Source organism: Delphinus delphis, chromosome 3 (genome assembly GCF_949987515.2).
Source record: "Delphinus delphis chromosome 3, mDelDel1.2, whole genome shotgun sequence".
Classification (NCBI taxonomy): Eukaryota; Metazoa; Chordata; class Mammalia; order Artiodactyla; family Delphinidae; genus Delphinus; species Delphinus delphis.
Window position 1 is genome coordinate 168,189,857 of NC_082685.1, and position 144,179 is coordinate 168,334,035.

Sequence of the window (144,179 nt, forward strand, 5' to 3'; positions counted from 1 at the left end):
GAATAAAAAGGATTCAAGGGCATCTGAGCAATTTGCTTTCTATTTCAGTGAATTTTGTAAAGTGAGACTTTTCCTAAGCGACCTAATTATTTATTTATACCAGTAACAACTCTTAGTTAAACCTTCTTTCTTATTGCTTCATCAGTTTATTATTTTCTTGTGTTTAGTCATCATACTTCAGATTCTTACAAATAACAGTGCACATTTCTACCCTCTTACTTGCTTTCAGTCATGTGCAAACCTGTTTCTGAGCTTAGATAAGCATGGGGGCGCCACATGCTTCCTTTCCCAACCTGGCTCCAACCACTTCCTGATGAAAAACAAGTTACAGAAAGTGCTGGAATAATGAGGATCCCAAAATCATGCTATTTTGCCATTTTTCCAAGGAGAATATTTTAAAATTGCTTTTGTCTAAATTGAATGCATTAAGTGTTTTGGGGGACATGGTTGAAATTGATTCTTACTTATTAAATTTACTTTGCATACATTTAAATTTTACATGAAGGAAGCCAATAGATTAATCTAAAATGTTAATTTTCCCTGCACTCTGTTGACACAGAACAATTTTATTTCAAATGTTCATATTAAAACATTGTTTCCAGTATCACAGGAAATGCTTCCTGTATCGCTGGAGACAGATTTCCAGAACACAATGTACTCAGCTCGACTTAAACACTCAGTGATACTGCCTTGCAGAATTCATTTATGGATGCTGGCATCCCTTCATTCTACAGATAAGGTAACTTAACTTCCGTAGAGTGGGGTAGCTTGCCCAGGGTGAAGCTCCAACATGATGGACTTGCTTCCTGGTCACATTTTAAGCCATCCTGTTACTGTTTCTCTACTTCTTTCTGTCAAAGCACTCTTTAGTTTTATCTTCTTGATGAATTTGAAACCTTTTCCTAATGTTCCGTGAAAAATTATACCCAAACTTAAGTGGAATCCATTAATTAATCTGATAAAAACTGACATATCATAATTAACCTTCCCACCTAGAAAGTGGGATATTGATCGCTGTATTCAAGTCTTTTATATTTCCAAAAAAAACTTTAGTTATTTTCTGTATAAAGGCCATGTGTCTCTTCTTAAATTTGTTTCTAAATATTTTATGTTTTTGTTTCTATAGTAAATAGAAATTCCTTATAAATGATTTATTCCAGGTTACTCCTGGTATGGAAGACTATAATTGATTTTAGGTATATTTACTTTATGTCTTGCCAATCCATACAATTTTTATTGGGTCTAAAGTTTCCTAACAGAAACATTTAAAGTTTTCAAGGATGCAATTATATTTATCACAAAACTTTTTTTTTTCACTTCAATTTTTAATCTTATTTTGTTTCAAGTGTCCATGTCATGTCAAGAGATTCAAGGATGTCATAGGAATCTCACAATCGGTACTGGAGTTCAGGCCTCCTGGGAATCAGAATCAGAGTCCCAATGTGATAGGGGTAAAGTACCCACTAAATATTTCCTGGTTCATATCCCTGGAACCTGTGAAGGTTACCTTCAAGGAAGAATCTTCTTTGTAAATGTGATTAAGGATTTGGGGATGGGGAGATTATCCTGCATTATCTGGGTGGGTGGTAAATGTAATCAGTGGTGCATATAAGAGTGTAAAAGAAAGATTTGACTACAGAAAGAAGAGAAGAAGACCGCATGATGGAAGCAGAGAGGAGGCAAACAAGAGAGAGAGAAGATGTTATGGTGCCCTTGAAGATGGAGGAGGGTCATGAACCAAGGCATGCAAGGAAAGCAGCTCTAGACTCCAGAAAAGGCAGGAAAGGAAATGGATTTTCCCAAAGAGCCCCCAGACAGCACACATAGTCAATGGAAGGCTGCTGTTGTGTCTATAGCCCCTCACCATGGAATATGAGGGCACATCTAACCAGCAAGACCTGAGTGATAGAGGAGGAGTTTGTTTAACAACACCTATTTCTGGCTGTATGCCAACAAATTGGACAACCTAGAAGAAATGGACAAGTTTCTAGAAACATACAGCCTACCCGAACTGAGTCAAGAAGAAACAGATAATTTGAACTGGCTGATCACTAGAAGTGAAATAGAATCTGTAAAAAAAAAAAATTTGCTGCAAACCAAACTTCACTGGGGAATTCTACCAAACATACAAAGGAGAATTTATATCTATCCTTCTCAAAACCTTCCAAATAATTGAAGAGGAGGGAACACTCCCAAATTCATTCTAAGAGGCCACCATCACCCTGATACCAAAATCACACAAAGACACTACAAAAAAGAGATAATTACAGGCCAATATCTTTGATGAATATTGATGTAAAAATCCTCAACAAAATATTACCAACTGAATCCAACAATACATAAAAAGAATCACACGCCATGATCAAGTTGGATTCATCCCAGGGTCACAAGGATTGTTCAACATATGCAAATCAATCAATGTGCTGCACCACAGCAGCAAAAGAAAAAACAAAATACACATGATCTTTTCAATAGAGGCAGAAAGAGCATTTGACAAAATTCAACATCCATTCATGATAAAGACTCTTACCAAAGTGCATGTAGAGAGAACATATCTCAACACAATAAAGACCATTTAAAACAAACCCACAGCCAACATAATCCTCAATGGTGAAAAGCTGAAAGCCTTCCCACTAAAATCAGGAACAAGACAAGGATGCCTACTCTCACCACTTCTATTCAACATAGTATTGGAAGTCCTAGCCACAGCAGCTAGACAAGAAAAAGAAAGAAAAGGCATCCAAATTGGAAGGAAAGAGGTACATCCAGCACTATTTGCAGATGACATGATACTCTATATAGAGAACCCGAAAGTCTCCACATGAAAACTATTAGAACTAATAAATGAATTCAGCAAGGTAGCAGGATACGAGATTAATGTACAGAAATCTGTTGCATTCCTTTACACTCATAGTGAAATATCAGAAAGAAAAGTTTTAAAGATCCCATTTAAAATAGTATCAAAAACATAAAATACCTAGAATAAACTTTACTAAGGAGGTGAAAGACCTATATGCTGAAAACTATAAACATTGATAAAGAAAATTGAAGATGATTCAAAGAAATTAAGAGATAACCCATGCTCTTGACTGGAAGAATTAATATTGTTAAAAGGGCCATACTACCCAAAGCGATCTACGATTTAATGGAATTCCTATCAAAATACCCATGAAATTTTTCACAGAACTAGAACAAATAATCTTGAAATTTATATGAAACCACAAGAGACCCAGAATTGCCAAAACAATCCTGAGAGAAAAGAAAAACACTGGAGGTACTGTAAGTCCCCTATGTATGAACAAATTCTGTTCCAAGAGTGCATCGTAAGTCCAATTTGTTCATAAGTCTAACATAGTTAGCCTAGGTATCCAGCAAACACAATCAGCTATATAGTACTGTACTGTAAAGGTTTATAATACTTTTGCTGCAAATAATACAGAGAAAGCAAATAAACACAAAAAATAAAGAAAACATTTTTAATCTTACAGTATAGTACCTTGAAAAGTACAGTAGTGCAGTACAACAGCTAGCATACAGGGGCTGACATGGTGAGAACAGGTGAGAAGAGTTACTGACTGGAGGAGGGACAGGAGCTGGGACATGGGAGAGTGAAGGATCCTCAGCAATAGGAGATGGAGGACAAGTTGCAACTTCACTCATGCCTGACATTGATGGCACAGGTTCTAGTTTCTTGCTGGATTCAATTCTATCTACCCTTTTGAAAAAATGATCCAGTTATGTCTGGGTAGTAGCTCTTTTTTTTTCCCATTATAGGTGACACGGTAGCACTGAATTGCATTCTGAATGGGTGCTTCAACCTTCATGTACCATTCTATGTTCAGGTTCTGTGCCTCAAAAACTAACAGTGCTTCCTCAAATAGAACTAACTTACATGATTAGACATGCGAACACACGTTCACATCTTTGAAAGTTTGCAACTTGAAGGTTCATATTTTGGGAACTTACTGTATAACTCTTCTAGACTTCAGACTATATTACAAAACTACAGTAATCAAAACAGTATGCTATTGGCACAAAAACAGATGTATGGGTCAATGGAACAGAAGAGAGAGCCCAGAAATAAACCCATCCACCTACAGTCCATTAATCTATGACAAATGATACGATGATATAAAATGGAGAAAAGAGTCTCTTCAACAGTGGTGTTGGGAAAGCTTGACAGCTACACATAAAAGAATGAAATGAGAACATTCCTTCACACCACTTACAAAGATAAACTTAAAATGGTTTAAAGACTTAAATGTAAGACATGACACCATACTACTCCTAGAAGAGAAGATAGGCAAAATATTTTTTGACAAAAATCATAGCAATATTTTCTTAGATCAGGCTCCCAAGGCAAAAAAATAAAAAGAAAAAAAGAAAAACTAAACAAATGGAACCTAATGAAACTTGAAAGCTTTTGCACAGCAAAGGAGACCATCAACAAAATGAAAAGACAAATTACAGAATGGGAGAAAATATTTGCAAATGCTGTGACCAATAAGGGGTTAATATCAAAGTATTGTATATGAACAACACATACAACTCAATATTGAAAAAGCAAACAACCCTGTCAAAAAATGGGCAGAAGACCTAAATAGATGGTTTTCCAAAGAAGACATAGAGACGGCCAACAGGCTTATGAAAAGATGTACAATATTGCTAAATAGTAGAGAAATGCACATCAAAACCACAATGAGGTATCACTTTTCACCTGTCAGAATGGCTATCACCAAAAAGCCTACAAATAATAAATGCTGGAGAGGATGTGGAGAAAAGGGAACCCTCCTAAACTGTTGGTGGGAATGAAAATTGGTGTTGCCACTATGGAGAACAGTATGGAGGTTCCTTAAAATACTAAAAATGGAGTTACTATATGAAGTAGCAATCCCACTCCTGGGCATATATCTGGAAAAGACAAAAACTCTAATCCAAAAAAGTATAGGTACCCCAATGTTCATAGCAGCACTATTTACAATAGCCAAGACATCCAAGACATATGTATATATATATGAAATGGAATATTACTCAGCCATAAAAAAGAATGATATGATGCCATTTGCAGCAACATGGATGGACCTAGAGAATATTATGCTTAGTGAAATAAGTCAGACAGAGAAAGACAAATACTATATGCCATTTGCATGTGGAATTTTAAAAGTAATACAATAAATCTATATACAAAACAGAAATAGACTCACAGACATAGAAAACAAACTTATGGTCACCAAAGGGGAAAGAGAGGGGAGAAAGGACAAATAAGGAGTATAGAATTAACAGATAAAAACTACTATACATAGAGTAGATAAGCAATGAGGATTTACTGTTTAGAACCAGGAATTATATTTAATATCTAGTAATAACCTGTAATGGAATATAATCTGAAAAAAACCCTGAATAACTATGCTCTATACCTGAAACTAACACAATGCTATAAATCAATAATGGTTCAGTTGAAAAAAGAAAAAAAAAAGAAAAATAATTATACTCATTCCTAGAGGAACCACGTGAGGAAAAGGAAGCTGCAACCTCTAGAACCTACACCTTCGCAGTGTCTTCGTCATAAAAACTGGGACACAGAGATTGTGGGAAGCAGATATGAGGGCGGTGAAGGACTGCCCTTCCTGATCTCTGCATTCAGTTCAGATCTCTTCTTTCCCAGATTCTTCAGAACTGGAAATATGATGATGAGCAAATGAACATGTGTGAGCTCTCCCAGCCCAGGAGTTAACTGAAGTAGCCTAGCACCCAGAGTAGAGAGAGGGCTTTCTCTCTCATCTCAGTAAAGAAAGAACCAAGGATGGGGCATCCAAACTGTCTCTCTGCTCAGAAATACTGCATTTTACAAGTTGTCTGCAGAAGAAGGGAATACTCAGCACCAGGACAACTGGTCCTGATATTTCCAGAGGGATCATCTGGAGACAGGTGCTCTACCAGAGTGCTGTAGACTGAATGTTTGTATCTCCACAAAATTCATGCTAAATCCTAGCCCCAATGTGATGGTGTTTGGAGGTGGGGGTCTTTGGGAGGTGATTCAATCTTGAGGGTGGTGACTTTATGATAGGATCAGTGTCCTTACATTGTAAAACAGCGGTCCCTAACCTTTTTGGTACCAGGGATCAGTTACGTGGAAGACAATTTTTCCATGAACAGAGGTAGGGGGGATGGTTCAGGAGGTAATGCAAGTGATGAGGAGTGGTGGGGAGCGGCAGATGAAGCTTTGCTTGCTCACCCGCCGCTCACCTCCTGCTGTGCGGCCCAGTTCCTAACTGGCCGGTCTGCAGCCTGGGGGTTGAGGACCCCTGTTGTAAAAGACCCCAGAAAGCTTCCTCATCCCTTCCACCAGGGGAGATTGTTGGGTTGTGAGAAATAGAGAAATTGTGAGAAATAATTTTTTTGTGTATAAGCCACCCAGTTTATGGTGTTTTATTACAGTCATGCAGACTGAGACAGACAGAGACCCCAATGGCATTAGCCTTCCCTCATTCTTTGCAAAGTCACATCAGCCTCTGTGAAGTCCCCCTTCTTTCCCATTTCTTTCCTCTCACCCCCCTGCCAGATTCAACTGTGTTAACATCTTTTGTATTTTCTCTCCTACCTACCCAGACACTGGGTGTTCAGAGTCTTCAGACTCTCGACTAATGCTCAAAACTTCTCTGTCTCCCCACCCTCATGAAGAACAGTTTTATCTGGCATCAAGACAGCAGCAGCCCTCAGACAAGCCCTTTGCATCCAGTTACTGGATTTGGGATTTGCGTTGTCCAATCACATATTTCTTGCCTGGAATGTTCTCATATTGGGGCAGGTAAAGAGAAGAGTATGAAATTTTAAAAAAGCTGGACATTTTTAGCTGTTGCCTTTTCACTGCAGTGCTTACATATCTAGGTCACACGTTCCTCTTAGAGATGAGAACTAAACTGTGACACTATGTTACATGTTTAGGACCCTTATATTTAATTTTGATACATAGGAAACTCCAATAATCCAAGCAGAAGTTTAGAAGCTATGAGGAAGTTATATATTTTACATTTCCCTCATTGAAGAAGCGTATTTCTGGCATCATCAAAATGCATCCTAAATTTTTTGTCCTTGCTCCAGGACGTTCAAAAGAAGGTGGTGAATCTGATTGATCACCTGACTTCCATAGCTTTTGGCTCTGCACTCTTTCACTGTCGTTCTTGGTATCGTGGTTGTGTCACACCTAACGACAATCTTGAATGATGATTCACTGACAAGTATTCTGTCATAAATGCGAACAGACAATAAAACATTAGCCCATTCTGCTGCTTAATGCTGCAAGCAGCTTTAAATGCTTAGTGGCTGATAAATTACAGTAAGCGTAGAATTTGGGAAAAGACTACGGATGCTGGTATGATCATTCCTGGGGCTAGAGGTAAAGGGGCCCAAAAGTGAAGAAGGGAAGGGAGGGAGGGAGAGGGTAAGAAGGGCCGGGAGAGGCAGAGAGGCGTAGTATGGACGAAGGTGCCTCCCGTCAGCATGAGATGCTGTCTTTCCAGAAAAGCCTAGGTCACATTTCAGGACATTCTATCCATGGCCAACTTGTTATCAAGGTGGAGAAGAATTGAACCTCTGGTCCTGGCCCCATGTGTCCCTTATGTACAGGAAGGAAGCTGGTGGGACCAGAGTGCCCAGTCTGTGAGCCCTCCCCCAGCACAGTTTGGAATCCTTGTGAAAGAGTCATACCTACATTGCTTACACTCAATTGGTTTATTGCCTCTTTGCTCTCTTTTAAGCGCTTTATATTGCAAGGTGATTCTGTTTATTCCATTTAGGAGATGGCATACACATTTTTGGAAAGCCCAGGAGCTCATTAAAAAGTTGCATATTTAAGGAGGGCTGTTGAGATAAAAGGCATGCATTTAAGAAGCACCCGGTCTGTTCTGATGCAGGACTCAGGTGTGGGGTGAAATCTCTCTAGCGTGAATGACTGAGCAGAGTGCTGCTGTCTCATCCCCACACGCACCCGTTTACTGCTGCATCCTTTAATGGCTCAGCTGCATATCTGGGCAGCTTCGTTAACCTGTCAGCTCAGCCATCCGCTCTTGAAGTGATGTATGGGGAAGTTCTATCCGTGCTAAATAAGACCCCTTTTTGCCATTATTAATAATACCACAGTGGTTCAGAGTGTGAAGCCATTAGAACAGTAATAAAAAGAGACTGTCATTATTTCAACCACAGAGCAGAAAACGAGAGGATCTTCCATAATTATGGACATTTGCAGCTGCCAGGCTCCAGTTGGGAGGGAAAATGCAGAGCAGAGCAGAGCCAGCCCAGCAGGCTGCCACTGCGGGAAAGGGCAGGCCAGGGGAACTCAAACTGTTGGCTTTCCCCCAGTCCTATTTGCCCTGAGAAGCACAAACAGGCTTGGCCTTCCTCTGATTGGTCTGCCCTGACCTCTCTCAGTTGTTTGGAGAGGAGGGCATTTAATATCCATCTTTCTATTGCATTACTGTTCATCGAAACACCCATGCTATGACTATACCACTATATACCATATACCTCCATATACCACTACAAACTATGGGTGCTTCAGAATATTCCTTTACAATTACAATTTTAGTAAGTAGCAGCTGTTATCACATTTGCTTATTAAGGCTGTATTTATGTTTCTATTACCAAAGTGCAACTTGATTCAAGAGAACTGTTCTTTTTTTTCAGCAAATCCATATTTGGCCTTTGGTAGTTTTTTTTTGACTTAAGCATATCATCTAAAATCCAGCTTTGCATTGCAATATTCATCTAATATCAGACTTTGTTTTAACATCTAAGAGAAATTAACACCAATTCTTCACAAAGTCTTCCAGAAAAATAGAAGATGGGATACTTTTAAACTCATTCTATGAGGTTTGCATTACCCTGATACCAAAATCAGACAAAGACATTAAAATTAAAGAGAAAGCTCTCATTAAAATAAGAGAAACTATAGACCATTATCCCTTATGAGTGCAGATGCAAAAATCCTCAGCAGAACACTGGCAAATTAAATCCAGCAATATACTAAATAGATTACACACCAGTGAGATTGAACCTAGAAAATGAGGTTGGTTTAACATCTAAAAATCAATTAATGTTGTCAATCATCTCAATAGATGCAGAAAAATTATTGATATAATTCAACAGATTTTCATGGTAAAATAAAACACTCAGAAACCTAAAAATTGAAGGAAACGTTCTCAACTTGATAAAGGGCATCTATGAAAACTTACATATAACATTAAGCTTAACAATGAAACACTGAAAGCTTTCCCTCTAACATCAAGAACAAGACATGGATATCTGTTCTCATCACTTTTATTCAATGTTGTACTGGAGGTTCTATCCTGGGCTGTTATATCAGAAAATTACATATAATGCATGTTGCTGAAAAAGGAAGAAGTAAAAAAGTATCTCTAGCTGAAGATGATGTAATCTTGTACACAAAATATCTGAAAGAATCCACTACAAATTATTGGAATAAGTGAGTTCAGGGAGGCTTCAGGATACAAAGTCAATATATAAGAACCAATTTTATGTATATACATTTACAATGAACAACCTGAAAATAAAATTAAGGAAACAATTCCATTTATTCTAACATTGGAAAGAATAAAATACTTAGGGAAAATTAAGCAAAAGAAGTCCAAAACTTACACTCTGAAAACTACAATGCATTGTTGAAAGGAATTAAAGAAGACCTAAATAAATGGAAAGATATTCCATGTTCATAGATCAGAAGACTTAATATTGTTAAGATGGTGATACTTCCCAAACTTATCCATAGATTTGACACAATCCCTATTATGATCTCAGTTGAGATTTTTGCAGAAATTGACAAGTTGATCCTATAATTCATAGGCAAATTCAAGGGATGAAGAATATCCAAAACAATCTTGAAACAGAACAGTTTCCAATTTCTAAACTTACTACAAAGCTAAAGTAATCAAGATAGAGTGGTACTGGCATAATGATAGACTTGTAGATTAATGAAACAGAATTAAGATCCAGAACTAAAGCCTAACATTTTTGTCAATTGACTTTTGAATAAGGATACCAAGACAACTCAATGGGGAAAAAATAGTCTCCAGCAAATAGCCCTGAGACAACTGGATATCTACATGAAAAAGAATGAATTTGGATCATTACCTCTCAAATATATAAAAATTAACTCAAACTGAATCAAAGTTCTAATGTAAGAGCCAAAAGCACAACTAATAAGCAATGCCAAAAGCAGAAGCAACAACAACAAAAAAAGATAAATTGGAATTCATCATAATTTAATACTTCTGTGCTTTGAAAAGTGCCATCAGTAAAGTAAAAAAAAATACCCCACAAAATGGAAGAAAATTTTTGCAAATCATATTCTGATAAGGAATTTGTATGTATAATATATAAAAACACTTATAAATCAAAAAGAAAAAGTAACCCAAATAGAAATAGGCAAAGTATCCAAGTAAAAATTTCTCCAAAGGAGATGTACAAATGACCAATAAGCACATGTAAAGATACTCAACATCATTAGCCGTCAGAGAAATGTAAACACAAAGCACAATGAGATACACTTCATACACACTAGAACAGCTGTAATCAAAAGGGGTGATAAGAATGTTCTAAAATTGTGGTAATGGTCACACCATGCTACATATACAAAAAATATTGAATTGTACACTTTAATGGGTCACTTGTATATGAATTATAGCTCAATAAAGCAGTTATTAAAAAACAGAGTAAATATTGGTGAATTACACCTGCCTTTCATTTCCTCTTACTTTTGTCTCCTCTGCCTCCTCCAAACTTCTTGCAAATTGTAACCCATTTATTTTAGGATTTAAATCCCATTATACAACTCTCATAAATGACTGATTAACCAAGGTTTATGAGGTTATACCTTTCCAGAACAGTTACATTTTAAGAGCGGTTTTTAAAGAAATAAAAAGCTTAACAAAACAGTTTCTGCATATTTAATTTTTGGAAGATCAGCTACTAACAGAATAATTGGAAAGACATTGGAAGAAAAAACTAGTTCCTCAATTCATGACGTTGATCTGTAAGGTCACCTCCACTCTATTCCGGAACAAAAATAAATCCAAATGTGCTTCGCTACAACCATGGGTCATTTTGAATGGTGCCCATTAAGTCCAGGGGGGTTTATGGATGCTGGCTGGCTTCTGTGTCACCTACAGAACCTGAGAAGTCATCACCTCTAACTCGGTTGTCGCCTGGGAGGACACTTGGTTTGTTCTGTTCTTTCTTCCTGGTCCTAGTGTTTCAGAAGGATGAGATCCACATCTGTGTGTCTGGGATCAGAATGGACTTGGAGCCTGGGGCCAAATCCAGAGGTAATCCTGGCACCTGGGAAAGCAACATTTTCACTGTAGGCTTCTCTGTCTTTGAAAATACTTGTGGATCATCCTGAGGTCCTACATGAAGATGAAAAGACACTAAAAACTTACACCTTTGTTGCTTTTTTGTCTTTTGAGTACTTAAATTAAAACAAATACTTGAACAATTTCTAAACAAAATTCTTTCAGTGTCATCAACCTGTATTCACTGCCCGGGCTTGCTGTGCTACCCATCCTGGACTCCGGGAGAACTGTTGCCCCCCTGGTGGACATACATTTGCAGGCCTGGAACCCTGAAGAACCAGGGGCTGTGTCACCCTGTATGGTCATTTCCAGGGCCCTGGTTTAGACTGCCTGTGAGCCCAGAGAGCAGATGAAGGAAATGGTCAGGCCACCTTTCCTTTCTCATTCCCACGTGCAAAGCAACAGCAACAACAACAAAAACAAGCAGCAAAGATCTAAATTCCCTTGATGCCCCACAAATAGTCAGTGAAGAAGAGTTTGTGGATTTTTTAAAAAAAAAGCATCAGAGAACTGAAGGTTAGTATTTGGCTACTACATGGGGTTAGGGAAGGCCTGGTCTCTTCCCAAAGTTCTGAGATTGTGGGTTAGTGGCCTTTCCCCCATCTTTGGACAAGCTGGTCTTCACTGGCCATTCTTCCTCAATGTAGACTGCCTGGGACACTTCAAAGAGAAAAATAACATAAAACAAAATATGGCACTAAACTATTCAGATGTTTATGGGGCTTATCATCTAGAAGTTTCCCCAAATGGTAAAATATGAACCTGATTACAAATCAAACTTAGAAATACATCCTAGCAACACTGGGAAGAAACCAGTTATGCTGAGTGCTAACCATTGTTAAAGAATCTCATTTTCCACCTGCATAATGATGGAGGATGTGGCAGAGGAGCCCATTGCTTGGCAGGACAAGATTTTATTTTTATATACTATGTGTAGTGTAGGAACATATAAATACAGCTTTATGGAGGAGAGTCTTGAGAGCATTAGTACTCCTAAAGCTGTCACTGTCTTTTCATTTTTGGGGTGAAGAAAATAGATATTAGATACATCCTTGTGTCTTCAATCACAGCTGCTTTGCTGAATTTCACTCAGCTCTTTACCCTAGTGGCTTCCCCTTAAACATTCCCTGTGTTGGTCCACTTTGGCTGCTATAACAAAAATACCATAGACTGGGTGGCTTTTACACAACAGAAATTTGTTTCTCACAATTTTGGAGGCTGGAAGTCCAAGATAAGGCACTGGAAGATTCAATATCTGGTGAGATCCCCCTTTCTTGTTCATTGTTGGCCCTCTTCTTGCTGTGTTTTCACAAGGCAAGAAGGGGCAAGGGATCTCTCTGGGTCTCTTTTATAAGGGCACTAATTCCACTTCTGGGGGCTCCATCCTTATTATCTTATCACCTCCCAAAGTTCCCACCTCCTAAAACCAACACTTTGGGATCAACATATGAAGTTTAAGGGGACACAAACATTCAGTCTATAGCACCCCTTCACCTCTACTTCATGTAGGTGGGAGTTCCATTCATCTAATGGAATAAACTCAGGCTGATGGGGTGTGTGCTGTGTGGTCATGACCCCTGTAAATAGCCCTGGGAACTTTAAGGAATAAACATGGGCTGGATTAAATTGTAATGCCAAGTTCATCTCCATCTTTTGCCCCCTCTATAGTTGTATTTCTGAAAGCTCTCATAATATTGTTGTTATTGCCAGATGGAAAATTGGATTTTCTATAATGCTCCTCAATTTTCACATTGATTTTTCATCTCCACTAATACCAGATTAACAAATATCAATAGCACAAAGAAAAAAATAAATGTTCAGTGTTGCATATAATATTCAAAGTAATATATGCAAGATATTTATCTCACAATAATTTTAACTCACCCCTAAAGCAAAGTATTCCTGATTTTCTCACTAGAATCAGTCCCCAGTGACATCATGATTCCTTGACAAAAGCTCCTTTCATGGGAGGTACACTTGAAACAGAACTGGGTCATGCATTTAGTAGAACAGAGGAATGAGTTTTGAGTCAAATTCAGAGCTCAATGGCCCCAAGCATGCATCTCAGTGGATATCTGAGGAAATCTCTCTGGTTGGAACATTTCTAGTCATCGCTTTTCTTTATAGTGTAAGTATGCTAAGCATTTGAAGAATTAGTAGTTCCACAACTGGTATATTTTCATGGGGTAGATTTTCATGGTTTCTATGCCTTCTGCACATAGAAACTTCTTCCTCTCCCAACACACATCTGTCGATCAGGCTTCCACATCCCATGTCCTGCCTCTGGTTGAAAAGACAGCACTTACATTTGCACTTCGTAAAACTCTGTAATTATATCAGCCTCATTTTTATATTATTACAATTTTCCACAACAATCTTTCCAATGTATGAATCAGTAAAAAATGTGATTATGTCTTGCAACACAGCTGTCACTGCACCTTTAAAAGGTGTTCTTTGCAATTATTTTTTTGCCCAGAAAGCACAGGCATAAAAGAGTGGAGACTGGGTTATATTATAATACATTTCTGTTGTTGATGTTCAGACGATGCCTCCAAGTCAGAGACCTCGTGGCCAGCCTGGTGTTTGCTGCTGAAGCTGCACAGCCCAACACCTGGAATTGACAGGGTACAGTGACTCTTTAAAACATCACAGTTTTACAGCTCAGGAGGAAAGTGGGCTAGAGCAACTGGCATGATACAGGACATATGACGGGTGGTTTAATCCAAACAAAAAGCGGGTCCAGATCTTCTGAGTCCATATTCACGGTCCTCACCATTGCCATGGTGGGAAATACCAGAGTATCTTAAAAACTCATGTTGAAGCTGCCAGTTGGGAAACTTGAATGCCCCTATTTTACTCAAGCCCTGCTAGTCTGTGGAGAGATTTCTTCCCTCTCCAGGCACACTCCCAGGGAGATCCAACTAGAAGAATTAAACAGAAGGGTCAAAATCAAAGCCAAACACCCAGGATATGTATTCTCTAAACATTCCACCATTAGGGATTCATTTACTTGGCAATGATGCATTGAATGATCATACTAAAGTATAATTTCTTCAATCCTTGATCTTATATAATAAGACAATTGGCAGGAACATAGGTTTTGTGGAGAGAGCTATATTGTTAATTGTGGCTGGAGAGAAGGAAGAGCCCAAACACAGAAGATTCCTATTTTTCTCACTAGAATCATACATTAGGCACAGAGTATAATTCTTCAACAGAATATTTACTCTCTTACAGATCTACAGTGATGTTTATTTTTTTTTCAAATTCCATATTAAAGTGTTTTATTTCTGTGTTCTATAAATTAACTATCACATAGAGAAAATGGTGCAACATTAGATTTAAGTTACTTTAATTTATATTTTATAATAACTATAAAAGGACTAAAATTTTGGACCTTTACAAATTGTGAATTATATTGTACACCTAAAACTTATGTAATATTATATATCAACTATAACTCAATAATGAAAAATAAATGTTTCTTTAATTGACATCTTTGAATCCTGAGCTCGGAGGAAAAATGTGATCCACCATTTCCTCTCCTAGTCTCCCAGTGAGGGAACAGAAAAAAAATCTCTCTGGAGGGTTTGAGATGCATCAAGGCTGTTCATCCTGGATAAATTCTTCATGAGTGAATGTGCCGGTTGATTGTATCTGCTCCCATGATGTCACATGCTCTCAGGTTTAAACCTTTCTAGGCTGTGTCCTTTGGTTGCCTTTTGGAACCATGTAAGACTGATGTGGAAAGAACTGGGTTAAAACAGAAGCTTGAGACATTACACCTGAATTTCATAAGTTACATACAAAGAAACTGCCTCCCCAAGTTCTGAACAGCCCATTTTCAGCTGAGTTGAACCAGAATTCAGTCTTCTCTGACACTTTGGGGTCTTTTAGATGTACTCTGATGCTTCAGACAGGAAGGGAACAACCAAGGGTGCCAAGAAAGGAGGCACTCAGCTCCAACCCAAGAGAGAAAAATGTGAATTCTACAACACCAAAGGAAATTTTGGAAGGAGTGGTAGATACTTTGTCATATCTTTAATTAGTGTGTGTACAGCCATATGTTCTTAGAGACTAAAGATAGCAGGAGTTCTCATGCTCACCTGTCACGTTAGGGCACAATTAATCATCATTGTTTAACATGATATACGATTGTGTGAAAATTGTATTCGTGAGTCTATCAAAGTAGAATCTTCGATTTGGAATTGAACCAGAGGTCTCATTTCAAATGTGCCCCTCTATCCATGAACAAAGCTTCCTGACATTTGGTGACCTGCTTCTTCTTGAAACTCTCCTTTTAAAGGCCAATCAGCCTCTGATAATGTTAACATTAACCACCTATTCGGGGAGCTTCACCACTACTTGGTTTGACAAGGTCCTTCCTATAAAGTGGAGCCGAGGATGCCCCAGGGCTCTGGGTGAGGTGTCTGCTCCCTCAGTGCCTGCTACCTGCCATTGCTCCAACTAGTCATGGGTCTGACCTGATGTCCACAGGTCCCCCACTGTGCAGAGCTGCTCCATTCTGTTGCTTTTCCTTCCATTGGGCCTTCATGTTTTCTGCACACACACACACACCCTCCCCTGCCCCCAACAGAGTGCTTTGCCTTCGTTCTTGACTTAGTAATTGATATGCAGCTCGGTTGCCATGGATCTCTCCTTGGTTTCTTTCATTAGGTCAGATTCCCTTGTTTTAGTCCATTCAGGCTCTTATAACAAAAATACTATAGTCAGGGTGGTTTATAAGCAACAGAAATTTATTTCTCACAGTTCTGGAAGCTGGAAGTCCATGATCAAGTCACCAGAAGATTTGGCGTCTGGTGAGAACCCACTTCCTGGTTCATAGAGGGCTGTCTTCTCACTGTGTCCTCATATGGCAGAAGGCACAAGGGAGCTCTCTGGGTCCTTTTTCATAAGGACACTAATCCCATTCATGGTGACCCCATCCTCATAACCTCATATAAACCTAATTACCTCCCAAAGGCCCCACCTCCAAGCACTATCACATTGGGAGTTTCTGATTCAGCAGATGAATTTTAGGGACACACATCATCTGGTCCATAACAGATAGGCAGGTCAGTCCTCACTCTGAATGTTCATGAAACTCAGTTGTGCAGGAGCTGTATAACGAATCTTGTTAAACTCTGTCCTTAAAATCATCTGTTTGTGCCTAAGTCAGACACTGGTCAGACCAGCAGTATCCTTCCCTAGTAACCCATCACCACACACCACCCCCTGCCCCACCTCCAGATGGTGTTTCTGCTTCCAGGAAAGTTCTGTGAACACAGGAAAATCTACACAGAGAACTGAACACCAGGTATTGGACACCCACCCACAGTCCTGTACACACATTTTCCCAAGGTAGTGTTTTATTTCTGCTAATTCTAATAAATTACTCTCTTTTCTAAGGATAAGAATGACTTTTGATTTTGGCAACCACAGAACAAAGAATAAGCCCATATTGTGCAGGAAGCAGGGGTGATGCCTTTTAATGGAAAGGCCCTTCTCCTTCTTCTGTCATGTTAGAAAGGTTATTCCTTGAATTCACAGTCCAAAGTAAAACACACCCATTTTCCTCAGGATGTAACTCACATTTCCTCCTTCTAGCCAGGCGTGTTATATTCATTCAACCCACAGAAATCAATGGAAGTCCCACTATGTCCAGTCCATGTGCCAGATGCAGGGATGGACAGCTGATCTGATCCCTGTTATGGTGCTTACCGTCCAGGGAGGAGGACACACACTCTCCAGAAATGACACTTATCACCACTGAATGTGATGGTGTAGTTAGTTCATGGGATAACTCATGTATCCTCTTGCATGTCTAATTCCATCTTGGCATTTGCTTCTCAGTAGATACAGATTAAGAGAAATTGTAGTCATTCAGATGGTACTTGAAGCCATAAAAAAAGACAATATTAATGTTCCTCAGTATGAAGGTAGAGAATAAGCCTCAAGCCTTAGCCTAGAAGAAGAGGAGCAGGAGAGAAATCAGAAATTCTACTTAGGGTGGGCAGTACACCAAGAAGCAAGCTGGTTTATGCTGTGGAATTCCAGATTTCAGGAATTGGAGGCAGGAACTGGTCCTTCTGCAGATGGGGATGGGGAATATCTGGAAACAGAATGAGTGGTGGAAAATCTGCATTAGAAGCAGTTTGACACATAGAGCCTCTACTCTCCTCCAGCTCAGCAGAAGACTGGAGACTTCCCATCTGCATTGAAGGGCACCAGGCATAATTCAGCAGGAAGCCATACCGAAAACACAGAATCAAGTGAATGTACACTCACTGAGTGGGGAAGACAAACTCCCCTGCTCTCAACTGTCAGCATGCTGGTGGCCAATTTCATGTGCCCAGGCAGCAGACTGGAAGGTCTTTCCAGGGAAGTCAGCTAGTGCAACTAAGAGTCAAGGGCTCCTTGACTTAGTTGTCCTACAGTGAAGTCCACCACTCTACAAGCCATACCCATACAGGGTTCCAGGCCCAGTTTTAATGTCTCACTCTTAAAAATACACAGACATCCACTGCTCAGGATTCTTGGGGAAAATGGGCTATCATGAAACACAGAGAGCAGAATAAGCAAACAGGAAAAAAGGAACTTGGAGGGAACAGACAATGCCAAAAGGAGTAAAAAAGGATCTTATAGTAAAACCCATGTAATCAGTGGCTTTAGAGAAATAAGTTTGCAAACATTCATCAAGCACAGTATTCTATACAAAGGGAATATTCAGAGAGCAAAAACAATCTCTAGGCTATTAAAAATATTATGGTAGAAATAAAAAAAAGAAATTCAATAGGCTTTTTGGAAAATAAAGCTGAGTAAATTGCCCAGAAAGTAGAATAACAAGGCAAAGAAGTGAATAACCAGAGAGCAATGGAAAGAAAATTCGAAGATTGTTTTAGATTATCTAACATCCAACTGATAGGCACTGCAGAAAGGAAGAAAGCAGAAACTGAAAAAGAAGAAATTATCAAAGAAATACAATTCCCAGGATAGAAGGACTTAAGCCACCATATCGTAAGCTACCATGACATACCCAATGTGAAAATGAGGGCTCGCCATTATAAAATTTCAGAACAATGATAATAAAGACGTTAAGGCATGAAAACAGGGATAAATGAAAATAAAGAACGGGCAATTAGAATGTCATCACTTGCACCACTAGAGTCAGGACACAGTGAAAAGATGCCTTCAAATTTCTTCAAATTATTTCTAATTTATAATTTTATGTTCAGACAAATGATGGGTTTTCACACTTGGAAAAAATAAAAAATTACCCTGAAGGATTTTTCTTAGAATATACTCAAAAAGATGCTCCATCAAAACTAGAAACTGACCCTTTATTTAAAAGTATAAAATAATTGCATACAGGAAGCAGAATGTCTCTAAAGGATAAAAGCAAAGGCAATGTGAAGATAACTGATAGGATGACTACAATGCACTGATAGGATGACTACAACTGATAGGATGACTACAATAACTGATAGGATGACTACAATGCACCAGGGGGAGAAAGCAGCCTGTGTTGAAGTGACCAGAATGGAGATATGCAGAAAGAAAAAATATATATAAGAAGGAGAATGGACAGATTACTTGATGTGTTTGAATTAATGAGAAGATGTTCTACTTAAGGAGGAAAATTTAGGGATCAATTACAGACAGAAACTCAGAAAATCAAGTAATAGAAAAAATTCAAGGTAATTATTAACTCAAGATAACATAAAAAGTGTTAAGAAACAGGAAGTAATTACAAAACCAAGTTTGAGATGTGAATTTTGACCTAGTCTTAATATTTTAAATACTAAATGTATTGTTAGGAGCAGAGTGAGAGGGCTTAAGAGAGAGGTAAAACTTCATCTTCGGTAGCAAATCAGTACATGACAGCTACAATGGAAAATAATTAAGAAATAACTATATCTGACTGTATTTAAAAATATAACTATGTTGTGGCCTTAAAGTACCGTTTCTTGTAAACAAACCAAGGCTCCATGAAGAAATAGCAATTTGAGGTCTTAGGCATGAAGCATGCAACATAACATTAAATAATCCTGTCACACCAGAGAGTAAGGTAGCTGCTGAAGATGACCAGGACCACATTTAAGTAACTTGGTGGCAAAATTTAACTCAGGGGCTCTCACTAGCCAAAGGCGGGAGAATTTGAGTATCAGTAGAATAATAATTGCAGTAGATTGAAACGCATCAAAAATGCCTACATCCTTGAGTTCATAAAGATTTTTAAAAGAAAATGCTAATTGATCACTGCTGGAAGATGCTAAGGAACTAACTCATTCTTTTGAAAACTGGTGAATGCAGGGAAAAATCAAACATCCATCCTGACTTTCCACGTAAGCTGTATCACTGGACTTCCAAATAGTAGAAGGGAACACTATCTATGCAAAAATACTCCAGCTAATAAATGAAGGCAGAATAATAGAATCAGAACATCTCCATTTTGTCAGCCCCAAGGGATGAAAGGACCAAGGACCAAGTTATTGATCACTAATCCCTGCCCACACCACAAGATGAAAGACAACCAGACAATTCAGATTGAAGAACATAGACACCCTTGAGGCGATCTTGTGGGGGGGCAAACTTGAACTTGATAAAACCTCTAGCTCCATCTTAGTATCAACTCTTAGTATCAAGCTCTTAGTATCAACTAAGAGCTTGGACTGCAGCCTGGTAACTCTTTTCAAGTACATGATGCTATTGGCAAACTTCTGTATCCTCACCACTTCTCTGTGTTCTCACCTCCTAACTGCCCCCCAGAAAGCAGGTGTGCAGAATTACTCACACGGAGCCCCCTTCTCTTCTCTTCTTCCTCACTCTGTTTTCTCTTTAATATATAGATAGTTTTTTCTCTCTCTGTCTCCGTGCCAGTTCTCTCTTCACTCACACATTGCTCTGCTTACATTTTCTAATAATCAGACCTCCAGAAACACTGACTCTACTTTCACTGTGAACAGACTCTCAGATAGGCAACCCGCCTGTCGTTATAGGTCTAGTGATTTGGAAATGACAGGAAATGAAAATGGGAGAATAATGACTCAGCTGATGTTGGAGTAGAGACATGTAGTGTCTCTGTCTGTTTCTCTTACACACACATACTCACATTAAAAAAACCTCCTCCATGTGCATAAATAACTGGTATTTATCATTCTGTGATAAACAGACCCCATCAAACCAAGTACTAATGAGATAATAGCAACAAAATCCTAAGTACAGGAGAAACTACTATTTAACATACCTTTACCTAATTGTTTACCCCCAAATAATACAGGGAACAAAAAGATTCCCTCAGGAATGCCAAGTTTCCTGAATCCTGTAGTTCAAACCAAGAATGAGTGAATAAAAAGCCTCCTTTTGAAAAGGAAGAAAAAGAAAGTATTTTTGATAAAAGTGACTCTGATTATATTTCATTTCTAACATTCAAATACTGGAGGAGAAAGGAAAATGAGATATTTATAGAACAGAATTCAAATCTTATATATTTCATATAGCATAAATTTAAATTGATTATTATGTTCTTTGGGAAATTTCCTTCTTCAGAATATTTAATTCAGTACAAAGTAAGTGTGTGTGTGAGCTACCAGTGCATATTAGCAAGGGTGCCAGCTGGAAAGGAAATTTATATGAGAAGGAGTCTCTAATGAAGGGAATGTATGAAGCATGGGAAGGGTTAAGGGAACAAATGCTGAGGTGCTGGACACAAGTGATACCAGAGAGCTATCACTACTTTAGAGGAAAGGGTGCTCCTGGAGTCCAGAATGACCCCAGGTCCTAGAGGAAAGACCACGGGGAAGGACCACCCAGGAGAGCCGTTGTCACAGATGGACGAACAGCTGGTCACCTGAGATGTACAACTGAATGATGAGGAAGCAGGGAAGAAACACTGGCTCTCTCTCTTCGTACCTGTGCTCCTCCTCCTGCTGGCTGAATCCAACCTGGACCCTGGTCTGGGACCCAAGTGATGGTTGGCACAGGGGAAAGCCGCCTGGGATGAAAGCAGGGCAGACAAGGGCAGGAATGCCAGGTGGAGAGTGGACATGGCAGGGCTGGAGAGTAAACAGCACCCAGGGTTACTCATCTCCTCCTGAGTTATGTATCTGTGTTTCTTACTAGACACAGTTACGTCGAGGCATCTGGCACCAGATAGCGATACATCTTTCTTCCTTCACTGACTGTTACGGTTGCTGTTATTTGAGCTTAATGACCTAGCTGGAAAACTCCGAGTTTTGCCAATGTTTTAGATTCAGTGTCCAAACTCAGCAGTGTTTGGGTTAAATTTCTGGTTGTCATTTGCTATTTCCACCCCACAGGAAATTAAATCCAGATTACTTTGGTGGAACATGAGCAGGTCTCTGTGGCAAAAATATATCAGCTGTCCTGGTTGATCATCATTTAACTAAGTGATTTTTAGGTACAACCCTCAGGAACTCAGTCCCTTGACCATCAACTACATCTGTCAAGTTTATGTCCATTGCACCCGCACAGAGTGTATATGGGTCATGTACAAACCCAAATTCAAAGAGTGGCAGATGCTGAGCTACCCAAGGAATCAGAGATGGGTGGATGAGGAACTGCTCCTCTCCCCAGAGAGACCCAGTTTGCTACGAGATCTGGGTAATAGGAAGGTTTCATCATGAGGGTTCAAGTTTACAAATTCTTCAACTTCCAAATGTGAAACCTACTGTGCTTTATTATAGAAGGAAATGGGAAAGAACGACCCACAAGAAATGCATATCTGGACTAGGTTCCAATCATAACCTTGTCCCTGCTTCCTGTTTTATAGTTGAACATATAGTCAGTTTGGCTCGGGGCCAAACTGAAATAATCACATTGCAATGCCTCCTCTCCCTCTCAGCCCTTTGCTGGTTAACCCAAGAGGCTGACTCACCACAACTAGTTATTTCCCTGTCCATGCTCTGGTTTCCTCATTACATCCTCTTCAGTTATCCCGTTGTCTGAGCCAACTTTTATTGGTTGAAATTAGACTGATAAAGCTATTGAAACATCTTTGCTTCTGTTCTAAATGTGATAGGAAGATATTGGAGGGTTTTGAAGGAAAAAATGACACAAGCTAACATATGGTTTTAACCTATCACTCTGGCTACTGTATGATTAACAGCCTAAGACTCTTATTAGCCTAAGACAGTGCATTCGTGCAAACATAAGGTGTTGGTGGACTAGCCTTGCTTGGGTGCAGTGCAAGTGGTAAGTAAGGGTCATATTTGGTATTTGCCTTTAAGATAAAGCCAGCCAAACATGCTGATGGCTTGGATGTGGGGCTTCAGGCGTCAAAGCTGTCCCTCAGATATTCGCCTGAACAACTTGATAAATGAGCGTATCATTGACTACAGTGGGAAACTGAGGGAACACTGGCAGGAAAAATCAGGAATTTTGTTCTGGACATTGTAACTGGAATATTTCCTTTAGATGTCCAAGTGGTGATGTCAGAATACATGAGTCTGGAGCTCAGGACAGAATATAAGCATTTGAGAGTCTGCAGTTTCTGCAGTAATTAAGGATTGGGATAACACAAGGTCACCTGAAGAGAAAATACATGGAGAAGAATTCTAAGGAAAGAGCCCTACAGGACCCCAAAATTTAGAGGCTGAAATAAAAGGGAACAAGAGAGGGAAATGGTCCCAAGAGGAGCCTCCGTTTAGACAGGAGGGAACCCATGTGAGTTTCATTTTTCTTTTCCTCTAAAAATGCGGTACTGTCTGTAGAAAAGTGGATGCTGGAAGACAATCGTGACTCATATAAATTATATAACACAAGACCAAGGGAGCAATCCAGGGCATTCTCCCTAATCCAGTGCATGCGTGCGCCCACATACACACTCAGGCCCGTCTTCACAGACATGATGTTAAGCTTCTGTCTGCACATTTCTCCACCTACAGCCATATAGCAATGAAGACACGTGATCCCTGGCAACCTATTCTAAATATAACCAGTCTGTTTTACTTTTCTGGAGGATCAATTTGACATTTTAATTATGTGTAAAAGTTCAACGAAATATATTACTATTGAATATTTTGACAAGGTCTTTCCTTTTATGCTCTCATTGAGATTCCAGGAACCCACTGCTTGGCTATAATTACATAAAATGAGAAAACAATAAAAGAATGAGTGGGCAACTTGCCCATTGAATACTTGGAAATAAGCCTTAGATTTCTGAGCTCCTGCCTCTTTGTTATCTATTGCTGCATAACGAATTGCCCAGTAATCCAAACAGCATTTATTATCCCATTACCCCACAGTATTCATGAGCCAAGGATCTGGATGTACCTTAGTTGGGTGCCTCTGTCTCAAGGTCTCTCAAAAGACAGTAGTCGAGGTTCAGCTGGGAGAGGATCTACATCCAAACACTCTCACATGGCTGTTGGTGGCCTCAGTCCTGGCTGTTGGCCAGGGGCACTGATTCCTCGCACCTGGACCTCTCCATAGGGCAGTTCGCAGCCTGGCAGCTGGCTTCCCTCCAAGAAAGTGAGAGATGGCGCCCAAGGTGGAAGCCAGTATTCTCACAGCTTAATCTCAGAAGTGACACCCCATCACTTCTGTCTACCATATTTGTTAGAAGCCCGCCATTCAATCCAGCCCACCTTCAGAAGTGGGGACACCACAGAGGGGGTACAGTGGGTCCCTAGGTGATGCTGCTTCCAACCCATAGCCCAGGGAGCTGCATTTCTTGACGCAGTGCTAAAAGACTGTTCATATATGACACGGATGCTCTGCAGTTTCAGATATTCCATAACCATTTTTAGGCTCCACTCTGCACACGTCTGGAAATTGGCAGACAACGGGGAAACAGTGGTGCTATATTCCGTACTGCGGTGATTTTCCTGCATCTCATCTCAGCTCAACGCATTTCAACTGAGCAGCAGCCATGTAGCAGGAACAGGAACTTGGCAGTGTAGGTTACCTTAATGAACACTTTAAACAAAGTCTCACCATCTGTTCTGCTTCCTAATTACAAACCTACACTCATTTGCAGTTGTATCATTAAAAGTGAAATTCTGGTGAAGTGCTCTAAATGCCTGTCAAGCTTGTCCTCTTGATTCTATACTAATTTTCTCAGTTGTGAAATCCTGAAGTCCAAGGCATCTCATTTGAGGCAAACACATAGAAAACATATTTCTGTACATACAGTATTCAAAAGTATGAATTCCTGTCTGTATTTTCCTCTCTCTCTGTCTGTGAAACTCAGGAATTCTTTTTAAGAAGGATTTTACATTTCAAATTCCCCAAATGTCTTTGGTAATTTTAGCTTGCTTTAGGGATAAGGAGAGGATTTAAATGGAAGCCCTTTAAACAGGAATTAAACTCATTTGCACAATTTAAACCTACAGATTTCTCCCATGAGCATGATGAGGCATTTTACAGAGTTTAACTCTGCAAATATTGTTTTACTTCTTTGCTTCCCCCTCTAAGGAATTATTCATCAAGATGAACTCTAAGGCAAATCAAGAGATACCAAAAGATATGATATGCAGCTTTTAAAATAATCTGCTCGTATTCAAAAGATAGTAAGCAGTTTTGCATCTCAAAGGATGCTAGAGTTTAAGAAAGCATGGATGCCAATCACTAAGACCACTGTTGTAGCTGCATAGGTAAGCAGGCAGGCACTGTGGGCCTTCTGAATATGCATGACCTGCAAAAGAGCAATTCCCAGTAGCCCTCCCCCACACACAAACTGTGAAACATTCTCTGGCAGCCCTCTGCCTTCACTGAACGCAGGGAAGCATGGCTAACACCTCCCCCATCCACTAGGTACTGGTGATGGGCATATCCTGCCAGTTCAAACAGTTTTGTTGAAGAAGTGGCACATGTGTGCTTGTGCCTAGAAACACCAATCACCTGGTCCAATGCCTTTTGTCAAATCAGCAGATGTTTCTGATTGGTAGACAGGCCAGCGGTGGACACAGGTCAGCACTGAGTCTGTTGAGTCTGTGCGCAAGGCCGTTTGGGCTGTTTCCTTGGATTCGTCAGCCTCAGAGACCATAGGTGCAGTAAGATTCCTGAGGCAGTGATTGGTCCCACGCTGCAGAACTGCTCCGGACCCCAAAGCAGGCATGACAAGTGGCAAAGAATCTTGGGGAGAATCTTGGTGGAGAAAGAGGCCTCAGATTTCCATGCAGGCCCAAGGCTCTAATTGGAATGCATCTGCATGTTCTCCCTTTTGGCCAGGTTTGTATAAATCCCCCACTCATATTCTCACTATTTACCCAAGGATGGCCTGTCACCCCATCGCAGAAGACCACATTGTCCTAATTTTCTCAGCCCAGGCTGAATTGTGCTCCAAGCATCACCTCTTATCCTGTTGAACGGTGCATGGAGAACGAGGTCCCACACTATCTCAGCAGTACCTAATTCTGCTAAAGTCTGCTAAGCAAATAGTTTCACAAAAACTGCTACTGCTGTTACAGGCTTCTAAATTTCCTGTCATTATGAGATGCTGGAGTTTTAAAACGTAAGTCTTCAAATGCAGGTGAGAAACAGCACACTAGATAGTGCAGGTACATCGAGGGAATGTTTATTTATTTACTTATTTATTTTAAATTGGGGTATAGTTGCTTTATAGTGTTGTATTAGTATCTGCTGTACAAAGAAGTGAATCAGCTATAAGTATACTTATACTTCTTCCCTCTTGGACCTCCCTCCCTCCCACCCATCTAGGTCACCATAGAGCACTGAGCTGAGCTCCCTGTGCGGGGGGTGGGTGAATTGGGAGACTGGGATTGACATATATATATATATATATATACACTACCTTGTGTAAAATATATAGCTAGTGGGAAACTGCTGTATAGCACAGAGAATATTTTAAGGGCAGAACCTTCCAGAGAGAGAGTTTGTTGAACACATGTTAACTAGAGGTGAATTCCTTTTATTCCAAGAAAGCAGGGGAAAGTTGGTGAGTATCTCAAAGTGCTTACTCTGGACTTTTCTACATTCTGGGTAGTGTGAGAGGTTCCCATCCCTGGGGTGCTTGCTTTCTTGTGTGGAATTTGGGACTCTATACCTGAAAAATTATGAAAATAGTGCTCTATAGTCTGGAATCTGAGGACAGAGGAGAAATAATAAGCATGGCAAAAATTCAGAATGGAGAGAACACAGATGAGCATAGATTCCAAAATAGAAATTGTCGATAGAAAATAAGCTGAAGATAGAAGAAAATTGCACATGAAAATGTATGGAAACAACCAGCTATATTCTCTTTGGATCAAATATTATTGTAATGAGCTTTTTTAAAACCTATTTTTATTGCTGGAGAGTAATACTTGTTCATTTTTGCTTTCTTTTTTTTTTAAATTTTATTCTTTTTTATTGAAGTGTAGTTGATTTACAATCCTGTGCCAATCTCTGCTGTACAGCAAAGGGACTCAGTTATACACATAGAGACATTCTTTTTTCATATTCTTTTCCACTATGGTTTATCACGGGATATTGAATATAGTTCCCTCTGCTATACAGTAGGACCTTGTTGATTATCCATCCTATATAATAGTTTGCATCTGCTAATCCCACACTCCCAGTCCTTCCCTCCCCCACCCCCAATAATTGTTCTTAAGGGAATTGTTCTTGATGCTTTTTTCTAAGTATTTCTTTGTTCAGCCTTTTCACAACTTTTGAGCCCTTGTGAAAGGTGACAAGCGCTCGGTTACTATTTGGAGCTCTGATGTAAGCTGTTTTTGGAGGTGGAGCCCCAGACAAAATATCTGGAGTCCAGAATGCTGGGTTTGGTGGCTGGTTTTGTGACTTGAGATTTCCCAACAGAGTCCATTTCTCAGCAGATCCTGGGAGCGTGCCACATCCCATACCCTGTAGGACAGACAACTGATCTGGAGACATTGCATAACTGGTAAAACACTATACAAAACTAGCTCCTATTAAAAGTGATCATTGTGGAATTTGTAAAAATGTGCAGAAAGTCTCAAGTTGTGTGGATTCAAACTAACCACAAATCCCACCCAGTCGTGTCTGGTGATTGATTAAAAGACATTGGTGTGGGCGAGGAGACATAGCTGGTGGGAGTTGTTGAGAGCTATCTTGGTCGCTCCAACTTTTACATCCACTAGTGACTACACCAGTTCCCATGCCTTGCATCCTTCTAGCCACGAAGTGCTTAACGATGTCTAAACAAAATTTCCCGTGCTTTATACTGACTACCATGGACCTATCTCCCCTGTATTAAAATCTGTCTAAATTCTAAAAAAGCAATTGGTTCCTGATCCTAACCTTGCCATATTCACAAGCAGAAAGCTTCCCTGTGCACACCCGTATCTCATCTGCCATGTGGAAAACTGACCACACATTTCACCCTGTACTTTTACTTCATGAAGTGCCCTGGCTTTTCTTGTTGCAGAGCCTGGAATGCGCAAGCTGTCCACATCTGGATCACCCTGGATCATAGTGGCTCAGCAAGAGCTACCTGAGATCCCCAGCTTTACCTGGGACACAAAAGGTCCTGTGGTCACACATTCTTGTAGCTCCTGCCTCTTCTTGGTGGTACAGGAACGAAACACACCCCATGCATTTCTGGGAGGCCCCAAGGGCTATGCACACATACTCCTCAGTCTGGCCAGCTCTCTGTGTGGCATCTGCCTGTCACCACCCTGATGGCTCAGCTGTCCTCGACCCTGAGAGCCAGGTACCCTCACCCTCAGGCAGATATAGGCTGTCTCACTGCTGTGGCTCTCACCCTGGGCCTTCAGCTTGACAGAGTGTCTTTCTGCAGCTAGAGGGAAAGAATAACATCACATACCTACCCTCGTCATATGGAAATGACAGTAGGTTACCAAAGGGACCTGCTTGGGTCTCATGTCATCATTTGCTTTTGGGATAATGGATCTTTGAGGTATTACCTGTAGCCCTACCTCTGCATGACACCTCTAAATGGGTCACTGGGTAGCCAGGCCAGAGAAGGATCAGCATGGTGGACACCAACTGTGCTCAGAGTCTCCCTCGCCCAGCCTGATTCTGTAAACCCAGGTCTGAGGGTGGGACCCCTCTCTCTCAGTGAACTGATAGCCAGAAAGTCCCAAAGTTCTTGTAGACACAGCCCTGCAGGCATCACTTAGATGTCTCCAGGCAATCACCAATACCCGCCAGCGCCAAGTGCATGTAGGTGCCTGCCCCCCAAGGAAAAGACACCATTTCCAAAGTGCTGGGGAGTCCTAGTACCCTGCTATTCCATAATGAAGTGTAAATCCCAGGGCTATGCCAAAAGCTTCCCTTATGCATGCACAAATCATTAATCTGTTGAGCTTTTCCATTTACTTTTACCTGGGCATGCTGCCTCCCAAACAAACAAAAATCCCCTTTAAAATAATAACCTCCATAATAATGAGGCCTACAGAACCCATATTCTTTAGTGATAGGAGAAAAGTTTAAGGTGCAAACAAAAAGATAATAATGAGTCATCTAACATTTACAAGGCAAGTCAGCCCTCATTTTCTTTGTTGTGTATGAATTGCTTCCTTCTTAGCAATAAATCATTCACTCAGTAAAAGATAAACATTTCATTGTTATGGCATGTGAGGTCCATATAGAAAATACTTACTACAAACAGTTGAAATATAAATGATGCAGCTGTAGTAGAATTTGTCATTTCAGTTCTCCAAGTGTCAAAAAATACATGTAAATATTGACAAGTTACTCATGCAAGCCATAATAACAGATTAAAAAAATATACGCCTGCTCTACAAGGCCAGAAATACAAGATTTGGGGTGTGTTCAGGGGGGGCTGTGGAACTTGTATTCTTTGATTATGAACTGCAAAGTCATTATTTCCACCTGGCGGTCATGAGAGGCATGGCAAACAGGTTTGGAAACACTGGCACTGCCAATGGCTGTAGAAACCCAGGATATTTTGTTCCCTTGTTCTCATTTTGTGCCAGTGGAAGGCAGCCTGGGAAACATTCAGAATGACAGGAACCTGGTGGAAGAGACAGGAAAACTATTTAGGAACAGATTTTAAAAAGCAAGCATCACCATTTTCTGTAAGTCAGACACTCAATGAAATAAGTTTTTCTGAACTCATTAGAAGGGTCAAGAAGTATTGCTAAAAGCCGGAGGAGTTCATAGCAATATGTGAATATGAATGTGATTTCAACCACTCTTTCCAAAACAGAAAAGAGAATCATTTCAGAAGACCGGCAAATGGAGACCATTTACCTGGCAAGAGAGAGTGAGGTGTTTTTGAATCCCTCCAATGTGTGAGTCAACCACATTGCCCATTGATAGTTTCATGGGTTCTTTTCTTCAAGTCAAATATTAAAATAAGGGAACCTGAATGGAAGCTAATGGGGTGACAATACCTTTTTGGGGATGTAACTGCCCTGGGAATGCAGGCAAACAACAGAATGGAGAGAAAACAAGGACCCGCCCATTATGGTTCTATTTACATTTTTCTTATCAAGATTATTGTATACTTGGATCACAATTACTCCACTTTTTCCATGCCATACATTCTAAATTAGGCTTGAAGCCTCCCCAAGGTGCTGCTATATCTTGCACTTCTTGTATTTCTTTTATTTCCCCACATCTCTTGAAAGCCACAACAAAGAGAAACTTTATAAATACTTATTGGCTAAGCAAATGAATTGTCCATGCGGAGGGGTCGATTTAATTACATATCTTGCAACAAAATTTACCCAGAACTCTTGTTATTGTGACATACAAGAAACCTTTAAATGAAAAAAAAAAAGGAATTTTTATGGGTAAAGAATAATACAAAATGTGGAAACACTTCTTAGGAAGAAAATTTTTACACATTAACATTAAAAACAGACTTTATTGTAACCTCTGAAACAGGAGGATGGAAAAAAGTGATGTTGATAAGTAAGTTCTGTAGTTTCTTTGCTTCTGTGCACTCTTACAGTTTAATTCAATAACCAGCTTGGATCTCTTTTTTTTTTTTTTTTTAACATCTTTATTGGAGTATAATTGCTTTACAATGGTGTGTTAGTTTCTGCTTTATAACAAAGTGAATCAGTTATACATATACATATGTTCCCATATCTCTTCCCTCTTGCATCTCCCTCCCTCCCACCCTCCCTATCGCACCCCTCTAGGTGGTCACAAAGCACCGAGCTGATCTCCCTGTGCTATGTGGCTGCTTCCCACTAGCTATCTATTTTACGTTTGGTAGTGTGTATATGTCCATGCCCCTCTCTCACTTTGTCACAGCTTACCCTTCCCCCTCCCCATATCCTCAAGTCCATTCTCTAGTAGGTCTGTGTCTTTATTCCTGCCTTACCCCTAGGTTCTTCATGACCTTTTTTTTTTTTTCCTTAGATTCCATATATATGTGTTAGCATACTGTATTTGTTTTTCTCTTTCTGACTTACTTCACTCTCTATGACAGACTCTAGGTCCATCCACCTCACTACAAATAACTCAATTTTGTTTCCTTTTATGGCTGAGTAATATTCCATTGTATATATGTACCACATCTTCTTTATCCATCCATCTGATGATGGACACTTAGGTTGTTTCCATCTCCTGGCTATTGTAAATAGAACTGCAGTGAACATTTTGGTACATGACTCTTTTTGAATTATGGTTTTCTCAGGGTATATGCCCCAGCTTGGATCTTAAATACCTAAGAAATTACCTGTGTCTGTAGCATCCTCCCAGTTGTTCATAAAGCTATTTAACACTGCTTTTATTCAGTTTGTGTGAAGTTGAATGGAAAAAAATATCTGGGGTTTTAATTATGAAGAACACATTCTATAATTTAATATGAAGCTCAGAGACATTTTATTCTTATTTACAGTTGTAGGTGTTTTACTGCATTCATTTATGATTAGAGTTTTAGGATCACTAACTGGGCTTATCCTGCTGTTAGTTCAGCCATGACAAAACCCTGGAATGTCACTGCCAATTGTATGCTTGGTGACACACACAATGGCAGAATGAGGTGGTTAAGTCTTAGCTATCTATTTGGAGATGGCTCCTGTTGGTTGAGTAAAAAAATATTTCTAAACTGTCAGCTTATAGAATCAATCTTTTGTATTTTAATAAATTGGTTCAGAGAGCTGCCCAGACCCTGTTTTGTTGATGCACATGTATCCTCCTATGAACAATGATCATCACATAGGAGTGATTTGACAGAATTTATATTTTGGGATAAGATCATCAATGTTTGAAAGCGGTTTCACTAAGCCATCTCTCCCCACTGAGCAGCCTGGTCATGTTAGGGATGCCATAGGGCAGTTAAAACATCTCTCTCTCTTATGTTCTATACAATAATGCTATCCAGAACACTCAAAATACCATCTGGCCATAGCCATTTCTATGTCCTTTGTAATACAATATGCACTGCTCTGGGTAGACGATTGTTCAACATAATAAAAGTAGTTAGAGATAATTTGGTGGCTTACTCTCTGAAGGATTTTCACAGGGACAGATACTTTTGAATTACAGACAAAATCCCTCAGATTCTGCCAAAGATTCATGCCAGAGTTGTCATCATTATACATCTCAGAGCATTTGTTCTTGCCAGCAACGAATTAATGAGATGATATCACTCCTAATCTTTGAATATTATGAAATAGAAACAGAAATAAAAGCATGGTGAATGAGGGGCCTCATTATAGAAGAAACAATTTTCTGTTGTTGCAAAGGAAGACCATCTTAGCAGATGAAACCCTAAGAGAGTTCTGGTTTCTCTAACCTTCATGAATAGAGTCTTGGCAGAAGTGAGCAGCACTTGTCTACTGAAGTAGACAAGATCACCTCTGTCCATCAGCACTAACTCCATCCTCCCCCCAACCCCATACACACTGTGAGCTCCATTAACATCAAAACTTCTTTTGCTCCCTTCTTTTGCTTCCTCTGGCCATCTTGTTGGGACCACAATCATCTCGAACAATATGAAACCTTCCTTAGGTAAATCCATGCTGCTTCACGCCATGCAAACCATGTTAAAATAGAACAAAGGTCCTTCTCTTATCCTGGAAGAGTGATGTTTCAATAAGTTTAAATTCCTCTAGTGAGTGATGCACCATTGAAATAAATACAAGCAGAGTATCAAGTTAAAAGGCACTCGAGTTCCAGCAGATCTTTAAGAAGCCATGTGAGTTTGGGTAAGTTCTTTCACTTCTCCTAGCTTCTCTGTTCTCATTCTCATAATTACAGAGGGCTTTCTGACTCTATGAATCCATGATTCTCTGAATGTCATAAGGTAAACACATTTCTTGAAATAAGAAAACTATACAGAATACTTTTTTATTATATTATGGAGGACATGTGATCTTTATATTTTCATTGTGTATTCATCTACTTATTATTTTTAGTTACAGCTAGATGGATATTTAGGTAGGTATGTGGATGGATAGATACTTAGAAAGAAGGATATACAGATGGATGAATAGAGAGATAGAAAGATGGATTTTAGATATCACAGGTAATACAAACTGGGCATAGGCAAAATCCCTATTTAAAGGATCAGAGATAGAGGGATAGGCTGTAGCTCAATCTGCCATCTGGTCAACAATATTCATCAGTATGAAAGCACATGTGTGAGTGTACAGTTCAGGCCATATGTTTGCATTTTGGGAATCTGAGGTGAGGGAAAAGAATGTGTGCTTTTATAGATGAGCTTTCTACTCTGGTGTGTTTCTTGGAAGAGTCACTTTTCCTGTAAAAAAAGAAAAAAAAAATCATTTCTTACATGATTTCAAAGTAAATCAGTTATTTTTCAAACTTATCAAACTGTCCAATTATATATTAGTTATTAAAAAATCATAAAAGCTTGAAGAGTCTAAAAAGGCAATTTAGTTTGTTTACATGCCTCTAGGCAGGACTTACACACAAACCAACAGAGATAATTGGTACCCTGACAAATGACTATTTTTTGACCCAAGCAATTATTTTTTTTCTAATTAGTGGTGTTAGCCTAAGATTCATTTCTTATAATTAATGAGGACAGTTGCTAGTTGCTGTTCTAATATCACATTCAGCACATGGAATCCATCAGGACAGCTCAGCATCTTACCTTGGGCTGTGCCATCACCAAGTAGCCACTGACAACATCTCTGAGGCTGGCCAGCAGACAGTGAGCACCACTGTAGAAGAAAAAATAATCCCTTAAATATGCAGAATTCAGCTTCTTTATCGTTGTGTTAATTGCTGTCATTTAGAAAGCCTTTCCTGTTCTTATACCACAAACGGCCCCATCAGTTATGCCCAGAGAAGCAAAGACAAGGGAGTGTGTTCTGGAAATCTGATCCAAGGTGAAGAACCAGATAATGTATAGCAAATGACAACAACAACAGTATTGATCCTTGTTGTAAGATCTCTTTCAGGTGTCTTTTTTTTTTTAATTGGCATATGGTTACTTTACAATGTTGTGTTAGTTTCTGCTGTACAATGAAGTGAATGAGCTCTATGTATACATATATCCCCTCTCTCTTGGACCTCCCTCCCAGCCCCATCCCATCTTACCCATCTAGGTCATCACAGAGCACGGAGCTAGGCTCCCTGTTCTTTAGAGCATGTTCCCGCCAGCTATCTATTTTACGCATGGTAGCGTATGTATGTCAATCCTAAACTCCCAATTTGTCCCACCCTCCTCTCCCCCCGCTGTGTCCACATGTCCTTTCTCTACATCTGTGTCTGTCTTTATGTAACTATGTACATGGGTTTTCTAGTCTCTGAGAACTCTGGATGAACATTGATACATCGAGATGATATTTAAAACCATAATGTACTTAATCGGCTCAGCCAAAAGCCAGTTACTTAGTTCCCACATAATTGGACATGGATTGGTTTCTGCTGTTGGCAAAAGTCATTATTTAAACACTGCAGTTCCCCACTTACACGCATAAGAACCTAGAGCTCTAGCTCTCGTATGAGTGCTTACAGAGCACATGGACACAGAGCAGCTCTTTTCCAAATGTGAATGCTTTACGGAGATGTTAGCTGCAAGGCTTACTTAAGAAGAAGTTTCGAGAAATTTGTATTCAGACAGTCAATATAATAATGTTTCTCTGAGGAAGCTCTTGCTAAGAGAAACTTGAAACAAACTGACTTAGCTTGATGGCTAAACAGAAATTTAAGGGGTGTGTCCTCTTCCTCTTCCTCCTCTGCCTCCTTCTCTTCCTTCTCTTTTTCCTTCCTTAAATATAATAAAACAAACCATTAATGATTATTTGTGGACAAGATTCAAAATGAAGATTTGGTCAATATGTTTCACCAGGAGGTTTCAATGGAAGCGCTTTATCTTAGTTAACAATCCCTAACAGCCAGATTTGGTCTAGGAAGCAAACACTGAAATAATAACAACAAGAAAATAAACATATTCCAACACGCTTGAGTAGCAGCAGCATAGATTTATATCAGCACTGTTCCTCCAGGAGGGCTGGCGTATATTCTTGTGATGCACATTTCCTGTGAAAGGACAAGCATGAAGCTTCTCTGCTCCTCTGGTAGCAGCTTGAAGACACTGAAATCTGATGACATGGAACAAATTGTCTGCAAAAGGGGTTCAAATTATGTAAATTGCCTAAGGTGCAGACATTGCAATGCAGAACACCTTTCTCTTGAGAACCCAAGCTGAACACAATCAGGTGTCATAAAATATGTTGGTATTAACCAGAGAAAAAGGGTGTGATGGGAGGAGGTGCCTCTTTCTCACTGGGTGGGAAGGAAGGTGTGACAGCATCCTACTGGAAAGGCATGCAAACAATGTGTCATCTTGCAAATGGAAGAGTTTAGTGGTTGTGTTTAGGACTACTAGGTGAATTTATTTTTAACTCTGTAGAAGATAGAGAAAAGCAAAGCAAAGCGAAAGCAGAGTAATGGAGTCTAATGCTAAAACAGAGAGTCTCACCCAGAGGATTTTCAGAGGAAAGAAGGGACATGATAATCACAACCCCTGGTGCTGACTGCAAATTTCAACAATGTCTTCTTGTCCCCATCTCCAAAGTGCCCCTCAGATGTGGGGCAAGTTGTTCAGCTCTTCTCTCCACAGCAGCTCTCAGGATGCCAGATACCTGTTGAGACCCAAAAGACTGGCCCTCAATATTTAGAAACTTTAATTTTAGATTTTGAACTTTTCAGAGAGCTACAGGTCCCTGATCCAGGTACTTTAGACATGTTACCTCCCTCTAATCTTGAAAATGCAGTATTGTTGCCGAGTCCAAGTTCACACTTCTTGCCACACAACAAGCTGATCAATCTAGAGATGAGGTGTTGGAGCAAGGAATAGTGACTTTATTCAGAAATCCAGCAGACCAAGAAGATGGGGGACTAATGTCCTAAAGAACAATCTTGCCTGAGTTTAGATGCTCATTTCTTTTATTTTACAAAGAAGGGGAGGTGAAGAGGTAAAGTAAAAAGGTGATAAGTTGCCACAGATTTCTTGGTTCCAGTCAGACTCCAGAGAGATAGTGTTCATTTCTTTTTACCTGCAGTAATTCACAGATGGACCTGGTCAGGATGTTTCCTGTGAGTTAAGCAAAGCTTAATGCTTAGGCTTGGGAGGCAGGGTTCCCAGGGATGGGCCATCATGTCCTGTAAGATATAGGCTACATTCCTTTAGTGATTAACTTGCAGCCAAAGCAATAGAATACAAAGCTTAAAGTAAAAGAATCAGCTCCAATACGGTGTCAGATCTGTTCTTCCGTATTACAGTATCAATGTCCCTAGATTGTGAAAAAAAGACCTTGCTCAAGAATAACGAAAAGTCCTGGAACCAGGTCTGTAAGGACCCCAGTGTCCCCACTCCCTTCTCAGACCTCCCTGGGCTTGAGTTTAGTCTTTGGAATTCAGTACAAACTTGTCTCCAGGTTTGAAAACCAAAGTTTGGAAGTTAGATCCACATATTTAACAGAATTTGTATATTGTGGGTTTCGGTGGCCTGGTTGATTGTGCACAGGACTTAATACAGAACAAATGTACTGGATTGAAAATTAGGAGCCCAGCGTTCTGTCCTTCCTTTCAAACTAACTAGCTTTAAATCTTCATTTCCTAATAATTAAAATGAGAATATGTATTCCAGTTATGTCAGTAGTACATATAAATTAAAGAAGATAATGGATATGAAAGTGCTTAAAAATCATACAGAGGTATACAAGTGGGAATGGTTATTTTCCTTAATATGGTCAGATTTAGAAAATTATATAATCTAAGTATTGAGTGGAAACTAAGTTATCTAGTTGAAACTTCCTCTCAATGCAAGAAACTATTCTACAGTCTTTGATTCATATATCTATCCATCCATCTGTCGACAAAAAAATTATTTACATCCTAAAAGTTGAGAATTATGTTTTGTTATGTGGGAATTTTTAGGATTTCAAGCCCAGGAGGCAGCTTCTCAAGTAACCCTGTAAAAACTACTCCAAGGAGATGGGGGAGGGGGGATCCAGGATATATAGAGTTTTTCCAACAAAGGGCAGCTATCAGGAAAAAAGGATTACTGTTAATAAAAGAAAACTAGATATCTCAAGTTAAGGAATTTAGAACTTTTCTATGGTTGGGAAGGTGCAAGAGTCTAGGCTCACTGAAATCATTCCTTTGAAGTGCACCTCAGTTATGTGGGGCCAGTATCCTGTGTTATCACATTCTGAGTTTCCTCAGGGCTCATGGTAGGGAGTAACTACAGTCTAATGGCTGTTAGGTGACATTTATTTTTTGTTTCCAACCCGAGTTCCCTCAGGGCTCACAAGCTCACCATAGGCTGTGGCTATAATCGTTAATGACTGAGACATCCTTTGTTTACTGATATGGCAGGCAATATTCCACTTATCACATCCATCCACTAATCTATCCATCCACACATCCACCCATTAATTTGTTCAAAAAATATGTCCATATATGACAAATTTTTATTAAGCTGCTTTTCTCCAGGCACAATGCACTAGGTTTGTGTGTTCAGTGCTGAAAACATGCATGATCCCTTATAAATCCTGGTGAGGAATACAGACAGTCAACAGGTACTTTGAAGAAAAATAAGAGATTGAGAATAAGGGCAGCACCCATATGTAAGTCCCCTACATATGAACCTTCAAGTTGCAAACTTTCAAAGATGTAAATGTGCATTCACATGTCCAGTCACGTAAGTTAGTTCATGTGTCTGGCTTACATTGTCATGTGTGTACGTCCTCTACAAGTGGTTTTGCTTTTGTGTACTTTACTGCACAGTACTGTATAGAGTACAGTAGTACAGTACGTGTATAAAATAGAAGTGTTCATTTCTTTGGTACTACTGCAGAACTTCTTAGAAGATGCAACCCTAGAACAAAATATTTCTTTAAAAATTATATTTCAAGCTCATAAAATAATTTCATTCTGAAGAATTTTGAATAGGAATGTACATTAGATAGTATAGACATTGGATTGATATATAAAAATCAGATATAATCTTTTAAATCCAATTAGTTCACTGCGACCACATTTGTTAAAACTGAGTTTAATATTATGTGTGTTTTTATGATTTCTTTGGATCCATATTTATTTCAGCAGACATAATGTACTTGTGTGAACAGTATTACAACCTATTACAGTACAGTACTATACAGCCGATTGTGTTGGCTGGGTACCCAGGCCAACTTTGTTGGATTTACGAACAAATTGGACTTAGGAACTTGCTCTCAGAAGGGAACTCGTTGTTCGTATGTACTCTCTCTGTACTGAGAATCACTGCTGAGCAGGGCCTAGGGATGCTGCAGGCTAATGTCCAGACCTAGACATACACTAGTTTACAGTATCTTCTAACTAACATCTATTGTCAGTGAATAGTGAGGTCAATCAGAATTAAGAAGAAGAGTGGATTATCTAGTATATTTTTAAAACAATTTAATTTTAATAATTTAACTAAATTCTAATGATTCTACCAGGTGAGGTCTTTAGAAGATAAGTTATGTTTTCAATTAGCATAAAATCACTTGCTTTTAGTGTGCAGTGTAAGTATTAGCCTTACAATCTTATTTTTGTTATTAAATTCTCAGTACAATATGGAGAAACCTACATATATGTTAAGGTTATGTTACTGTAGGTAACAAAAGAATCTTTGCAGACAAGATTAAGATTATGGGTCTTGAGATGGGGAGAATATCCTGGATTAGATGAGTGGATGGAATCCAACCACAGCAACGTTCAGAAGCAGGGAAGTCAGAGAGATGCAGGGTGAAGGAGACTTGTCCAGCACTGCTGGCTTTGAGAAGGAGGAAATGGGCATGAGCCAAGGAATGGAGATGGCCTTACAAAGCTGGAAATGGCCTCAGCTGATGGCTGGCAGGAAAAAGGGACCTCAGTCCCACAACCTCAAGGAACTAAATTCTGTAGTCAATCAAAATAAGCAAGTCTCCAGGTACTAGGAAAGACAGAGAGATAGAGGAAGGTAGCCTGCCGACACCTTAATTTTAGCCCGTAAGACCCTTGTTAGAGTCCTGACTGAAAGAACAGCAAGATGATAAACATGTTTTAAACTGCTAAATCTGTGGTAATTTATTATAGCAGTGATAGAAATCGAATCAACCTAGAAACGTAATGAGTGATTTTCTGTGTGGTATTTCCTCCGCTACCCATCTCCTGAAATTATTTAGTTGGGAGAAAGAGAAAAATACCCACAGGATGCCAGGCCCTTAGGCCTATAGCTGCCTCCTGTCAAGTGTTTCCTCTGTGACTGAGGAGAAAGTGGCGCTACCACTGTTTGCTCCCTGCACATGATTCCTGATTCCTCTAGTTCAGGTGACCTCTTAATAGGGGCCAAGGTCACTACCAATCCTACAGCGTATGTGAATTCTTCTCTGCAGAAAATGGCAGAAATTTGCTGAGAGACTCCCATGCAATCTAGAACCTCTTGGATTTAGAATTTATCTTTCGTTATTAGCTTCCAGACTTCCATTTTTCCCAACAGTAAATATTATAAACACCGATAACAAGAAGACAGATTTCAACCTTAGGAAGGATCAAAACACAAGTGACTTGAATATAAACTGAGTTTTCAGAAATAGGTAAGTTCAGGGTACACCAGCAGCAATAAAAAATCCAGTTGCCTGCGTTTCAGGATAGCATATAAATTGAGGACCATTGCTCCAGGTTTGGAATTTGCTGTCATTTCTGGGTGACAGCTTTGTGCACCTCTCAAAGCCCTCCAATTAACTTCTCCAGTACCCACCCTCACCTGCCCCCAGCCACACCTGTAGTGCTCTGGACCTGTCTGGGTTTCTTTCCCTTAAGTTCTGCTGCACCTCCTGTGAGGTGTCTCTCTGTGTTTGTTCTATTTCCTTGGCTGTGTCTGACTTGTTTCTCAGGAAATGGTCACGCCTGACTCCATCACTCTCCTCTTCAAACCCAGCTAAGCTTCAGGTTGGAAATTTATAAGTGCAGGTTGTAACCAGTATTTATACTGTACTAAGTAAAAACACCCAATTTTCAAGCCAGCATTCCTTTTATACATAAACTTGCAAATAGAGACCTTTCACTTGTTTTTCTAATTTAGATTTTCTTCTATTTCTCTGTTAACACTCATGGGGTTGACAATTAAATGTTTCCCCAAAGTACATTGGTTAGCAAAATAACCAGGTCATTATATGTCTGCCTTGCATCCCCACCCTGCTGGTTCCTTTTGCATCTTCACAATGTTCCTTCTTCGGGATCCTCCTGAGAGCCACCAGGACAGGGAGGAAAGTGTGCAGGAGGGGCCCTCTGTGGTAGAAGCCCTATAAAGGGGAAGGTAGCCATTCTCTGTGTAATTGGCTGCAGGCTTGGCCGCAGAGTCTGGGTCCAGCAGGATCTGCCCCATAACACCTCAGTTCCACTGGGCAGCATCTTTGAGCTTTGGGGAAGATCAGGGTTGTGAGCCTCAACTGCTCCAACAAAGGTCATACAGGAAGGTCCTTGAGACCTCCAGATCTCATTCACATCCTTTGTTCTCATTCCAGGAGGCCCGGTACTCAGGGAACTCCAGAGCCCAGAGGAAAAGAGCACCCTCTGTGTCTTTTTCTTAAATCCCAGCTAATGGTTGAGAGGTGCCCTTGGGTTAATGAGGGCAATCTCAGGGGGGATGAAGCCCTTAGGGAGACCACCAAGGACCAGCAGAGTATATCATGGTGGAGGTTTGCTCTATGGGAAAGCTGAACTAAATCCAGTATACTTTGAATGTTTTCTGGTACTTGCAAACTTGTTAAAGAAAATGCACACACTGGAAACAGGTAAATCAGGGATTTCCCACTTTGCAAGACTATCCATCAATGAGTTTTTTTAAATAGTGAGCTCACCTAGTTTATGTAGAATATGATTCCACTGCGGTGACATGAAATCTTTTTTTTTTTTTAGTTTCTTATTTACATTTTTATGATGATTATCCTATTATAGAAAGTTTTTTACCTTTTTTTTTTAAAACCTCTTTATTGGAGTATAATTGTTTTACAATGGTGTGTTAGTTTCTGCTTTATAACAAAGTGAATCAGCTATACTTATACATATATCCTCATATCTCTTCCCTCTTGCATCTCTCTCTTTTTTGACATGCAACTACTGTATAAGCAAGTGAGGGACACCTGCCCACAGGTAAGTGCTCTTCAGTCAAGTGTAGACTGTGGAGAGGGGTCTTGAAGTTGATCTAAGTAAAAGAGATTCCACCTCTAGTCTATGTTGCTCTGTAGCCCAAAATAAAACCACCTTTGGACAGCAATGGGGATTATATATATATATATATATATATATATATATACACACACATATATAATATATATATTCTGGAAAGGCCGAGAGGCTGGTTCAGGGAGGAGACGAGGGGTAAGATGGAAGTGGATATTTCAGATCTCTTCCTTGTCCACATATCTTCTCTGAGCAACAGTGGGCCAGCTCCAAGGCCACCCTCTAGTCTGAAAGCCTGGGGGCCTGGGCTCCTCTCCTCCCTGCACAGCCTGGCAGGTTGGCTATAGCACTTGGCAACTCCAAGCTGCTCTGACATGCTAATGAACTTGAAACTGCAACTGTGTGTTTCTAATCACTCTGCTCCGACCCTGTCTTCCACCTGTATGTTTATAAACCTCCTGCATTTCCTCTAGGGAGGGGCAGAGTGTAAACACTTTACTTTTTTAATCCAGATATTCATTGTTTTCAGTAACTAAGTTTGTAAAACATCCCTTTTCACCTCTTCTAAATCTAGGAGAGGGTGGATCTATATGTTTATATTTTAGAAATCCCCTCAGCATGAAGCAGGTAGCTGTCATTTTTAAATTTCATTACACTTAATTATGTAAATCATCAAGTCTCATTAGTAGGTTTAATAATTCCTCCTTCCTCCCTTCACTGTTTACTCCATAAGGCAAGCAAATCACAGGCCTATAATTTTAATGTAATGTCAATGATTTCAATTTCAATAAAATTATAATTTCAACTGTATTCCCAATTAACACAATTGAGTGCCATAACCAATTCTGTGAAGCAGGCAAGAATCCTAAACTTCAGCATCAATAATTAGGAATGATAAATAGTTACCATAAATCCTAAATATCCATCTGGTGATTTGAGGTTATTCTGGGTGCACTTTCATGAGAAAGGCAGAGAAGGGAGATAAAATGGCTGTCAACATCCCCACCTTCTATCAGCTCTGTACTCCTCCTCCTCAGGATGTAGCCAAGGAATGATTACTTCAGTGATATTCTGTGGAGTACCCTGCTGCTGCCGAGATGTATCCGAGCTGAAGAGGTCCCTATGCAAATGCTGAGGTGCAGAGAAATCATGCTATTGCTGGCCGCGGTGCCGGTTACCCAGGGCTAATGGCTAAAGCACCTTCTACTCAAAAATACGCTTTCAAGCCTAAATTGAGGAAGACGCTAGGGAGACATTTTCTACCCTTTTTGGAGCACACGGAGACATGCTAACAGTCCTAGAATCATGCTTCATCAGAAAGAGCCAGGAATGCATACAGCCAGTCGGCAGACCCCAAATTGCTGTGGAAATCTACAGCTGTGAAGAACAGAGAGAAATGGATCAAAGTACTCAGGTTTTCCTTTTGATAGCAATGCCAATAATGTGTGGTTTTACATAAGATATTTCAAATTCAACAAGGTCATTAGTACTCATTAATAAAAGGCAAGGTGTCGAAATGTTTATAGTCCATTTTGAATTTCACATCAGACTCAGGTTCAATAAGAAGTGACCATTTTGACCTCTGTCTTGAAGTACAAAAATGATTTAGACCAATATATGATCGTCCATCTCCAAGAATACACTAAAAATTGATTACCACTTCAGAACGTTATTTTATGTAATGGATGATGTCAGGTGTTTTTTGTTTGTTTGTTTGTTTTTGTTTTGTTTTGTTTTGTTTAGATTTCACACATACAACATCATAAGTTTCAGAAACTGCTCTTTTAAAAAAGTTACTCCTTCCTATGCAGCCACATACTTTTTAGGAAAAGGGTTTTTTGGTTAGAAAAAATATTCAGATTTTTAAACTGGTCCAAAACTGCTGGAATTTCTGAATTTTAATTTGTGAATTATGATTGATGTTTAGAAATTTTTGCTGTCAAATATACAATTTATTTTAGGTTTTCAGGATGCATTTGGCCTTCACCACCAAACCCAAGAAGGCCCAGGCATTCTGTTTCACAATTAACATAAGTGAGATGTGAAACTAATTTGGTACATAAGCATTCCAGCCTAAAAATTGTTCCTGGACCACTCGTCTTCCAAATATCCATCCTGAAGCCAGAGAGCATGTTGGCCCTATTTGTGCAATAATTTTGTTTTCTAAACCAAACTGGAACCTTAAGGTCTGAGAAGCATAAATGTTCCTATGGCAACCAGGATAGATGGCTTAAGAAAACCCAGGACTGATGATCTGTAGGATAAAGGACACTAGAAGAGCAACCACCATTCAACTGCTTTACTGGTCTGGGTTCCAAGGTGTGTGCATATCCTTCCACTGGTCCTCCTCATTCCCTTTTGTTTTTATCCTTACTCCTGAATTTTTCTTGAACCTGAATTATTTCCACATCATTCTAACTCATTTATCATTCTCACTTTACAGTCTACCCTGTGCCTGGTTTTCTTCTCACTCATTTGGTTACAATATTGCACCTACATCAATTCTTATTGACCCTAATTGGTTTTACCTGGAGTCTCCAGGTTTTGCCCTGTCCACACCACAGGTAAAGCAGCCACCTACCAGTCACCTACTCTTAAATCCTGGGAGGTCCTGTGTCTCTCCCCTGATCCTCTGTTGGGTTCCAGAATTAAGGCTGTGACATACATGACAGATTCTGCTTATACATACATCAGAAGCATTTGTTTAGTAAAAATGGAACCAGAGGATTGGTTTACTAAAACATGATTTATTTTCCATGATAGAGGAAGGAATATGGACAGTCCTTCCTGGAGTGGTTCATTTATTCTGTATTTATTCAATGGTCATCCAGTTATGTATTAATTCAATGGTTCATTCAAACATTCAACTTACTCCATATGTATTAATTGAGCATCTACTGTGTGAGTGTGGCACTGTCCTGGATGCTGGATAAACAGCAGTAAACAGTGGATTCAAAATCCTACTATTATGGAGCTGACTATGTCAGAAGGTAATAAATATAATGGAAAATTATAAAGCATGAAGGGACAGACATGTCTAGGAAGGGTGTGGATTCAATATCCAAAGGGGTAGGCTGGGAAGGGCTCATAGTGAAGGTACCAGTACACACAGGTGAGGAAACTACCTGAGGCAAGGTGAAAAATAACCCTAAAGGACTGGAGGGCTAGTGCTTGGGAGCTGGGAATGGCATCTGTTTCCACCAGCCAGGCTCAAGAACCTCATGGGATGTGTGATGGGACTTCCACAGGACAGGAGGAGGGGTGGCCAGAAAGAGTGTTTGAAATAATAATGTCCAAAAGTTTTCAAAACTTAACACAAGCTGTAAACTTACAGATTCAAGAAGCTCAATGAATCCCAAGCACAAAGAAACATGAAGCAAACTACACAAAGACACATCATATCTTAGTTGTTCAAAGCCAGCAATAAAGGGAACATTTTAAAAGCAAGCCGAGAGGGAACAAGTCACAATAAAAAAAGAGGGCTACAGATACAAGTGCCATTGGATTTCTCATCAGAAACAACACGAGTGAGAAGATAGCAGAACATCTTCAACGTACAGAAAGGAAACAAAAAGCTATTGATTTAGAGGGCTGTACCTCACAAAATCCACTTCATAAATAGAAGAGAACTTTTTGGTTTACATAAAAGCTGAGAGAATTCATGACAAAAAGTGTTCAATAGATTCCTTTAGGAAGAACAGAAATAAAGCCAGATGGAAATACAAATGTACACAAAGGAAAAAAGAGCACTTAAAATAATATCTTCCTGAGTAAAAGTATACTGCATTTTTCCTTATTATTTAAGTCGCTATAAAAGATTATTGATTCTTTCAACAAGAATAGTAGCAATGTAGTGTGGAGTTTATACCATGGGAAAGTAAAATGTATATTAGTAATAGCACCAATGTTGGGAGTGGAGAAGTGAAAGCAGGTGCTATTGTAAGGTTTTTGCAGGATACATCAAGTGGTAGAACATCACCTGAAGGACGTGATGATAAGTTAAAGATGTATACTACTAATCTGATTAGTTATAGCTAATAAGTACATAAAATGGAATTGAGAAAGTGCTAAATTATTTCAAAAGATGGAAGAAAACAAGAGAAAAGGAAACAAAGGACAAATGGGAGAAATAGAAAGCAAATATCAAGATAACAGATTTAAGCTTAACCAAATCAATGATCTCATCAAACACAAATGGTCTAAACATCTTACTTAAAAGACAGATTATCAGACTGGGTTAAAAATATAAGACTTGAGGACATTCAAGATAGCGGAGGAGTAAGATGTGGAGATCACCTTCCTCCCCACAAATACATCAAAAATACAACTACATGTGGAACAACTCCTTCAGAACAGCTACTGAATGCTGGCAGAAGAACTCAGACTTCCCAAAAGGCAAGAAACTCACCACGTACATGGCCATGTGGCTGACAGAATCTTAGTGCTCTGGCCGTGTGTCAGGCCTGAGCCTCTGAGGTGGAAGAGATGACCTCAGGACATTGGACCACCAGAGACTTCCCAACCCCATGTAATATCAATCGGCAAGAGCTCTCCAGAGATCTCCATCTCAATACTAAGACGCAGCTACACCCAACAAACAGCAAGCTCCAGTACTGAACACCCCATGTCAAACAACTAGCAGGACAGGAACACAACCCCACCCATTAGCAGAGGGGCTGCCTAAAATCATAATAAGGTCACAGACACCCCAAAACACACCACGGCACATGGTCCTGCCCACCAGAAACACAAGATCCAGCCTCATCCACCAGAACACAAGCACCAGTCCCCTCCAGCAGGAAGCCTACACAACCCACTGAACCAACCTTAGCCACTGGGGGCAGACACCAAAAACAACAGGAACTACAAACACGCAGCCTGCAAAAAGGAGACCCCCAAAACAGTAAGTTAAGCAAAATGAGAAAACAGAGAAATACACGACAAATGAAGGAGCAAGGTAAAAACTCTCCAGATGAAACAAATGAAGAGGAAATAAACAGTCTACTGAAAAATAATTCAGAGTAATGATACTAAAGATGATCCAAAATCTTGGGAATAGAATAGAGACAATACAAGAAACCTTTAACAAGGACCTAGAAGAACTAAAGAGAAAACAAACAATGATAAACAACACAATAAATGAAATTAAAAATACTCTAGAAGGAATCAATAGCAGAATAACTGAGGCAGAAGAATGGATAAGTGATCTTGAAGATAAAATAGTGGAAATAAGTATTGCAGAGCAGAAAAGAGAAAAAAAAAAGAATGAAAACACTTGAAGACACACTTAGAGACCTCTGGGAAAACAATAAACACAGCAACATTCAAATTATAGGGTACCAGAATAAGATGAGAGAAAGAAAGGAACTGAGACAATATTTTAAGAGATCATAGTTGAAAACATCCGTAATATGGGAAAGGAAATAGTCAATCAAGTCCAGAAAGCACAGAGAGTCCCTTACAGGATAAATCCAAGGAGAAACATGCCAGACACATATTAATCAAACTATCAAAAATTAAAAACAAAGAAAAAATATTAAAAGCAGCAAGGGAAAAGCAACAAATAAATTACAAGGGAATCACCATAAGGTTAAGAGCTAGTCTTTCACCAGAAACTCTGCAAGCCAGAAGGGAGTGGCAAGACATATTTAAAGTGATGAAAGGGAAAAAATTACAACCAAGATTACTCTACCCAGCAAGGATCTCATTCAGATTGGAAAGAGAAATTAAAACCTTTACAGACAAGCACCCAACATAGGAGCATCTCCATACATAAGGCAAATGCTATCAGCCATAAAAGGGGAAATCAACAGTAACACAATAATAGTAAGGCACTTTAACACTTTAACCAATGGACAGATCATCCAAAATGAAAATAAACAAAGAAAAACAAGCTTTAAATGACACATTAAACAAGATGGACTTAATTGATATTTATAAGACATTCCATCCAAAAACAACAGAATACACTTTCTTCTCAAGTGCTCATGGAACATTCCCTAGGAGAAATCATATCTTGGATCACAAATGAAGCTTTGGTAAATATAAGAAAATTGAAATAATATCAGGTAACATTTCCGACAACAACAATATGAGACTAGATATCAAATACAGGAAACAAAGTGTAAAAAATACAAACACATGGAGGGTAAACAATATACTACTAAATAGCCAAGAGATCACTGAAGAAATCAAAGTGGAAATCAAAACAAAAAATACCTAGAAACAAATGACAATGAAAACACAACCACCCAAAACATATGGGATGCAGCAAAAGCAGTTCTAAGAGGGAAGTTTATAGCAATAAAATCCTACCTCAAAAAACAAGAAAAATCTCAAATAAACAACCTAAACTTACACCTAAATCAGTTAGAGAAAGAAGAAAAAAAAAAAACCCACAAAGTTAGCGAAAAGAAAGAAATCATAAAAATCAGATCAGAAATAAATGAAAAAGAAATGAAAGAAATGATAGCAAAGATCAACAAAACTAAAATCTGGTTCTTTGAGAAGATAAACAAAATTGATAAATTATTAGCCAGACTCATCAAGAGAAAAAGGGAAAAGACTCAAATCAATAGAATTAGAAATGAAAAAGGAGAAGTAACAAATGACACTGCAGAAATATAAAGGATCATGAGAGATTACTACAAGCAACTATATGCCAAGAAAATGGACAACTTGGAAGAAATGGACACTTTTGTAGAAAAGCACAAGCTTCGAGACTGAACCAGGAAGAAATAGAAAATACAAACGGGCGAATCACAAGCACTGAAATTGAAACTGTGGTTAAAAATCTTCCAACAAACAAAAGCCCAGGACCAGATGGCTTCCCAGGTGAATTCTATCAAACATTTAGAGAAGAGCTAACGCCTATCCTTCTCAAACTCTTCCAAATTATATCAGAGGGAAGAACACTCCCAAACTCATTCTACAAGGCTACCATCACCCTGATACCAAAACCAGAAAAAAGATGTCACAGAAAAAAGAAACTACAGGCCAATATCTCTGATGAACATAGATGAAAAAATCCTCAACAAAATACTAGCAAACAGAATTCAATAGCACATTAAAATGATAATACACCATGATCAAGTGGAGTTTTTTCCCAGGAAAGCAAGGATAATTCAAAATATGCAAATCAATAATTGTGATACAGCACATTAACAAACTGAAGGATAAAATCCATATGATGATCTCAATAGATGCAGAAAAAGCTTTTGACAAAATTCAACAAAAGTTTATGATAAAAACCCTCCAAAAGTAGACATAGAGGGAACTTACCTCAACAAATAAAGGCCATATATGACAAACACACAGCCAACATCATTCTCAATGGTGAAAAACTGAAACAATTTCCTCTAAGATCAGGAACAAAAGAAGGTTGCCCACTCTCACCACAGTTATTCAACATAGATTTGGAAGTTTTAGCCACAGCACTCAGAGAAGAAAAAGAAATAAAAGGAAACCAAATCAGAAAGAAGAAGTAAAACTGTCACTGCTTGCCAATGAGATGATACTATACATAGAGAATCCTAAATATGCCACCAGAAAACTACTAGAGCTAATCAATGAATTTGGTAAAGTAGCAGGATACAAAATTAATGCAAAGAAATCTCTTGTATTCCTATACACTAATGATAAAAAATCTGAAAGAGAAATTAAGGAAACGCTCACATTTACCATTGCAACACAAAGAATAAAATACCTAGGAATAACCCTACCTAAGGAGGCAAAAGACCTGTATGCAGAAAACTATAAGACACTGATGAAAGAAATTAAAGATGATACAAACAGATGGAGAGATATATTCTTGGCTTGGAAGAATCAACACTGTGAAAATGACTATACTACACAACTCAATCTACAGATTCAATGCCATCCTGTCAAACTACCAATGGCAGTTTTCACAGAACTAGAACAAAAATTTCACAATTTGTATGGAATTACAAAAGACTCCACATAGCCAAAGAAAACTTGAGAAAGAAAAATGGAGATGGAGGAATCAGGCTCCCTGACTTCAGACTCTACTACAAAGCTACAGTAATCAAGACAATGTGGTACTGGCACAAACACAGAAATATAGATCAGTGGAACAGGATAGAAAGCTCAGAGATATACCCACGCACATATGGTCATCTTACCTTTGATAAAGGAGGCAAGAATATACATTGGATAAAAGACAGCCTCTTCAATAAGTGGTACTCGGAAAACTGGACAGCTACATGTAAAAGAATGAAATTAGAACACTCCCTAACACCATACACAAAAACAAACTCCAAATGGATTAAAGACCTAAATGTAAGGCCAGACACTATAAAACTCTTAGAGGAAAATATAGGCAGAACACTCTATGACATAAATCACAGCAAGATCCTTTTTGACCCACCTCCTAGAGAAATGGAAATAAAAACAAAAATAAAGAAATGAGACCTAATGAAATTTAAAAGCTCTTACACAGCAAAGGAAACTCTCAGAAAGGGAGAAAGTATTTGCCAATGAAGCAACTGACAAAGGTTTAATCTCCAAAGTATAAAGTGCAGCTCAATATCAAAAAAACAAACAACCCAATCCAAAAATGGGCAAAATATCTAAATAGACATTTCTCCAAAGAAGATATACAGATTGCCAACAAACACATGAAAGGATGCTCAACATCACTAATCCTTAGAGAAATGCATATCAAAACTACCGTGAGGTATCACCTCACACTGGTCAGAATGTCCATCATCAAAAAATCTACAAACAATAAAGGCTGAACAGGGTGTGGAGAAAAGAGAACCCTCTTGCACTGTTGGTGGGAATGTAAATTGATACAGCCACTATGGACAACAGTATGGAGATTCAATAAAATACTAAAAATAGAACTACCATACGACCCAGCAATCCCCCTACTGTGCATATACCCTGAGAAAACCATAATTCAAAAAGAGTTATGTACCACAATGTTCATTGCAGCACTACTTACAATAGCCAGGACATGGAAGCAACCTAAGTGTCCATCAACAGATGAATGGATAAAGAAATGTATCCATACATACATATATGTATGTATATATATATATACACACACACACACACACACACACACACACACAATGGAATATTACTCAGCCATAAAAAGAAACAAAACTGAGTTATTTGTAGTGAGGTGGATGGACCTAGAGTCTTCATACAGAGTGAAGTAAGTCAGAAAGAGAAAAACAAATACTGGTTGCTAACACACATATATGGAATCTAAAAAGAATGGTTCTGAAGAACCTAGGAGCAGGACAGGAATAAAGACTCAGACGTAGAGAATGGACTTGAGGACACGAGGATGGGAAAGTGTAACCTGGGACAAAGTGAGAGAGTGGCATGGAAATATATACTAAGTACTAAGTGTAAAATAGATAGCTAGTGGGAAGAAACCTCGTAGCACAGGGAGATCAGCATGGTGCTTTGTGACCACCTAGCGGGGTGGGATGGGGGGGTGGGAGGGAGACAAAAGAGGGAGGGGATATGGGGATATGGGGACATATTGTATGTATAACTGATTCACTTTTTTGTACAGCAGAAACTAACACACGATTGTAAAACAATTATACTCCAATAAAGATGTTAAAAAATAAAAGACTCAACTATGTTATCTATAAGAAAACATTTTAAGTAAGAAGACAGAAATGAATAAAAAGTACAAAATTTTGAAATATATATACAATACTAACAGTAATTTGAAAAACAAAAAAAAACCTGGAGTGGCTAGGTTAATAGCATACAAAGCAGATTTTAGAGTAAATTATGTCACAAGGTGTAAAGATAATTGCATAAAGATCAAAGGATCAGTTAATTAAGATGGCATATTTATTCCTAATTTTTTAATACATCTCATAGCAGGGCTTCAAAGGACATGAAAGAAAAACTATAGAACTATATATATATATATATATATATATATATATATATATATATATATATATATATATATATACAATTTTAGTCAGAGATTTTAATAGCACTTTCTTAATGATTGATACAAACAATAGACATAAAATCAGTTATGACATATAAGATTTGAACAAAATGTCAACCAATTTGACATAATTGACATTTACAGACCACCCTATCCCACAACAACAGAATGCGTGTTCTTTCTGTATGCACATGGGTGATTTACCAAGATAGGTCATATTCTGGGCCATAAAAGATGTCTTAACCAATTGGAAAAGATTTAAGTCCTACCAAAGTTGTTCTCTGACCACAGTGGAGTTAATTTAGAAATCCATAATGGAAAGACCTAAATACTCCTTGGATATTTGGTGGAGGAACGTGCCAGACTGAAAACATAAGAACCAAAGCTCCTAACTAGGACTCTGTTTGCCATGTCCATGCAGGAGCAAAAAGGAAAATGTGGCTGGAACCTGGGGAGAAAGGAGGGAAAAGTAAAAATAGTACCTGAGAGGCAGTGAGAGTGGAAGTAGATTTGTAAGCCTTTCTGGAAACTATGAAAGTGTGAACTTACTCTCATTGAGATGGACACTACCAGAAGGTTTAATGTAGAAGAGTTAAAGGATCCCTCCAGTTACTAAGTGGATGTTAGAAATAGTAGAGTACTGGGTGGACAAGAGAACAGACTCAGGGAAACAAGTTAGGAAGCTCTTAAAATAACCTGGATAACAGGAACTGAGACCAAGGTGATGATAAGAAACAGTCATCTTCTAGATATATTGGGAAGCTAGAGTTCACAAGGCTTTTCTAGATTAAAAATAGGGAGTGAGAAAAGTCACTTGTTGATTCTAATATGTTTGACTTGAGCAATTTGATGGACAGAGTTACCACTTTCCAAGACAGGGAAGATGGTGGTGGGAGTTGGGTGAGGTGGAAACAATGAAGACTGGGTGTTTGATGTTGTTCATGTTAAATTTCCTATTCAACACCCAAGAAGAATGGTCAGGTTGATGGTTTCATATAGATTTCATAGAGAAGTGTTTTCAATTAGAGATGAAAGTCTTCAAGTGTTCTGGGTATAGATAGTTAAGTCCATGAGACTTGATGTGATAAATAAGAATAAAGAAGGATTCTAAGACATAGGGAAATCAAACCTTCTAAGTTGGAGGGATAAAGAAAGAACCAGCAAAGGACCCTGGGAGGGAAGGAAGAGTGGAGAGTTGCAGAGCCTTGGGGCCCGAGAGGAGGACATGGAAGGAAGAAAGGGTGACAACTGTGTCACACACTGTCAGATCCAGTGAGATGAGTGCTGTGTATGCGTGTCATGTGTAAAGAGCAGAGGTCTGGGTCAGAAAGATCTGTTGTAGAAGGCTGGTGCATCTCTTAGTATCTGTGCACAAAGGCGAAGTGCATACTCCCCTAGAAAACAGAGATGATCCGTATCGCTGAGACCCATTAACAGTGCATCCCAGATGCCCAGATACCCAGTTCTCCATTCCTTCTCCTCTCCTACAGAGGGAAGAATGCTCAAGTGGTTTATTTTGGCCAATGCAATATGACACGTTTTTGGAAGCAACTAAAGGCTATTTTGTGTTTTTTCCATGTTCTCTTCCCTGCTACAGTGACTAGAAAAGCAGGTGTGCAGATAGAAACACCACAATAGTGAAGCAGGTCTGCACTTTAGTCTAACACATGGCAGAAGCAATTTTGACAAGCTGACAGGAACCCTCCCGACTAACTGAGAACAAGAAATGAACTGAGGTTTGGTGCTATTTGTTACTTTAGCAAACTCTGTCCTTTCCTGACAGTGCAATTGCTCACAGGATTACTGTGATGGTTAAATAAGGGAGAGCTTGAAAAATGCCCAGCATGGACCCATGGATGGCAATCTCACCCCTCGGAATATTTTTAAGTCCAGACCATATAGTTTTGTTTAATGACTCCCAGAGACTTTTTATTCATTGAATCAATGTGCGTGTGTGAATTGGATAGGCTCTAAGAACAAATTGGACTTACTCTAAGAACGGCTCTCATTTTTCCCCTGTTGAACCAGAGCTAGCAGACACCAAACATCAGACTACAGTAAGTCCCCTACATACGTACGAGTTCCATTCTGAGAGTGCATTCGTAAGTCTAATTTGTTCATAAGTCCAACACAGTTAGCCTAGGTACCCAACTAACACAATCGGCTCTATAGTACTGTACTGTGATAAGTTTATAATAATTTTCACACAAAAAATCCAGACAAAACAAACACAAAAAATAAAGAAAACATTTTTAATCTTACAGTACAGTACCTTGAAAAGTACAGTAGTGCAGTACAACAGCTGGCGCACAGGGGCTGGCATCGTGTTAACAGGCGAGAAGAGTTACTGACTGGAGAAGGGAGAGGAGATGGGAGATGGGAGACCCTATGGGAGAGCAGAAGGATCCTCAGCAATAGGGGACGGAGGACAAGTTGCAATGTCACTCATGCCTGACGTTGATGGCACAGGTTCTGGTTCCTTGCTGGATTCAATTCTATCTACACTCTTGAAAAAATGATCCAGTGATGTGTGGGTAGTAACTCTTTTTTTTCTCATCATAGATGACATGGTAGCACTGAATTACATTCTGAACAGCTTCTGCAACCTTTGTGTCCCATTCTATGTTCACATCCTGTAGCTCAAAAACTAACAGTGACTCTTCAAATAAAGAAAATCCCCTTGCCATTTACTGCATCGTGAATCTCTTCAGTTCTTCAGTTACTTCTTCCTCTTGTCTCTCTTTGTCCTTTCTCTGGGCCTTCAATTCCTTCAGGTCTTCATTAATAAGTTCCTCGTGTTGCCCAGCAAGGAGTTCAATGAAGTCGTCCTCTTGCAGATCTAGCTGGAAATAAAGATACTGAACTACTGTACTCTATACAGTTCTGTACAGTAAAGTACACAAAAGCACAACCACTTGAAGAGGATGCACGTGTGTGACAATGTAAGCCAGACATGTGAACTAACTTATGTGATTGGACATGCAAGCACACGTTTGCATCTTTGAAAGTTTGAAACTTGAAGGTTCATATGTAGGGGACATACTGTTCTTTGTGCTAAGTAGCACAGTGCTGACTGGCTGAGTAGCCATTTAGACTTTCCCCACAGAGTCTGCTGGACCAGTTGCCCAAGGCTCCCCTATTGGCAGAGCTTCCAGGGTAGATGGAGGGTCTGCCTCCCTCATCTCTCCCTCTCCCCACACAGCTCTCCTTTTCACACACACACACACACACACACACACACACACACACACACACACACACACACACACACACACACACATACACACACAGTGCTCCTAAGGCCATAGGCCACATCAGCAAATTCGCAGCTCTCCTTTGCTGCCTTTGACCAGCCTTGCAGGCAGAAGTGGCTTGGAGGCCTCACAGCTCCACCACCCAGAGGCCCTTGTCTTGCCGACTCTATGACAGGCGGTCAAGTTTGAATACCTCCCCTTGGTGACTAGTGTATGGGACCAAATCTCTGAGCTGCTCAGCCTGATGGTCCAACCTGTTTACTCCCCACTAGCATAAAACAGAATCATTCACAGGACTCCCTGGCATTGTTGTCTTTTTTTTTTAACCTTCTGTGCCTCAGATACCAGACATGCATTTATTTATTGAATCTACATTTAAGTCATAGGTAGTATCAGTGAAAGAGGTAATGTGGGAAACTAGCAAATTTCTTTTTAAAAAATCATAAGGAAAACTCCCATAGCCTTGCACCATAGATAAATATCCTTCTGATTATGTCCATTTTAATTTTTTTTTAATTTTCATTTTATATTGAAGTATAGTTGACTAACAATGTTGTGTTTGCTTCAGGTGTAGAGCAGAGTGATTCAGTTATACATATACATGTATCTGTTCTTTTTCAAATTCTTTTCCCATTTAGGTTATTACAGAATATTGACCAGAGTTCCCTGTGCTATACAACAGGTCCCTGTTGGTTATTCGTTTTAAATATAGCAGTGTGGACATGTCAGTACCAAACTCCCAATCTGTACCTATCCCCAACCCTTCCCCCTAGTAACCGTAAGTGTGTTCTCTAAGTCTGTGAGTTTGTTTCTGTTCTGTAAATAAGTTCAGTAGCAACATGGATGGACCTGGAGATGATCATACTAAGTGAAGTAAGTCAGACAGAGAAAGACAAATATCATATGATATCGCTTATATGCAGAATCTAAAAAAATCATCATTGTCTTCAAACTGCCTTTTCTTTGTGTTCTTCAGTTCACACCGTTCATGTCGGAACAATTAATGGAAGGCAAGTCTACTTGGATCGGGCAAAACTCACCTCCAAAGGGAGCATGTGGAGGTGAAGACACATTTTGCTTACATCAAGGTGAGTCCATCTTTGGACACGCAGGGCCTGGTCCTCCAGCCAGGGGTCACGTGCAGTCTGGAGAACACCTGAGGGCAATTCCCTGCCCTGGGAGGGATTCACTGGGTGCTGCAGAAAAGCACACTCACTAAATCGCAAATAGGAGGACGCTAGTGAAGCCTCCACTTATTTATTCAAGGCTGTTTGTGCATAAGCCACACACCATTAAGAAGATGCCACATGCTCAATTTTACAACACATATGCAGCACACGGGGGATGAGAGGTGCAGGGAGAGCACAAATCAGGGATGTTATAAAAGTTCAATACTCGGGGATCGTCTGCTAATGTGCACGATGTCAATAAAAGCAAGGCTGAGTTGTTTGTGAGCCTTGTTCAGCTCTGCTCTGGTGGAGTTTAAGGCTTGATGGATCGAACAGGATAACCCAGAGCTCATTTCACCCAGGCCTACCAGGCTGTTCCAGTGATGCTGTGCATTAGGATGCTGCTTACAATCTCCAGGACAGCCGGCTGGCTGCTCAAATTCCCATACAAAATGACTCTTCAGGTCCAGAATGGTTTATTTAGGTTTTGCTTAGAGTTTTGCCCAGGTTGGATATATTTGTATACCTGCAGCCAGGTTTAGAAACCATTAAAAACACAGCTGTTCGAGTGAGGACTTGGCATGCAAAAGCAAATCACTGGACACACAAGCACACACACACATCTTCTGCATGAAATTACTGGGAAGTTTCAGGGAACATATTCATAGGAGTATTTTGGCTTTTCAAACACTCATTCACCAAATATTTATAAAGGATGAACTTTGTGTCTGACCCTACCCGGAGGCAAAGGAAAGGGCAGTGAGAAACTGAAAGCCACGTTCCAATGTTGGTCACAGTTCTTTCTGCCTCCATCTTGTGACCATGACATGCTGATTCTTTGAGATGACACATGGCCTTTAACCAATGAAAGACAAGGACATGTGGCCAAGGAGCAGCTATCATTCTCTTTAACCAAAAGGAAACTGCTCCAAAGGGGGAGACACACAGGTGCCTACATACATTTGTCATCCTGAACATCATCAAAACATTTTCACCATGTCCTGATTCTTCTTCATCCTTTTCTCATTCCTAATATGGAATCAATGAACATTTTCTAGTTTGAAATAGAAGTTGAACAACAATGATGTGGGTCTTTTTTAGGCTCTAAGGTAGTGTGGGAATGTAATACTCCTAGAGAATCCCTACCCAGACAATCTCTGGGGTCTTGTTAATCCAATTCTACAATCTACAAAGTGGAAGGAAAGATGACATATTACCCAATGGATTCCAGTCCTGTATACAGTTATTCTGCATGGCAAATCATTGCTTCATCTACTCCCAGTTCCCAGATGCACAAACAGTTGTTTGGGCAAGAGATCCTTACATCTCTCTGTGGCAACCTACCAAAAGTTACAACAGATTCTGATGCACCTGCATTACAAAAGGAAAGATGTTTTTTATTCCAGGGAAATTAAATGGCGGGGTGGACAGAAGTAAAACGGTCACAGGGAGAGAAGTGATCATGACGTGTTGCTCTGGTGATGAAACAGTTTTGATACATATTGAATTTTTAAAAATTCTGTTTCAAATTCTTTCCCCAATTAGGTTGTTACAGAATACTGAGCAGAGTTCCCTGTGCTATACAGTAGGTCCTTGCTGGTTATCCATTTTAAATATAGCAGTGTGTATATGTCAGTCCCAATCTCCCTAGCTATCCCTCCCCTCAACCCTTCCCCTCTGGTAACCATAAGTTTGCTAAGTCTGTAGGTCTGTTTCTGTTTTGTAAATAAGCTCATTTGTATCATTTTTTTTAGGTTCCACATATACGTGATATCATACAATATTTCTCTTTCTCTGACTGACTTACTTCACTCAGTATAACAATGAAACTTAGAAAATATTCTAGATATGCTCTGCCAAAAAAACAAAAAAACACCTTAGAAGTAAGGGAAAGAACCATAAAAGATAAGCATTGAACTACGAATTGAGACATTAAGCATGCATAATTAAGAAGATGGGCATGGAATGATGAATGAAAAGAGGAGAATTAACCTAAATTACATGGCTACATATTCATATATCATGAAACCAGCACTTTGATCCTGCTGTTTTGGGACTTGTAGCATCTAAATTTATCACTGTTTGGATTCTTCCAAATAACACCAGCCAATATCCTGCCTCACAAGGGATGGTGGGGACCCTTGAGCTAACATGTCTGAAGAGATTAGTATTCTGGGGATGAAAGGATTCATATGAACATGAGATATTATCAAAGCTAAACACACTTTAAAGCCCCGGGACTCCAATTGAGTTTCCCCTCCTCACAGGCCTGCTGAATAGTTTCAGTGTACCCAACGTGATTTTGAAGTTTTATTAAAGATAGCTGGAAGATCAAAAGCCTGAAAGCTTAATGCACAGAGACATGTGATTGAAGGACAGCATTAGCCAAACCATACCAACGTGACATTGTTTTATTAGATATCTTTTTATAAATTAATTTTATTTAAAAAGTTTTAAATAGAGATAACTACGAAGAATAGGAAAAGAAAACCCATATTCCTACGTTTATAACTAATAGTTGACAGTTGTATACTATTTGATTACAGTCTATTTAAACATAAGAAATATTAAAGCTATAGCTAAAATCACTTCCTGTGGCCCCCACCAGAAGGAGTCCCGTGCACCCCAACTTCTGTGCTAAGAGTCAAGTGTCAGAAGAAAAAAAAGTAAGGTATCCTGTTTTTTATATTTACTGCATTTCTATATTTCTTGCATAATATATTGTACTCCTAAAATTATACACTATTTTGTGTCTACTATTAATTTGGGAGGATATGACACTATACTTACTGGTGTCCATTTTGCTTTTTTGTTCTCCATTTTTTTTTTGCGATATGTCTGCCCTGATATGGAAACATACTTACCACAGTCAAGCTAGTGCTTTAAAACTGGTGCCATATTAGGTATCCTACCTCCAACTAATAGACAGACATTCCGTTTGTCTCTGAACTTTCAGTATTACAACCATGCTGCAATAAATATTCTTTTGCATATCACTTGGTGTTCGTGTGCACACATTCATCTAGGTTATGTAGTTATGTATCCAGAAGTGGATTGCTTGCTCGAAGGACATGCACATTTTTTGTTTTTTCAGGATGCTGATGCACTATCTCCGCAATAGCTGGACTAGCTAGATCCCCACATGCTGAGCAGAAAAGGTCATTTCCCATCCTTTCTGACCAACATATGCTCCGTCATACTTTCAATCTTGTAAAAATAGCGTTTCCTTGGGGTTTGAAAGTGCATTTCTCTGGTTATTAGGGAGGGTGAGCATCTTTTCAAAGATGTGATAGATACATTTCCTCTGTGAGTTGATCATTCATTTACTTTTCTTATCAATTTCTAAAAGTCCTTCATTTATTAGGCATATTTACCTCTTGCCTCTTACATACCTTGAAATTATCCTTTTTTTCAGACTGTTACTTGTATTTTAAACATTTACAGTGCCTTTTGAGATATTAGAGTTTTATATTTTGAAATAATCTAATTTACCTGTAATTTTATTTTTTTAAATTTTTATTGGAGTATAGTTGATTCACAATGTTGTGTTAGTTTCAGGTGTACAGCAAAGTGAATAAGTTATACATATTCATATATCCACTCTTTTTTAGATTATTTTCCCACATAGGCCATTTCAAAGTATTGAGTAGAGTTCCCTGTGCTATACAGTAAGTCTTCATTAGTTATCTATTTTATATATAGTAGTGTGTATATGTCAACCCCAATCTCCCAGTTTATCCCTCCGCTCCCACCCCCTGGTAATCATAAGTTTGTTTTCTACACCTGTAACTCTTATTTTGTAGATGAGTGTATTTTTACCCTTTTTTGTAGATTCCACATATAAGTGATATCATATGATACTTCTCTTTCTCTGTCTGACTTACTTCACTCAATATGATAATCTCTAGATCCATCCATGTCACTGCAAATGGCATTATTTAATTATTTTCTATGGCTGAGTAATACTCCATTGTATATATGTACCACATCTTCTTTATCCATTCCTCTTTTGATGAACATTTAGGTTGCTTCCCTGTGCTGGTTATTGTTTGTTTGAGGTTTGGTGTTTAAATAATCAGAACAAACTAGAGAAGAATAACCTTATAACATTCAGGACAAAAGAACATTTTCTTAGAGTTCTTCTTCACTTTTAGTTTCTAAATCCAGCTGGAATTATTTTCGTGTACTGTGTAAATCAGGAACCTAATTTTATTTTGCTTTATTTTTCCTTATGGACAGTTAATGGTCTTGATTCCACTCATTAAATAAGCTTTTTCCCCACTGGTCTATGGTGCAAATTCCCTCACCTAACCCACTCTACATCTGTGTGGCCCCATCATAGTATCTCTGTTCTGTTTTTCCCTCTGTCAACACTGCACGGTTTATTACAGCTCTTGGAAAGTCTTCACATCCAAACAACTGTTCCTCTACCAGTTTTGATTCTTCAAAACATTGTATCTACTCGTGCACTTTTAATTTTCCATATAAATTTTTGAATTAATTTGTAAGTTTCACAAAAATATTACTTTGTGGTTTTTGATTGAAATTTTTTTAATTTGCAGGAAAATTTGGGGAGAAGTGACATGTTTACCGCCCTGAGTCTTCTCATCTGTGAATAGGAGAGTTCTATGCATTTATTTGTATCTTCTCAGTCTTTTATGCCCCCCCCCCCCATAATTAATGGACTGTGCATTTTTTGTTGGCTTTACTTTAATCTCAGTGTGCAGTTTTGATGTTTTTCCTGTAATTAACTATATTTTTAATATTACATTTTAAAATTCTTTATTTCCAATATAAAGGGCATATTAATTGGTATCCATCAACCTTATGCAATTTGCATTGGTTCTAATAGCCTGTTCATTGATTGTCTTGGTTTTCCTGTGGAGACAATTATATAACTTCACATAGTGACAGAACCATCTCTTCCTTTTCCAACTGTTTTAAATGTGTTTTTTATTTCTTATTGTTTTCCACAAAAACAGTGAGTGCCAACTTGAATACTGTTGTAAGATGGACAACCTGTTGTTATTTCTGATTTTTAAATAGAATGTTCCTAAGATTCCACTACGATGTATAATGTTTCTTTTAGGTTTTTAGAAGTTACTCTACATGTCAAGAAAGAGCCACTGCATCCTTGTTTGTTAAGTTATGTTTGCTCGATGATGAATGGCTATTGACACCATGAAATCTTTTTCCTGTGTCTGCTGAGATGAAAGACTAATTTATTTCTCCTTTAGCCTATTAATGTGGCAAGTTACATTGAAATTTATCTTTCTATGTTTATTCGAATGATGTTTTTCCTTTATAACACAAATAATAAATGCACATATTTCAAAAATTGGATACTAGGAAAGAAAGTAAAAAAAAAAAACCGTAAAGCTTAGAGCAAAATACAACACTTTGCTACTCCCCTGCCTATTCTTCTGTCTTGTTCTACAAAAGAAAAAAATAATGGATCTTCAGTTTTTGTTTTTAAGGATAAGATGTTGATCTCTGTATTTCTAAACAATGAGCTTATTCTTGCTTTCTTGGTCTGGGCAAGACCCTAAACCTGGAACTTCTCTTCTTCACACTCTGTTGTTGAAGAGCCTGTGTCCTAGATTCCAGGCTCTCCATTTCTTGGTTTCTTGATTCCTCTGGGGTAGGGAACAGGATGGGGGTGGTGAAGAGCTTACTCCAGGGTGGATCAGGTGCTCAGCCTGCACTTGCAGACCCCCCACAGGTGGGCATGCTGCCCTGGGGTCCCCAAGGCCCTCACTCACCTCACCCTAGCCCTAGCTCATTTACTCCTTCTTTCTGTCACACCCAAATTTCCATGGCTTCCTGGGAGATGTGCCTTCTCAACTTATCTGTTGTGAGTGTCATAGTTACTGCATTTGGTCATCAAATTTAGTTAGTCATTTGGCTAGGTATGGAATTCCATGGTGAAAATCATATTCTATTGTATTTGAAGGAACTGCTAAATTGTCTTCAAACTTCCAATGTTGATGAAGAGAAATGTGAAGCTATTTTTTAATTCTTACCTCTCAAATATAATCTAATTTATAAATCAAATTCTGATTCATGTTTTTCCCATCTCCCCTTTATTTCCTGCAGTAATGAGATTTACTTTTTCATGGATATTTTTATCTATCAATAGTTTATCAGGCTCACAAGAGAAACTTTCCAAACTATGGGCAGTTTATTTCTCTTTGTTTTTTTTGAAATTCCTAGCAATTACACTCTGGACTCTTGTATCATCCTTCACATATCATTTACTCATCCAATTTTCTTTTCTGTCATTTTTCTTCCGCTTGCTGAGGGTTTATCTATACCTTGTAGTATACCCTTCTATTGAAATGATATTTCTGCTTTATTTATTTCCCAAGAGCCTTTTCTTGTTTTCTGGCTGTTCCTTTTTCATGGCATCCAGTTCTTGTTTATGGATGAAGAATCCTTTTGTTTCTCAGGATATTTATTATAGCCTTGTTTTTACTCTTCTGTCTTGATTTGAAATTTGATTTATTCCTTTCGTTTAATATACTTCCTCTGACTTTTCCCCTTTATTTTGGTCTCTTTCTTGTTAGAAAGAGCTCTTGATCACTGGATAAATTAGCTCCTAGTTACCAGTTAGATACTAAAATGGTGATTGGCTCCCCTATCTAATGCATGCATGACAATGCAGATTTTTCCATTTCCATTATCCAAATACCCTTATTTGGAGATTTTTTCCCCACTCTTGTGGTTCTTATAGCTCCCTATGAAGCATCCTCCACTCCTTACTTACTTGGGGATACACCTACAGCAGGCTTAGAATCAGAAAGCTGAGCACAGGTAAATGAATGGGGTTTTCATGATTCAAAACAGTGAGCGTAGCTTCCCCCTTCCTGCTTCCAGACCTCTGCCTTCTCTGCATCACCCACAATAAGAATTTGGCTGCAGTTTCCCCTTAATTCCTCATCAGTTCAGCGTCCCTTACATTTACTTCAAAATATTTATTTCCTTGAATATTTACTTTCCTATTGCTTTGTCCCTCATGGAAAGATATACTTTCTATAACTCTACTTATACTTTAGAGGTGGTGCAGAAGAGAGAGAGGCTAAAAACAGGTGGTTAAGTCATAAGGTTTGCCAGAAGTATTAATAGATTTTCTAAGTTTTAACCTTTCTTTAAACTCTTATGTAAACCCTTGTCAATAATGATATATATTTACTACATGGTTGGATTCAATTTGTCAATATCTTACTAGGAATTTTTGCATCTATTTCAAAATAAAATTTAATATTTTTCTCATGCTTCTTTTTTTTTTTTTAATGATTTGGGGATCAAATTTATACTAGTTTCACAAATAGTTCATTCTTGCTTTTTCCTTATCCATAGTTGTTTCTCTCTTCTCTTGCAGAGAAGATCCTGGCTCTAATTAACTCAATGTGGTCACTTCCTTGGCCAGTCCTCCTGATATGAAATGCACATAGTACCCCTGCAGGTGCCCTCCTCACTCCGTTGGACCCCACCTTACTTTGTGCAGTCGCCATGCCCCAAGTCATGCTCCTGACCCCACCAGGCTAGTGGCTCTGCTCCACGTGGAAGCCAACCTCACCTGACCCCACCAAATGGTTTTTAGACTAAATTGTTTTACAGAAGCAGAAAGGTTGCCTGCATTTCTTTATTTAAGAAAAAAAAGTAGAAGTAATTGAACCACTTACCACAAAAGTACCCTAATGAATCAATTAAAGAGAAAGATTTATTATTGTGGAGGAAATAAATATATAGTCAGTATAATACATATTATTATATAATATAAAATTATGATATATATTATAGTGGGAGAAATAAAAATATATATATAGTCACTATAATGCATATATTATATAATATAATGTATATAATGTTATTTTATAATTTTATATCATATTATATAATAATAAATTTACTGACTACATATTTATTTCCTCCACAATAATAAATCTTTCTCTTTACCTGACTCAGTATTTTATAATTTTATATTATGATTATATATATATATATATATATAACTGAAATCCCTGAACAAGAATAAAGCCTGGCTCTACCCCGTGTCCAGTGTGATTAATTTCAGCATGGTCTCACCAACAGTGGATGGCATAACCTCCACCTCCTTTTACTCCTGAGGGTCACTGAGAACTGACTCCACTGTTCAGACTATGTTTCTGTTTTCTCAGTGTTCTCAGTTTTAAAATTAGAAGTTGGCTGAGAATTGACTATTATTATGTAAATTTATACTTTAATTGCATATTATAGTCCTACTGGACTAAAGCCAATGTATTTTTTAGAGCACTCCACCACTGGAAATATTTTTTTCCAAACAGTTTTATCATTTTGGATCAGATTATAATTTATTTTTTATCCTTCTGTTTCTTTTGGAGTTAGGTCTGTGTTTTGTTTTATTAATGCTGTGGTTGTTATGCATAAATTGTAAGCACTCTGAAAATGTAATTTAATTCATCCTCAGCAGAGCTGTGAATGGTGGGAAGGTTTTTTCAATGACTTTGTTTTATTAATTTTATTAAAAAAATACAGCAAGTCCATTTTTAAACTTTTCATACAAAAGATGCAACAAAAAAATATCTTTTTTCTTTTTACCCAAAATAATTAACTTTAATAATTTGAAATATAACATTACCTTATTTTATAATAATTTGAAGTATAACATTACCTTACCTTATAAGTATAACCTTACCTTATTTTATAATATATTCCTATACTTTATAACATTTAGATTATGCTATACTTTGAACACCATTTTACTTTCTTCACCAGTTATTTTACAGTTAGCATTTGCCATGTCTATGAATATTATTTTAAAATTATAAATAAGAAAGAACATTTTACTTCATAGATAGAATACATTTTATTCTATAGTCTCCTATTCTTGGATATTTGCCTTGTATCCACCTAGCTAATATAACAGATAAAAATGTGCATTTTGCATGTTTTTTGCTTATTTATTAATTATATTTTTAATAGTTCTTAGGAAAGAACGTTTGAGAGGAAATTGCTATAAGATCTTGTGTTGGCACCTGTCTGTTCTGTTTTCCCTGAGACTACCAGGTTTTCTAACACATAACAAGTTCACAAAATTTTTACCTAATGAATAAGTGAATGAATGGCAATCAGTCAACCCAAATCTAAGATGCTTTAAAACCTCTTTTTTTTAAACATCTTTATTGGAGTATAATTGCTTTACAATGCTGTGTTAGTTTCTGCTCTATATATTGCCAAATTGTTTTCAAGAAAGATGCTTCCAAATTATATTCTCCCTATGGGTGGTACCAACCAGAATAGGCTACTTTACAATAACAAACACTGCTCTTTCGGGAACTTAACACACACAAAAAGAGGTTTTTCTCTTGTCCATGTCCCAAGTCTACTGCAGGTTGGCAGCTTTTCTGTTCGTCATCATTCTCAAAGAACCTAGGATGAAGGAGGCTGCATGGAAAATGTGCTTCTAGCCTTGGCTGGGAAGACGGTATCACCATATGCTAGAGGGATCTGGAAGCTCACCCACATGGGACACACACCACTTCTGCCTACGTGCTCCTGTCCAGAGTTAGGGTTGCATGGCCACACCTACCTTCAGGAACAGAAAAGTTCCCCAAGGATAAAAACCAAGAAAACATTTGGTAAATAGTATTAATTATTACCACAAAATGAATACCCTTTGCTAGTACTGATATTAATTTTAAAAGTTTTGATAAAATGATAGAAATTGTATCTGCTCAGAATTTAAAGTTCACTGATTGCAAGTGAGCATAGACATTGTTTTATGTGTTTTACCTTTATTTTTATGAACTTTAGACCTTGTATTTTCTCCCTGTATTTTAGTAATACCAATATTAACAATAACAAAAAAGTAATAAAAAGCTCATATTATTCAGAGCACTTAAAATTGCTGAACACTGTTCCATGGAGATGCCAATGAACTAGTAATCGATGTGCATGAATGTGTTACATATTTAGGGCATAACTTCTTCATCAAACACATTGCAAATATTCACCTAAGTTTCTTGGTCCTTTCATTTTGCCTATAATGTTGCCAATGTGATGAAAAACGATATCTAATCAAATCAATTAATGTTTATTCTTGAATTTACTTCGCTTGCTATTATGCTGACAAATCGTTCCCCATCCTTAGATTAAATGTGAATTTATGCTGGAGAGGGTGTGGAGAAAAGGGAGCCCTCCTACACTGTTGGTGGGAATGTAATTGGTACAACCATTATGGAGAACAGTATGGAGGTTCCTTAAAAAACTAAAAATAGAGTTACCATATGATCCTGCAATCCCACTCCTGGACATATATCCAGAGAAAACCATACTTCAAAAAGACACATATACCCCAGTGTTCATTGCAGCACGATTTACAATAGCCGAGACATGGAAGCAACCTAAATGTTCATCAAAAGAGAAATGGATAAAGAAGATGTGGTACACATATGCAATGGAGTATTATTCAGCCATAAAAAAGAAAGAAATAATGTCATTTGCAACAACATGGATGGACCTAGAGATTGTCACACTGAGTGAAGTAAGTCACACAGAAAGGCAAATATCATACGATATCGCTTGTATGTGGAATCTAAAAAAAAGTACAAATGAACTTATTTACAAAACAGAAATAGAGTCACAGATGTAGAAAACAAGCTTATGGTTATCAGGAGGGCAAGAGGGGGAGGGATAAACTGGGAGATTGAGATTGACATATACACACTACTGTATATAAAATAGATAACTAATAAGGACCTACTGTATAGCACAGGGAACTCTTCTCAATACTCTGTAATGACCTATATGGGAAAATAATTTTAAAACGAGTGGATATATGCATAGGTATAACTGATTCACTTCACTGTACAGCAGAAACTAGCACAATATTTTAAATCAACTATACTCCAATAAATTTTTTTTTAAAAAGAAGAGCTTGTTGCAGAATTACATCTCAATATTTCTGATATTTCAACGTTTTTCTTTCACATGTATACATCCCTTTTTACTTTTTTTTTGCTTTTTTGGAAATATTTTATTTATTTATTTATTTATTTAACATCTTTATTGGAGTATAATTGCTTTACAATGGTGTGCTAGTTTCCGCTGCATAACAAAGTGAATCAGCTATACATACATATATATATATATATATATATATATATATATATATATATCTCCATATCTCCTCCCTCTTGCGTCTCCATCCCACCCTCCCTATCCCACCCCTGTAGGTGGACACAAAGCACCGGGTTGCTCTCCCTGTGTGATGCAGGTTCTTCCAACTAGCTACCTATTTTACATTTGATAGTGTATATATGTCCATACTACTCTCTCACTTCATCCCAGCTTACACTATATCTCTTAAAATACCAATTTTTATTGTATTTCATGTGATAATAAGGTTAAATCAATCATAGTAGAAAAAAATTAGTGAAACATCAATACTTTCTCATTTAAAATAAACCTACATTTAATCTCAGAATTCACCTTTTTCATCTCTTTGGGATGATATTGAATCATGATGTGAGGTCACAATCTATGGAGACTTTCCTAAACAGCTAAATGTATAGACAAATGACACAACATGTATTCAAAAATATGTAGCAAGTAATCTTCATTTTCTCCATGATTTGTAAAGAGCCCTTTCCTATGTACTGAAATGTTCTATTAATATATGCTAGGCTCTCCTATTGCACTGATCTTATGCCTTTGCACTATTATTGGATAGATGTGTGTCACTTCCAGGGAGAGGTTGGAGACATGAGAAGGGATCAGTCCATGTAAACCTTTGTCACCTAAATCAAGGTGTTTTGTCCTCAACCCAAGGGCAACAGAACATTACAGGGATTTTTTTTTTTTTGAGGTATGCGGGCCTCTCACTGCTGTGGCCTCTCCTGTTGTGGAGCACAGGCTCCGGACGCGCAGGCTCAGCGGCCATGGCTCACGGGCCCAGCCGCTCTGCGGCATGTGGGATCTTCCCGGACCGGGGCACGAACCCGTGTCCCCTGCATCGGCGGGCGGACTCTCAACCACTGCGCCACCAGGGAAGCCCCATTACAGGGATTTTTAAGAAAGCTGGATGATGTTGCAAAGGAGAATGACAATAAATACCTGTGAAATAAAGAAGTGAATTGCATGAGCTAATGAACAAATAAATGAATTTTGCTGCAGACATACGTAAAAATGCTGTGGTAACAGATTGGATGGTCTTGAAAGATAAGAAAGCATTTTCCAGGCAGTGAAATGCCAGGGAGGGCTTTTTTAAGCCAAGGAGACATCTAGGGTTTCATGTGAGAGATGATCCTTATCACCCTCCGCCACACACACACACACACACACACACACACACGTGCATTAATACATCAGGATGATTGTTTGTGATTATTGGATTCTTTGATGGAGATTCCAATCCAACAAAGTCTTTAGGTTTGAGACAGAGAGAGAGAGAGAGAGAGAATGTGTGCTGACGGTGATGATATGGAGGCTTACGGATAGAGCTCTCTTTACTTTCTTCCTACCATGAGGCCCCACTCTCCTGCTTCAGGGCTCATGCCTGCTTTGTGAGCAGTTTGTCCTCTCCTTAAGATTACAGGTGATTCGATGGGATTTCACACTGTCAGAGCTGAATTGATTATGTCACAGTTTGGGTCGTGGCATTACATTTTGAACGGGAAGCTAGGTCAAGTTGACATTCTAAAAACATCTATTCTTTTTGGAGGAAGAAATAGGTAAGCAGTTTAGAAGGAAAGGCAAAACTGAAGAAGAAATTGGTATAAGATTATTTTGTTTCTGTCAGGGGAGTCCCAGGTTGGCAACCAGTGGGATTAAAAGGTAGAAGTTGGGGCTGGCAAGGGACAGGACTGGACAAATGAACAGGGTCAGGGGGCGAGGGACATGCTATCCCCTGTGCGTTAACTGAAGGTTTGCCATTGAAGGGTATTGAGCTACAGGGGGGTGTGATCAGGTGTGGGTAGAAAGAACACACTAACAGCAACGTGGAAAAAGATTTTGAAGGCCAAGATAGGAGCCAAAGAGACCAGTTTGGAAGAAACGTGTTACGGTATTCCAGGAGAGGTGGCAGTCTATTAAAATAGGGCGCCATTGGTGGGGATGGAGAAAGTGAATCTGATTTAAGAACACTGAGGAAATGGAATTGCCAAGAGTGGGTGGTGATCTGTGTGGGTGATGAAAGAGAGGGAGGTTTAAAGAATGATGCTTGGAACATGGCTTGGGTGGGCAGACAGTTAGAGGAAGTAAGAACAATGATAGAGTTCCTGAGAGAGCAGAATTGTCGTGTCCAGTTTTGGTGTTTCTGAGATCCAGGAGCTTGACAGCCTTAAGGGTGAAAGTCCACGTGTCCTGGGCTTGTCTCTCCTCCCCTCAGGAAGACTTCAGAGGGAAATGTGGGCAGCTTCACTGGTCAGAATCCGCAAGGCAAGGGGCAAATTACGAGGGACTCTGTCCTTGTTTCTTTGTTTGGAAAGAAATAAACAGGAAGAGCAAAGAAACAGTTGAAAACAAATTCCCAGGGACAGCATCTTCGGGTGGTGATGCAGAGCTGTGTGTGGGCATCTGGCGACCATGGATACGTGTCCCAGCTGGCCGAGTTTTTCCAAACAACCAGACAGTCACAAGCCGTTCACCCGTGATCTGGAGAAAACCCAGCCGCCAACCTACATCACCTCTGCTGTGAAACAGACTGCTCTGGGATGGTTTTGAAATACAGGCAGGAAGTTGGGAAGCTTATGTCTGCTGATGCTGCCAGCTCAAGGAAAGAGATGAGTCTCCTGCTTAAACAGAAGGAACCCAGGAGAGGGACTGAATTAAAGGTCCCTTACCCTTCCTCTATGCCCCTATGGGGGTGTTGGCTTCACCCACTGTAATACCAGAGATGCTGTCAGTCAGTCTCTGCAAGAGAGTCCCACTCAAAGAGATTTGACCAACGAGTTCAATGAAGGGGCTACTCGTGGACATGTAAGTCAGCTCAGGTAACCAGCGAGGGCCCAGGTGGCCTGCAATAGCAGCTAAAGAAGGAGGGGAGGGAAGAGCTCACCTAAGACAGGTTAGAGAGCTGGATCTGAGGAGCAGGGACTTAGAGGGATGGAGCCACAGCACCTGAGTCTGCAGCACAGACCTTATTCTCTGTCCCTATCTTCATTAACTATCCTCGACAGGAAACCAGAGGGTCAGGGGAGCTCGTGACTGCAGGCCTTAGTCCCCTTGGAGCCCAGGTGAGATGGAGGCCAGAAGGGATGGGCCGAGAGGGGCAGATGGAAAATGACCAGCACAGGGCTCTCTGCACGCAGTGTGGCAGATCAGGCCAAATGTTTTTCCCAAGGGTCTGCTTAAGACTGTAGCTGTGCTTCTTCTGCCCTCCTCTGGCTGCAAGGTAGCCCCCTGGTCCTTCCCTCCGAGGGGGAGGGGCAAGTGGACAGGGAAGAAAGCCGCTGGGGAGGAGGAGAAGATGAAGGGGACCGATAGTGTGGGAGAGGGGACCCGGCATGAAAAGGAGGCGGGAGCCCCCTGTGCTGAAGGATGCACTTCTGTTCCCCTGATGCCCAGCACTGCCAGCTACTGCTGCCCTCCAGAAACCTCTGCTTAAGTCTTTATCACCACTTGCAAAGGATTATCTGACAGTTGTCTATGTCAAGGCTGGCTGCTTGTCATACTGGTCTGTTGTCACGGGGAATGGTGGCTGAATTCTCTTTAAAGAGAATAAAATTACTGTTGATAGTTCTGAAAGTAACAAGAGTCACAATCTAGAAAGATGGTGGAAAGGTGTTCAAAGCCATTCCCACCCTTGCCTGGCCATACACTTCCCCCGCCACCATGTCTGAACTGCCATGGCCACCGCCAGAGAGCTGACAGCACACGGACCAGGGTTCAAGTCCAAGGCCTTTTCTGGCCCCCTCCTTCCTCCGTATTGTAAATATGTAGGTTCTCTCAGGCCTTACAGTAGCTGAGGACAAGCTAATGCCAGCCCCGCCCTGATGATCTGAGATTTTCAACCCACCTATGGAACATACACACTCACACACCCCCACACACCCCACACACCCCCACACACACTACCCACACACCCAGATACATCACCACACACACACACCACACACACTCACACATACTCCCCCACGCACACACACCACACACACACACCCCACACTTACACACACACCCCACACACACACAACACACCCCACACACCCACACACACCCACACACACTACCCACACACCCAGACACATCACCACACACACCCACACCCACACACATACCTACACACACCACACACATACCACACACACTCACACACACTCCCCCACCCATACACACCACACACACACACCACACACACCACACTTACACACACACCCTACCCACACACACCACACACACTCACACACCTACACACACCACACACACCACACACTCACCTACACACACCCTACACACACACACACACACATACACACACACCACACCCATCTACACACACACCCTACACACACACCTACACACACACCACACACACATACACACACCACACACACCCTACACACACCCACACACACCCTACAGACACACAGACATACACACACAAACCACATACACATACACACACACCACACACACCCTACACACACACCTACACACCCCCACACACCTTACACACACCCACCACACTGCCAATACACCCCCCCACACCTACACACACCACACACACCTACACACACACTCACCTACACACTCACACACACCACACACACCTACACACATACACACACACACACACCACACACACCCCACACACCATGGAAACTCTCTGGAAGTCACCCACTGGGTTGCAGTGCTCTCAGGAGCCCTACAGCACATCACGCTGGATTGGAACTGGAGAACCCAAAATTCTCTGCCTCTTCCTCAGGTCTTCTCCCCACCCCATGCACAGCCCCATCAGGTAGGACACTGACACTCTTTGTCGCATACATACAATTTCTAGCTCCCTATTAACCAGTCTGATCTTTCTGACAAAGATATCTCAAACTCAGTCTTTGAGTTAAATTTAAGGGCATCCTCGTGACCGTATATGTTTTATGGAAATGGTCTACGGTACCAAGGACTAAAATGTCACTGATTCAGAAACCAAAGCTGTTTAGTGGATCTGTGTAGGCAAGGATGAATCATAATCGCTCGTGAAGGCAGCGTGATGAATGCATATATTCCTGTAGTAAATACCTCAAATAGCAGGAGAAGGGAACCAGCTCCCAAAGAAGCTGATGAGACAGCCTTCACTTCACCACCTCCTTCCTAACTAAGATAGTATTAGCTAGTCAGTGAAATGCTCTGATTCCTTTCTCTGTCTTCCTTCTTTTTTTAAGTGAAATCACATGTTTAAGGGAGAGAGGTGCTGAATAGACATATTAATGTGAAGTTGCCATTTCTTCCAAGGAAGAGTGTGCCAGCAGAGTGCGGAAGTTGAGTATGAATTGTTTAGTCTTTTAGATAAGCATTTAAAAAACATTTATAATTTCCCACCTAAATATAAAAGTAAGCATATATTGTTTTAGAGTACTTGAACAACATGCAAAGGCACACAGACACACACACACACTCTCACACACACACACACACACACACGCACTCAGTCAATTCTCCCAGTGATGACAATAGTTTTGCATATTTACCTGTATCCTTTATTTTGATGGATGGATAGATAAATAAATAGATAGATGACAGATCAGATGGATAGATAGCTGATTGATTGCTAGATGACAGGTGGATAGACAGGTGGGCAGATACGAAGGTGAGTTGGAGCACTTGTACAGAAAAGGATAAAGTAGTACACAGGAATTGTGATGGAAAGCATGAGGACTTCTCTTCTTTAGTTAAGCACCCGCCTTAGTTTGAGTTCTCCTGGAACTGACCTTGAGACCAGGATTTGGGTGAAAATGGTGAATCTGGAAGGCGATCCCAGGAAGCACCAGTAAGAGTGAGGAAGAGAGAGATGGAGCGGGAGAAGGCCAGAGCGGGGTGCCTTCCGGAGCAAGTTACAACTGTGGAAAGCTGAGACTCCTGGGGCTCCAGGAGACTGTGTAGACTGCTCTGTGGGATGAGAAAACATGTACTTACCCATCAGCCTCCCATCCTTCATCATCTGGAGGCTGATTTGCTGGCACTTTCAGTCAGTCTCACGTGCACACCTCTGATGGGAGAAAACAGCCAGGGATGGAGCCACAAGTGCTTTAGGAGGAAGGCTGGACTGTAAGCCTGAAGGGAGGGGTGTTCAGGAATATGGGCAGGGTGCCTCCTATGCTTCCAGCCAGATCCACCATGTCCGAATTCTCTCCTCCATCTCATGAGATGCTCTGTTGTCCTGTTGGCTCCACCTCCGCAGCAGCAGCTCTCAGAACTGCTCCTTCCTCTCTCCCTTTCGACCCTCAGAGTCTGGATCAGACCCTTACAACCTCCTACCCAGAGTTTCCCAAAGTGTTACTCACAGAACAGGAGTCCTATGAGCTTCCTTGAGAAAAAAAACTGCTCTAGGGATCAAATAACTTTTCTAAATTCTGCCTTATATTTATCCTCCTTGGAAATACACAGCGATCAGTTTAAAAAATGTTTAATTTTGTTTACCCTTATTATTGTAATATCCTTACTATAAGTGATATAACAATATAAAATTTATAACCCATGGATCTCAATTGAGGAAGTGCTAGATTATTGTAGCAACTTAACTTGTACGTCTGTTATCACTTCCCCTTCCAATACATATCGCCATGTATTTTTAAACTTTATTATTATATATATTACATATATATAATATATATATAACTTTATATTATATATATATCAACCATATGGTTGATTAACAGTGTTTTGTTAGTTTCAGGTGTACAGCAAAGTGATTCAATTATACATGTACATGTATCTATTCTTTTTCAAATTCTTTTCCCATTTAGGTTGTTACATAATATTGAGCAGAGTTCCCTGTGCTATACAGTAGGCCCTTGTTGGTTATCCATTGTAAATATAGCAGCGTATTACCATAATTTTTATTCCACATTCAAGCTTCTACAATCCTGCTTTCCATCTTATAATTCCCTAATGTCCCTTCAAATATCATGTACATTAGCTAAATTATACTCAGTTTAATTTCCCATTTGTTCCCTATGCTTTTCTGCATTCATTCATGGTTTATTATTTATTCATCTATGCATTAACAAGTCTTTTCTGACACGCAATTATCCCAGTGTTTAAAAGAAGTGAAATAAAAAAACTTCTCACCCTTTGCTAACATTTCTTTGGGCTCTGTCTAAATGTACCTGAATTTCCTGCAGACATCTCTTTGCTTGATTATCCCACTGTTATTCACTCATTCAACTGATATTCAGGTGACAATAGAGCATAAATAAATGACCTGTCATATTTTTATCTGAAAGTCTTATGTATCTGGGGTGTTTATTCTCAGATCAGCCCCTTGGGGGAGTTCTATCTTTTGCCATTCTCTGGAGTTAATGGCACAAGAACACCTCTGCCCAATGTCTATTGACCTGAATAAATCAGTCTCTTAAAAGACAGGAGGACTTGCCACTCACCAGCCTGCAGACACTGGGTCCAGTGTCTCCCAATGGCAGAAAGAGCATATGATTATCACTTGCTGCAGAAAGTGCCTGCCCACACATGCTGGTGACCTCCTGGTTGGCATTTCATGAAATATGCAACTCTTTAAATTGGGGATGCAAAAGAAACTTTAAAGGACCCATTAATATTGTGAGAAGTGCCTGGGATCTCTCATGAGTGGGAACAGTGATGAGAGAAAAGCTAAACAAAGGTCTCGTTTCCATTTCTTATACTCAGTTGCAAATGAAAAGAATAAAACATAATATACCCCACATTTCAAGAAAGAGAGAGAAAGGTACTAACTCTCTGAATCACTTAAATGGCTTTCTAGCAAAAGAGTATCATTTCTGTGTATATGGTGAGAAAGATGATTAAATGTTGGCTATTTTCTCCTCCCATAACAAAGCAGTTCCACTCTACTCACATATTTCAGATGTCATATTCAGCCCCACCTATTCTGTCTTTAATCTGCAGGTTGATAACATGAATCTGGGAGCATCTGTAAGCTCAGAAAAGCAGGTTGCTGGAGAAATGAAAGAATTCCCACAAACATACCATAGAGCACATGCGGGACCAGGCTGAGCACAGACGTGAGCAAGGTTGAGCGGGGCCTCATCACAGTTCCTGTTACATCATCTCAGGAGGTCACAAGACCTTTGTTCAGTGTCCAGAGAGAAATAAAGTTTTTGAAAGTTTCCTCAGTAAGGTAGTCGTGGGCTAGAGTCTGTCCATAAGGAAGGTCTCAGATGAATTCAATTTGGAGGAATTTGCCCATCATGCTTATTTAGAGATGCTCCAAATGCAAATACCTCAAACCAAATGCTAACCAAGAAGTGAGTTGTAGCCAACATCTCACAAGGAGAATCCACATTGAGCCTCCGATAAATTCTGAGACTTCTGGCTTTGGGATAGTCCCCAGGATAATTGAGAAGCTGGACTTAATTGCTCATGAGTTTCTGACAAATTACCAATCTGGCTGCTGTACTATTTATATGTCTCTCCCATCCCTCTCTCAAGAGATAAGGAATCTGGCTCTTTTTAAGAAATGGCTGACTGCTACAGGCTAATAAAGAAAGAATTTTTAGCAGGATAAGTGGCTTCTTGAATAAGAGATCCCTTTATTACTTCATGAATCAAAGTTAAAAGCTAATGTCATGAAGCTGAGGAATTGTCTGCACTGCAAAAAAAAAAAAGAAAAATTTTAAAAGTGGGAAACTTCTCAGTATGTTGGCTGTTAGTGCAGTTTATCAGAACTGAACCAAGAAACTTACTGAGATTGCCATTTTATTTTAGGGAATGAGAAACCCTAATGTCTCCTATGTGTCACTGACATTGATATCCAGACACATTTCTGATGCCACATTTGGTGTGTGTTTTATAGTTATTGCTAAAAGTAAAGACAAATGCTTGGGTTATTAAGCACATTACTGTTTTCCAATTACTGAGGACCTAAGGATAGGAAAAAAAAAAAACACAAAAACAAAGCAACCAACCAAACAAACGAAAAACCAGCAGTGCTAGGACTGAGGAAGAAGGAGCAGAATTACTGTTGAGGCACCCGGGGGATCGGGGTCACGGCCCAACCGATGCTTCCACCTGGCCTCAGTTTTCTGGAGTTTGCAACGCCCTGCATGACGTAACCAGGAGTAGTGGACTGCACACTCTTGAGAAGCGGGATTCGCCCACAGGACCCAGTCTCGCTGGCAGGTGGGAGCACTCAGTGGCACCGCTTGAGGACTCCTCAAAGCTCTGCGTAGTAATCAGGGGTTCTCAAGAGGAACGGTCCTCGGCGCTCGCTGGGATCCGCGGAGCGTGTCCAGGGCACAGCACTGATTGACACGAGCAAAAGGCAGTCCTGACGCTGACCAGTGAGCAGGTGCCACCAGGTGCGGGGGATCACAGCGCCCGGGGCCGCGACCAGATTGCCGCACGCGCCCTCTGCCGGTGGGAACGAGAACCTGCTGCTCGGGCTGAGTGGGCGGGGCCCGCGGGGCTCGAGGGGGCGGACAGGAGGGCCCGCAGGCGGGCTTCCCGGGGGACGCCTTTGCAGCCCATGCAGCTGTGCACGCACTTGCGAACCGGTCTGTACCTCTCCGGAGAGCGGCCTTGGGGAGGGAGCCTCTGCAAATACTGCTGACCTTGACAACACAGAGGGGGCAGTGGGAACCGGGAAGATGGGAGGGAGGAACCCGGGAACCTCCCGGGTCCCCTTACACCTGCGTGTGGTTGAAATAGTCACACCTTCTCCAGGAGAGCGTCAGCAGCGGGAAATCTAAGTCCAGCAAATAACCTTAAAACCAGATGTGCTACCCACGTGACCTGGGCTGCTGTAAATAAGGGGGTGGGCTGCTGCCTTTGGAACACCTTCCCCCGCCAGCTGAAAGCCCGCACAGAGGGTGACGGAGGGAGGGGTTCCCAAGAGGCATCTTCTCATGGGAAATGCCTCCAACACACTTCCTGTGGCCTTCTTGTCGCTTTGCCGGCCACGTGTCCACCGCAGCAGGTGGCCGCCCACCGTGCCCCTCCTCTGCCTCGGACTGTTGATTCCCAGACGCAAAACCAGGGCTTTCATCCCCAGAGCCCAGGCACCCAGAGCAGCCGCTGGCCCGCCTGAGTGCTCTTCCAGTGTCTGGGGGGCAAATAAATAAAGGGACGGATGAATGAGGGGACAGGTGAGAGAAGAGAAAATGTGTCTCCCACACAAGTCCTCTAGAAATTATTCTACCAGGGCCTGAGATGGAGCCCCAAATCCAGGGGAGATTGCTTAGGACAAGGAAGGAGGGAAAGAAGGAAGGGAGGGAGGAGGGAGGAGGGAGGGAGGGAGGAGGGAGGGAGGGAAAGAAGAAAGGGAGGGAGGAGGGAGGGAGGGAGGGAAAAAAGGGAAGGAGGTGGGAGGGAGGGAAAGAAGAAAGGGAGGGAGGAGGGAGGGAGGGAAAGAAGAAAGGGAGGGAGGGAGGGAGGAGGGAGGAGGGAGGGAGGAGGGAGGGAGGAGGGAGGGAGGAGGGAGGAGGGAGGGAGGAGGGAGGGAGGAGGGAGGAGGGAGGGAGGAGGGAGGGAGGAGGGAGGAGGGAGGAGGGAGGAGGGAGGAGGGAGGAGGGAGGGGGTTGCTTTGCTCAGACAGCAGCCCTCAATGCTGTTTTCAGCCTTGTCTTCTGAAGACATTTTGAATCCCCGCCTTCACCGGCTCCAGCACTAGAGAGCACAAAGGGACGCTGCGATCTGTACAGCATGGAGAACAGAGAGGCACAACCCACGTGTGCTGTGGTCCCCGTTCGGTTCTCCCCATCCCCGTCTGTCTCCTGTCATGGCCTCAGTGGTCAGTCTGGGGCCACGGGTGTGAGGGGGGAGGGCCAGGGGAAGGGGCAGGGGGAGGGGAGGGCCCACACCCTCCGAGGAGAGCTGCTGTGACCAGAGTCACCTTTTAATGCGTTTTCCTCAAGAAACATCCAGGCTGCTGCAGCTGCTCTGGCATCTGAAAGATCCCACCAGCACCATGGAGTCTCCAGAAGCCCCTGCAGTGACTCCTAAGGTCTGGCAATCATGGATCCCGAGGCTCTGGGATCTCCCCTGATGCTCTCGTTTCCATGGTGATGGAAGGAAAAGCCCGCACAGAATCCTGCTCCCTGTCCACCCTGGCCTCAGTCTCAGCACCAAGACACCTCTCATTCCAGTGAACCCCCCCGGATGGCCACATCCCTTCCCCAGCTCTGGGGACACAGGGCAAGCACTGGTCTTCGGATGCAAGCAAGGCGCATCTCACTAGTTACCGACACCGCCTATGCTCAGCCAGCCGAACTCGAGCTCCGGTCCTTCCCACATCACCAGCACCACTGTCCTCTCCCGAGCTGCGCGGCTCCTCAGCTACCCCATCTTTCTCAGATGGTAGAAGCCTTGAAGACAGGACCAATAATAACTATTTCTCCATCTAATATGACTTGTAACTTAAAAATAATAGAATGCAATGATTTTTTAAGTGAATAAGTAATTAGGAAGGAAGCCACTTCAGACAACTTTACTGGAGAGATCCAGGATTTGTTTTTCTCCCCACAGGATATTAAAATCAAAAACTTATTTGTATAGTAAGAATCTGGGCTGGAATCATTGGGTGGGGAGGGAGCAAAGTGAATGGAGAGAAATAGGAAAGGGGAAAGAAATGGGGAAGGAATGAGAGAGAGAGAGAGATCGACAGGGACACTTAGCAATCTACGGATTTGGGGAAGAATGACCAGTGCTACATGGGAGATGAGAGCCCATTGGATTCCCCACTGAGTCTAGAAAATGCCTCCCAGGTCAGGGCAAGGACAGATGTCCCAGCAGACACCAGAAAGGTACTCAGCAAACCACCCTTTGTTTTCCTTGCCAAACCTCTGTGCCACATTTTCACTTGCCAGGGATGCAGCAGTGTCAAGTCCCCATCATTCCTGTTTCCACGGAAGTGGGCACCAGAGTAGTGCCAGCCCTGGAGGGACAAGCAAGTGCCCGACGTGTGGAGAGCCTGGCATTTGCAAAAGCACCTGGGAAACCACCTGGTCACTGGTCCCCTTCCCCAACCCAGGAGCAGGAAGCGGCCCCTAAGCTCTGTCAGCCAGTCTTCCATGGGCCAGGCTGCAGGTGATGCCAAGATGCTGTGCCCTGGCCAACTGCACCTATTTAGCTGGGAGCACAGCCCATCCTTGGCCTTTGAAATTGCAGGTGGATCTGAAGGCAGCTTCTGTCTGCATCCAGCTCTTAAAAATGATGTCCCTGGGCTTCCCCGGTGGCGCAGTGGTTGAGAGTCCGCCTGCTGATGCAGGGGACACGGGTTCGTGCCCCGGTCCGGGAGGATCCCACATGCCGCGGAGCGGCTGGGCCCGTGAGCCATGGCCACTGGGCCTGCGCGTCCAGAACCTGTGCTCCGCAATGGGAGAGGCCACAACAGTGAGAGGCCCGTGTAATGCAAAAAAAAAAAAAAAAAATGATGTCCCTGCAGCTTTACCTGTGACAGAAAAAAGGCAATTTACCCTCTCTATTGCAGATACTAGGAACCCATAATTTATCCCAATTAAAACTTTTTATTATAAATCTGGAAAAATCATTATATTATTATGTCCAAGGTAGAAAAGTTGAGTCTGTGTAATATGCAAATGAAGAGAGAATGTACAGTTGATTTTCCCCTATCCTAACTTAGGCTCTTTTGACAAGCATCACAGAAGCAGGAGGAAAATTAAACCAAGAGGGTGTGGTCAGAATGACTGATTCTTCGTGGGACTTTGGGAACTTTGATGAGAGAAGTATCTATGTTCTTTCTCTACTGCACATATTTTAGTTTTCTTATTGCTCTTCTTTGTTAATAAAGATGATGCTATAACCCACTTCAGAAGTGCATGTGCTTGGACTATTTCTAAGAGGACATAGTGGATTTGGGTGGATTATATAAATAGGGAAATTGACATTTCCTACAACCATGGACAGAACTAGGTTTATCTTCTGTGCTACACAACAGAGCAAAACACTTTGGTTCCGCTGGGATGGCAGCAGGGCAGACTCTGACCTGTAGCATGTATATTGGAGAGCTGGCCACCCCTTTCTCCTTGGGGAATGTCCTCGAAGATTAGTTGGAGACTGTACACACTTGGATAGACGAAAGTAAGTGAGCAGCTTGCTGGGAAGGAGGTTCAAATTCTCACCCCTACAATGAAAGCAAGGAGCACTCCCCTTTCCAACCGCCTCCCGCTGCCCATCTGGGCCTCTTTGCTCAGCATCTGAACCAAGACAAGCTCTGAAGCTCCTCATCTGCTGTGGGTTCGCTCGGCTGAGATTTGGCCTTGAAGGACATGGGACAAACAGAGGTCCCACCAGCGGGTCTCCCTGTGTCTTTCAGCTGCTGAAAGACCCACCTTTATGTCCTTCACCGAAGAGCAGATGGACTTAAAGCAGAGCGTGAAGAACGGAAAACTGGACTTGAAAGGGGTCCACTGTGATTTTCAGTCTCAAGTAGGTGCCAGACATTACGTTTCTGCTTGAAGTCCAAACAGCACTCGGCACCAACACCGAGCCATTTGTTAGGGGTCCAATGGGGGAGATGCCCTGGAGCTCATCAAATGCCCAGGTTGTTTCACTGATTGCCCAGAGCCCTTCCAAACCAGCTGAGTGGCACACACTGGCTGGGAAAGATTATTTTCCAGATGGAACCCTGGCACCCTGAACAATCTCATGTATAGGCTCGGGCCAAGTGTTATGTGTGTTGTAATAATTATTTTCTACTTCTGGCCACTGCTGAGGTAGCTACCTGTCTTTATAAATCAAACATACTGAAAGCATACATCCAAGCCAATTTCTGCTCCAAAACTCCAACATCTTGCAGACTCTTTTGGCATCATTTTGGGGAAAAACTATACAATTGGGTATTGCTTCTTAATGCAACCCAAACTGTCAGATTCATCCAGGCTAGCTACGCCAGTTCTCCTCTTGACACTTTAAATCAGTGTGAAGATGCTGTCCTGTTGCACGGAGCAAGTCCAAGCTCCCAACTGGCTCTCAGTGTCTGCTGCAGTGTGGCCAAGCCTGCCTTCAACACTTGCATGTGACACTTCAGTGCCAGCCTCACCAGGCTGCTCAGCCCTCCCTGTGTATACCCTCGATCCTTGTTCCTTGGGGGCCCGGCTCTTTCCATTTTGCTTGAGTATAGTATGCTTTTGGAGTCAGAGGGCTGGCAGGTAGGATGTTAATATACCTTTTCTCCCCTTCTGGGAAACACATTTCTCAAGGGCAGGAAGCCTGCCATTTCATCCTCCATAATATGTAGCTCAGGGCCTTGCACATACCAGGCCCTCACTAAATATCTGCTGATTAATTAATATGTATTGAATGAGTGACTGAATAAATGAATGACCGGCTTGAGGACAGTAAGCCAAATGGATGCATAACTCTGTTGGGTTCACAGTAATGAACATTTTAACTGATACTGTCCTTAGTCATATTTGGGGAAAGGTATAAAACTTTATCAGATAATTGTTTATAAAGGAATTTACATGCATGATTTTACAGCCATGATTGTTTTTTTCTAAATGGCAAATCCCATACTATTTGGGATACACAGAGAGCTCTCCATTAAAACTACTGAAGACACGCTTATTTTGCAAAATAACTGATCTCAACTTTTTAAAATTAACAGTTACCTCTATATACAAAACATGATCGATGTTCAAGACAATCTATACCTTGTCAATCAAGTGGACTCCAATTGTAAATTTTTTTTTCTTTTAGCATTTTGCTGTTTAACATTATCTACACTTTCTAAATGAAATACACACACACACACACACACACACACACACACACACACACACTTTGGCCAATTCAGCATATTAATCTTAAACAATTTTAATGCTTTTGTTTTTATTATTAATGACCTAAGTTTTCTGTGTTTAGCTCAAATTTAACTCCTTCTTAGCTGGTTGCTCTGTTGCCTCAATTTGGATATTTAAAATACTTGTAATTGCTGTCTTTTCACTTATTCAATCAATAAATACTAACTCTCTGTTCTAGTTTCATTTTTCTAGGCTCTGAAATACTCCTGAAAATTAAACAGACAAGGACCTCATGTTGAAGAAACAGACAATACATAAAGTAAGCAAGGAAACTGTACAGTAGTTTAGCTGATTGGTATTATGGAGAAAAACAGCCCTGGAGAGAGAGCGGGTAGTGCTGGGCAGAGTGGCGCAAATTTAAGTCAGTTGGTCATCGAAGCATCCTGAGAAGGGGACATTTGGGTAAAGCCATGAGGGAGGTGAGTGAGAGGCATGTGGGTACCAGGAATAAGATGCCAGCCCAAGGGAACAGTAAATAGACCAAGTGTCCTTGATAGGACATGGTCAGAGTGTTTGGCTGACATCTCATTACCTTCCCCCATCTGTTCAGCACCATTCCCAGCCATCACTTACCTGTGCTGAGTTCACGGTGCTGGCGTGGCCCCTGACCCAGGATCCCACCACCAGAGGCACCAGGGCTGTAACCACTCTCAGTGACTTTACTGGTGGCTCCCTGGATCAGATCTGGGGTCAAGGTTATCTTTTCCTCTCACAATTATCACTGTCCTCTATGAGAACCATGGAGGTGTCTTCCCAAGGGAGCACTTGAAACGCCAGGGGCACCTCATCTGGACCAGGGCTCTTCCCCCTTGTGATGGCCAACGTGTAGCCTTAACCTAATCTCCTAAACAAGATGGATTTACTTTCCTTCTGTATAATTCCACATTTAAATCATCATAGACATTTAAAATTATTCAGTTGCATTCACTCTGAGATGTGAGTGGGCAGATAGTTCATCACAGCTGTAATCACCACATTTATGCCTTGAAGATATGTTCAAAGTTTATTCCCACTCCACAGAAAGTAAATTGAAACTATGATTCCATTCTAGTTGCTCCCATACTTAAAAAAAAAAAGTCATCACTGACACCGGCCTTAGCCTTTGCAACCTGCTGCATTGTTAGAAGACTTATGTAACTATTAAGCATTTCTCCCTCTACTCTGATTTAAGAGCATTGTCTTATGTTCTTTTCTCAGTGGGTGCATCTCCTTTACTTTATAAAACAATCTTTCATGTCTTCATGTCTCCATCTTCCCAGACGTGTAAACCTAATTTGTACAAGCGCGGCCAGCTTCGTGCAAAGCTTTCAAATAGCTTTCTCCTTTCCTGAGTCTCTTCATCCAACAGCCAAGGATCAGGCATTTCTGATGCAGGGGAGGCTTTGAGAGAAAATATAAATGTCGGCAAGTGGAGAGGAATGTAAAGAATATTTAAGCTAAAGAAGGGCTGCCGTTTAGGCATCTGATGCAGGCCAGCTAGCTGTCAAGTTTACACTGCCTGTAACAAGTGCAGGCCTCTGGGCACTCCTGATGGAGGGAACCCACCAGCCACCCTGGAGTCCATATAGGAGGCCACAGAGCCCATCCTGCTGACAACCTTCACATGGTGAATTTTCTTCTCCAGGGGTCTGAGGACGTTGTTTGTCCTCTCATCGGTTTTTCAAGTTATTTCTGAGGTTCCAAGGAACTGGGCTAAGCAACGACACTTTGTTCTCCTAAGTGTGCAGTTTTCCGGTAGGGAACAGTCTTTCTCTCCTGCAGTGGCATGTGGCTGTCCTGTAGAAGTCATACAGGTTAACTGCTTCCTGCAAAATGCCACGTGTTGCCTGACTGATGGGTTTATTTGAGTGCATAGACAGCCGCTTCCCTCTGGTGGGGTCCGGGTAAGTGAAGTGTGTCATATCCATGCTCCGTGTCACCACTCCAGTCCCTCCATCTATTACCCATGAGGGAAGCACGTTCCAGCATCATATGTGAGCATTGTGGGCTGGCTGAGAGGGATGGTGTAAAGCCAGGAAAGCATCCTTCACATGTGGCTGCGTGTCTCCCAGCGTTCCTGGTAGAGTTGTGTGGATTGAGATCTGGAAGAGATGGTGAATCTCATCTAGTCAAATCCACACAATTTACAGATATGCAAACTGGGGCTTTGAAGAGTGAAGAATCTTGTCCAAAGTGGCAGAGCCAGAATTAAATCCCAGGTTTTCTGAATGAGCAGTAAGTGTCATTCTGTGTTTATAACAGAATATACTGATAGTCAAGTTGGAAAAAAAAATACAGCATAATCATAACATGGCAAGAACAGAAGCATCTGTCAAACAGTGACAGATGGCAGTGGATAAGGAGGCAGCAGAAGAGGCAAAGAAGGGACAAGAACCAGTAAGTCCTGGGTTTCCAGCTGGGCAGGGCTGGTTAGGGCCTGCCTGGGAGAATGATGTTGGTATCTTCTTTCTCTTACTCCACAGAGGGGATTTTCCCTCCAGCAACTGCAAATCATCCCACTCATTTAGTGAGTTATTGATTTATCTGTTCAAACTGTCTTAAGTGCCTATATTGTGCCAGGAACTGAAATGACTGCTGGGGAATGAAGATTTAACACATACACTGGCTGCCTTCCAGAAGCTTCCAAAATAGCTAAAATTTTCCAAAGACAAAGAGACAAATAGCCAGTAGTGAAAAATACAAGAAACAATTAGAGTTCATAGGAGCTTCGCTTCTGAGGGTTGATTGAAGAGTATCTCCACACGACCCTAAGAAATAATGGGACAATAAAGGGCTGGTATCAATATGGAAACAGAGCATTAAAAGAAAGCATGGGGGTGGCAGAAGAGGGAGAGAGAGAGAGAGAACATTAGGGTCATGGATGTGCCCAGGCCCCACCCAATATGTCAGGAAGGTAGACACCCTAAGACCAACATATTCTCTCTGGGGCAGGTGCTCTGACCACAGGGAATCTACCAGTCCTTCAGCCCAGGTACAGGACTAGGTCACTGCTGGGAAGATGGGGGACTCCAGGGAATTCACAGTTAATGGCATACCATTGACGTCAGTCTGAAAATTTAGCAGCAATCCACCTACATTAATGTGCTGCCTTCAACTTTCCATGTTGTTGTGACAGATGATTAACAAGGCAGTGCTTGGGGAATTGCCCTGCTACTCATTATGAACTCATGCAAAGCCATATTGAAGTAAACATCTGTCAACAACTAAGTTAGAGCCACCTAAATCCAGCCTCCTATGTCATCTATATGTTTGTCTCTGAGACAATGAAAATTCAGTTGTAAAATTAATAAGATGCATGTGCCTTATGCAGAATTGCATAATTATTTAGGATTAGTTTTCAAAATCCATATAATATGAACAGTCATACAGGTTTGCAATGCTCTTTTCCTTAATGTGCACACCCACATCAGAGCTCACGTATCACACTGAAGTCAGAGTGAAAACAGAGGATGGCATGTAAGCAAGACAAGAATAATAGATGCATGAGCTATAAAACCAACAAAATAAACTCAACGTTTAGATGTCAAAGTTGAGTTACAAAAGGAAAAGTGAAGAGATTTGGAAAGTAAAAGATCACCATGACAACGATCCCCACCCTATGAAAGCAAAATCTTAAGCTAGGTGTTTTCAATTTCATCTCTTAAGAAGCAAATCATTGAGATCCATTATTGGTTAAATATGACAAATGTAGTAAAAATGTCTTTTTAAGAACAGAATAGATATGCTCGTTGAGAATAACTAGAAATGCTGAAAAATATATTTTGCTTGAAGACATTGGAGCTCTGAAATGGTGGTGGGGACCACCCATTATTGAAGTGTTGGGGACCAAGACAGGAGAGATAAAGAAAACCAGACAGGTGAGCCCAGCATTGTAAGCTTTTTCCCTCCAGGAGCATCTTCTCATTCCAGAGAGATGACAGACTTGGAAACTACACAGAGCTTTGGATCACCCTTGTAGGTCTAAGGGAACAAAAATTGGAATCCAGGGTCTGCTGTAGGGGTTGGGGGTGAGAACACCCTGTATTGAGTTAGGTGTGTTGATTCCCTGCCCAGATCTTCTAAATGCTCTCCCTTTTTTTGTAGCAGAGCTGAGTTTCCAGACTTGCTCTGTACTCTCATCCCATCACCAACAATAGTAGAATAAAATCGACTTCTGTTTGCTTGCCTTCTCTGGTGCGATTTTTTTCTTCAACAACATCTATCTCAAGTAGTTAGAAAAATAAATAACAACAAGTTAAACCTAAATAAATTGAAGAAAGGAACTAATAAACAAGGGAATAAATTAATGAATACATACATGAAAATTAGATGAAAGGAACACATTTCCAGAAAAACATACCAAATCCTAAAAGAATAAATACTAAATGTTAATATCCCCTAAAAATTGAAGAAATTGCATGGAAAATTTTCATATGAATGTTACAGTCTCTAATCTTTTACCTGTGATTCCAACAAATGTTTAATGAAGATTAAGGAGGTAACAACATCAATTTTATCTAAATACTTCCAAATCTGTTTCTAGAGATACAGGGCTCCCCTGAGTTGTTGAAATTGATAGAAACTATTGCAACTCCTTTCCCAGACACAAAGGGTTTTTTAAAGGTGGAGGGCTTAAAACAGGTGTGTTCAGAGATCTCCATGAGGTTTCTCAATGTGTTTTAAAGCTATTTGGGTCCTATTTGCTTGTCTCTGGAGTTATTTTCAACCTCTGAGTGAGTTAAGTCCACATCAGACCCAAGTAAGGAAACTGCTTCAGAAACAAATATTGCAGGTAAAGGCCCCAGAATTTGGTGCCATTCTAAATGGCTGTAGTCCTGACCCTCAGGGGTGCTAGAAGACTATACCACATGAACTGACTATCTTTCCCCAACCCACACTTGTGGACGGCCACTAAGACATTTCAGTCAATAAATAGATGAAATATATCTGAGTCATTCTTTATGGGTCAAGTTTAATATTAAAATAGTGCATACTGGGTGGTTGAGTGAAGCCTTGTGTAATAGAATCAAACACCCAGTTATGCATGGACACCTGTGCTTGTCCACAGTCAGTCCATAAAAGATGGAAGGGCTCAAGGCCTTTGATAATTGTGTAAAATATAGTTTACTATATTTTCTTATCTAAAGAAAGTAGATATCATTTGGACGACCTCAGAGGTACCAGAAGAACAGCAAATACAGGTTACAACAACAATGCTGGTTCAAAATGTTGCAAAGCTACAGATCGGATGAAATGATGGTGGAGAAAGGGCAGATATGACAATTCTCTCAAGAGAGAACCGTCGCTGATGTAAATCAAAGATGAATGAACAAAGGGAACAGAACTTCTGCCCAGAGGGTAGGCATAGCAGTGACCCATGGGCCTGGCATTTTTATGGGCACCAGGACAGCCCAGTGAAGCACCAGTGAAAGGTGCCAACACTAGTGTCCAGGGGAGAGGGATCCTCTGGCAGTGGACTTACAACATTATGTTCCCGTCGGCAAAACCAGCCCATTCATGGTGGTGGTACCTCCAAGTTCTCCTGGTCTCTTGTTCAGATTGCAAGCTCAGTAAACTCTCTCACTAGTGAACCACCTGACTGGCTTCCCTACCTGGGTCTAACTCACAAGGAGAAATTGTGCTGGTTTTGCCAACAGGAATGTTTCATTCTGAATAACAGTTAGATTGTTCATATTATAGAAGTAGCCATCTGGTCCTCTGGTTTTATGTCAGTCTTATGGGCTTGGTTTTCAAGAGCATGGTCTCCAAAAAATGGACCTTCTCAGTGTGGCAACAAAGTCATGTTTCTGAGCCTGCAATGCCAAGGTCAGATCCTAACCTGAAGAGCTATTAAGGATCATCCACACTGAGATTTGGGACACAACTCTGCAACATTTTACTGCCTTTGACCATATTCTAACTTCCACAATTTGAAACTTCAGTAATAGTATGTGCAGGGAAACGTGAGAGTCATCACCGCTGGAAGATCAATTCTGAGAGGCACTAAAATCCAGGATGAAGGAAAGAAATAGAAAATGATGTCTGGTACTGGGTGTATTATTGACAAAATACCAACCTGTAAGTATTTCTTTAAACCAGGAGAAAAGAGAATTATCAAATTTTTCTATGAAGCAATAGATAATAAATACACAGTAACCATTATTATTAATTAAACTACATACAATGTCATGAGTAATATCTTTATTTAGTTTGTGTCTTGCATTGTTTTATTTCAATGAAAAGAAATATATTTAGAAAGGCTTACAAAACTCCATTTAAACAGGATTCCAGTACTAACTCCTGATTCTCTTTACAAAATCATGAAGAATTGTGAATCCTCTTACTGTGGGATTTTCAGCCTAGGGGGTGAAAATGTACATTGAAGACCACTGGATCCTGACCAAATGTAATTTTTTCTTTGCCCAAATGAGAGGACTCCCTCCAGGTTAACCCAGTCTGTACGTTTTTTAAAAGGCATTAAAAATACTAGGTACTAAACAAGGTTAAATTATAGCAGTGAGACATCTGGGAAACCTTGGCCTTTCTTTCATCTCAACTAAATAATTGTCTCTCTGATCTTATCAACTTATAGCTAAAGGCTTAATAATCTCATCCCTGGAGAGGGAAAAAAAACACACAAAAACTCAACTGCACCAACTCTATGAGGAAAGGGCAGGACACTACAATGAGTTGGTGTTTAGCTCTCATCTCTTTTATAGCGGCAACAAACAAACGCTCAAAAAACAACCCTGTTTTTTGTGAAAAGCTATCCTGGGAAACACTTTGGCCTGTGAACCAAGGGCTTTTCAAGGCTCTTACACTCATAGGTGGACCACCCGTCTCAAAAGTTATCCTAAACAATGACTAAGTCAGTAATTGTTCACGTAGTGGCCTGTGTCAATTCCATGCTTGATACTAGATTTCTAAGCACAAACAGGGCACATTTCCTGCCTTCAAAGGCTCACACTTATTAAGAGACAAAGATGTCTCTTAATAGATAATGATGCCCAAATATGGTCCTCACTGTGACAGCTTTAAAGGTGAAAAGAGAAAATCTATATAACATAGGAATTGTTATATAAACCATGAGAGACAGTCAGCGTATTAGTAGGAGTTTTCTAGAGAAATAGAACCAACTGGATGGATGGATGGATGGATAGATAGATAGATAGATAGATAGGGATTTGTTTTAGAGGATTGACTCACATGATTGTGGGGCTTGGTAAGCCCAAAACCTGCAGGGCAGGCAGCAGGCTCGAGGCCCAGAGAAGAGTTGATGTTGCAGTTCCAATATGAAGGAAGAAGTCCTTTTTCTTGGGGGACGTCAATCTTTTTCTCTTAAGTCCTTCAACTGATTGGATGAGGCCCACCCACATTTCTGGAGGGCAATCTGCTTTGTTTAATGTCCACTGATTTAAATGTTAATTTCATTTAAAAAATACCTTCACGGAAATATCTAAAATCATGTCTGACCAAATATATGGGTAAATTCAACCATCACAACAATGTTACTTTATAAAATTAGAAAAAAACAAATGCTGACATAGACCTGGGGCTACTTTAGGGTTTTGGGCAAGGACTATGTGTTCTGTCCAGCTGATAACAGGGGAACTGACTGAAGCTATGGAGAAAGATTCCCTCTTCCTATTCAGAGCAGCCAAGCCACCCCCAGCCCCAAGCAAGAGATGAGGATTTTAATTAGTAGAAAGACTGATTCAGAGAAACTCTAGAACTAGGGATCCCAAGCACAGAAGAGATCAAATGCACAGCTGATGCTGGGGAACTTAATGAAATACTGACTATTGAAGGCCAATATTCATTCTAACATCCTGCTTTTAAAAAGAACATATGCAGGAAACCTTAAAGAGCCAAGTAGGAGATTGTAGGGTTTGTCCCTGAAACTCAAAGGACAAAGATGAAAGGTGTTGATGTTGTCTGGTCCATGTGAGAATTCTGGCTTCCTACATGATCAGTGAAGAGTGAAGGTCATGAGCATACCAGCTGTCCCTCCTCTTCCCCACACCCCCATCCTGCACACACATTTGCAGAGAGCTCCTGCAGGGTTCTTTTTTTTTTTTCTGCCTCATTTAAAAATATAAACAGGTGACCAAGGAAAGACAGCCATTTGAGGAGAGCCTCTAACATGAAATAGAGAAACTAAAACAAACAAACAGAAAAGTAGAACCCGGCATAAGCAGGGTAAATGCAGGAGAGTAGAAATACCCACAGAGATAAGCACCCGTGAATTTGTATCCACATAAATAAATTGGAATACTATGAAAAAAGAATATCAGAGAAAAGGGAATGTACTCCAGAAATTAAATAGGGTAACTGAACATTAAGACAAACCAGTAGGACATCATGAGACAGAAAAAAAAAAAAAAGGAAAACTCCCAGAAGATAGCAAAAGATAAAGAACTGAGAAGGTGTGGGGGAGGTGGTAAAGATAAGGAAAATAAAAGAGTCAGACTATTGGCTCAACATTAACTATTCAAAGAAAGTCCAGAAGGCCAAGACTGATAGAATGGCTGGAAGTCTACTGTGATCGGCTGATAATGGCTCCCTAAAACAAGTCCAGACTCTAATTCCAAGAACCCATGAATGTTACCTTGTTTGGAAAAAAGGGTCTTTGCAAGTGTGGTTAAGGGTCTTGAAGTAAGGAGATTTTACTGGAATATCCAGGTGGACACTGACTGCCATCATAATTGGTTGTATAAGAGGCAGAGAGAGATAGGAAACACACAAATGAGAAACACATGAAGATGTAGAAAGAGATTCAAGCCATTTCATAGAGTCAGAGACTCGGAATCAGAGCGATCCAGCCAGACATTTGATATAAAGTGGCTCCTGTGTACCTGGCACACAGTGAAAGTTTCATACAGGCTGAAGCATCTTTCTGGCAAATAGACTGGTTCAAGTGAAGATCTGAACCTTGTCCTAGGAGTGAGATGCACAAAGTAAACAAGTATTTCATAGGAACTGTTCTCAAAATATAACACCTTGCTTATACATAAGGAATTATTTTGGGCAAATAGTTTCTACTTGCATGGTGAAAATACTTCCTAGGATAGCTGAATATGTTGATAATCATAGAATGAATGGAATTACATTTCTTTAGTCATCAGTACCCAGCTAGGATGAGAAGAGGAAGGTGCAGTAAAACAACATGGTACCCACTGAGGAGGTCAGGGCTTGATGGATGCTGGTGGCAGGCAAGGCAGAGGACAGGGGGCTCTTGACATCTGGCAAAGGAGATAAGCTCAGAGGCAAACTTAACCCCTTTCCAGTTTTTCCCAGAAAACACAGAGCCACTTACAGGGAGTGAAAGGAATGACCAGGGCTGTCTTTGGCCAAGGTAGCTCAGGATGATGCTTCTAGCTCTTGACACATGGTAGGACTGCATCTAAGAACACAGTCAACCCCATACTTTGGCTGGAAATGTGAAACACTGACATGTAACACTTGCAGACAGAAGGCACTGTGTGGCCAGCCCTGCCCTCTTCTCCCTTCTGTGGAAGGTGGAGGCTATACCAGCCCAGGTCCTGAGGGACCACATGAGCAGAGCCCTCTGGACATGAGGTCTGAGCAAAATATCAACCTTTGCAGTGATAAGTACCTGTGGCTTGGGGTTCCTTCTGTAGAATAATGTAACTTTGACTGGAACAGTTACTAGTTTGTTTTGGTTCCCTTTAGATGGATTAACAACCCCTCTGTGAATCTTCCATATGATGTATTTTTCTACAAGTGAAGGATGACGATAAGCAATTTTTCCAGTAAAACCATGTACAGATTATCCATTAACTGAATCAGTGGGCTATTGATGCTCTGGGCTTTAATTTCATACTTTGCATAGAACTGTGCTCTTATAAAATTTGAACCATTAAGATCATTTAAAATAGGCAATATGAAGGCATATCATGCATAGAAGATGAGAAGTATGATTGTTGTTTTTATAGAATGTATACTAGGTAACTTAGGAATCTATGTTCCGTCAGTGAGAGTAGGACTACATCATTTAGTATTAGTAAATATTCAAAGTCATTGCACTTCCCAACTGCTGTGTGATACTTTGAGAAGAGATACTGTGAAGCTGGGCCCCCCAGGTAGAGTGTGTCTTCCTGAGACTGTGTCCTGTTCACCCTGCAGGCCCATTGTATAACACAGCAAGTAACAAATAGCAGACAAAAAATTCAAAACTTTGTGAATAATCAGTATTTCCAAATTTATATTTTTCCCCTATTTTAAAATATGACACAGCATGCAGTAAACATTGAAATAGATTTTAAAAATCTTTTAGATGGTCAAGCAGACATAAAGAAAGCTGGATATGTCAGACAGAGAAAGATAAATGTATGATATCACTTATATGCAGAATCTAAAAAAAATGATACAAATGAACTTATTTACAAAACAGAAACAGACTCACAGACTTAGAGAACGAACTTATGGTTACAGGGTGGCGGGGTTGGGGGGGAAGCGGGGGAAAGGGATAGTTAGGGAGTTTGGGATTGAAATGTACTCACTACTATATTTAAAATGGATAACCAGCAAGGACCTACTATATAGCACAGGGAACTCTGCTCAATATTATGTAACAACCTAAATGGGAAAATAATTTGGAAAAGAATAGATACATGTATATGTATATATGAATCACTTTGCTGTACACCTGAAACCAACACAACATTATTAATCAACTATACTGCAATATAAAATAAAAAGTTAAAAAAAAAGTACTTCACCCCAAAGAAATGGTGAAAATCTTTGCTGGATTTCACAGTTTGCCCAGTGGTCATTAGGATAGCTGGTGATGCAGATGTCCTAAACAGGACCAATCTTTCTGCTAGAAAATTTGGCATGAGGATTATATTAGCATATGGCATAAATTTCTTAAATCAGAAAGAGTAATATAAACTACCTGACTCTAAATGTTTGAAATAGAACAGAACTTTTATCATAGGCATATATTAGTTTCAGAACAAGGGCTCTAAGATAAGAGATTCCTAACTATTTCAAAATTGTGAAGTCACAAGTAGAAATGTCAAGAAAGTGGACAGCCAGTGCTGTTTATGAGGAATTTCTTGCATATTCTGAATGACGGGGTTGTATAGAATAATTTCAGAAGAAAGGCTTCAACCATTTTTTGTGACATCAGCTGTGATTTCAGAATTTGTTATTGCCTATTCCTTGTGAGTTCCATAGTGTCGTTTCTACAAGTCACAAGTGCAGTATACACCTCATGGAAGGAAGGCTTCTTTGGCTGCATGTGAAAAAAATATTCACCCAACAGTGAGGGGAGTTAATGTCTCATCTACCTGGAAGTTTGGAGCTAAGTTCTTTCAGGGTTGATCAGATCACTGACACATCTCTGTCATCAAGAACCCTGTAATTCCCTTCCTAGTATTATCCCCAGTTTACTGGCTTTTACCCTGATTATCGACTAGGATTGAAAGAAGAAACCTTCGTTCCAGATATAATATCTTCCCCCAAAAGAGGAAGGGGAATTTCTTCTGAGGTACATCTTTTATCAGGATATTAGACTTTCCCAGAAGTGCAACAGCAGTCTTAGATGTAAATTTCAAAATCAAAAGCAAAGTCAGACGTTGTGCTGTTTTCTTTTTTTTATTATTTGTAAACATTTTATTTTATTTATTTATTTTTTAACATCTTTATTGGAGTGAAACTGCTTTACAATGGTGTATTAGCTTCTGCTATATAACATAGTGAATCAGCTATACGCATACGTATATCCCCATATCTCCTCCCTCCCACTCTCCCTATCCCACCCCTCTAGGTGGTCACAAAGCACCAAGCTGACCTCTCTGTGCTATGCGGCTGCTTCCCACTAGCTATCTATTTTACATTTGGTAGTGTATATATGTCAATACTAGCTGTTTTCTATAACCACTCAGCCAACATCCTTGCCCTTTATATGCCCCTCCTTCATGTATTAAAAGTGCTGGATGTCTAAAAGCTACATTTCAAAATTTCCTTCCAGCTGGAGTCCTGGGTGATAAACTGTCAGTGAGACACACTTAAAATGTCCAAGTCAGGACTGAGATAGGACCCATCTTGCTGATGCTGTGGTTGCCAGAAGATCAAGAGGAGTGAGTAATTCAGTGACTGGAATCCACATTTCAGTGTCTAGATGGCCGCTCTGTGGTCAGGTGGTCATGGCGATGCTGGTAATGGCAGAAGCAGCAGCATCTCTCTACAATCCTGTGCCATTGAAACTACCCAGTGATACCTCTGACTTTCCCTCCTCCAGCTCTTTCACTTAATCCCTGTGTTAAATGATGTTCTACTTGAAAAGTTCCATGCGGATTCTATTTCCTGCCTTGAGCCCTGACTGGAGCACAGTGACTGGTGTTGGACACGAGACCTATAGTCCATGAGGGTATTGCCACCCAACACGTGGAAATAAAAAAAAACTGACCTTTCAGCAAAAGAAAAAGTGGGGAGAGGGATAGTTGTGGGGTGAGCAACCAACAGTAACTACCTTGCATCGTAAGTCTCTAATACATTTGTCTTACCTAAAAGTGATTCCACTCTGCATGGTTAAATTATCTGTCTGAGGAGTCCACGACAACAGCTAATCCCTTTTCAAGAATAAGATGCTCACGTTCATGTTTCTCGCATGTCTGGTGCAATATTGTTTTTCTATGGAGGTGAAACAGATCCTCTTTCCCTTAAGTTTATTGTGCAACTTTGAAGTGATTAAATTTAAGGATATGACACTTTTTAATTCATTCCACCCATGTATTTATGCCTTGTAATAGTTCTAGTGTTCTGTACATATTTTATACATTTTTTCAAACCTAAGGCCTACTTCTGTCAAATTAATTTGAAGTTACCTTTTAAAAATATACTCTGAGAATTTTTCATGTTATCAAATTTAAATTCATTTGACAATAGTCATCTCCTCATATAAAACATATTTCTGTAGGTTTTAAGAATGTATTCAAATATCTTTCATATCATGTTATATTTTATTGGGAAAAGTATAAATTCTGACTGGTTACCTTTATTCACGTGCCAAGACAATGGAGACCCATCTCATTCCAGATTCCGTCTTGGAGAAGCACACTAATATATCAGTCCCCTTCTCAGAGTACGATGGCGGTGGCAGGGCACCCAGGGCTGGTCTTTGACCTGTTTGCCAGCAGATTTAATCCTTAAACCTTCCCTATGCTAATCTATAGCACAGAATATTAGCTCAACAGGCTGCAAGTCCTAGGCCCCATGTCAGCTGATTCTTCCTGGTTTGGACAATGGCTGGTACTGGAGGGAGATTAGAGGCAAGGTTGGGGGGAAGGGAGAGGACAAGCTATTTCTCCACATCTACCTTGGGTGCCATCTCTGTAATTGCATATTTTTCTGTCTGGCTCAGTCTCTTGCCCCAGTATTCCACCCTCATGTTCTTTTCTGCGTCATGACCTCAGCCTCTGCCCTGGTAGCACTACTCACTGCCAACATCCAGCCTTGAGAAGCTACTTATCGATTCATCTCTGTTACATCACTGCTCCCATTTAGCTTCTTAGCTTTTGCATTGCTGTGTAAACAATGCCCTAGATTAAGTTCCCTGTATTTTGAGCTGTAGAGCGGTTTCTTTTTTATATGGGCCGGTGCCTGAGTCCTATCCCCAGACATGGACACATGAAACTGAAGGTGCTTAGAAGCTGATGATTTTTCTGGAGGAGCTGAATGTCTCAAATGGACTGCACAAGCAAGGAAAACTTGTAATGAGCAGCACAACCCAAATTTGGGGGCCAGAGATTTTTCACACAGCCAGGGAAGACAAGAGCAAGAAAGATCTGTCAAGATAGGCAAATGAGAAAGCGTTTGTTTATACACCGGGGTGTGGATGCTTGCCAGCTTCTAGGACTTTGGAGAGTCCAACCAGACACATTACAGTGAGGCATCCACTTTCAGTGCACTGTGAGCTCGATCACCAAGTATCTTCTGAACAAGAGAGGAAGATATGGGCTCAGGTGGTGTTATGTGATGGTCCTTAGAAAGCAGTTTTCCCTATTGCCTTGTCATTGTGTCGGAAATGTCACCCTTTTGGAATCACAAGACTACTGAGTATATCCCCAGAAATCTTGGGGCCATGACGTCTTTTTGGCTATTTCCCCTGACAAGAGTTAGAAAGCCATTTCATAAAAGAAAAGAAAAAAACACTGAAAATGAGATGTTCTTATAGAGGAGCCAGGAATGATATGGAAAAGATTATGTAGCCAATGGGGCATGGTCCCAAGAAGAGAATTAGGGGAATCTATGTGTAAAATTAGAAAAGTAAATACACAGTATGCCTTCTTCGTGACGTTGTTGGTGGCTGATGACCCAGGCAGGGTACTATTACATGAAGCCCCACACCGAATTGCCAGGGCAAAGAAAAACAATTTAATAAAAAGTTACATACAGTATTCTTCTGTTTTTTTATCAAGGTTCTAAAGCTGCCGGATTTGACATTTCTTTTCTGAAATTAAAGAATTATTTTGATACTAAACTGCCAATAACCAACATTCAGTTCTCTGAAAGAAGTGTGGTTAGAAATGAACATTTTGGTGTGACTAGTTTGACAGTTAAGATAGCAGCCATATACAACCTTACACTAGTTTCTCATTGTTCTTTTATCAATTTTCTGTTTTTGAAAACACTTATAATAATTAAACTGATAGTGATTGGAAATGCACACCCACACATACATATTTGCACACGCATATATGTTTGCATTTTAATAAGATGGCGTGGCAATGTGGAATTTAGCCAGATGCCTGAGTCCCCTTCCTTCAACTAAATAAACTATAGCCGACAGAATTCATTTGTTCATGTGGTAGTGGGGATTGTGGCTTCCCCTTTCTTAACAGATAACTCCTGGGGCATACAATCATTTTCCTGCCTTAGTTGCTTAGAGTCTTTATTTTCAACCTCTCTAAAACTGAAAGAAAGCCTGATTTTACTGCAAACTTTCTCCACTGAAGTGCTGGAGAAACTTAGACTGGTGCACTTCATCATTATACAGAACCGTTGCAAATCTTAAATGAACATGTCAATTATTCACAAGTCTAAGGTCCTGAATGCCAACTATACATTATTAATCAGCACATGTAAATATTTTAAAACCCTGGTGAGAAACACATTCTGTGAAAGCCCTTCTGCAGCAGAGGGGATAAACAGCAATTTTTAAAGCAAAGGGTGGTGGTCATATAACAACATTTATTCAAAACGCCACATAATAGGGTTAAGAACATGGTTCAGAAGCTTTTTTTCATTCCATCCTTATCATAAGGGGACTGGTTTCAATGCCACAGCCATTAATTCAATGTGCTTAACCTTTGCAATAACCAAATCTACTGTTGGTTCTTTTTAATCAGCTCTGCGGTCTCTCGCAGTTTTTATCTTGAGTTAAAATAATTGTACTTTAGGTGACTCAAAGAGGTGTTTCCATTCTCTCCAACATTTCATTATCGAAGTAAATTTTTTTTCCCTATTTCTGCACCTTTAATTTTCCTTTTCCTCTAAAAGCACTGCCATTTTCCCCTTCTCTGCCCGTTCAATCCTACCCTATCTTTAAATTTCAACTTCTCATCTTTGCGTTCTGTGGATACTTCCCTTTACCTCTCAGTGGGAATTAACCACTCCTCCCGGTGATTTTATTTCAGTTTCCCCAAGCGAAGTGTAAACTCAGTGAGAACAGCATCTTCTTTACCTCCACACCACTGCAATGTGTGGTACACACTGCCCCCAGAAGTGCCTCAAAAACTATGTGATGAATCATGCTGAATGAACGCATGCATTCCACCCATCCTCAATTTGTAGGTATCTGCACTCAACCCAAGAAGAGCTTTTGTTCTTTTTTCTAGGAAGAAGCATATCCTCATGATTAAGAGGCTCGGCATTGAAGCTGGTAGAGACACGGGTGGCATTTGGCGCTCCTTAATGGGCTGCATGAGGTTTAAATGAAATGATCTAGAGAAACACTGGGCCCAGCGCCGGGTCCATAGTAGGTGCTTGAGAAGTTGTAGCTAGCGTTTTTCACTCTCTGTTGTTACCATCGCTGTGAAAGCACATTTAGGGCGACAACCATAATAATAGACATCTGTTGAGTCACCTAAATCCTGGACATCTGGAGACCCCAGTTCTGCTAAATTCCTCACCTAACTTATCCTCCAGCCAGCACCGGCAGAGGCCATGAGTCTAACTTACCTTCATTACAGAAAGAAACAAAACCCCAATTGGAGTCCTTGAAATACAGCCTAAGCATTCTGCTGGCTAGCTCTGGAATTTCCATGAAAATTTTCTCATTGTTGCTCATTGTTAAAAGATGCAATATCTTACACGAGGAAGAAAAATAAAACACTGGACTTAATGGTATTTATCATTCTTTCATCAAAAATAAAAAGGTTAAGTACAAAGTAAGTTTTGTCAACTCTGTGATCACGTGGAGAATGTAGCCCAGCAGTTGTGAATGCAGACCCTGGGTTTCAATCCAGCCCTGTCACTCATCAGCAGGGTGACCTTAGGAATGTTTCTGAACCTTTTATTTAGTGGCTCCATTTCCTCCCTGTGAAAAATGGAAGCTAACATTCGTCTTTCTCTTACGAGAACTCTCGGAGGATGAATTGAGTAAAGTGATTAGAACAGATCCTGGTGTGTGGGGTGTGTACACAGATACTAGCTTTGTGGTTTTTAATAACTCTCAAATCACAGACAGGAACTCTGTGCTTGCAGACCAAGTTGCATAAAGCCAACAGATCCAAGGGCTTTTAAATTCCCTTTGATCTTTACCAAATGCTACTGAGATATTTTTAAAAGTAGGAAGAGCCTTCTGATGGGTCAGATTCCCAGTCTGAAAGGGTAGGATTGGGTTTTAGTAGAACACCCGTCTTTACAACCTGTATGCAAATGCTCTGACACTGCCTTCTTCAGGGTCCTTTATCACCACACTGTTGTAAATCTTGTACTCTGTCTCATAACAGAGTTGGTCTAGTTTAGTATAAAATAATATTTTTTTAATATTTAACTTAGAACTTAAATTTTCCCATGAAATTTTCAGTAAAATTGAAGTTCCCCAAAGCTTCAGAACAAATTAACCATATGTTTCCCAGCAGAACCGACTTGATCGAAGTCCCTGCAAAGTGAACTTGACCTTCATCAAAAGGCTGTACAAGAAGCAACTTCTAACGGCACCCTTTGAATTTTACACAAAATTGTTAGCTATGAAATCTGTCACACTGCTCAGGAATCTACCAAGTATCCCCTAACAAACTCCCTCAGAGGGTGAGGTCAAGAAACTTTAAAAAAAAAAAAATTTAGATAAACCGGTTTCTTCCTAGGACACTCGGTGCAGACTCTGCCCCATTATCCCTCATTGTGCCTCAAATTTCCCCTGTGCCTGTTGATTTCTTGGCTTTGGAACTATTTCCATCTTTGTTGGATTTGTACTACCTTCATTTTGTGTTGGTTAATTTTTACCTAATTTTCAAAGCAAGTGCCATTATGTCACTTTTTGGTATTTAATCTTTTCAAATAGTCAAAGTATTTTGGAAAATACACCTTAATGTAAGCCTGTTCCAGACTCTTTAGAGTTCAGAGAGAATATAATTATGGGGACTAACACAATGAAATATTTAGGGCCACGTGCCATGGAAAGCTGGGGCGCTGTGCCTGCTTGCATATGCTGACAATGAGAAAGGCCCAGAATTATAATAAATGTCCCTGCTCTGGCTTAATATAGAGATCCTAGATTTAAGGATATCGATTCTAGGCGACCACCTGAGACTAAGTAGAAAATAACACCTGATATATTAAGCTCCTGCCTCTCTACGTGGCTAAGTAGCTGGTGGCAGCTTTGAATCAATAATCCGTGCTCCCACTGGAAACTTAGAACAGACTTGGCTGGGAGATCTTATGTGAGAAACAATAACCTTCTGTAATTCTGTTTCTCGTCCTCACCTGTGTTGCCACTGATGACCTTGGTCCCCAGAAATATGCCATGATTCACAATCTGGTTAATACAGATTTTTAAAAAATCAGTAGAGAACACTGTCATGGTTTTTTGGGGTTGGTGGCAGAGCACGATCCTTACGAAGATACACTTAATGTTAAGAATGTGTTTTTTTGGTGGGGGAAGAAAAATCACAAGATATTTGCAAAGGATTTGGCTGGAAATGCAGATGGTAAAAACATGTTTATTAAGTGTGATATTAATCTGGAAATCACCAAGTTTATGCGCAGTAGAAGAGCCTGCCTCCCTGCATCCAGGTCAGGCTGCTAGATCCGTGAATAAGGCATCCCACATAGAGCCAAATCCTGGCATCCACAGGGTTTCCAAAAAGATAAAATGACAGAGTGCTTACCTCAACTCCCTTAGGCGTAGATGGTTCACTCCTGGCCATTTGCAAGACTTGGAGAAATCAAAACGAACATTAATATTTATAAAGAGACATTTTAGTCAAGAGTCAAGAAAGTAGGCTATGAGGAGGATCTAGGGCCTGAGTATTTTAAAAATATATGAAAGGCCACTTTGAGTACAGACTTTATGTCCTCCAACAAACAAGGAGACCTGATGTGCTCAAGACACAACTGCAAAGACACTGCCATCACCCTGAGGGCACGTTGGCTCGTAGGTGCAATATGGTGCAGTGAGAATCACCAGCTGCAATAATGGCACTCAGACTGCAGAAGGACCGCAGAACAATATCCGAGCTGCCCCTTCCCATAATTTCTCTACACTCAAAAATGCAAAACAGGGCTGGGGTATTATAGAAGAAATGAGATGCTTCTGTCTATTTTTCACATATGTCCTTGTCAATGCTGAAATTGTTTACAATAAAAAAAGCCAACGGCAACATCAGTATCTCCAAGACCACCTTGTTGATGGACTCTCTTGCAACACCTGTGAATGAAAAGTCCACTCACCAGCTGCTCAGGCCAAATGTGATGGACCAGACGCCTCTCCTTCTCCCACCCCTGTATCCAGCCCCTCAGCAAGTGGTAATGTCTCTGGGTACAAAGTACATCTAGATTCTGGCCAGTGGTCACCACCCCCACTGCTGCCCTCTGTCCACATCTCCATCATCCCCTAACAGGTCCCTTCTGTGGCCCTACCTGCTTTTCTGCTTCTACATCTGCTTCACTACAGGTTCTCAACACAGAGTCAGAGCCACCCCTGCAAAATGGGGATCAGACCGCATCACTCTTATGGACCCCCTCTAAGATTCCCCATCTCACTAGGGGGAAAACCAAAGTCTTGAGGCTGACCAAGAAGGTCCTCACGTGACCTGCCCTGCTGCCAGCCCCTCCGTACCCTCCCCACCTCCTTCAGGCATGTGCGGTCCTTGTCTTCTCTGCAGAGCACACTTCCTGCCTCAAGGCTCTTACACCTGCTGTGCTTAGCACCTGGTGTGCTTCCCTCCCCATATATGTATATATATATCTGTTAAAATGTCACTGTCTCCCTGGGGAATTTGCTGACAACCCATATGAAAGAGCAAATTACCTCTTTTGACAGTTCTGTTCCCCGGCATCTATCAACATCTGACATGTCTGCTGGTTATCATTTGTTTTTGTTGTTGAATGATGTATCCCCCGTGTAGGCAGGAGTGCCTGGTACATGGCAGGAAGTTAGGAAACATGCACTCTGGGAATAAACATAATTATAAATAGAATAGATATTTTATTAACAACCCATAGGTCATTTAGAAAAATGATCACTCGTGAAGAACCCTGATATGTGGCAATATCATGTTATTATGTGTGTATATATTATGTGTGTGAATATGTGTGTATGTGTGTGCATACATATATATACACATCTGTCTGTATGTTTGTATGTACGCAAGTATGTATAACTTCATGATGATCAATACCTGAAAGAATTATCATTTTATAATTTTCCTGCTTCACATATATGTTTGAATCAAAACATATTATAAGCAGTCCTTCAAGGATGTGTTGTAATTATTCTTTTACAGACCTTAAAATCTTTTTTTCAGTATTATCTAAGTTTATTTCTTTTTTGTCATTTTTATCAAAGTTTACTTCTGATCAAATCTTTTGTCTTCTTTTGATGAACACACTTGATTACATGCGCGGGACAAAGAGCACCACAGATACAGCATATTATCTTTGAACTTGCCTCTTTGTCTTTTGCTGAATGCTATACTCTACTTTCTGAATGTCTTGCTATAAATTCAGATACAACAAAAGCAACTCCTTCTCCTTCTCTGATGGCCTACCTTATGACAAGTCGCTCTGTCTCGCAGATTTTGTTTGTCCTGCAACATCGGTGAGTCCATGGGCAAATATGACACATGTGGTCCCCCTCTGAACTAAAGAGGCAAACATGACACATGGGGTCCCCCTCTGAACTAAAGAGGCAGGCTTAGAACAAACTGTGATAAGTGATGGGAAGGAAATGAAAAGTTGGGTTAAAAGAGGGACACATTTTAGAGGGAAAGGAGCTGGGAATACTTTTTTTGAGGAAATTATTTTTGAGCGGGGACTTGAGGAATAGTAAGGAAATAGCAATTCAAAAGATAAGGAAGGAGTGCATGGAATTCTTCCAAGAGAGGCAGCTGTAGCCCTAGGTCAAGAAGGGGCTCAGTAAGAACTGGGAACTGAGAAAAGATTAACAGGATGTGAGACAAGAGAAGGAGGATGAGAGAAGATGAAGTGGGAATACCAGGTTGGGATCAATTCACCCAAATTCCTGCAGGGGGTTATATTTTATTCTTTTATTATTATTCTTTTATTCTTTGAAAAGTTTTAAGCAGGCAAATTAAATGATCTGATTTATATTTCAAGAAGATTGCCTGGTGTGTGGAGAATATATTGAAGGGAGAAAAAGAAAAAAGAAGATACAGAAGATGCAGGAACTTTTTCAATAGGCCAGGTGTGAAAGCAGAAGATTCAGAGAAGTGGGAAGATTTAAGATATAATCTGAGAGGAAACTGAATTTGGTGAGCACTGTGTATGGAGAATTGAGGGGAAAAGAGAATCAGAAATGAGCAATGATTTGTGGCTACATGATTTCCAAAAATGTGGAAGTTTGGAGAGGAAATATGTGTGAGGGGAATCAAGAGTTCAGTATGGACAGATTAAAATGAGGTGCCTGGAAGTAATTCACGTGGAGAGTTCAAGAAGATGAGAGGAAGGGACTAGGATGGAGAATTAAAATGGAAAGTCATCCACTTACAGATAATATTTAAATCCACAGGAATAAGCAGTAAATTGTAAAGCAAGTACTCGGGCAGGACAAATGCTGAAAAGACTAAAGGGGAAAGTAGAAGATGAGCATGAGGCAAGGAGACCAGGCAGCTGTGATGTTAAAAGCAGGAGGAACCCCAGGAAGTGCCCTTATTGAGGTCAAGAGAGCATTTACTCAATGATGGGGTCATCAACCATCACAAACAATGCTGAGAGGTCACATAAGATGAGGACAAGGCCATCTATGGGTCTAACAGAGCTGTTGTTGATGACCTTGAAAACTGCAGCCTGGGTGAAGTGAGGCCAGTGGAAGCTGGGTTGGATGTGGCATCAGAGTCTTATTGGGGCTGGGAGCAGACACCTCTTTAAAAGTTTAGGCATAAAGGGAAGCAGAAATATGGCACAGTGGTTGAAAACAGACACAAGATCAAGGAAGATGATGGAGGAATGAAAAGCATATGGTGTAACAGGAATAACTGGGGGAGAGTTAATGACCCAGGAAAGAGCAGGGTTAATTGAAGAAACAATGGCTTTGAGAAATCAAGGTGACGTGGCCTCCAGGAACACACGTGAAGGGACTTGTTTTTGAAAAGAGGATTAACAAGACAGACCAAATGCAGGTAGAACAGTGCAACGGGGAAACCAGAAAGTTTGAAATAAGGGTATCAATTTTTATTGAGACTTGTTCTAAAAAATCCTACCTGCTCATGCCCATCTCAGAGACTGCTTCCTGGGGAACCAGACCTTCAAGAGCCAACTTGACGCTCCAGTCAACACCTGCTTTTCCCACCAGACCCTAAGCACCATGAGGGTAGATGAGGACAGATGCGTTGTCTCTCGTGTTTATTGCTGTGTCTGTCACATCTAGAATAACTCCTAGCACTAAAGAGACATTAATTAATATTTACCATATGAATGCATGAATAAACAAGTGAATAGTTCCCATATTAAAATTCTTCTATAGTAGAGGTGAGAATTTGTTAAACCCAACATAGAAATTATCCCAGGCCATGTGGTAGAACTTTGAGCAATGAATCCATTCCACATTTAAACATTTGAATAAATTTGAACTTGCCTTTAAAAAAAAAAAAAGAAAAAAAAAACCTTCTGGCCTTACAAATATGACCCTGTAAACCGACTGCATGCAGCAGTGACGTGTACTGTTGCCAGATTTAAAAACAATGTCCAATTAAATTTGAATTTCAGACAAACAGATTTTTTTTTTTTAGTATAAGTATGTAGCACACGATATTTGGGACATACTTATACTTAAAAATCCATTGTTTATTTGAATTTAACTGAGAATCCTTTATTTTTATTTGCTAAATCTAGAAACCTAGTGAAATAGCCCTTCACCAAAGTAAAACACTACATTTCTCACAGTAAACCATCACCTGTGTCATCTGCATCCTGAACATTTGTTATCATTTACCTGCTCTTTAGTTTCCTGCTCTAAACCTCAGTTGTGAAGTGTCAGCTAGGCAAATTCTATCAAAACCGCATTCAGACAACTAGTATCATGAAGAATGATTTAGAGGAAATGTTAACAATTTATTTTCCCAAGACAATTTTAGTTTCTCACTCTGTTAAGTGTGAAAATAGACTCTATTCAATAGAACATGTTACACACTGGAATTCCATTTACTTTGGTTCCCAGTAGAATCAACTTCAACAGATGAATCACACTTTCAAGTGACACTAGCCATGCTCATAGCCCATGTAGGATGGGCATCCTCCTGTTCCCCTCCAGACTTGGTCTTACTGCTCCACCTGGCTCCCTGTTCCTTGGTGGTAGACCATACCAGGGATCCTTGTTCTTAGATGTCCTGTTGGACCAGCCACAGAGGGGCCCCAGCAGCAGATCTGTGGGTGGGAGGAGAGTGAAGTCAGGGTCTTGCTTCCTTTGGCATTCTTTCTGCGGGGAGGACTGTGCTGGCTGTATCTTTCCACTGAGGGACACGGCACCTCTCAAGGTGGCCCATTCTGTATGATTCTCTGTTCTAGCTTCCAGTAACCATGGTCTCCCCGCACCACTCATGCCTTCAGGTGGTAACAGGCAGCCCAGACGTCATAGTGGCCCTGGAACACTGCAACATTCCCTTGGCTTCCCTGGTAAGTAATGTGATACAAGGGTGGAAGAGTTAACAAGGACACTAGCTTGGATGAACCATCTGGATCCTGCCGGTTCCTGACCAATAAACTCTCCAAGTACCAGACATATGGGGATATCTTTTCATTTTATCAGACAATTGATACTGAGGACATGATTCATCATGTTCTCCCTCAGAGTGGAATAGAGAAACACCACTCTTACTTTCCTGTGTAGTTCCTTTCTCTTCTCAGCCGTCCTGTATGTGGTACTACATCTGTTCGTCTGTCTGTGTGGTGGAGGAGGAGAGTGGGAGAAGAAACAAATGACAGGAAATATATGAGGTTGTCCCTTGGTCTCTGCTGTGGTAATGGGTGAGGAATGGACAGGAACTGTTTTATGTTTATATTCAAATAAGCACTTATTGAATAGTTAGCTATAAAATAGATAAAATCTGTGTAATCCTGCATATTTCCATTTTCACCTTGACTATTAGAAAGATAAGAAGTGATTTTTCTTAGGTTGGATATTAAAATATAATTTATCTTCTCTCTTTTCCTTTTCTTGTGATGTGAGTGTGTGTGTGTCCTTACAGTGCAGGTATTACTATATTTTTATTTTCAGTGTCAGCTGTCCTGGTGTCTCTTTTCAAGTTAGGACAGTGCCTATATTAATGTAGACAGGATGCTGCTAAGTCCTTTCCTCCCACCTATTAGGGTAGCAGAGCTCCTAGGATGATATCACTTATTTTCTATTTTTTTCTTCTCTTGCTCTCTTTCTCCACAGATGATGTAATTTTCTTGTGAGGATCTTTTCCCAACAATGACCAATAGGGATGTTTATTGAATGCTACTACTCCCTGTAAACTTTCTCTAGTGAGTGAGTAGTTGTTGATGGATGGTTGGTGAGGATGGATAAAGAGACAGGTTTTCCCAAGACCAAACATGCCTCAAAAAGGTTGTGAGTTTTCCTTCTCTCCCTGGGATGACCATGACAGTGTTCAAACTCTCCTGGAAAGAAATGTTTCATCCACTGTGTTTCCTCTAAAGGCTCCTGTTATTCAAGGGAACTCATAATAGCCTGCTCCATCCTTCCACTTGGGTCAAGGAAGTGATGATCTTGTGTTCCCAAACCCTCAACCTGCACCTCTAGTCTGAAAAATGAATCAGGAAGCTGGTATACCCACAGTTCCACGTATCCTGTTTCCCATTTCCGCAAGGTCATCACCTTTGACCTGGAATCTGTGTTCACCTACTGCATCCAGCCTTGGCTCTATGGTGTGATTCCTATCTGTGTGATTCCTGGGTTTGACCCTCCAGTTACTAACCTTATATTTCACAAGTTGTTTCTCTGTCTTCTCATTTATAGACACCTTGAAAAGTGACACACACAATCAAGGTTAGAATACATTTTTTAGGAAGATGAGGATGAGGTTTCCTTAGAAATAAGATTATCACTATGGCATTTCCAAAGAGCAAAAGGGTTAAACATTTTCCTCTTCAGTAAGTTTTGCTGGGAAAACTGGACAGCTTCATGTAAAAGAATTAAATTAGAACACTCCCTAACACCATACACAAAAATAAACTCAAAACAGATTAAAGACCTAATGTAAGGCCAGACACTATAAAACTCTTAGAGGAAAACATAGGCAGAACACTCTATGGCATAAATCACAGCAAGATCCTTTTTGACGCACCTCCTAGAAAAATGGAAATAAAAACAAAAATAAACAAATGATACCCAATGAAACTTAAAATCTTTTGCACAGCAAAGGAAACCATAAAAGAGACAAAAAGACAACCCTCAGATGGGAGAAAATATTTGCAAATGAAGCAACTGACAAAGGATTAATCTCCAAAATTTACAAGGAGCTCATGCAGCTCAATATCAAAAACAAACAACCCAATCCAAAAATGGGCAGAAGACCTAAATAGACATTCCTCCAAAGAAGATATACAAATTGCCAACAAACACATGAAAGGATGCTCAACATCACTAATCATTAGAGAAATGCAAATCAAAACTACAGTGAAGTATCAGATCACACCAGTCAGAATGGCCATCATCAAAAAATCTACAACCAATAAATGCTGGAGAGGGTGTGGAGAAAATGGAACCCTCTTACATTGTTGGTGGGAATGTGAATTGATACAGCCACTATGGAGAACGGTATGGAGGTTCCTTAAAAAACTAAAAATAGAACTACCATAAGACCCAGCAATCCCACTACTGGGCATATACCCTGAGAAAACCATAATTCAAAAAGAGTCCTGTACCATAATGTTCATTGAAGCTCTATTCACAATAGCATGAATGGATAAAGAAGATGTGGCACATGTATACAATGGAATATTACTCAGTCATAAAAAGAAACAAAATTGAGTTATTTGTAGTGAAGTAGCTAGACATAGAGTCTGTCATACAGAGTGAAGTAAGTCAGAAAGAGAAAAAACAAATACCATATGCTAACACATATATACGGAATCTAAAAAAAAAAAAATGGTTATGAAGAACCTATGGGCAGGACAGGAATAAAGATGCAGATGTAGAGAATGGACCTGAGGACACTGGGAGGGGGAAGGGTAAGCTGAGACGAAGAGAAAGAGTGGCATGGACATATATATACTACCAGATGTAAAATAGATAGCTAGTAGGAAGCAGCTGCATAGCACAGCGAGATCAACTTGGTGCTTTGTGACCACCTAGTGGAGTGGGATAGGGAGGGTGGGAGGGAGGGAGATGCAAGAGGGAGGAGATATGGGGATATATGTAAATGTATAGCTGATTCATTTTGTTATAAAGCAGAAACTAACTCACCATTGTAAAGCAATTATATTCCAATAAAGATGTTAAGAAAAATTAAAAGAAAATAAGTTAGGGTCCATGAAAACAAAGTCATGGAATCATGCCACAGACTGCCAGGCAGGAATATATCTTGACACAGGTCCTGTAAGCAGGACTTGCAGAGGCTCAATGAGACCCTGATGTCAGTCTAGCCATTAGGTGTGGTAACTCCCGGTGGAATAGGAAAATCATCCTCGCAAGGACGTGTGCAGGCACAGCTTCAACAATTCAGCAACCAGAAATGGGGCTTATTTGGCACAAGATATAAACCAACCTATGAGACAAAGGAACAGAACTACCAGCAAACATTGCCTATCACAACAAGCCAAAGGCTAATCTTAGCTCACCAAGGTCATAAACTCCTAGAGAGCGGAAACAGCTAGATGGTGGCAGTATAATTCACAAATAACATTAAGGTTGGGCTGACTCTGAAATGCATGTTCACAAAATTGTCATGTGAGACGCAAGCTGGTATATGTAGAATGGCTTAACAGTAGGGTCCTACTGTATAGCACAGAGAACTATTTTCAATATCCTGTGATAAATCATAATGGAAAAGCCTATGGAAAAAATGTGTGTGTATATATATATATATATATATATATATATACACATATATATGTATTACTGAATCACTTTGCTGTACAGCAGAAATTAACACAACATTGTAAATCAACTATACTTCAAAATATATTTTAAAAAAGAAAAAAGTAATAAAAAATAAAATAGCTTTAAAATGTGTTAAATAGTTAAATACTAGACAATTATTTTTATAGTTTACATTCTTTAAACATTTGGAATTATAAATTTTGACAACATTTATAGTAACATAAAACAGCTTGCATATTTTCTGAGTCCTCCATTAATTGTGTTTTATTTTTATCAAAGTAAGAGAAATAAGTTGGTTAAAACCCAGATCTTCTTCCTTCCTCCTGACTTCTTGGTGACTTTCTTCTGTGTCTTCGGGCACCAGAGTTCCACTGGCAGCTGCTGCCTCTGAGAACTTTTGCTTGTTAATGACTGGGCAGTCACACACTAACAGACTAAGATATGACTTCTAGCAAATTAAATAAAAAGATTCCATAGGAGGCTTGTTTACCTCTGAACACAAGGTCTTGCTGAAGCCAAAGTTCTAAGGAAGTTTACTTAAACTTCAGATTTTAAAAAGTTATTTTTTTTCATAAATATCCAATATTTTGGACAAATTTCCTAAATGTTGTCTTATCTTGCTCCTTGTATATAAAATTTCTTTTGTGTACATTTAAATAACTTCTCTTATAAAGTATCTTTTGCTTAATTAGAAGAAGGAAGTTTATAGCAATTCAAACTCATCTCAATAAGCAAGAAAAATCTCAAATAAACAATCTAACCTTACTCCTAAAGCAACTAGAGAAAGAGGAACAAAGAAAACCTAAAGTTATTAGAAGGAAAGAAATCATAAAGATCAGAGCAGAAATAAATGAGATAGAAACAGATAAAACAATAGCAAAGATCAATAAAACTAAAAGTTGGCTCTCTGAAAACATAAACAAAATTGATAAATATTAGCCAGACTCATCAAGAAAAAAAGGGAGAGGACTCAAAGAAGTAAAATTAGAAATGAAAAAGGAGAAATTATAACTGACAACACAGAAATACAAAGGATCATAAGAGACTACTACAAGCAACTCTATGCCAATAAAATGGACAACCAGGAAGAAATGGACAAATTCTTGGAAAGGTGCAACTTTCCAAGACTGAACCAGGAAGAATTAGAAAATATAAACAGAAAAATCGCAAGTAATGAAATTGAAACTATAATTAAAAATCTTCAAACAAACAAAAGTCCAGAACCAGATGGCTTCACAGGTGAATTTTATCAAACATTTAGAGAAGAGCTAACACCCATCCTTCTCAAAATCTTCCAAAAATTGCAGAGGGAGGAACACTCCCAAATTCATTCTATGAGGCCATCATCACCCTGATACCAAAATCAGACAAAGATATCACAGAAAAAGAAAATTACAGACCAATATCACTGATGAATATAGATGCAGAAATCCTCAACAAAATACTAGCAAACAGAATCCAACAGCACCTTAAAAGGATCATACACCATGATCAAGTGGGATTTATCCAGGGATGCAAGGATTCTTCAATATATGTAAATCAATCAATGTGATACACCATAACAACAAATTAAAGAATAAAAACCATATAATCATCTCAATAGATGCAGAAAATCTTTTGACAAAATTCAACACCCATATGATAAAAAAATCTCCAGAAAGTGGGCATAGAGGGGACCTACCTCAACATAATGAAGGTCATGTACAACAAACCCACAGCAAACATCATTCTCAATGGTGAAAATCTGAAAGCATTTCCTCTAAAATCAGGAACAAGACAAGGATGGCCATGCTCGGAACCCTTATTAAACATAATTTTGGAAGTCCTAGCCACAGATTTCAGAGAAGAAAAAAAATAAAAGGAATGCAAATTGGGAAAGAAGAAGTAAAACTGTCACTGTTTGCAGATGACATGATACTATACATAGAAAATCCAAAAGATGTAGCCAGAAAATTACTAGAGCTAATCAATGAATTTGGTGAAGTTGCAGGATACAAAATTAATGCACAGAAATCTTTTGCATTCCTATACACTAACAATGAAAGATCAAAAACAAAAATTAAAGAAACAATCCCATTTACAATTGCAACAAAAAGAATAATATACCTAGGATAAACCTCCCTAAGGAGGCAAAAGACCTGTATTCAGAAAACTATAAAACACTGATGAAAGAAATCAAAGATGACACAAACAGATGGAGAGACATACCATGTTCTTGGATTGGAAGAATCAATATTGTGAAAATGACTATAGTACCCAAAGTAATCTATAGTTTCAATGCAATCCCTATCAAATTGCCAATGGCATTCTTAACAGAATTAGAAAACAAAAAATTACAATTTGTATGGAAACACAAAAGACCCCAAATAACAAAAGCAGTCTTGAGAAAGAAAAATGGAGATGGTGGAGTCAGGCTCCCTGACTTCACACTATACTACAAAGCTACAGTAATCAAGACAGTATGGTACTGACACAAAAACAGAAATATAGATCAATGGAACAGGATAGAAAACCCAGAGATAAACCCATGCACATATGGTCACCTTACCTTTGGTAAAGGAGGAAAGAATATACAGTGAAGAAAAGACAGCCTCTTCAATAAATGGTGCTGGGAAAACTGGACAGCTACATGTAAAAGAATGAAATTAGAACACTCCTTAACACCATACACAAAAATAAACTCAAAATGGATTAAAGACCTAAACGTAAGGCCAGACACTATAAAACTCTTAGAGGAAAACATAGGAAAAACACTCTTTGACGTAAGCCACAGCAAGACCTTTTTTGACCCACCTCCTAGAGTAATGAAAATAAAAACAAAAATAATCAAATGGGACCTAATGAAACTTCAAAGCTTTTGCACAGCAAAGGAAACCATAAACAAGACCAAAAGACAACACTCAGAATGGGAGAAAGTATTTGCAAATGAAGAAACAGACAAGGGATTAATTTCCAAAACATAAAAACAGCTCATGGAGCTCAATATCAAAAAAAAAAAAAAAAGCCTAATCAAAAAATGGGCAGAAGACCTAAATAGACATCTCTCCAAGGAGGACATGCAGATGACCAAGAGGCATATGAAAAGATACTCAACATCACTAATCATTAGAGAAATGCAAATCAAAACTGCAATGAGGTATCACCTCACACCCATCAGAATGGCCATCATCAAAAATATCTACATACCATAAATGCTGGAAAAGGTGTGGAGAAAAGGGAACCCTTTTACACTGTTGGTGGGAATGTACATTGATACAGTCACTATGGAGAACAGTATGGACATTCCTTAAAAATCTAAAAATAGAACTACCATACAACCCAGCAAACCCACTACTGGGCATATACCCTGAGCAAACCATAATTCAAAAAGAGTCATGTACCACAATTTTCATTGAAGCACTATTTACAATAGCCAGCACATGGAAACAATCTAAATGTCCAATGACACTGGATAAAGAAGTTGTGGTACATATATACAATGGAAAATTACTCAGCCATTAAAAGGAACAAAATCGGGTCATTTTTAGAGATGTGGCTAGACCTAGAGCCTGTCATACAGAGTGAAGTAAATCAGAAAGAGAAAAAAAGTCATATATTAATGCATATATGTGGAATCTAGAAAAATGGTACAGATGAACATATTTGCAGGGCAGGAATACAGACACAGACATAGAGAAACAACATGTGACCACAGTGGGGGAAGGAGAGGGTGGGGCAAATTGGGAGATTAGGAATGACATATATAGACTACCACGTGTAAAGTTGATAGCTAGTGGGAACCTGCTGTATAGCACAGGGAGCTCAGCTCGGTGCTCTATGATGACCTAGGTGGGTGGGATGTGGGTGGGTAGGAGGCAGGTGTAAGAGAGAGGGGATAAATTTGTACACAGAGCTGATTCACTTCATTGTACAGCAGAAACCAACACAACATTGTAAAGCAATTATACTCCAATAAAGAAAAAAGGAAAATAACTACAGGAGGGTAAAGTGACCTCATCACTCATTGCTATTTTAATATTTAAAATTAGATTGTGGCTTTCACATAGGGTTACTAAAAGGGTATTAAGTTCTTAACGAATATTTTTTTTGGTCTACCGTTTGCTACTATTTTATTATTCATGTGCTGCAATCAGACATGATAGATATGACTTCCTTTTTTTAAATGTTGATTTTCCTTGAGTATATGAAGAGAATGTCTATGCTTGTATATTTACTGCATCTGTTAATTTCTGGGAAATGTGATTTTAAAATACACCTCCTATGATGATTATGGATTTGTTAATGTCTCTATTTTTTCCCATCAGATTGTACCTATGTGCATGAAAATAAATTCACTAGTTGCACAGAACTCTGAGGTTGGTCTTGGCTTGGGATGATTGACAAAGATTCAGTCAAAATGCAGACACTCACTGATCGCTTACTCTGTGGAAACACTGTTCTAAGGGGTCACCTGTATGAGCTATTTAATTCTTATACAGCAGCATGGGGAAGGTAATTTTATCATCTCTATTTTTCATTTGAGGAAATTAAGGCAGGGAATGCTTAACTGGCTTATTCTTGACCCTGGACTGTCTCTTGTTATTAACCTTTAATCATTAATACCTGTCATTAATAACTGTACCCATATAGTTATGTGAAATATCGTGCTTAAGTTTCCATCATACATTTCTCTGATGCTATAGCCAGTTCAAGTGAGAAACACTCACTTATGAAAATGAATTCTGGTGCCGTCCAATACACACATGCACAAATTTGACCACAGTACCATTTTGTATATATTCTGATATATGTATCATATTTTACATATGTATAAATGTGTGTGTATTTATATATAAAGATACTGGGGAGGGAGCCGATGGACATTCCGTGACTCTCTGCCAGGACCATTATTTATCCTGGAGGGAGGTCTGTACCCCCAAAAGGGATAGCAAATGTGACCATGTAAAGCAGTCACAAAACATAAAAGCATATCTCTTCAGCCATATCAGATCTTAATGTGGCATGTAATGAAAGAACATTTTCTCCTTCATTCACTTACACATTCACACATTTGATTGATGAGTTGTCTGTCACGCCTTGGAGCTGGGGATGCAATTGTGAGTGTGCCAGACACACCTGCCTGCGGAGATGGTGCCTCACGCAGCAGGTGTGATCAAGCACAAGCTGAGCAGAAGTGGTAAGGAAGAGGTAAACTCTAACTTGGGGAAAGGAAGTATTTCTGAGTGGAGTCCTGAAGAGGGAGGAGCAAGTCAGGGGTGCACACCACGGGGAGAAACTGCTCCTGCGGGAAAGGAGGACCAGCCAAAGCCGCACACCAAGAGCTGTGTCGTTGAAATCTATGCTCTCTTGTACTAAGTAAATCCCTCTCAACCTTTCTTCATACTCATTTTCCTCCAAGGAGGATGTTCTAAAAAGCAGCTACGATGCCCATTAGGAAAATGGCAGAATTTGAGGGTGAGCTGTGAGCAGTAAAGTCTGCTATCTGTGCTATGATTTCCTGGGCTGTGATATAAATACTGGAAATTGCACCACGTAAAATGTTCTCATGAGCAATGGCTCTTTTAAAGTTTGGATAAGTGCTTGAAAAAAGGGACCTTTCAGCAAGTATTATATCCACTTTAAAAGAACTTTAATTGTATTTTTTTGAAAATAATCACTTTGGGTTCTAGGCACTGCAAAATCAAATATCACCAAAATAATTTTGATGCTCTGACATTTATTGACCAAAAAAGGGTTAACCAGGTCAAGCTCTGTTTGCTGTCGCCAGAAACTTGTGCTATAATCGTGTGTTTGCATATATATAGCTCCTAGATGAGAAGCACTGTTTGAAAGTGAATTTTACTAAAATGTATAGCTGTTGGCCCTGAATTCCATTTTCATTACTGAAATTTTTATATGCTGTGTACACAGCTGTAAAGTGGTCCAAACTCTTCTCCGCTGTGGAGAGCACCGGTTTTTATATCACCACTAACGGCTTGAAGATACCACTGGAATGACATCTGTTTTCAGGCTTACATACATTTAACAAAGAGCGAGACAAAACATAATTTCCTCTTCTCTGCAAAAGGAATAGTAAAAGCAGGGCAGTGCTTTTAGAATTGACCTATTTCTTGATGATTCAACCAGGATCATTTCTATCCTTGCCTGATCTTCCAAACATCAAGAAAGAAAATATGATGTCATGTTGAGTGTAAATTAACTATTCAATAAACCTTCACTTGTTTATCATACTAATTAAGTACTCACAGCAATTTGACCAGAGCTGAGCTGAAACCTACCTTCTGTTTTATACGGTTCCAAGAATAAGAGTGGGTTTAAACTGAATGACAAGGATAGGATTTCTATGGTTAACCATATCCTATACTGAGCAAAAGCAACTGGTTTTCAATTTACAGCTGTTTCATCTATTTATTTATGAATAGGCAGCAAAATCTATACTTGACAAATTTTTGTCAATTCTCAATCAGCTTGTTCTGTACATTTAAAAGAAACAAAACTCTATTTTCTTAAGTAGAGTTTTGAGGTAAAATACATATAACATAAACTTTATCATTTTCAACTGTAAAATCCAGGGGCCTGGATCCAGTACATTCATAATGTTGTGCCAGTGTCACCCCTAAATGGGGTGGAACTGCTACGCTAAGTGAAAGAAGGCAGACACAAAGCCACATGTTATATGATCCATTTATATGAAAAAAACAGATTAGGCAAATCTATGGATAGAGAAAGCAAATTTGTGCGTGCGAGCCAGGGCCTGGGGTAGAAGGACTGTTTAATGGGTATGGGGTGGGGTTTTTACTTGGGGTATTTGAAAAGTTCTGGAACTAGTCTTCCCTCATGGTCAACTCAGTGTCACTAATCACAGCTGTCACAGGGGAAAGTGCCTGATGGGTTTGGAGACCCTATGACTGAGCCTGCCATGTTGTCATTTTCTATCATCAGGCCATCCAAGACCTCCCCAGGCACTTTTTTGGGACCCTGTTTTTGCTCTAAAGCAATAGACAAACCACCCGTGAGCAGGAGTTAGTAGAAGGGAGGATAAGTGAAGTCATTATCCTCTACCTGGCCTGGGACTTAAGACAGATACTGGAAGGGATTAGCTTCATCTGCAAGATGAGGGAATTAGACCAGGGGATTGCAAATTCCTTACAGATCTGAAATTCTGAGACACAAACAAAAACAAAAGAAGAATGACCAGCTCAGATCTCTATGAAGATCTGTTGAGTTAGTGGAAGTTAGAAAGAGACAGGGCTCCTTCAGAGACCCCCTGCTGGATTGAAATCAAATTTGTTTTAGGACCAAGTTGGCATCTTGCAGGGGAGCAGTATCTTGAAAGCCGGGCATGGCCACTTGGGCAGCTTGCATGGATGGGGTGTGAGAAGTGCGGAGCACGCAGAGGAAGGACCTAGAGAGGATTTGGCCCATGGACCAGGAAGGCACATTTTGTCCTGCAGAAGCAGCGATGCTGATTGAGGGGCAAGAAAGTGGTAGGTAAAAGAGACATTTCCAGGACCTCATGGATGATTTAATTTACCTGAGGATGTGTTGGGAGCCACTGAGGTTGGAAGCAAGGCAAAGATGAAGATGGTATGTCTCTTCTAACCAGATTCTGGTATCATCAGTGAGATTGACAAGAGCAATGAACTCTCACCAATGGTCATGCACACTGTGTTCCAGAACATGACACAGATACACACACACACACACACACACACACACACACACACAGAGCACAGATACACCCTTCAGCCAACATTAGCACCCTCCACCTACACTTAACACAAACCTGAAACTGTGGTTACCTTCTAACCACTAGTAGCCATGCAAAATAACTCTGACTTAAATATCAGAATCCAAGAAAAATCCATAGTAAATGACTAAATATAAACCTGGTATTTCCTAAGAAATAGAAAAATGAGAAAAACCTCAAATAACTTGCATTCTAAGTGGGCGAGGAAAATTAAGATATCTTGATTTGGGAAAAGGAGGAAAGATAATTCATGTGTGTTCCATTGTCTCACGTTCATTAAGGCAATCTGAGAAGGGGTGCTTGCCACACAGCCCTCGGAGCCTGGATGGAGGGGCAAGGCTAGTGTGATCGTGTCCACGCAGGTGGGAGTCCAGCTGCACCCTGCCCTGCAGCTCAGGGGGTCCATGAAGAGAACTCACAGGAGAGAGCACAGTGGTTGAGAGTTCGCCCCATGATTTCCTGGGCAGAGAGGGAAAGAACATTTGAGTCTGTCGGCTGAGCCTGTGACACCTATGCTGCGTGAAGCCGAAATTGTAAAACCGCAGGCGACTCATCAGAGGAGCTGCCTTCCCCCACTGTGCTCACTTTCCCCAGTGCTTCCAGGGGTGACTTTTACCCTCCTGGCCAGGACCCTTGGCACCCCTGGTTGGTCTGCATATCCACACCTGAATAGTGAGGTCTGCAACTCACATGGCAGCTGGGGAGACGTGTGGCTAGTGACACACACACCCAGAGTAAAATAAAACAAGACACAAAGAAAAATGTGCAGCATAAAGGCCCCCTGCCCAAGGCAATGACTGCACGTCTCTAGAACTCACCTTAAGAGTGCAGTCCAATCCTCCTGGGCCAGCTTCTTAGCCACTTAATACAAGTGTGCTTCCAGCCCACCCAAGGAACTCCATTATTTCCCAGGTAAGTAAACAGACTATTTCCCCACTGCTCTTCCAATATTGTGTGTCTGTAAATTCTATTCTGTCCACAAGGCATAGTTCAGGGCTGTGCTAAGCTGTGGAAGGTCACCTGCCTGTAAAAAGGGAGGGAATGGGTTCCACAAGTGCAGCCTGAGATTTTCACAAAATCAAAATCATTTTCCATTGATAAAGGAGCCCTTTAAGATCACCCAGAAGATCACATTTCCCTGTCTTTGTTCCTCTTTGTATTACATGGAGTTCCATACATCTCCTTCACACAAACACACACACCCACACGCACATGCACACACACACACACACACACACACACACACACACATCTCTACACCCAAGGCAGCTCTCATCCTTAACGCTGAGCTGCAGATAAAGGCCAAGTTTATTACAGCTGAGACAGAAAGAGGCACATTCCTCCTCTTAAACGCTGTTTCATCTTCTCACAGGCATAACAAATGCTGTGCAAACAGCATCAGTCCTGCAGCTCACACTTCATGTGAGAGGCCTTGTGGATTTAACAGACCAGAAGAGGAGGAGGAGGGGGAGGGGGAGGGGGAGAGATTCTGGTGCCAGTAGGGGTGCACTTCTTCCTCTTCAATCTTGCTTAAGAGCAAACTTCTCCGGAAACCAGCAAGTGGCTTCTCCCAGCTGTGGCTGCTCACTAGAACCAAGAAGAAAGATGGAAATAGTTTATTATTAAAATTTTGTGTTGATTCATTTTGTTATTATTTCCCTAATTATAAGATAAATATGTTTATTTTTAAAGATTTTGAAATCCTCAGAAACATTATAAGAAAGCAAAAATCACCTTACTCTCCCATGATAAATTCTTTTAAGGAAGCACAGGGCTCCCCTCAAATCCAAGTTCACAGAAATATATTATTTAAGGTTTAAGAAAAGCTGTATCAAATTCCTAACCTCAAGGATTTGCAAGGCAGCCCTTGCCCATTAAATATATTCTTTCCATGAACACATAGAGACCTTTACTAAACAGTCTTGCTTCTGTGTCTTTACTACTTTTTGAAAAAGTATTTCCTCAAGAATGCCATGTGTGTCTGTGTGTTCTGCTAGGTCAGCAGTGAATATTTGCATATTTGCCAATAACTCTGGTAACTTCTTGTTCAATGTTATGCTCTATAATTACTGGTTCTCCCATGATTTATCAACACCCAGTTGGGAATATCTGTTTGCATTTCAGAAAGTCCATTTCAGAAAGTTCACTTTGGTAATGGAATGAAAGAAGAATTGGAGAGGAATCAGATCTGAATGAAAGAGACCAGTGGAAAAAATATTTCAAATGTTTTCCAATGTCCAAAAGATATGCTGAGGGCTTGAAATAATGCATTAAAAGGTGGATAAAGAAGCAAACACAGACTTGATCCTTATTTAGGAAATTGAATCAAGGAGCAGGTGTATCTGGGAAAGTATGAGGTGGAGGAGAGATCAATGATGACTTCGAATACTGGTCGAGATGAAGTGGTCAAAGGAAACAGATTCTGTGTGGAATGAGGGTGACTCTGTGAAACTGGCCGGAGAGGGAGTGCATTGATGGAGGTCAGGTGTGTGACAGTGTCACTGTGAGCTGTGCTTGAAGGGTAGGTGGGTCTTCAGATGACTTTCCCAGAGCTGCATGCAAGTCAAGGCTGGAGCTCACAGGAGAGGTCAGGGCCACAGGCACAGATTTGGGAGCCATGGTGGTTCAATCCTCAGCAGGGGATGAGGTCACCCCGAGTCAGTGTCTGTGGGGCCTGGGAAACCCCAACCCATAGAATCTAGCAGGGCAGTAGTGCATCCTGGGGAGGGCCTGAAGGGGCACAGCAGAAACATTCCAGAACACAGGGAGGAAGATCCTCGGGATGGAGAGAGTAGCCACTAGGGTTACTCATCTCTGATGAAAAAAGATGAAAAATTCCCCTAGACTCTATTGGATGTTTCCATCATGATAGGAAGTCCTTTCAATAGTCTCTTCAATGGTGTGATGGAGGCTGTGGTCAGAAGCCAGATTGGAATTTGTTGGTTAAAGTAAAAAGGACAAAGAGAGTAGATACTCAAAAATTCCTCCAGGGGGTTTAGCCTTGACAGGAAGATATGGAAAAGCCCAAAAGGCAGAGGGCAAGGCAGGATCCATGGGAGACAGTTTTTAATGGAAGGAAAAACACAACTTCTAAGCTGAGAGGGACCAGGTTTGTGGAGCGATGTTAAGGTTGAGGATGTGAATTTGGAACACGGTCCCTGAGCAGAATTTGGAGATGCCCCCAAATCCAGAATGAGACTTCCGTGTGGGAAGTGTTGCTAGTGGAACACTGGCTTCTTGGCAAGTAGCTACTCTAAAGAAGCTTTATTTACTAAGAGAAAAAAAAAGTTTACACTTATACCAATGAAAGATCTTTTCATTAGTCCTGAGCAAGTACATGGGCTTCTGAAGGCTTCTCCTCCATCCCTTGTTTTTTCTAAATCTACTGATAGAAAAGCAGATAGAGATATAACTACATACAGGAGAGATAAATAGATCAATAGATAGATTGGTGGATAGATGATAGGTAGATGATAGATAGATAGATAGGGGGTGAAAAAGTCAAACCCTCTTGTAAATAAGTAATTGATAGAACACTGACAAACAAATCAATGATACTTGAGTCCTTAGAGAGTCTGTATCTATGGATAGCTTTCAGCAGAATGTAGCTGGTGACTAGGATAGCCGATAGAAAGCAAACCTAGAAGCTGGGCATGTCTGGGGCATGGCTCCTTGGAAAATGACATGGAAGTTATATAACTATCTGAGTATAAAATGGATATGTTTCATAACCAAATGCACCCTTTTCTAGTCTGGACTTTATATGCATTAATCTTGGAACAATGCGACCCAAGCTGGGTCCCAGACCTCTGCCTGCTCGGCCTTTGTCTTGCATTCCCTTATAACCTGGAAATTGTTAGTAACTGGGTAACACTGATAATTCCTGGCAGTTCAATTTCAAAACTCAATCATATGTGTTACCTCAAGTCATCAAAAAATAACAATTACCACAAGTACTTAGCTTATATTAAATTCTCATACAATCAATATAATAAAAGAGGCTAAGCCCTAAAATGAAAACATGACCCAATATTAGCTTTATAAAATTAAAAAGCATTTCAAATATTATGGTCTGGACTTTTTAAATAAAAGATGTGGTAAAGTTAAATGTCTCCATTGAGTATCTTGTGCCATTTTCTCTGCAAAATGTACATTTAAACAGGTCTATTAATAGTGTTGCCTAAAAGACAGAAAATGCTGGTTTCTTCATGCAACACATCGAGATACATTTAATTTAATCTGATTGTTATAAGGCTAGTTTCAGGTTTTAATTGAAAAAATTATCTTCTTAATAAAAGAAAGTATCTTTTTTTCTAATTCAGAATGATTAAGACTTAAATTAAGCTAATAAAAATGACACTGTGGGATCCTGATGTGGGAGAAATGGTAATAAAGATGCAATTAGCCAGTGTCTCCTGTGTGTAGAAAGCAGAAACAAAGAAGAGGGAGGCAGTGTCTCTCTGCTCCTTTGCTGGCCTCACTTCTCCAAATCCTTGGCACAGTTGCTGCTCTGGAGCTGAAGCACCAGATGTGCATCTAAACGTGAGATGCCAAAGGAGGCCAAGGAAGTTCTGGAGAAGAGAAAATTGTAGGGAAGGGAGCATCAAGGACTTATTCCAGATGAAGTCATCAGAGTCAATCCTAGACAGTGGCTGTGGGCAGGGCCTGTCTGTACTTCCCTGTGACCTTCAAGCCAGGTTCTGGTCCAAACGAGCTGTGATGCCCTGGGAAAAAAAACAGCCCTCCAACCACCAGGTCCTGTGGTACTCACAGCCGGGCTCTCTGGGACACTTAGGCTGGAATCCACCCATCATGTGTGAGCATTGGAGCCCTGGGGAGGTAGGCTCCATTCTTCAACTGGTTGTAGGGACTGACTCAGCAGAGTTTTCTCAGGTCCTCACAGGAGATGCTCTCTTGCTCTGTCAATATCCTGCTACACCTGTAGTTCCCTGTGGGGTTTACGTCGAATGGAGCGTACCTCAGTACCACGTGACAAAGCCACATAGTCTGAAAGTAGCCCAAGAGAATTAGGATAAGGTCTCAGAGAGACAGCTTTGTGCTCTGGCTTCCATCTCATGCTCAGATTTTAAATCCTCAAGGGGAGAAACACGAGCTAATATATGTATAGGAACCTAAAAACTCTTGTAACAAACAACGCACTGGAAGTGGAGAGCTTAGTGAGGGCTGGACGTCAACGCTCAGCTGTTCCCCATCACTGACAAATATAGATTCAAGCAAATCTCATTCCACTGTGTTAGCTGACAGTCCAAATCACACAATTTGGTAATTTGTGATGGGTCCTCAAGCCATCAGTTTAAATTAGCCAAGCTCTTCAGAAGTTTTATGCTAATTTAAGATTTGGGAAAGATGAAAAAGGGCCTGAATTTGTTGACAAGTGTTAGAGAAACAGTTATTCTGACACGTGCTGAAAATGGGAAGGAAGACTTAATTCAAGGCTATTGCATTAGGGGATGCCAACTAAAAATGGTTGCTCACCGTCTGGTTCTACAAGAATGAAGTCACTGGTCACTGCTGTCACTGACCTTCAACACACCCTGAAAGGAGCTCAGGACAGAGATCAGGAATGAGGTAGTCTGTGCACTGGGAAAACTGGCAGAACAGGCCTACAGATAGTTAGGTATTTTCAGGAGGAGATTTTATAAGCCCGATTTCTTGCATCTTCTCATATCTAGACAGGCACTAAGATCATTAATGTACACATCTGCTCCTTGTGACTAGCAGCAACCTTCTGCCAAATGTGTGCTGGGTTGCACGTGCCCCCCTTCACCAAAACCACATGTATACAGACCTCCACCCCACCTCTTAGGAGCAGTTCCTCAGAGCTACTGAGAGGCTGTCTCCTGGGCTACAGCCTTCATTTTGCCCCAAATAAAGTTTACCTCAAAACTCTCACGCTGTGCTTTTTTTCTTCTTTGTTTCTGTTTGTTTGTTTGTTTGTTTTTTCAATTGACAGGGAGAGAGATTGGACTCAACTCTGAATACAGAAATAACAGTTGTGGATTTATAAGCCAATGAGCAGAGTGAGGGGTTCAGTGAAAGAAAGTGGTTGAGAGGAGACACCAAGGGTGGTGGGATTCTTGCTGAAAGCAGAAAGGGTGACCAGATACCAAGGGTGAGGGTTCTCTCTAAACTGACTCAGCAGGATTCTTCCTAAAACTGGGCTGGTAGGGACAGCAAGGATGGGGCTAAGGTTGAAGACCAGCCAAGAAGCAGGCTCAGGGGAGAGAGTCTTTATCACAAGTTAGAAATGGAGCAAAGAATTCAAAGGCGTACCTTGCGGGGTATGGCTTTGTTTCAGACTTGTTTCAGAATGGTCCTCCTTTCCTGGTTCTCTCTCTCACATTTTATAAAACAATTTCCAATCTCAGTAGAGTACTCCAAGATCAGGTCAGCCAAACTGTGTTGTAAGTTCCCATTCCAGTGCCTGTCTGCCCACGTAGAGTGAAGCATGCTGTCTGCCATGTTCACAACCACAAGCCAGTGCCTGGCACATACCAGGAGCTCATGCATTTCTGCTGAATGGATGAATGAATGGAAGAACAAATGTAACTGAAGATCACAGTAGCTTTGGAGGACATGGAGAATATTCCAAAGGCCTCTATATTGACACCAATTCTTAGCCTTTATTATTAGGTCTTGGGGACACTCAAATACATGACCATGTCCCTGTGCTCAGTGATACTTTGTGAAATGACAAAGAGAGCTTTTGATCCTGCCAATGTATAATGCTATATATTACTTCAGAGTAATATACTTTAATATATAAAATTACTCTGAAGAGTTACATCATGATCTTGTTACATGAAGAATGAACTAGAAAAAAATCACTCAAAAAAATGAAAGCCCTAAACTGAAAGAAAATACCAACTGACTCCATAAACAATGGTTAGATTACCTTATGGATTTTTTAAAAAAAAAATATTGGAGAATAGTTGATTTACAATGTTGTGTTAGTTTCAGGTATACAGCAAAGTGAATCAATTTACACATACATACATCTACTCTTTTTTTTAGATTATTTTCCCATATAGGTCATTACAGAGCATTGAGTAGAGTTCCCTGTGTTATGCAGTAGGTTCTTATGAGTTATCTATTTTATATATGATAGTGTGTATATGTCAATCCCAAGATTCCAATTTATCCCTCCCCACCAATGGATTTTTTAAATTATCACTTTCTACTTATCTTGGCCCACCCCCATCTCATGAAAAAGAATCCCCACAGGCTGACGGTAGAACATAAATGCTCATATTAAAATTTAGAGGTGACCTCAAGCACCTTATTACTGAAATGATTCTGCTTACATCCATCTGAGTAAGTCTGTTGCCAGAGATTCTGAGGTTATTAGGCTTTAATGCTTTACAATTTTTGTAGCATATTAAATTACCCCTCATTGTAATTAGTTGTGTCTGTCTGGAACTATGTAGATTGTCATTGCAGAGATGGCTCAGTTGTCATCTCCTTCAGTCTTTGTCTTGGTGACCTGCTCACAGCCCTTCAATTGATGGTCAGGCTGTGAGACCAACACTCTGTCTGCTACTGCACATCTTGCTGGCTAGTTTTCATTTATAACTGTCCTGGGCTGTATTAGAAGCCATGAAGGCAGCATTTTGGCTTTTTCTTCTCCTAACAATTTCATGACAACACTAAGATTTTTGTTCATGTTGGTAGTGAATCTCATTGAAAATAAAGAGATCTAGAAATCATTTGATTCATACTAGTATACTAATATGCTATAAAAATCTTCTGTAGTTCATATACAATTATTTTAAATGTATGAATTTTAATCTTCTTTGATCAAATACTTGAATAAGTTTGAGTATTTCTGCTCTACTAATTAAAAAGGTTGCCATGAAAATGCTTGCCTGTACATCCTCTGGGAATGCTTCATGCAGTAAAGACAGGAGTGGACTTTGATCTGTGACACACACCATGGTGACAGGGGGGCTGCCTGACATCCTAGACAGACATGTGGTGCCCCAAGGAAGTGAGATGTTGCATAATAAGGTGCCTGGCCTCTGCTCTTGCTGCTTTCCACCTGAATCCACAGGAGACTCAGTGCAAATGGAATCAGGTTCGTGATGCTAAGAAATAATTCTCCAGACAAATTACCTGTGAGCACACCTGGCATGTTAAATTATGTCAATATTACTGCTACTGCTTCTGAATATTTCAGATTACATTAAAAACAGAACTCAAGATATCCAAACTTCAGAACTTCCTGTTTTGAAAGTTCTCATCATTTTTTAAAAAAGTAGTGTGGTTTCTTTTCGTTAAGAAGAATTGCAGGATGCCTTATTAGGGGCAACGTAACAGTCTCCTGAACATCATTGAGGAAGAGCATGAGGGTCCCATATGAAAATTACGAACATTTGATGCCAGGTCCTCGAGCCAGAGAGAACCATACTTGTTCAAATAGCAGGAATCTGAACTGCTCAGTATTAGCAAACTTTCATTAAACGACCTAGTGGGTGCCAGGTACTTTACATATTGATTTAACTTAACCATTGGAACTGATGCATATTACCATTATTAGTAACAACTTTTCACAAAAGAAGAAAATGTGCCTCATGGAAGCTCATTTGTCCACTGAAGTCTCCTAGGAAGGACATTGTCCTGATTGGATCCAGCCCCAGATGATCTGAGTTCAGAGTCTAAGCTTCTGTCCACACATTATTCTTTCACTTTTGCACATAAGATAAACATCTTCTTATGATATTGTTCTGCCTACAATCTTGTTAGAGGTCCCTAAGAAAGAGCGTGCCCCAGATTTGCTCATGCAAGCAATTTAACATCACTGAGCACCTATTATGAGCTGGGGACATTTTCACACCAGTGTTCGAAACACAAACAGATACAGGACAATAATGATGCATGCTGTAAGAGAGGTGTGTAGTACTATGGAAATTCCCAGAAGGGAGATTAGGGTGTAAAAGGAAAAGGGAGCTAATGGAGGCCATGGGAGATCTTCTTCATGAAGGGACAGTCAGAGACAAAGTATGTTAGAAAAGAAAATAACTTGTTCACAAAGAGGTACAAGAGAGTCTGGTCTACAGACGGACGTCTCATTAAAAATTTTTAAAACCCAGGTATTTAAATTTTTTAAAAATCAAAACTACCAAGATTATCAATTCAGTCTGATCATGGTGGATAAACGGCAATTTTCTCCTATGATTTCCACATTCTCATAGTTATGGTATATCTTCAGACATTGGTAATACAATATTCAGTGATAAAATTGTTTCCACTAAGGAGGCAGTAACTTATAAGAAAGCCTCAAAGTATTGTTTATTAGATAGACTAGTGTTATACAGAGTGAACCTGTTATTTTTCTTTTATTTCAGGGTGCAAGATGTTATTATCTCTGAATGTGGGATGTGTTGTGACAGGTCACAGACAGTGATGGCAGGACAGAGAGCCACTCAGTGCCACAGCCTCATCTTGTGGTCAGTGATCCACCCCTGTATCTGTGACTCATTGCTGCATAACAACCACCCCCAAAACCAGGGCTTTAGAACAGGAGTTATCTGTCTTTGCTCCCACGTCTGTGGACCTTCAAGGGTTTTGTGCATCTACACTGGGCTTGGTGGGGATGACTCTGCTTCCTACATCACGTCTGTGGTCCAGGTCCACTCACATATCTTACTCTGAAGCAAAGGCTGGAAGGCCAGCAGCCACTCATGAGAAAGTGTTCTCGTGGCAACAGCAGAGACTTGAGATGCTGAGTGAGATGTGTGAGACCTCCTATGGCTTAGAACTGGAACACTGTCTCTCCTGCTGATATACCATCAGGCAAAGCAAAGCACACGGCCAAGTCCAAAGCGAAGGGGCAGGGAAATACAGGTTATCTGTGAAGAGACCATGGAGGGAGGGTGCGGATGCAGAGCTGGGGGCACAGTGCAGTCTACTAGAGCCTTTACTAGAGATTTGACCACACCGTTTTGTGATTTTCTGATTGTGTACGGTTAGTTTTATGGTTTGTTTTACTCACTACCTTTATTTACTTGTTACAGAAGATGTTTCTTAGTATATAAATACAGCCTTACTGTATGGTTTAAAAAGCTAAAGCTATATACCATTAAGATTAAGAATTAACTTCTTTGATGAGACTTTGTAAACCCTAGAATTGTAGTTATTTGTCAGAATTATTTTATTGCACTTATCGGTTAATCTATCAGGTCAGACATGAAGAAGCATCTAATCCACCACTGTTAGGTTTTTTTCTTGAATACCTTTAAGAATAAGGGCACATTTTTCTCTGAGATTACAAAATTTTTCAATCTTCCCACCTTGCCAGGAAGTGATAATATCATAGCACCAGGCTTCTATGGGCCATAGAGCAGGTACCAGCCAGCATTTCTGGGAAGTCTTCTCTGGCATCTTTCCACACCTGAGGAAGAGTCCCAGTTCTGTATTTTTAGGCTTGTCATAACTAATGACATAGGGTTTCTGTCATGGTCATTGTTAAAATTATGTTCTTTTGGAAAGAATAAAGGAAAAGTAAAAAGATTTAGTAAAATGGTTTACATTATATTTAACCATTGGCACCATTTTTTTAAAGGTTTGTAGACACAATTAATGTATGTAAATACTTTCCATTAGAGTTGCTATACTTGTGTGCTAACCATTTATTAGCTTTTATCTATATAAGAACTTTCACAAGACTTCTTCTTCTTTCTCAAGCCTCAGGGATTAGTTTCATTTCACTTTGTAGAACTATTGGCTGTTTAACTGAGAGACGTAGATGAAAAAGAGATGAACGCTTTCATATGCTCATTGAAAACAGAAGTTTAGTTCAAAACAAACAATTTTTATTGGAGTAGAGTTGATTTACAATGTTGTATTAGCTTCAAGTGTACAGCAAAGTGATTCAGTTTTATATATATATATATATATATATATATATATATATATATATATATTCTTTTTCAGATTCTTTTCCATTATAGGTTAAAAAAAAACCCAGAAGTTTAACTATGATTAAATCCACTCTTTTAGTCCATTGTATCTGTTGTAAATTTTTTTGATGATTTTGTGTTGAACAGATGACTTTCACCAAGTCATCTGTTTCTGGAATAAGAGTCCTGGGAGCCCTTGCTCAGTCCCTGGACAGGACCTGATGACATGCAGGGTGTGTTCCTTGGGACACTGCCAGCTTCGTGGAGAATTCTGAGTCCTTGACGAGAGTTGCTATAATAGGGATGGGCAGGAGCTCCTCAGACTGTAGTCATTTACTGCAATTTTTTGCCATTTCCAAGAAGATTCAAGGTCTGTTTGTCACATATAGCGAGGCCTTGAGGCAAGTGTAAGGGAGCTGAGAAAACAGCAATTGACAGGGCTCAGTGAGGTGAAACAGCTCTGGTAAACTGATTACAGCAGCCATATAGAAAAGGGGAGAGCTGGGCCTCTTCAGAAGGACATACGTAATCAAGTGATAAGATCAAATCAAAAGCTAATCTAAGGTGGCGGATCTATGGAGGTCAGTGTGGACACTGACACAGCTCCAGAATATTTTCATTGATCCCATCAGCCCTGCAGGCTGACCGATCACAAGTGACAAGTGTATGTGAGCATTCAAACTGTAAAACCCAAGACTGGAATATCCTCAAGTTAGTGACTTTTTATTTATTCTAATTAACCCAGAGAGACAGTTTCACTTTATGATGTGCCTATTCTCTTAGTGTTGGTTCAATAAACTATAGAGCTCCAACTAGTGGAGCTAATTAAAACATAGGAGTATGGCAAGCCAACTCAGTTATTTCCAGTATTCTTCCTTTTACAAAGAGAGTCGATCTTTATTGAGACTCAGCTACCATGATGAAAGCCCTTCAGATAGTTAAAGTAAAAAAAGACATCTGAAAAGTTTTATCATTCTGAGGTTGGGATGTAAATTTGGAACAGAAGACAATAAATAAACATAAGTCATAAATACTTAAAGACAAGAAATAATTAAAGTTGCAGTCTAGAATGAAGGAAAACAAAACACTGCAGCAGGTAACTGTTACTATCAGGAATTTTAGCTTAAAAAAAAAGAAAAAAAGTTTTCTTCAAAGCCAGCTCAGGAGCATAACAGAAAGCATAAAAGTTAACACCATAATTACGTGATAATAAGGAACTCTGTTACCAAGACACAGCATAACTTTTCACTGTTTCTTTTTTTTTCTTTTGAATTTTTTTTTTACATCTTTATTAGAGTATACTTTACAATGGTGTGTTAGTTTCTGCTTTATAACAAAGTGAATCAGTTATACATATACATATGTTCCCATATCTCTTCCCTCTTGTGTGCTGCTCCCTCCCACCCTCCCTATCCCACCTGTCCAGGCGGTCACAAAGCAGCGAGCTAATCTCCCTGTGCTATGTGGCTGCTTCCCACTAGCTATCTATTTTATGTTTGGTAGTGTATATATGTCCATGCCCCTCTCTCACTTTGTCCCAGCTTACCTTTCCCCCTCCCCATAACCTCAAGTCCATTCTCTAGGAGGTCTGTGTCTTTATTCCTGTCTTACCCCTAGGTTCTTCATGACATTTTTTTTCTTAAATTCCATATATATGTGTTAGCATACGATATTTGTCTTTTTCTTTCTGACTTACTTCACTCTGTATGACAGACTCTAGGTCTATCCTCCTCATTACAAATAGCTCAATTTCATTTCTTTTTATGGCTGAGTAATATTCCATTGTATATATGTGCCAAAACTTCTTTATCCATTCATCCGATGATGGACACTTAGGATGTTTCCATCTCTGGGCTACTGTAAATAGAGCTGCAATGAACATTTTGGTACATGACTCTTTTTAAATTATGGTTTTCTCAGGGTATCTGCTCAGTAGTGGGACTCCTGGGTCATATGGTAGTTCTATTTGTAGTTTTTTAAGGAATCTCCATACCGTTCTCCACAGTGGCTGTATCAATTTACATTCCCACCAACAGTGCAAGAGTGTTCCCTTTTCTCCACACCCTCTCCAGCATTTATTGTTTCTAGATTTTTTGATGATGGCCATTCTGACTGGTGTGAGATGATACCTCATTGTAGTTTTGATTTGCATTTCTCTAATGATTAATGAAGTTGAGCATTCCTTCATGTGTTTGTTGGCAGTCTGTACATCTTCTTTGGAGAAATGTCTATTTAGGTCTTTTGCCCATTTTTGGATTGGGTTGTTTGATTTTTTTGTTATTGAGCTGCATGAGCTGCTTGTAAATTTTGGAGATTAATCCTTTGTCAGTTGCTTCATTTGAAAATATTTTCTCCCATTCTGAGGGTTATCTTTTGGTCTTGTTTATGGTTTCCTTCACTGTGCCAAAGCTTTTAAGTTTCATTACGTCCCATTTGTTTATTTTTGTCTTTATTTCCATTTCTCTAGGAGGTGGGTCAAAAAGGATCTTGCTGTGATTTATGCCATAGAGTGTTCTGCCTATGTTTTCCTCTAAGAGTTTGATAGTTTCTGGCCTTACGTTTAGGTCTTTAATCCATTTTGAGCTTGTTTTTGTGTATGGTGTTAGGGAGTGTTCTAGTTTCTTTCTTTTATATGTAGCTGTCCAGTTTTCCCAACACCACTTATTGAAGAGGCTGTCCTTTCTCCACTGTACATTCCTGCCTCCTTTATCAAAGATAAGGTGACCATATGTGCATGGGTTTATCTCTGGGCTTTCTATGCTGTTCCATTGATCTATATTTCTGTTTTTGTGCCAGTACCATACTCTCTTGATTACTGTAGCTTTGTAGTATAGTCTGAAGTCAGGGAGCCTGATTCCTCCAGCTCTGTTTTTCGTTCTCAAGATTGCTTTGGCTATTCGGGGTGTTTTGTGTTTCCATACAAATAAGAACAGAATGTGTATTACATACATACTCAAAGGTCAATTTGCCATTTAACAGAAAGGAAACACAAATATCAGTTTTTCTTATTTTATACCATTCATGCAATCATTTGCAGACAAATTTTTACAAGATGTTTTCTCTTTCTATAATTATACTCATTAACATTGAGCAAATATTTTCAAAATTTTAATGTTTCACTGCTACTTTCAAATTTACTACTGGCAAGTAATATAAACCAAAATTTACTTGCCTTTATGTTTTTAACACTTACTTTACACTCTCAAATATGTCTTTTCTTACCTTCTTTTCCACTCTAGCACAACCAGTCACTTACATTTTAAAACAAAACTATGCTGATTTACCATTGATAAACAAACATAAATGTACCCAATGTCTCCTCTAACTATCCCCTTTACAGTCACCAGCTTATTATCTTTCAACATGCTGAGTAGTTCACACATTTTCTTTAAAAGATATCAGTTATTACAGTTCAATTTACTTTAACACAATTTTCACATATAATTTGAAATATTTTACGGACAGAAAGATCACGATTGATTTATTTTAAAAGTCTAAGATATTTGGCAATACAAATCAATTGGAATTTTAAAGAGAAATAAATCTAAATCTTGCATAACCTAGGATATGTTAGCAATATTATATTTTATGCTCTTTTCAAATAGGAGGAAAGATATAAAAAAATTTTAAACTGAAATTATCAAACCCATCTAATGATAATTTTCTCAGCTATTTTTCCATGTTATAAATTTGCCTTTCTAATTTCTTTTTTTTTTTTAACTTTATCATCTTGCAATTTATTCAGCAAGACCATTAATTGAACTCATGGCTAAGTATTGTTTTCTTCTGATTTGAGTAAATATCTAAAATTCAAAAGTTCACAGTTTTGAATCATTTGAAGTTCAGATTTTTCTTTTTAATTTCTGGAATTTCTTGAGGTCACTTAAATTTATATAAATACTTAGAAGTATATCTAAACTAATCAGAACAAAAGCTCTGTTGAAATTAAGAAATTTTGTAGTCCAAATCTTTTTTTTCTGAAGCTAAGAGAAAATATCCGTGTGTTTGCTCAGAAATATATTTCACAGAAATTCAGTCAAGAAATTCAGTCAGCTCTTGGGCGGGCTATGGAACTCAGGAGGAATTTATAGAGGAATGTGTCATGGTGGAACATTTTCCCCCCTTGCTTAGCTAGACTGTGGTTTAAGTTCAGGGTTCAGACCCACAGACTTAGAGAACGAACTTATGGTTACCAGGGTTGAAGGTGGAGGGGATGGATAGATTGGGAGTTTGGGATTGACATGTACTCACTGCTATATTTAAAATAGATAACCAACAAAGACCTACTGTACAGCACATGGAACGCTGCTCAACATTCTGTAATAACCTATATGGGAAAATAATTTGAAAAAGAATAGATACATGTATATATATAACTGAATCACTTTGCTGCACACCAGAAACTAACACAACATTGTTAATCAACTATACTCCAGTATAAAGTAAAAATTTTAAAAAATATAAGGTACCTGCCTGAATCACACACACAAAAACTTTATGGTGCAAATTGAGTCTATTCACTTCTTGTTGTCAGCCTTGTCATTCTCCACAGAATAACCTGCACGCATGGGTGCTGTCATGAGACTCCCCTGTGTTCTTTTTTATTTTGATTTTTTTTACATCTTTATTGGAGTATAATTGCTTTACAATGGTGTGTTAGTTTCTGCTTTATAACAAAGTGAATCAGTTATACATATACATATGTTCCCATATCTCTTCCCTCTTGCATCTCCCTCCCTCCCACCCTCCCTATCCCACCCCTCTAGGTGGTCACAAAGCACCGAGCTGATCTCCCTGTGCTATGCTGCTGCTTCCCACTAGCTATCTGTTTTACGTTTGGTAGTGTATATATGTCCATGCCACTCTCTCAATTTGTCACAGCTTCCCCTTCCCCTTCCCCATATCCTCAAGTCCATTCTCTAGTAGGTCTGTATCTTTATTCTTGTCTTACCCCTAGGTTCTTCATGATAATTTTTTTTTTCGTTACCCGGGCCTCTCACTGTTTGTGGCCCCTCTCGTTGCGGAGCACAGGCTCCGGACGCGCAGGCTCAGAGGCCATGGCTCACGGGCCCAGCCGCTCCGCGTCATGTGGGATCTTCCCGGACCGGGGCACGAACCCGGACTGCAGGGCAGTGCCCTGCATCAGCAGGCGGACTCTCAACCACTGCGCCACCAAGGAAGCCCTCCCCTGTGTTCTTTTGATGGAGGAGAGAGACATCACTTCTCTGGATTTCTCAGGAAGTCAGTACATTCCAGACATGCCAAAAGCCAGCTTCCCATTCCACCCACATTGCCGGGCAGCCCATGGGTGTTAACACATGAAGGAAAACTCTCCTCAGGGTGTCTTCTTTGTTCTCCAAACCACATAAAAACCAGCGGCAAAAGTGCTTCCTCCTAGCTCCGCATCTCCTCACCTTTGCTGATAAATATGCTTTTCTGAAGTATGTATCCTTAGAGTGGGTACAGAATGGCAGATTCTCATGACCAATCTCCCTAAAATAGTGTGTGTATGTGTGTGTGTGGAGTTGGGGGAAATGAGAGAAAGTACATATACCAGCTGTCCAAAGAAATAGACTGTGTTACAGCTGTAAACACATTATTTTAATAAAGGACCAACAGGGACTTTTTAAAATCTTTGTTTTTCACTTAGACGATCAAAAAAATTAGAAGCCTAAGTTGTATCACTCTAGTCACAGGTCAAAACAACAATAAAAAAAAAAAAACCCTGCAGAACTACAAGGTCACTAGTTCATAACAGTTGCAGAACTCATGGGACTTCCTTCATTCCAGAGGGAATAAATTTTTTTTTTAAGTGACTGGACATCATGGTAGCATGCTAGAAAGACAAACAGCATAGAGATTCTATCAATTGTCAGAGGACAAGGTACATCAGTGATGTGGAGAGTGACATAAATGACATCATCTGTGCAAAAATAACATCTTGCGACCTAGTGGCAAGCAGATGCTTGTCTCAAATGCCAGAGATATCAGATGTCCAAGACCAACTGGCCAAAAAGCCAAATGCACACAGGCATGTATGCACACATGCACACACACACAAACACAAATGCTGTATCATTTGATACCCAACAGAAACTATCAGATGATCAGACCATAATCCCAGCCATGCCACTTTTGCTCATTCGATAATAATAATAAGAGACGTGACAGACACAGAATAGAAGGGAAACACACACAGAACTGTCCAGGTTAGCAAGCCCACAGTTCATTTTTTCATGGTGGAAAAACAGCTGTTTCCTCACCTGCCTGTGTCCGTGAAGGTCACGACATATCTCTGCATCGCTGTTGCCGATGAGGTCAGGTTTCACAAGGTTGTCACTGGAGACTCAGCTACCGAAGGAAACGCTCATGTTTTCGTCTCCTCTGGGAACTGGAACTAGACAGATGACCCTGTGTTTTTTCCAAGGGTGTGTTTCTTAAAATTTCATTCCCTAAATGTAAGATGCCATATGTCTATGCATTTACAATGGCAGTAGGAAGAAGGATTGATTTTGCTTCCTCAGTGGGAAACCGGAAAGGCAGGTGGAACCAAACCAGGGTGGGCCATGAGCACCAGGCTGGCAAGTTTTCACTTCAGTGGGAGAGCAGGAGGGAGGTTTTAGAGCAGGATGGGAGCTCTGCTTGTTAAAGGATCCACCAATTACGACCTTTGTGTTCACAGGCAGTCTTGGCTTGATTTATTGAAAGCACTTGAGTTTTACATTTGAGACAGAGAGTCACAAAGCTGCTTCATCGGAAGTTTCCAGCTCAGACAAGAATACTCTCTTCCTCTGCTCAAAGCTAAGTTAAGCAAACTTGCGGGTGCAGAAGAAATAGCCACTGAGGCGACTTCCCTTGGGTCACCTCCTCCCGGCTGGGAAGAGAAGAGCTGCCTGTCTCAGATATTATAGCTTCAAAGGTCCTGTGCAGGCAAAGTCTGGAGACCCAGACCTCCATAAGAGTGACCCTGTTTCAGATATTTAGAATACTGAACAGACTCTATCCTCTTCCTGAATCTATAATAGTTTAAAGCGATCAAGCTACCAATCAGAAGCTTGTCATTTTTTTTTTTGTGAACAAATTAGGCATACTGCTAAATTTACCCCCCTACCACCAAAGTGAGCTTCTCTATATAGATATTTCATCCATCTCCACAGTTTAAAGTGGAGAGTAGAAAAAGTGATTCTCTAACCCATATAGTAAAAAGGATTACTTGGGCCCCAGTGCATTTTTGTCTTGAGTTTTTGAGATGTCAGGATATTTTCTGATGAAGTCAATCAAGTAATTTGAAATCCCTGTGCATTTTTGTGCTTCACAGGTATTCTCTAAATCTGAAGACTCAGTTTCTTTGGAAAATGTCATGTATTCAGGGCAAAGAGGAGTGATGATAGCATTGAGCAAAGTCATTGTTTAATTCAATCAATATCCTCCTCTATTGAAAAGAAAAGATTCAGTGTTTAAATTTAACTTCCATAATCTTGATTTATGATGCCCTTTAGCCCTAAAGAGAAGAAATCCATGCCATTTATAAACGGTAGTCTCCGTAACATAAATAATTGCTGTTAACACTCTGGGGTATCCAGGGAAATCTGAAGACTGATTTGCCATGTTATTTTATGCAGACTAATATAGCAGCAATATGAATTATAAACAAAAAATGATTTGGGCAAACATATTGCAAACCTACTAACTCATGGATAATTTCCGCTCCCAGATCTGCACTGTATCTTTGTGGATCCCAGGAGATGCTGTCCTAGTCCCTTCACTCCAAAATAATATTGTCACTTACACCTTAGAAGCAAAATAGTAGCAGACAAGGTGTTTCTTGGCATCAAGTAGCTCAGTGTATGGATACAGCAGTATCTCCAAGAATCACCAAGACTGCTGGCATACCCAATAATATTTTATTTATAAGCCTGTCACTTTCAATATCAAAAAAGCCTAATGGAATGGACCACTTAGATGTCCACCGTATTTGTGGATTACAAAGTCCTGGGCATTGGGTAGCTCTCCATGTTAACATTAATGAATTCTGTTGAGTTTGCCATTGGGTCTGGGTGTACACACATATGAAGGAGGTTTTCTGATTTCTACTGGACTTCTGTGCAGGTTATTCTTACTGGAAACATCGAGCCTGTCTGGTTTTATATCTGGAAAATATAAAACAGGGCATCCTATTCACTCTTCTATCACACTTACATGCTGCTAAAAATTTTCACTTAAACCATTCAATCTCAACGCTTTAAACATACGTGCCTCTTCGAGACTCCAAGTCCTTCAGGTTAGTGTTAATCCTGACATTAACTCTGTGAAATAGACCACAAAAGGGATTCCCAAGGAAACATCTGTGGCCCGTGTCTCTATCACAGTGGGAACTAGCATGTTGCAAAGAAATACGTGAAAGAATCACTGCACAGGCTCAACAAGGCACGAGGAGAGAGCAATATGTTCCAGCTCCTCTGGGTCTGAAGCTGGGAGGGGAAGGCAGCCACAGGATAAGAATTCTACCCAAGAGGGCAGCGTGGCAGCCCTTGTCAAAGCCTAGCACACAAGCACATCACCCCGGCCCCCAGCCCTGGTGCCCTTGAGAATGTAGATTCATAACAAGCCCGCTCACGACGCTGAGGCTGCTGCCCACTTTGAGTAGCTTCTTGACAGAGGGTGCCCACCTGCATTCCAATTCTTTTTCTCCACTGACCTGCTTGTGGCCTCAGGCAAGTCACTTGCCCTGACCCTCCTCCTGTGTGTCAGGGACTAGATGGAGGCTGTGTTCTAGAGTTGGAGCAAAAAGCCCATGAGATGATACAAGCCAAGTGTTTGGGGCAGGTCTGGGCACATAGAAGGTTCCAGAATGTTGCCTCTTCTCCTTATCCTTGTCGAGATGCTTCTGGAACCATACGGAGGTAGATGCATACCTGCATCAGAAGCAGCTTCACCTCCCTGGCATCAGGGTCCTGGGGACCCAGGGTTTGTCCATGAGCAGAGGCTGTACACAGGCCATGGTCCCATTCCCTGCCATCTTGTGTCTGAGCGCCATTAAGTGGTGACTATTTGGTATAAAATCACTTTGGAACCAGACAAGTGATGCCCAAGATGGGATTAAAGCTTCTATCCAACTACTGACCTTCCCTGTGTGTCTCTCTGAGGACACTTTACAAATTGATGAAGACCCCTAAGTGTCTTTGGTATAATTTTGAGAAGTGTAGGAATCTCATCAGAGATCAATTTATCATTTGTCAATCTTTCACATTGGAGACTAATTTCTCAGGTAGCTGACTCATTATTTTATAATGATTTTTTTATCATAGCTCAGAGAGCAATGTTTACCAACTTTGTCTCTAAATTGGGGAATATGTCTCTTTTGCAGCATATACACTGTCCATATACCAAAGTAATGAAATACTGAGTAGCTATTATATTTCTGTATATTAAAATTATAACAAGTTTCTTGGTAAACTTAATCACAAGTAAAATGTATCATGAGGCAACAATTTCCAGGGATCATTCTTATTCATATTTCCCAGGCGGGTGCTTCTTGGTATTAAAGGTTGCTGTGCCTGATGGTGGGGAAGGGGGCCATCCTTAATGATCATTTAATTCTCCTCCTTCTTCCTATATCACAGAGGAAAATTTGGAGCCAATAACTTGCATGACTTGTCCAAGGTTACTGGATGTGGGTCCCATTTTAATATATTTTAAAATGTGTATGTACATGTTCACCTAAACAGAAATCTGATAATGAATGAGTCTAGACGAGATCATTAACTTTCAAAAAATGATCTCAACAAAACCATCTACGTTTGTAAATGCATGGCTCCAAACGGGATAACAAGAGCTCTGTTCTTTGTGTCAAGAAGATTTGACATATTTAGACCCTGTTGCTGTTCTGTAGACTGTAGCTCAAGAACAGCTGATCCATACTCCGTAGGCATTTGGTAGGAAATGAGTAACGGAAGTGAAAGAGAATGATTGATTTTCAACAAAGCCCTCAAACAGCCACATAGACATAAGGAAATCTGAAAGTTCTATCTTCTAAGAAGGCCTATTAAATAATCTTAAGTGTACACAGGGCAGCAGCCCGGCCACCTTTGTAAGAAATTCACCATCCGGGCAGGTCCCAGGCCCCAAGAAGCAGCTGTTACATCTCTTTGTTAGAGCACAACTGGGTCAGAACCAGCAAGTTAGAAATGACAAGGCTGGGACTGGAGACCCGAACCAGACTCTGAATTCCCAGGAGTGACAAGTTCTATCATCAGATTCCTTATGGGTTTGTATTCATGTGTGCTTGTGTGTGTGTACATGCTGGAGAGAGACAAGTAGGATATATTTTAGCAAGTGACTTGAAATATGCAGACACATCTGGGCACACAGGGAAATCTGATTTACTGAAGGCTCATACTTGAAAGTCAGTGATCCAAGGTACAGTTTTTTTTTTAATTTCATCATTTTTTTTCTTCTATGTACCCCAACCATTTTACCCACCTACCCACAGTCTTTTACGAAGTCCCAGTGTAGGAAGCCTGTGAAAGAAGGCAGCCGCAGCTGAAGTGGGCGGGGTGGAGCCCTGCCCACCGGATGCCCCTCACACCTCTTCCTACGGCTTCTCCCCCACTGCAGCCCTGACTTCAGTGGCAGCTGCGGTGGGCGGTTGGGTGCAAGCACAGATTCAGCTCACGTTGGTAGAATCTATGAGGGTTAATTTTATGTGTTGGCTAGGCTAGGCTGTGGTGTCCAATTGTTTGGGCAAACACTAGTCCAGACGTTGCTATGAAGATATTTTTTAGAAGTGAATATCATTTAAATCAGTAGACGCTCCCATTCCTTAGGCAACCCCACATACACACAACACTGGACCCTTCTTGCTTTGTGGCAGCCGCACAGCTGCAGGGCCCACCCCTGAAGAGGGGTGTGACGTGCCAGCAGCCATAGGCCCTGCAAGTGGGGCAGGCCTAAAACATCTGTCCTGGGTCCGGCAGAGAGGGAAACCTCTCCTGGTTTGTCAAAAGGGGGTGGTAGGTTTGATGTCACACTGCTTGGCCAGCTCCAGCATCCTCTGCGCTCCCCTGACTGGGGTCATCCTTGTTTTCCATAGTCAATCATAACACAGCACAGACAGGTGCAAGGTCAGGGCTGTGTGTCATCAGAGCTCGCCTCCCAGGTGCCCAGGGGATGAAAGTCTGACCAGTGCTCACAGCCCCCGTCTTTCAATGATTCAAAGACACATCAAACCCAGAAAAGCTGGGGTAGTCACTCAGGTGCTGAAGATGCTGCACCCCATCTGGAATTTGTACCAGCTTGGGGACAACCTGCAGCATGTTCTTTCTGTCACCACGGGTGGACCGGGCATACCATCAGATGAGGACAGCAAAGAGGATAGACACACGGGATGAGAACGACAGGCTGATAGGATGGGGACCAAGCGAGGCAACACGATCTAGTCATCTTCTTGGTGGCAGGGTCCAACCGGGCGGGGGAGACCCTAAACGTCCTGAGTGTTAAGACATGGGAAAGAGATACAGTCACCATGCCAGGGGCCACGCTAAAAGGACAGACAAATGAGAGACAGGGCCTACTTACCCACTCACCCTGATTCCTCTGGTCTTGGGGACATTGCCCAGGGAGGGTGTGCGCTGCCACCTGAGAGCAGTGGCACACCTGGGACACATGGCAGAAGGTCCGGTCTCTCTACCCGAGCCCCTCTGACTCTCCTCTCCACTGTCTCGAGGCCTGGAAGACCCAAGGACCTTATGAGTGTTTCCTAGAAATCTACCGCTGGACTGCACACCACACATCACACCCTGACAGCCTGGGAAGTCTATGATCTTTCACAATGGGTGAAACAACCTAGCACAGAACACACTCCTGTCTTTTTTTTTTTTTAATTAATCTTTTGATCCATTTTATGTGGTTTTTATGTTCCTTTGTATTCCCATATGTTGAATTGTTTTATATGTATATTTTTTTCCAGATTGTGTTCCATTATAGGTTATTACCAGATATTGAAAAGACTTCCCTGTGCTGTAGGGTAAATCCCTTTGCTTATCTATTTTACGTATAGTAGTTTGTATTCTTTTTTTTTTTTTTTTTTTTTTTCCGTATGCGGGCCTCTCACTGCTGTGGCCTCTCCCGTTGCGGAGCACAGGCTCCGGACGCGCAGGCTCAGCTGCTATGGCTCAGGGGCCCAGCCGCTCCGCGACATGTGGGATCTTCCCGGACCGGGGCACGAACCCGTGTCCCCTGCATCAGCAGGTGGACTCTCAACCACTGCGCCACCAAGGAAGCCCTAGTAGTTTGTATTCTTAATGCCTGTGAATACATTGGCTGCTTATATGACGAGGCTCTGCTCTCTGCCTTCTGACGTGTAGGTGTCAAAATAAGAGCCACACAGAGTGGTCGGAACAACCACACTTTCAAGGACAGGGCTCAGTGCCCCACTTAGAGCTGGTGTGGTGGATTTCAGGGGGATCATTTCCCGGTTCCAGAATTAACTCTCAGAAATACCTCCCAGAGGGATATAGAATCATAACCTATGAGATATTTGATTTTATTACATTGATTGTGTTCACTTCAAATTTACATAATAATTAGATGGCATTTAAAACTTATCCAATATCATTAAACTTTGAAATAATACTTCAGTATTAGCAAAGTGCCTAAAGAAAACAGCACACAGATTGAATGATATTTGCGGAGCCTAAATCTTAAGACAACTTATCTGGTTCCTACTTGGAGGGGACTTGGAGTGTCCATTTCATTCCATCTGGAAGAAATCTAAAACGTTTGCTTTTCCATCCCCATCAATTGCCTTCCTCCCCTTTGAGGTCCCAAACCATTACCCCAGATTGCCTTTTGGGTCTTTAGCTGAATATCGTATCTAAGGTGAGGGTTTCAGCCATTTTGGCAAGTTGCTCAGCTCCCCTGGGTCTCTCCCATGTATACTTGTTATTAAATTTTTGTTTGATTTTCTCCTGTTAATCTATCTCATGTCAGTTTAATTCTTAGACCAGCCAGGAAAACCTAGAAGGGCAGAGGAAACTGTCTTTCTCTTCGACAAAAAGAATGTACATGTGAGATGAGAGAGGGTTACCTTTGAATAAAATAAACATTTTATTTCTTATTAATTTAGGTAATTATGAAAGGTTTTTAGAACATCAGTCACAGAACAGATACACTTTGAAGTTTAAAAATGGCTGGCAAAGAAAAGGACATGTACAGTATAGCAAATATGCAACCCAAATGCCACCCACCAATCCTCTCTCCACGCACGATCTGGGTACCACTGATCTGAAGCCCCTCCCCTACACCTGACTTGCCTCAGAAACCTTCCAGTAGAGCTAGCCTCACTAGGAGCTTCAGGAGATTAAGTCCCGGGACATCTTCTACTCAAAAGGTAATTCAGAACTGTTAATATTACATTTCTTCCAGAAATGATGCCTCCTGAGGGTTTGGTAAACATGTTTCCTGGGCCAGGAGGAGACAGTTAGGTAAGACTAACCCTTACCTCTAGGCCCTGCTGAGTTTCCCAACCACATTTACCCATATTCTTTACAGGCATCTCTAGTGATAGCTCTGTTTGGGGAGCACTCCCTTTATTAAATTCTTAAGGTAGCAAGAGGGAAGTAAAAAAGAGAGACTTCCTGAATCTTCTGTTTCTTAAAAATAATCAGCCTAAAATAATCCTCATGCCAAAGAGACACGTTTGCCGGGGGTTGGCAGGGTGAACAAGCTTTGCTCCCCTACACTTGTCAGACGGCTCACAAACTAAAGACTCAGAAGTACAGGAAATGTACTTGTTTAAACATCATCAGTGATACCTAAGTCATTTTAGTATTAGTCTCTAAACTCTTATTTTAAACACATGAAAAAACAATCTTAAGAGGAAAGAATGCTGGATTTGGCTTTGAAAACTAATGTTGTACAGTCTGCCATCATGTGTGCTACTCAACAGTAAATAAGAGAAAGGCAAAGAGAAAAACGTCTAGAAGAGCTGTCTTCAGCGCTCGGCAGCCATCGGTGAGCAAAGCAAATTGAACTTCACCCTCATGTTCTCAGGCTGGATACTGTCTAAAAAATTCCACTTGCTCTTCTCAATGTTCATTGAACTTTCATGGCTCGGTTCCCTTGCTCACACTGTTCTGGCTGTTTGGAGTCTCATTCTCCCTCTTGCTTACACCACGCACATGACTCAAGAACCAGTTCAAATGTCTTCTTGGGGAGACCGTCCCTGGTATGAGCTTCGCTCTGCCCTGCTCCCCAACAGACCTCTGGCTGGCTCATCACAGAACCCCTGGTTGCCTGGCATCCTATTTCATGGCTGGGAAATATTTCACAGACTCTAATAAAGGAGCCATGTGAAATTTCAGAAAGTCTCCTGTGCTTCCTTTTGGAGTCACATAGCAAATGACTTGGGTGCTATGGTAAGATGCATTTGTATTATTTACTCCACTAGAATATGATTTCTTAAAGGAAGACTTGCCTTATTCAACTTTTCTTTCCCTTCTCCTTCTCCCCAGAACTCCTCTTTGAATGTAATGAGTATTCAATAGCTGTTGACTTTTTTCTTAGACTTTCTTAAGTTACATTGCTCACACTTTTGTCTTTAATTCAAGGTATTCTTTTCTGCCAGCCCATCTTTGGCAGGTAGAATAATGCCCCACTCCCCTGCAAAGATGCCCAGGCCCTCAGCCCTGGAACCTGTGAGCCTGTCGCCTAAGTGGTCAAAGAGACTTTGTAGGTGTGATTGAGGTCATCGACCTTGAGATGGGGCAATTATCCTGGGTTATCTCAGAAGGCTCAGTCAAAACATAAGTTCTTAAAATCAGAGACCCTTTCCTGGCTCTAGTCGGAGATAGATATGGTGACAGAAGAAGGTCGCAGAGATGCAGTGTGAGGATTCACCCCACCATGGCTGATTCTGAAGATGGAGGATGGTACCAGGAAACAAGGGATGCAGGCAGCTTCTAGAAGCTGGAAAAGACAAGGGACAGATTCTCCCTGTATTAATCTCCCAGGGCCGTCATAACAAATAACCACAAACGTGTGTAGCTTAGAAGAGTAGTAAATCATTGTCTCCTGGTTCTGGAGGCTGGGAGCCCACATTCAAGGTCTTGGCAGGGCCATGCCCTCCCCATGCTCTAGGGAAGGACCCTTTCTTGTCTTTTTCAGCTTTTGGTGGTTGCTGGCAATCCTTGACATCCCTAGGCACGTAGATGCATCCCTCCGTCCTCTCTACATCCTTCCTCACACAGTGCTCTCCTGTGTCTCTCTATTAGATTAATTCTCTTGTAAGGCCATCAAATGTTGCTTTATGCCTCCCCCAATTCAATATAACCTCATCTTAATTTCACTGATCACATCTATAAAGACCCTATTTCCAAAACACGGTCACCTTCTGAGATTCCGGGCAGACATGCATTCTGGGGGGGACATCATTCAAGCCAGTTCACCCCCTTAGAGCCTCCAGAAGGAACAGAGCCCTGCCAGCACCTTGATTTTCATCCAGTAAGAACCATTTTGCACTTCAGCTTCCAGAACTATAAAATAATAAATCTGTGTTGTCCAAGTCATGACCTCTGTGGTAGTTTGTTCCAGCAGCTGTAGGAAGCTATAGATCGTCCAGTTTGGGGTCACTGATTTTGTCTTATTGTCAGCCATACATGTTCCATTTATCCTGTGCTCTCTTCACTCAACAAGGACAACATATTCTGAAATATGACAGAATAACATAATTCACTGCAGATGGTCTCTAGTAAATCCCAGTAAAGGGCACAATGAAGTTGTCGAGTTCCCCTGTGTTTCTTGCTGTAGGTAAAGTACAAACGGCTATGTTATTACCATAGCACGCATTGCTTTGAGAACATAAAACTGTACCATCCTCGGAGCATCTTGGATTTCATATACTGAGCTGCTCAACTCCGATTCCCCACACACGCTCTTACTGTCCTTCCTCAGAACCTGCCCAGTCACGGTGAAGAACAGCGGCAAACCGGAAGAATTTTCTTTTGTCACAGCCAAATCTGAGAAATTCAGATGATACATATGGACACCTTTCCCATTTCACACACAGAATATTGTGACTAGCAAAGTAGTGTAGCTGTGGCTGAACTGTTACCTGCTAAGAATAGACATGTTTTAACCTTTAAAATAAACATTCAAGCATTTACAAACACTGCTATGAAGATACCATTTAATCCTGCCCATTCTTTTCCATCCAGGCTGTTCCTGCATGTTTGTTCAACCAAGGAATTTATTTTTAAGCCAACAAACAAGGCACACAGCAGCCGGAGGGGAAGGCGGGCACATGGCCAGGGACTCTGAGTTTGACAGGTATGGTCACACTGTCAGGTATGCTAAACCGCCTGAGAACATGTGGGACTGGGGTCCTTAGGAGATGGTGAAGTCCCATAAAATAGTCTAAGCCTTTGTCTAATGGCATGTCACAATAATTGATGCTGGGTCCTTATCTTTCATTCCTCAATTTAGAAATTTCATCTCATGTTACTTGATTGAAATTTGAGGATTATGGTATAGAATTATAACATGTTCTTTCAATACAAAATATTAATACTTTAAAACACAGCATCTTTCAAAAATCAGAGGAAATAAATTAGGAAGAATTTGGAAGGCATTATGCTGTTTGGAAGGTATGATGCTTTTAGGAGCTAAGTGCATTTTTGCCTCAGAATTTTTGACATTATATAGGACATATGTATGATCATATATATGTGTAAAGAGATAGCAGCATAGTTTCTGGCACATATCACAGAAAACGGCATTGGATAAATTCCTCATTGCTGTGTGTCTGTTCAGGTTCAATGAATTTCTATATTAAGCCCCACAAATGAGATCAGAACTCTTACCAAATTAGCAAATGCAGAGCAATGGATAAATTTCATCTTTGACATGGTCTCTTGGGAGACTTCTAGGCATTTTAATATGAAACAAAGAGCAAGATAATCTTCACGGTGAACCCAATTTGCCTTTGTGTCCCCACCAAAGCATGTAATAATATTTATTCTTGCTAGATTAACGGTCCGGTGGATTCTATTGTGCAGAAATAAATGAGAAAAAATCATGGGCAGTGTCTCAGAGCTTGGAAGAATCTCAGTCGGGGTCCCTGTGGATGCAGCTGTCTCAGCTTATTTCACGTGTCCAGGGTGTCCCTGACCCACTGAGAGAAGGAGATGGTCCTGGTCTTCACAGTAGCACCCAGCACGTCCCTAGTCCTGGAAGGCTTACTGGTCTGGGGTCTTTTGGAGGCAAGATGGTTGTAAAACTAAAGTCTAGTGTCATTTGCAATGCATGTTCATACCAGCGCCTTGAGGCTGTGAGTGGAGAAGTGGGTGACAAAAATGAATGTCCCCATGCTTGCCTGTCCCAAAGCAGGTAAGCATGCTGAAAGATTGTCACATTTCCCTCAGGCTAAGACTCACACTGTGCCAACTGGCTTCAGTCTCCTATTTTCCAGAGAGATAGGGTTATCAGTAGTGCCACTTTATTTTTTTAA